The sequence below is a fragment of the Cyprinus carpio genome, chromosome A18 (assembly GCF_018340385.1).
Source record: "Cyprinus carpio isolate SPL01 chromosome A18, ASM1834038v1, whole genome shotgun sequence".
NCBI lineage: Eukaryota > Metazoa > Chordata > Actinopteri > Cypriniformes > Cyprinidae > Cyprinus > Cyprinus carpio.
In genome coordinates this window covers 14,619,239-14,763,417 of record NC_056589.1, presented here as the reverse complement: position 1 = coordinate 14,763,417, position 144,179 = coordinate 14,619,239, and the positions used below count along the sequence as shown (strand labels likewise).

Here is a 144,179-nt window from a genome sequence, read left to right as displayed (position 1 = left end):
GCCTGGAAGAACACCTTCTACATCACTGCGCATGCGCAGTACTTTCCGGTTTCAGATTTTAATCTGATCAAGTGTTTACATGTCCTCTCGCTCGGATTACAAAAGGAATAAACCACCCCTTACAATCTGATCGAAAATTTAGTCGGATCTGGCCAATTCAATCCGATTGACGTGTTTACATGTGACTTTTTTATTCTGATTGTGCTTCTAGTCCTATTACGATCAGATTAGTAGGGTCCATGTAAAAGCAGCTACTGATTGAGTAGCTACACTATTTGTTCAGATACCTTGCTCAGCTGGCATAAAGTTTACTTGACGTTGGACGTTCGATATTCGCAAATCTAGGGACTATCTCTAAAGTTACATGCGAAACTACTATACACTTCTCTAACGTCAATAGCATTCAAGGAGAATGACTAACAGTCATGAAAACAACTGTTAACTGTTCATCCAGGTGTCAACTATAATGCACACCTTTTATATTTTTTGATAATTATTAAAATAAACTGTAAATCATATGGAAAACAATTGCTACTTTTCATTACCGAATGGATTTAAACACAAATTTAAAGCTCAATAGAATTTGAACAGAATGACTCACATTCATAAAACATACTGTAAAGTGTTCATCTAGATGTCAACTATAATGCACACCTTTTATATTTTTCATAATTATTCAAATAAACAAAATCATATGTAAAATATTGCTAATTTTCATTACCGAATGGGCTCAAAAGTAAAATAGTTTACATTTATAGTATAGTAATAATAGCAGTGTAGATCTTATTTGCATTTGAAGTGATATTATAAATCCTGTAAACAGATAATATTTGGAATTCTCCAGTTCTCTGCACTGGCGTTTAGCACAACCGGAAGTATCTATGCACACACTCGCTAGACCAGAAATCCAAGATAAAGATAACTGCTCGAACTGTCCCTTTTCTTCAAGTTATAAACAAAACGCATGAGCATTTCCCTCAGAGTTCATTTGGAACTTGTGCATTTGATGCTGCTTACATAACCTTGATTCAGGTAAAGTTTGAAGGTACAAACTCTTCTTTTAGTTTTCTGAAGTAGTTATTGAAGTGCCTCACCGGAACCCATTGCAATGCTGTGTGAATATACAGTCGTAAGTGTATTACATTACACATAGAACGTTACTGCCAGTCAAAAGTTTTTTGAACAGTAAGATTTTTAATGTTTTATAAATAATTATCTTCTGCTCACCAAGCCTGCTTTTATTTGACCCAAAATACAGCAAAAGCAGTAAGTTAGTATTGTGAAATTTTTACTATACAAAACTATTTTATTTTTGTGCTTGTTCAAATTAAAACATGCTTGCTGTTGTTTAGCAGTGCTCACTGTGCCATATCTTTGCCCAAACTGGGCCAGATACAGTTTAGAATAACTGTGCCACATTTGTGACATCATATGTGGGCCACTTTAGGCTCACAGCCACACTAGCCAGTGCTCACTGTGCCATGTCTTTGCCAAAACTGGCCCAAATATGTTTGAGGATAACTGGGCCACATTTGCAGCATCATACCCAGACAACAACATAGTGTTGGCCCAGATTCAGTCCACATCTGACCCACGTGAAATCCATGAGGGCCAGATCTGGGCCGACACTGCTTGCTGTGTGGGCATAAGGGCCACTTTGGGCTCACAGCCACATTAGCCAATGCTCACTGTGCCATATTTTTGCCAAAACTGGCCCAGATATATTTTAATATACCTGGGTGTAAGAATCCACCCGCCAGCCCAAAAAGCGGAATCCAGCGGCCTGGTCGAAGGTTTGCGTATTCGGTCTTTTACTTGCGCTTCTGAATTTATCTGGATTTAGTAAAAATTTTAGTCCAGCTCTGTGTTCAATCTGACTCCAGTTTCACATGATCATTAAATTTAGGCAATTTTTCTAATTAAAAATTTATCACAAATATCGATTGTTTATTAATTTAGATATTTGAGTATTCTGGAAATCCCATACTTTCAATTATTCATTCATTAGGGACCAGGTACCGCACAGGACTTGCACTTCGGCCGATAGTGAACCCCAGACACAAACTTGCCAGTTCTGTAACTTACTCAGAGGACACAGGGTGATTATAATACCTTAAGTGCCACACCCTGCTAGCAAATAACAACAACAAAAATTCTTTAATCATGAAAACTGTAACTTGTTAAGCCAGTGTGACAGACAGAAATCAGAAAATCCCTAATGGACAGCCCACTGCCCCCTCATTGGTACTTAAGTATGATCTGCCCTGGACGCAGATTTGCGGAAATGTTAGACTACACAATAATCTACTTAAAAATTTGTTTAAGAAGAGGTAAGAATATTTTAAATTTTTGTATTTTTCTTTTGTTAGGTTGATTTGTATCATGCCAATTACATAATGAAACAATTAGAAGCCAATTTAGAAAGGATAATGCAATTGTGAATATCTTGCATGGCAATTCTATGCTTCTGTATGGTTCACTGTAACTATATGGAAAATAGCCACGTGTTCCATGCAGGAGACAAACAGATTTAACAGTCACACATGTAACAGTTATCCTAATTTAACACAAGATACATGGTCTAAAATGCATAGCACCAACAACCTTTTACCAGAGAGACACAGCAGTGAGAGTTCTGGTGCAGAGCTCCAGAGACACTCACACACTGCATGGGGGTTTTTCTGACTACAGTTTCCCAAAGTAATGTTTTTGTCACTTCCCTTATATACTCAGACCAGAAACAAAGAATCTTCAAATCAGTTGTAAAAACAAAGACCTTTTGGCTTGTTAGGTTCTCGTGGCCCCAGTGTCACAACTGGCTTGGAAGCATTCCCACAGAACATAAAATAGAACACACCCCTTCCTCAGCAGAAGACAATTCTACAATAGTTTTTAATATTTCTCATAATACAAGTGACTACTGTGAAATTGAGACCATTTTACCAATCGCACAGAGACCTTTAAAATGATACCAAACATGGAGGAGAAGAAACAACCCAGACAGCAATAGTGCTGTTGGCCCAGATCCGGCCCGCTTGAAATCCATGCGGAATATGTAAAAAAAAAAAAAAAAAACATGTTAACATATTTACAAGATATAACATATGTGGCATATGGATATTCTTGCTTTTCAGATTTATTGCATGGCATCTGTCTTGTGTGAGTTTTGACTTAATTAATTTCATAAGGAAAACTTTCACTCCTTTCATGGGCCACATTTGCTGAAACATATGTGGACCACATTTGGTTTACGTGCTGATTAGCCTTTGTCGATTGTGCCACATTTCTGCCAAAGGTAGACCACATTCGGTTGGCGCTATTTGGGCCATATTCACTATCTACCATATGGGCCACCTTAGGGTCACATTCAGATTACACATTGCCGTGAACATCTTTGCCTACAGAGGCCCACATGTGATTTGATAAATTTAGGCCATTTTTGTTATTTTACATGTGGGCCACTTCAGGCTTACATCCATTTTGTATGGGCCATAAGAAGGCCACCTGTGATGTATCATTGCCTTAAGTGGCCCACATCTGCATGCTATCTGGGTTTGCACTACTTTGAGGATCAAAGGAGGGATTTGACATCTTTGGAGCAGTATGCCCTAATCAAGCACCTTTTTTGTGAGGTTTAACACGATAATAACATCCTCAGCTCAAGTAGAGCATTTATTTTCATTTACTGGACTGATAAACCGGCCCCATCGACGATGCCAAAATGCTGCACTTTTTGAAAAATTGTTGTGCTTAAAGGCATCAATAGCTAAAGAGACCTCTGCAATGTAGTTTACTGGTGTAGTATTTGGGAAATTTTTGTGATTAAAGGAATCAATAGCTAAAGAGACCTCTGCAATGTAGTTGATACTGACTTTTGATTACATTTCCTAATTTGAATATATATGTATTAGCGATGATTGATCAAAATATTTGATTGCTGATTTTTGTACCCTAATTGAAGTAGCTGTTTAGCAGGATCATAATTTTGCATGCCAGTGTATGAATGACTGCCTGACACATAATATATTATTAAATTTATTATTAACAATCAAATGATTAATTAGTTAATAAATGTTTGATCAGTTGTCATCTTATGAAAGACTTGTTTGTCATTGAGTCAGTGTTGCTGATGCAAAGTAGGCCCTTTGTTACGAAATACCAAGTTATTAAATTAGGATACAATTATGGTTCATTCACAAACTGTTAAACATTAAACTGTTGGTTACTTTAAAATTAGCCTTCATCTGGGAGTTCACAGGGATATGTGAATATTTTATCTGTTAACTGGTTGCATATGTCAGATTTATTGCATGACTCGGGCAGGGAAAAGCTGCTGCTATCAAACATTGTTTACTTAACTAGATCAAATAGGTCAATTGACGAAAGGTTTCCAATTAAATTTCATGCTCCCTTGTAAAAGTGTTTTTTTTTTTTTAAGTATTTTTAAAATATAAAAGTTCAGTAGTTTATTTTGATACTTGGTGTGGCTACTGTATTTTGTAGTTTATTTTGAGACATTTTTGGTGGCAGTGTGGCTCAAGCTTCCTCACATGCTAGGTTGGGTTCACTATCTTCCACGAGTCCAGGGTTAAGCCTGTGTTTCAATCCCCTTTGAATCTTGTTGGTTTTTCCCCTCCCCCTCGTATAGTGGATGGTACTCCAGTGGACACTGTGAGAAAGTTCCTGGACGAGCCGTGGTCGAGGTTTCCAGATTTTGGTGGACAGGGAGGGTTATGGCCCAGAGGAGAGGAGTTGGATACCGGCTGGGAATATTCTGGATCAGACTCAGATCAAGGACTTTTGTCGGTGATGAGATGAGCCCCACTCCTGGGCGGGGGGTACCATCATGAGTTTGGTCTGATCGGCAGGTTATACCGGTGCATCTCAATAAATTAGAATGTCTTGGAAAAGTTCATTTATTTCAGTAATTCAACTCAAATTGTAAAACTTGTGTATTAAATAAATTCAGTGCACACAGACTGAGGTAGTTTAAGTCTTTTGTTCTTTTAATTGTGATGATTTTGGCTCACATTTAACAAAAACCCACCAATTACACTTGAATTGGTTACAAAATAGATGAAGGATGGTAAAACATATAGTTAATTGTACCCAACACACGTATGTAAAATATTACCTGAGACAGAAAGAGAGAGGGGGAGATGGAGAGAGGGAGAAAAAAGAGGGAGAGGGCAGAGCCCCAAGAAGAAAGGCTCTAGCAAAGAAAAGAGGCAGTAAAGGAAAGAGTCAGCAAAGAGAAAGAGAGCGGTAAAGATCAAATGGTTTTATATATGTGTCTGTATTTAGCAGAGGCTATGTGTCAGTGTAATCATGCGCCAAACAATGAAAATTAAGTTTTACAATTGTGATGCAAATTTAGTCCTGTCCCAGATAGCATGTAGTCATCGGCCCGAGCACGGCGCCCTCGCTCAGACTCGGCATCAGCCAGTGTTATCCGGTTCGAGTGTGGCCCGCAGCTCGCTCTCGCGCATGTGTTTGTGATGCGGCCGTAAAGCACTGGCCTGATTCCTGTTCACCGTAACCGGCCTGTCACCGTAAGTCTGGCTGTAGAGTCCGGGCCACTTCTGGCAATGACTTGGCTTGGTTCAATCATTGTTTGTATTTTTAGCTTCCACATTCTTATTTTTGTAAATGCAGTTGCAACAAGCAAACGTTGTTTTTCCCCCATATTTCTTAAAAGTATGTACGAGTGAAGATTTGTTTTAGTGTGTATAAGGTCGGTTTCAAATAACCTCAACTAAATACATAATCTAGTTTCAGTTATTTTTATGATGAGAATGTACTGCAGTCATATATGCATCAGTATGTCTGAGATCATCTGCAATGGCTATGTTCTGCTTTTACAGCTGCTAAATGCAAGCAAACTGTACATGTACAGATGCTCATCTCTGCCAAAACACGTGACTACAACACAAACACAGCATCACAGTTCATCACTTTTGTTGCTACTTTAATTGCTTCTTCACTCAGGATGTAGAGACACACAGGAGTAACTGATTATTTCTCTTAACATGCTACACATTTCTTTTAATATTTCTATGTTTTGTAGTAACCAAGAAAAGTGTCATCGCTGAAGGAATGGCAGATGTTACTGAGACACTTGTGAACACTGAACAGTGGTTGGAGTCCAAGTATTCGGAACTGATACCAGTGAAAATCCACGGTTCTCAGTACCAATTTCAGTACCAAAGCAAAACACAAAAATATGCTAATAAAAAAAAAAGAAATAAACTTTTTATCACTAAAAATAAAACCAATGACATTCTTTATACTTCTTTACAATTGTGTTTAAAGTTTTTCTACAAGTAATATAATTATGAAAAACAGTAAACAAGTTTCACCCAAATTTAATTAGTTTTTTAATTAATGATTTGCTATTAAAATTAAAACATGGAAGAAATATTGTGTGATTTATTTCTTTAAAAAATAAAGTTGTATTAATTTTTTCAACAGTAGTAGCAGTATCACATACATTCTACTAAATAATATTTCAAGCACAATGCCTTTATGTAAAAATGAACTTTTATTCTGATGTGTTGCCGTGAATACCTTTAAATTGACACTGGTTTTACTCAAATGAAACGGTAAAATGCTTGTGAAGTGACTCAGTTCTGGTGATGTTGTTTATGTATTTATGTCCTCATTGAGACGGCAGGTGCTGAAATTATTGCAAGCGTCACGCGCTTCAGTCTATGTAGTAAACAAAACCTCACGTCCCTGCTTTTCATTCATTCACACAGAGAACATGCAGGATACATATTTCAACCAACTTTTGCGGCTTAACATTTACAGATACTGGTCCATATGGAGATTTGATTTGATTAATTTATGCTAACTTTGACAAATTCTGTGACTGTCCATATTAAAATGTAAGTTTCATTTTCATGACTGGATTTTGAGATTCCGTCCGCGTTTTCTGCTTTGTGGAAATCATAGCATTGTATGCGTCAAGAACCGGGTTGACCGGGTACTCGGTACCACCGGTACTTAAAGAAACCTGGTACCATGACATTTTCATTTTTTTAGTACCGACTTGGTACCAAAGTACCGGGTCTTTTGACAACACTACTTCTGACTGAACTAGCAAGGAGTTCAGTCAGGAGAACCAATCAGAAAGTAATTATAATTATATTATAATTATAGTGATTTTAGCACTTCCGTTTTTGACGCGCAGACTCAAACAAAGGAAGCTTCTGCCATTATTGTGACTTCATCTGAACATGTGTAAAACTACTTTCCTTGAATGCACTCTCAGTGGCTTATGATATGATTGGTTGAATGGTAAGCTCGCATCTGATTGGCTAAAGAGTACGACAGACCCACGTGGGAAGAGAGCTCTGCCAGGAAAGTCTCAAAAACAACACCCACACACAAATCCGAGTGGATTCGTAGTAAATGACGATTTGTACATTCAGACACTCGTACATTTTAAACATTCAAAGGTTTTTTGTGCACAGTTGTATATCTACAAATTGTGTTTTGCATTTGTGAAATGTATTTTATGAATATATAATTTTATTTTGCGCAGGTGAATTGCTTTTTTGTGAATATATATTTTTTTTTCACGCACGTGAATTTTTTTTGTGTGTACGTGAATTAGGTTTCATGCATGTGAAATTGTCTACGCATGTGTGAATCGTGTTTTTTGCGTGAATTATATTTGAGACTAATCTGCTTCCATAGAACAATGATCAAGGATGCGCACTTCGATACTGTGGCGGACACTGCTGGATTCAGTGGAACGGTCTATATTGTCTGGTTTGAATAGGTCCAGTGATAATATCTTAGGGTGCTTTCACACTAGCACTTTTGGTAAGCACCCGGGTTCGATTGATGTCAGAGTTCGGTTCGTTTGGATGATGTGAAAGCTGTCTTCCAAACTCGGGTGTGCGCCCACGAACTGTACCTGAGTCTGCTTAAAAAGGGTGGTCTGGGGTACGGTTCATGTGAACTCCGATACGGTTCGCTGATGATGTGAACGCAATCGTACCAAATCGTGGAAGTGAACCGCTATTAATGACGTATTATTTGATGAAAATGTGTTTGTGTGTGTTTCACTCACTTTTCTGATGAGCGTGACTGACGTGCTCCAAACATAGAGCTGTAGATCTAATTTCTGTTTGCCTTCAGTGTTTTAGAGCATTTGCAGTACATTCGTAAGACAGGCGTAAGTGCCGTTATGTACCGAAGCCTTATAAACAAAACGAACGGTTCAAAAACATAAATACATAAAAGTGCAGACTGCAGAGAGTAATGTTATGCATTTGCGCATGGTCCTGCGCCGTCGTTACTATGCAACGGGGTAAACAGCTGCTGGCTTGATGACGCAAACGAACCATGGTTCGGACCCAAATAAAATAATATGAGCGCAGTCCAGCGGGGGCAGGGGGAGGGGAGAGCAATCGAACTCGGGTGCAGGCCAGGCAAGCGAACCAAGTGTGAAAGCACCCTTACTGTACAACAACAGCTGCACGGAGGTGTTGATGCTGTGTGAAGGCATAAATAGACTACTTTATCAGTGGCGTGCTGAGTCAGACAATTCTGTTTACACTGCAATAAATATAGACTTAAAATAGCTAAAAGATGTTCACCTTATTATCAGAAATGCTTAATATTAATTAAATTTGATTTGAATTGTTTAAAACAATTGAAATACTATTTGGCCAGTGGAAAAGAATGAGATCAACTCTTAAAATATTTATCTGAGAACTATTTTAAACAGTTTTGTTTTTATGGATTTCGATATATTTATGCAAAAACCTAAGAATACTGGATGATTTTTAGCAATAAAAATGGCATTTATACTCCGTATCTCATATTTCCTTGATGTCTTGTACCTTTAACGGTGTTAAATATGGTGTCACATGGATGGGAATATGCATGGAAATGATATGCAAATAAGGTTATGCATAGTAAAACTAGGCGTTGTAAGCTTCATATATGGTGATTTCGGGGAGTTGTCGGGGTGGAGATGCACGTACACACATCTTCCCCTGTCTGGGATTTATAAAGGGATTTCTGCGCAGGTTCTGGCGTACACATGGTTTTATAAATCTGAAAACTTTTGTGTGTACGCAAAATCTAGCTTTTGTTCATACGTACACTTTTAGGATGAAATCTACGGAGAGTTTTATAAATGAGACCCCTGTTCAACAGCAAGCTTTGGATCTACTTAATGTGTATTTTTCAAGCATTTTATTGCAGCGTTCAATGTTATAATTTCTGCATAGCGATGACGGGTGAAAAGTGTTTATTCATTTACTTTAGTGTATAGTTAACCAGAATTCTGTCATTTACATTTTACACTACCTCTGACTTCTGCAGAACTCAAAAGAAGATACTTTGAAGAATGCTGGTAATCAAACCCAACAAGTTTGTCAGGTATGGACAGTATGAAGGGGAATAAAATGATTTTCATTTTTTGGGTGAACTCTCTTTAATTAGCATGCTTCACACTAAATATTAATCATGCTGGGCACAGCCATTTATTGTGCTGTCATTGCAGTTAGTGCTGTAAATAGTCTGTCAAATAACAGGTAAATTGCTACAACATACATTTAATGTAGTTCACATTGACACATTACGTAAAACCTTTACTAATAGATACTTGTATATTATTTGCTCTTTACAGGTGCAGAAATGAAAGCTCCCAAACAAAGATGTCACCGGATTAAGAAGTGGAAAGACATGCTAAATCACAGCAACCATAAATCCTGAGCGATTTGAAAATTGGCATCAACCAAGAAAAAGTACTAACTGTTTCACTCTAAAATGATCCATGGTAATAGTTGTAAATGATTAGATAGATTAATAAAAGTACAAAATGTTTTTAATTTTAAAACTTTGCCATTTACTAATGTGTTGTCCAAAACATTAAGTTTTGGTGTCTCTTTACGATTAGGTATCGTTAGTTAACATTAGTAAATGTTGAAATTAACATTAAATAACAATGAGCAATACATTTGTTACAGTATGCATTAATCTTTTGTTCTTAATAATGTATTAGTAAATGTTTTAATTAACTAAGGTTAATGGTTAACCATTGAAACCTTATTGTAAATTGTTAAGTGTCACCGGTTTGTTTATACGTGTTAAATTTAAGTATAATTTATTTAAAGTATAAATAAATGCAAGGGTAATTTCGCTAAAATGTTATGTTTTCACGAATATCCGGGTCACGTCCGTCGTGCTGTGCACTTTAGTGTCGGGCCGATTCCGGCGCGGATGTGGCAGTGTCAGCTGCCGCATCTGGCCTGATTGACTCGGGCCGGGATCGGGTGGGTTGAGTGGAATGGGGTCCGTTTGGAGTGGGGAGGAGGTGTTGGGGCTGGTGGTAAGCGGCAGGCGAGAATCTAGCCGGATCTAGTATTGTTTTTGGCGGCCTGTTTTAATTTTAGTTTTAGTCTAGTCTTTATGTGAAGCTGTCATTTTAGTTTTTATTAGTTTTAGTCACGTTCATACTCTTTTTAGTCTAGTCTAGTTTTAGTAGACGAAAACTGATGACATTTTAGTCTAGTTTTAGTCAACGAAAACTGATGACATTTTAGTCTAGTTTTAGTCGACGAAAACTGATGACATTTAGTCTAGTTTTAGACATTTAGTCTAGTTTTAATCAATGTAAATGGTATTTTAGTCTCTTTTTAGTAATGCCATTCTATTTAACCCAGTCAATACAAGTACCTAGAAGTATAGACGAAACCAAAATTTTATTTTAGCCAAACCCATTTCAAACAAGGTTATCTTATTATATTATTGTTACCTTATAGACTTAAGAATACATCCATTCCAGACACGAAAGATGCTCTGATTTGAATTTACAACATTTATTTTACCAACCAAACATGTAAGAAGTACACACACATACATTTAAATAAGATATATAAGAACAATAAAAAATAGAAAAAAAATCAGCAAATTTTTCTCCCAAAAACGAACCCCGGCTGGCCGGCCATCGGTCCCTTTCTCTTTGTCAAGGCTGATTTATACTCGACGTGTCCGCAATTTCGCTTGGGTGAGCGTGGAAAATATGCCGTCATCGCGGTTTTGCCAGAAGTTCACTTTGAGTATACGCAAACTCATTTCGCGTGGCGGAGTGCACAGCATTTTTTGTAACTTTCCGCATAGCTCCGCATCCGAACATGCAAGAGTTCAGAGCGATTCTAGCCGAACATGCACATCTGTGTCGGCGTTTGTGTGAAACAGAAGCAGTTTAATGGGATGTTCAAACTCCATCAGGTGCTTTTTGACGGAAAACTTTTTTTTTTTTTATAAGTTTTTTAAGTTTGCATAGGTTGTCCAAGCTTTGAGGTACGTTTTATTTTTATTGTATAAAATAGAATTAGAATTCATTTAGATATTAATTATACACTATGTGCTTAAAGTTGTCTTGTGTTTGATGCGAAATACAGCCAATAGTTTAAGATCGTTTTAAGTTTGTACATAAAGAAATTATTAATTCATCAAATGACTTCTCACCGGTGATTCCCGGCGGTTTTAGAGGACAATTACTCCTCGTCGCTCCCCTGTGGTTTCAAATAGTACAATGGTGAACGCGACAAGTATAAAAGCCTCGTCCATTTAGGAAGGTGCGCTTGCAGTCAGCGGAGCCAGGCGAAAGTATAAATCCCGCTTAACTTTGTTTGTTGTCCTCTTCTAAATAATGCCGCGAGTGGGGCTTGAGGAAGTGACGTCGGTTGCGTCTGCGCAGAAACAGAAATACTGCTTAATAATAATAATGCGACTAAACGAGACAAAAAACATTATAACATTTCGTTTCGTCTCATTTTGGTCAACGAAAATGAAGAGACATTTTAGCATAGTTTTTATTTTGTAAACCACATTTATTCTCGTTTTTATTCGTCAACAATATTTCATTATGCATTTAATTATAGTCATCGTCACATGACCAGCATTTACGTTGCCTCTCGTCTAGTCTCGTTTTTGTCACATGATAAAGGTTCGTTGACGACAATATTTAGTCTTTGTTTTAGTTGAGGAAAGCTAGACTGGTCTGGTCTGGGTGTATTTTGTTTTGTTGTGTGGTGTAGTATAGGATGGCTGGGATTATGGTATTTGATCCGGCTCAAAATGCTTCCATACCAATGTTTTTTTTTTTTGTTTTGTTTTTTTTTTGTTAAGGAGCATGATATAGTGCAAATGCCTCAGACCTAGGGGATATCTGGGCCAGCAGCAAATGATATACAGGCGTTATGCACTGTGGATCGATGAAGAAACTGTGAAAAACACGAGAGGACAAACGTTACGTTTTTCTACAGTGGCAGTCAGTTAATTTTTCTTTAAATTCTCAAAAACATTCAACATTTCAAAACCCAACACTCTCAAAGTGCATTCTGTGAAATACAATTTTAAACAAACAACAAATCCATTAGTACACTTGATAAGAGTATGCAAAATATACCTTTTGATCATTATATAGTCTATACTAGTATAAGAATATTATATATATATATATATATATATATATATATATATATATATATATATATATATATATACTGTATATATATATATATATATATATATATATATATATATATATATATATATATATACAGTACAGACCAAAAGTTTGGAAACAGTATCCCAGAAAGAAAAAGAAAAAAAAATCCATCCTCCTCCATTGTAATAGAACAAAGAAATAAGCCTCTTAATTGTCCATTGTTATTTTGACCCCTAAATAATTTATTTCAGTTAGTTTAAGTCTGCTGTAAAATGTCAAGTTCACTCCACTTAGTCCACAGCCCAGTTGTCAACGACTCTCCTCAAGTAGGCTTCATTATCCTCTGGTGTGTCAAAAGTTTTGGTCTCGCCTTCCTTTGCGGTGACGATAAATGTAAATGGGAACTGAAAGCCATACTTGATGCCAAGATTCTTGCATTTCTTCTTTATTTCGCTAAAGTGATATCTCTGCTTCAACACATCCGCCGTCAGATCTGGGAAAATGTGCACCCTTTTTCCTTTATACTCCAGAGGTTTCTCTCTGGCCAGCTTCATTATTAACTCCTTCGTTTGGTAAATGATGTATCCTGATGACAAACGCTCTTGGACGATCGTCTCTCGGTCTACACAGCGCCCTGTGGGCCCGGTCGATCATGATAGGTTTGGTGAATTTTTCCGCTCCCAGCAGTTTTGGAAGTAACTCCGCTATATCGTTACATTTATCTCTGAGTTTCTTACACTCTTCCATTAGCTCCACACACTGCTTTTCCACGTTAGTCAGACGAGTTTCCTGATTTGTAGTAGCCTCTTCAATTGTCGTGACTCTTTCTGCGAAGTCTGTCAGTGTAATTCGTAGCTCAGTAACCGTTTTGGTGAATGTGTCGAATTTTTGGTTAAAGGAAGCATTTAAAGCTGTTATCGCATCCATGTTGTCTTGGTTACTAGGAGGGGCTGCACTCCCAGCAACACCAATTAGCCTCGGCTCCCCCGTATCATTTCCCACGGTCTTGATCTGGTCGTCGGTCTCTTCATTTTGTTTGTCTTTTTTTTTTTCGGATATTTTGGCATTGCTGTGGGTTTTAGTTGACTCCTGACTCAATATTGAACAAATTTAAGGGTTAACTGTCTAATTACAGATACATTTATCATTAAATTATTGGAGGATTTGCGGAGCTTAGACAAAAGCAGCTCTCTCCATGCAAACCTGAACCGAAAGTCAATGAAAACATACTTACCCACTCCATGGTCAGAAGGCCAGCTTTAATCCATTCACAAGATCAACTGTGAAAAATCCTGATTCTGATGACCGATCAAAGTAAATTTCAGAAACTCACTGCCAGGGATCCCGGGTTTCATCACCATCTGTAAGGTTGGTTTCCCTACAGTGGTTCAGGCTGTAGGATTGCCAAATGACTAAAGAAAATGTTGTCAGCACGATGTTATAAAACTGTACATTTCTAGTCTATTACCACCCACTTCCACTTATACCGATGATGGAAATAAGCGCAGTTAGAAAAGCTAAATATATGGGCATTGCTATTAAGTGACTATTTTGTATTGCAATAGGTAGCACTTTAAAGTTAATATTGAATCAAGACTAGTTAGCACATGATTTATCATTTAAATGGTTTAATTACAGTATTTCCTTATGGTTACACTTGAATTGGTTAAAAAATAGATGAAGGATGGTAAAACATATAGTTAATTGTACCCAACACGTATGTAAAATATTACCTGAGACAGAAAGAGAGAGGGGGAGATGGAGAGAAGGAGAAAAAAAGAGGGAGAGAAGGCAGAGCCCCGAGAAGAGAGCTCCAGCAAAGAAAAGAGGCAGCAAAGAGAAAGAGAGCGAGCTACAGTTACAATCTTCTTTTATCCCTTCCTTGACCATGTGACTAAAAACCAAATATGAGAAATTCAAACTGACCAATTAGCAGATTACAGCTTCACCCACTGTGCAAAAGGTGTGACAATTAGAAGACCCCCATTGCATACACATGTTGGCCTACAGGCCTTGATCGATATCAGAACTTCTGTGCCTTCAGGAATTCCAAATGGCCCTTTTGTTACACAAGATATGTTTGGGACAGAAAAACAGAAGTCAATCCAATTAAAATCAACCAATATTTTTCTCACATCCCCATAGAGAAAGTTAATAAAATGCACCTAAAAAAAGTTGATACAATGTCCCGGGTATGGACTACTAATAACCATGACCAAGAGATCAAAATTAAGCAAAGTCTGTCATTGACACAAAATATGTCTCATTTCAAACTTAGTTGGGTTAAATGAGACATTAATGCAATTCTCTGGTTCTGAGATTGCTGCCAATTTCAATAACAAAAATGAGAGTACTTTCGTGCCACTTAGAATTACATTTGTTGAACACATTGCTTTTCCACGTTAGTCAGACGAGTTTCCTGATTTGTAGTAGCCTCTTCAAAACATATGTTGACCACATCCTTTCCACCCCCACCCTACAGGACCCGGAACTGCAAACACTGCAGTAGTAGTTCCAACATAAATTTCTGCTCATAAAACACACAATTTTTTAATCATTAGGCATCATTTGAACTGTTTTTTGCACACGCCACTGGGATTTGCAGGTTAAACATTTTAAGTTAGGAACTATGAATTAGTTCATAGTGTGAGAATTAAACTCAACTGGTTTATGTTATGGATGTGAAGATAAACTACTGTATGTCTTTGTGGTGTCTAGAGCAAAACTGAGTTTTTTTCAGAATGTAAATGGTGTAAAATGTCTCCATCTCTCCTGGCCGTTTTCCTATTTAACTGTATTTGACTCACAGGAAGCAGGCTAGTCTCAGCCTCAGGAGTCTGAAGGTCTGGCTACGCAAGATTAAAAACAAACTGACTGGCTGGAAGCATGCTAGCTATCTTGAGGTGTCAATAAGTCTAAAGTACATGAAAAGACCCCTTACGAAAAAGAAGTTTATTCAAGTGTGCTATTAGTATACTTATTTTAAACTAAAAATAGGAAAGTATACTTTTAGTTTACTTTTTATATACTTCTCAGAAATGGGCTTTATGTACTTCTAAGATATATACTTATAATGACAATTAAGTATACTTGACTTATACTTACAAAAAGTCAAAATATACTTGAACTTTACTTAAGTATACTTAATAAAATAAACTTGAAGTATACTACTTTTTGGTAAGGGACTGTGTGAACTGGCAAAAACAAAACGTTTGTTAAGATATAGCACTTGTAACTTGCTTGTGTGACAACTGACTAAATAAACAAATACAACTCTCAATTATGTGGGGCTTTACAGTTAGTGGGTGTGATTAACATGAATACAAATTCATTGGACAGCGCTTCTTAATTCCAGTCCTTGCGACCCTCTGCTCTGCACAATTGGTATGTCTCTCTTATTGCTTCAGACGTTTGTTCTATTCAAACATTAAGTGCCCTGCAAAGTGGACATCACAGGATATTCTGCCATGATTCCAGTTCGAAGCGAACATACAGTATGTGAGAACGTACAAGTGTGTTAGACGTGAATTTAAAGGGGTCATATGATGCTGCTAAAAAGATCATTATTTTGTGTATTTGGTGTAATGCAATGCGTTTATGCGGTTTTAAATTAAAAAAACACATTATTTTCCATATAATGTACATTATTGTTTCTCTTCTATGCCCCGCCTTTCTGAAACACGTTGATTTTTACAAAGCTCATCATTCTGAAAAAGCGAGGTGTGCTCTGATTGGCCAGCTATCTAGTGACATTGCGTTGTGATTGCCAGAATGCCTTAAGCGTGTGACAGAAATGTTAAGCCCCTTGAACTATGCCGTCTCCCAGGCCAGCAGCACGAGACTCAGTCCAGCTGCTCTGCTCGTGCACATCCCATCATCGGTTCTCTTTTAGCAGTTCAGTCAAGTTACTGCAAGGAGTAACTGAATAACTCAGGATATTGGTTTATTTCGCATCAGGGGGAGTGTAAGGCACGTTTATTAACCAAATAACTTAAGTAATTTGTGGATTGGTGCCTACTGGAGACGCGAACCGTTTCAAACGATAAAGTTCGATTTGGTGAACTGGCTCGACCGGTTCACTAAGAAGATCCGGTTAAATAGAAATATTTGTTCATGATCTGGACATCACTAGATGAGACAAAAACAATAAAACCCATTACAAACGAGGCATTTGTTGCATCCAGTGGGGACATAATTACTGATTATAATGACTTATACTGTCTTTTTATGCGTTGCGTATCGCGTTGTGTAAACAAAACCATGTCTGTATTTGTGATCTGAGAAACAACAAACAAGCCTACTCTACTGCTCAAAACTTGCATTTGAATCAACATTGGCAAATTATTTAAATATAAAAAAAACGTACTTACAGGCTGTGAGTCAGAAGCACCACACTGTCCTTGCAAAGTTTGAGCTGCCCAACTTTATAGAAACAGCTGCTGTGCCGCATAATGCAGGCTACTGGTTCGGAAACAGTCCTCATGCTCCATAAAATGCGCAGCACACATCTGAATATTTGGGTTGGACTGTTCTGGAACAGTGTTGAAATACAACTTAACTACTGATTTCTAGTCGTGTCCCGTTTTTACATTTACATTTATACTTCATGCATTTAGCAGGCCTTTGTTTGGAAGGCCAAACAAAGTAGTTTCGCTTTCACAACAAAACACATAGCGACTCCACTAGGGTTGGGAACCGAGAACCGGTTTTTGTCAGCACTAGGGTTGGGATGTTATGTTTTTTTATTATTAAGAGAATGGTTTGTGATTTCTGTTTTTTAGTTAGGAAAACGGTTCTGGTGCGACACGTGACCAAGCACTGTGAGCAGCCTTGCGTCACCCTGCCTCTTTAATTACTGAGCACATTGTTTCCAATGACGCGGGCTCCACAGACTCGCCGCGCCGCATCATGTCTTTAACTGCCGAACACATGTTTCCCACGACTGTATGCGCACTCACGCCTTTGAAAACTGTGCACGTCATTTTTTTCTGACTGTACATGTACCGGCAGCATGCAGCAACTGCCACAACTAAATTACATTATATTTGTTCCATATTGTCATTAATATACATACTGACTTCAATTTGGACCTCTAAATAAATATACTGCTATTGTTATGTAAATATGAGGGTTAGATTATTTAGTGTACAGGCCATTTCAAGGGTGATAAAGTGATAGAACATATTTATTTTCATACATTTTAAATGTTTAAAAATGTGGAAACCACTCATTGCATCACACCATCTCCTGACTGCTGAAGTATAACAGTTTATATTTCATTATTTTAGGGAAATGAACAAGTGTCTTAGCCCTCAAGGGACTCTTTGGCCACAGCTTATTCCTGCTTGAAAAGCAAAATGTTTTTGATAGTGTAAAAAACATTTGAAACACATGCTGATTGATGGACTAGCATTATTTAATATTACTTACTACCTTCCAGCAACACTACATTCAATGAAGGTAAAATAGTAAAAAAAAAAAAAAAAAACCATAATAATAGTTTTTTTTGGTGGAGGAGTAGTAGGATAATAAATTTTTTTTATGTTGTATTTTTTGTTTTTTGACATTGCCAACCTTAAAATTAAGTTGACAGTAAGTAATAAACAGTATTGAGCATTGAGTAGTTGAGTATTGTGCATTTTTCCTTACCACAATTTTTTTTAATAGTTGTTTAATGATTTTAATGGAACCAGAACCGGAAAATTTCTAACGATTCCCAACCCTAGACTCCACAACATGGCAGTGGCGGCAACAGAGAGAATAAAAGTTACGCCTTCTTTTTTTGCATGAGCATTTGGGTGGCATTATGCAAATCTTCCCACATAGTGACGTAGAGATGTGGGGCATGTTAGAACGAGCCGTTTTAGGAGGGTGTGGTTGAAGCTTAACTTTTATAAAGAATATCTCTTTGGATTTGAGACTTTAGTCTTTGCAACTTTACAGATCTTCTTTATGTACCAAGAGCTTATAACATTCCAAAGAGAAAGGAAAAGTTTAAATCACATCATATGACCCCTTTAAATTGTATTTATTTACCGAGGTATATGATGTCACACTTGTCTGTGTGTGAAGACATTGCGCAGCGCAAATCCATGAATGAATGTTCCCAAGTGAAGTAAACTCCCCTGCTCAGGGAGTAGGGAGCAATGAACGCTGTAGAGACCATGTCAGTCAGAACACAGTTCATGCACCGAGCTCACTTCTAACAAGCTGATTATCTGAATCAGGTGTGTTAACAAAGAGAGACATACAAAATGTGCAGAGCAGATCATAGGAGGTCCCGGAGTGTTGAGTGACCTCAGTGACATTCCAAGAAAGGCACATTAACACGAACCTTTTTTTTAACTGCAGTCCTGCAGGTAAAGCCAAAAAATGGCTTTTACTGATCATCAAAAGTGAATCTTTCACAGATATTTTGTTTATACAGGTACAGCCAACAACATGAGGTCCAAGCAAAGCAGAAAACTAATTTTAGAAGTACCTTTGCCCTACTAAAGGAATACAGTACCCTTCAGTAAACTAGAATACAGATTAATGAAATATTATTAAATATTACATTAAATATTAAATGACAAAATATTCACATTCGGCATGCTTGGTATTTTAAAGTATAATGCAAATTATTATTATTTTTTTTAAATCTCCTTGGAAAGTCATGCTATTCTCTAGGGCAGTAGTGATCCAGTGACACATAAGGGAATATTTTATGTATAATTAATAGATTATTATTATTATAATAATAATAATAATAATAATAATAATAATAATAATAATAATAATAATAATATTTAATATATTTATTATATTTAGTTATTATATTTTATTTATAATTAATAGAATAATTTTATTATTGGGAATCATGACTTTTTTTTTTGTAATTTGTCAGTTTACTAGGATCTAGGTAATTTAGTGGGTACAGGATCTAATAAACATGTTGTTGGTTTAGATGCAGTGATAAGTTTATTTAGCTCTTCCTGTCCTATAGTTGAAAAGCACTGCAATTTATCTTTGGGTGCAATGAATGAAGCTGAAGTACTAGACACTGCAGAATCTACATTTGTTATTGTATTTCTGATGTTATCCATTTTATCAGTGAAGAAATTCATAAAGTCATTACTATTTAACTGTGAGGGAATATTTAGATCGGGTGGCATCTGGTAATTTGTTAACCTAGCCACTGTGGTAAATAAAAACCTTAGATTGTTTTGGCTATTTTCTATGAGTTTGTATGAGTTTGGATTTCACGCGGTCCAGATGTGGGCTGGATCTGGGCCAACACTATGTTGCTGTCTGGGACAGTTATTCCAATTTCAAACAAGACACATGGTCTAGCATGCATAGCATCTACAACCTTTAACCTTTTCTCTCACTTACAATAAATCAGTCATGTGTTTTTTTTTTAATCAATAAACTCAAGTCTTTGTGCACATGTAGTTACACACACAACTGCTCTATGTACACAATGTCTTAAGCATAATTACAAATTTGAAAATACAAACAGCATAATTGAAATTTGGATGTTTTCATGAACTCCCCATACGGCAAAATAGTGCTGGCCCAGATTCAGCCCACATCTGGCCCACGTGAAATCCATGAACATGAACTGTTGTGCATTTAGCAATGGTGCCCCTTGTGATTTTTAAATTTTCACTCAGAGCTAACTGTTCAGCTAGTAAGTTATCTAGCTGCAATTGAAGATCTTGAATCTTAGCTTCTGACTTTTGTGCCTCTGTCTTTTTAGAATGCAGTTCTTCACATTTAGCATATTTAAAGTTAGACACATTGTTAACTCACTTAGCCTTATATAACGCATGTAATGTAGTTTAAAACCTCAATTATTTCACCTTGTTTTCATTTCTTTTCATGTTTACCAATTATGTTCCACCATGTAAGCATTCTCTCATCTGAATTGAGATCTTGTATTCTGAATTTGCTCAAGTTAAGTTTAACCTTTTTGCTCCATAAAGCAAACAATGTCACTGTCAGAAATTTTCCTTTCCATCCCTGATGAGATAATCTGAATGTTGTCGGATTGTACAGTAATGGGACAATTGAAGCTACTCACAACCTTCTAGTTTCCATATCATACAAAATGGAGAATGAAAACATACTTACCCACTCCATGGTCAGAAGGCCAGCTTTAATCCATTCACAAGATCAACTGTGAAAAGTCCTCATTCTGATGACCGATCAAAGTAAATTTCAGGAACTCACTGCCAGGGATCCCGGGTTTCATCATCATCTGTAAGGTTGGTTTCCGAGAAGAGAGCTCCAGCAAAGAAAAGAGGCAGCAAAGAGAAAGAGAGCGAGCTACAGTTACAATCTTCTTTTATCCCTTCCTTGACCATGTGACAAAAAACCAAATATGACAAATTCAAACTGACCAATCAGCAGATTACAGCTTCACCCACTGTGCAAAAGGTGTGACAATTAGCAGACCCCTGATGCATACACATGTTGGCCTACAGGCCTTGATCGATATCAACACTTCTGTGCCTACAGGAATTCCAAATGGCCCTTTTGTTACACAAGATATGTTTGGGACAGGAAAACAGAAGTCAATCCAATTAAAATCAACCAATATTTTTCTCACATCCCTATAGAGAAAGTTAATAAAATGCACCTAAAAAAAGTTGATACAATGTCCCGGGTATGGACTACTAATAACCATGACCAAGAGATCAAAATTAAGCAAAGTCTGTCATTGACACAACATATGTCTCATTTCAAACTTAGTTGGGTTAAATGAGACATTAATGCAATTCTCTGGTTCTGAGATTGCTGCCAATTTCAATAACAAAAATGAGAGTACTTTCGTGCCACTTAGAAAAACATATGTTGACCACATCCTTTCCAGGAGTTGGCTGGTCTCACTGGTGCAAACACAACCTTACAAACCTCCGTTACAACACTTTGCCTCAGATTTCCCCCACCCTACAGGACCCGGAACTGCAAACACTGCAGTAGTAGTTCCAACATAAATTTCTGCTCATAAAACACACAATTTTTTAATCATTAGGCATCATTTGAACTGTTTTTTGCACACGCCACTGGGATTTGCAGGTTAAACATTTTAAGTTAGGAACTATGAATTAGTTCATAGTGTGAGAATTAAACTCAACTGGTTTATGTTATGGATGTGAAGATAAACTACTGTATGTCTTTGTGGTGTCTAGAGCAAAACTGAGTTTTTTTTCAGAATGTAAATGGTATAAAATGTCTCCATCTCTCCTGGCCGTTTTCCTATTTAACTGTATTTGACTCACAGGAAGCAGGCTAGTCTCAGCCTCAGGAGTCTGAAGGTCTGGCTACACAAGATTAAAAACAAACTGACTGGCTGGAAGCATGCTAGCTATCTTGAGGTGTCAATAAGTCTAAAGTACATGAAGAGACTGTGTGAACTGGCAAAAACAAAATGTTTGTTAAGATATAGCACTTGTAACTTGCTTGTGTGACAACTGGCTAAATAAACAAATACAACTCTCAATTATGTGGGGCTGTACAGTTAGTGGGTGTGATTAACATGAATACAGATTCATTGGACAGCGCTTCTCAATTCCAGTCCTTGCGACCCTCTGCTCTGCACAATTGGTATGTCTCTCTTATTGCTTCAGATGTTTGTTCTATTCAAACGTTAAGTGCCCTGCAAAGTGGACATCACAAGATATTCTGCCATGATTCCAGTTCGAAGCGAACATACAGTATGTGAGAACGTACAAGTGTGTTAGACGTGAATTTAAAGGGGTCATATGATGCTGCTAAAAAAGCATTATTTTGTGTATTTGGTGTTTATGCGGTTTAAGGTTAAAAAACACATTATTTTCCATATAATGTACATTATTGTTTCTCTTCTATGCCCCGCCTTTCTGAAACACGTTGATTTTTACAAAGCTCATCATTCTGAAAAAGCGAGGTGTGCTCTGATTGGCCAGCTATCTAGTGCGTTGCGTTGTGATTGCCAGAATGCCTTAAGCGTGTGACAGAAATGTTAAGCCCCTTGAACTATGCCGTCTCCCAGGCCAGCAGCACGAGACTCAGTCCAGCTGCTCTGCTCGTGCACATCCCATCATCGGTTCTCTTTTAGCAGTTCAGTCGAGTTACTGCAAGGAGTAACTGAATAACTCAGGATATTAGTTTATTTCGCATCAGGGGGAGTGTAAGGCACGTTTATTAACCAAATAACTTAAGTAATTTGTGGATTGGTGCCTACTGGAGACGCGAACCGTTTCAAACGATTCAGTTCGATTTGGTGAACTGGTTCGACCGGTTCACTAAGAAGATCCGGTTAAATAGAAAGATGTGTTTGTGATCCCGACATCACTAGACGAGACAAAAAGAATAAAACCCATTACAAACGAGGCATTTGTTGCATCCAGTGGGGACATAATTACTGATTATAATGACTTATAATGACTGTCTTTGTATGAGTTGCGTTGCGTATCGCGTTGTGTAAACAAAACCATGTCTGTATTTGTGATCTGAGAAATAACAAACAAGCCTACTCTACTGCTCAAAACTCGCATTTGAATCAACATTGGCAAATTATTTAAATATAAAAAAAAAACGTACTTACAGGCTGTGAGTCAGAAGCGCCACACTGTCCTTGCAAAGTTTGAGCTGCCCAACTTTATAGAAACAGCTGCTGTGCCGCATAATGCAGGCTACTGGTTCGGAAACAGTCCTCATCCTCCATAAAATGCTATATTTTATTAATTATATAAAATATTTGGGTTGGACTGTTCTGGAACAGTGTTGAAATACAACTTTACTACTGATTTCTAGTCGTGTCCTCTTTTACATTTACATTTATACTTTATGCATTTAGCAGGCCTTTGTTTGGAAGGCCAAACAAAGTAGTTTTGCTTTCACAACAAAACACACAGCGACTCCACTAGGGTTGGGAACCGAGAACCGGTTCTTATTCAGAACCTGTTCTGTTTTTTGAAAATAGCCAGAACCGTGAGCAATTTCTAAGTTTCAGTTCTGAAAACGGTTCTGGTGCGACACGTGACCAAGCACTGTGAGCAGCCTTGCGTCACCCTGCCTCTTTAATTACTGAGCACATTGTTTCCAATGACGCGGACTCCACAGACTCGCCGCGCCGCATCATGTCTTTAACTGCTGAACACATGTTTCCCACGACTGTATGCGCACTCACGCCTTTGAAAACTGTGCACGTCATTTTTTTCTGACTGTACATGTACCGGCAGCGTGCAGCAACTGCCACAACTAAATTACATTATATTTGTTCCATATTGTCATTAATATACATACTGACTTCAATTTGGACCTCTAAATAAATATACTGCTATTGTTATGTAAGTATTAGGGTTAGATTATTAAGTGTACAGGCCATTTCAAGAGTGATAAAGTGGTAGAACATATTTATTTTCATGCATTTTAAATGTTTAAAAATGTGGAAACCACTCATTGCATCACACCATCTCCTGACTGCTGAAGTATAACAGTTTATATTTCATTATTTTAGGGAAATGAACAAGTGTCTTAGCCCTCAAGGGACTCTTTGGCCACAGCTTATTCCTGCTTGAAAAGCAAAATGTTATTGATAGTGTAAAAAACATTTGAAACACATGCTGATTGATGGACTAGCATTATTTAACATTGCTTACTACCTTCCAGCAACACTACATTCAATGAAGGTAAAATAGTAAAAAAAAAAAAAAAAAAAAAAAACATAATAATAGTTCATTTAAATGGAACCGGAATCGGAACCTAAAAAATTTGTATACTGTAATATATGTTGAATTTTGACATTGCCAACCTTAAAATTAAGTTGACAGTAAGTAATAAACAGTATTGCGCATTGAGTGGTTGAGTATTGTGCATTTTTCCTTACCACAATTTTTTTTTAATAGTTGTTTAATGATTTTAATTGAACCAGAACCGGAAAATTTCTAACGATTCCCAACCCTAGACTCCACAACATGGCAGTGGCGGCAACAGAGAGAATAAAAGTTACGCCTTCTTTTTTTGCATGAGCATTTGGGCGGCGTTATGCAAATCTTCCCACATAGTGACGTAGAGATGTGGGGCATGTTAGAACGAGCCGTTTTAGGAGGGTGTGGTTGACGCTTAACTTTTATAAAGAATATCTCTTTGGATTTGAGACTTTAGTCTTTCCAACTTTACAGATCTTCTTTATTCACCAAGAGCTTATAACATTCCAAAGAGAAAGGAAAAGTTTAAATCACATATGACCCCTTTAAATTGTATTTATTTACCGAGGTATATGATGTCACACTTGTCTGTGTGTGAAGACATTGCGCAGCGCAAATCCGTGAATGAATGTTCCGAAGTGAAGTAAACTCCCCTGCTCCCCTGTAGGGAGCAATGAACGCTGTAGAGACCATGTCAGTTGGAACACAGTTCATGCACCGAGCTCACTTCTAACAAGCTGATTATCTGAATCAGGTATGTTAACAAAGAGAGACATACAAAATGTGCAGAGCAGATCATAGGAGGTCCCGGAGTGTTGAGTGACCTCAGTGACATTCCAAGAAAGGCACATTAACACGAACCTTTTTTTTAACTGCAGTCCTGCAGGTAAAGCCAAAAAATGGCTTTTACTGATCATCAAAAGTGAATCTTTCACAGATATTTTGTTTATACAGGTACAGCCAACAACATGAGGTCCAAGCAAAGCAGAAAACTGATTTTAGAAGTACCTTTGCCCTACTAAAGGACTACAGTACCCTTCAGTAAACTGGAATACAGATTAATGAAATATTATTAAATATTACATTAAATATTAAATGACAAAATATTCACATTAGGCATGCTTGGCATTTTAAAGTATAATGCAAATTATTATTATTTTTTTAAATCTCCTTGGAAAGTCATGCTATTCTCTAGGGCAGCATGTACATTTTATGTATAATTAATAGAATATTATTATTATTATTATTATTATTATTATTATATTTAATATATTTATTATATTTAGTTATTATATTTTATTTATAATTAATAGAATAATTTTATTATTGGGAATCATGACTTTTTTTTGTAATTTGTCAGTTTACTAGGATCTAGGTAATTTAGTGGGTACAGGATCTAATAAACATGTTGTTGGTTTAGATGCAGTGATAAGTTTATTTAGCTCTTCCTGTCCTATAGTTGAAAAGCACTGCAATTTATCTTTGGGTGCAATGAATGAAGCTGAAGTTCTAGACACTGCAGAATCTACATTTGTTATTGTATTTCTGATGTTATCCATTTTATCAGTGAAGAAATTCATAAAGTCATTACTATTTAACTGTGAAGGGAATATTTAGATCGGGTGGCATCTGGTAATTTGTTAACCTAGCCACTGTGGTAAATAAAAACCTTAGATTGTTTTGGTTATTTTCTATGAGTTTGTGGATATGCGCTGCCCTGGCAGCTTTTAGAGCCTGTCTATAGCTGGACATACTATTTTTTCATGCAATTCTAAAAAAGTATGTTTTTCTTCATTTGCTCTCAAGGCTACGAGTTTCTTTCTTGCGAGAGTGGGTATTACTGTTGTACCATGGCACAGTACGTTTTTCTCTAACCTTTTTCAATTTGATGGGGGCAACAGCTTCTAATGTATTAGAGAAGATAGTGCCCATGTTGTTAGTCATTTCGTCTAGTTCATGTGTGGGTACACAGAGCAGTTGAGATAAATCGGGCAGGTTATTTGTGAATCTGTCTTTGGTGGCTGGAAAAATAGTTCTGCCCGGACGACGACACAGAGCCATGCAGTTAATATCAGTAATACGCAGCATGTACGATACAAGGAAATGTTCAGTAACATTATCACTTTGAGGTATAATATCTGTATCAGTAAGATCGATTCCATGCGATATCATTAAATCTAGCATATGATTAAAATGATGAGTGGGCCCGGTGACGTTTTGCTTGACTTCAAAAGAGTTTATTAGGTCTGTAATCGCAAGTCATAATGCATCATTTGGATTATCAACGTGAATATTAAAATCTCAGACAATTAGCGCTTTATCAATGGTAACCAATAGGTCTGAGAGGAAATCTCCAAATTCTTTTAGGAATTCTGTATACGGCCCTGGTGGTCCATACACAGTAGCCAGAGATATCATAGATTTCTTTTGCATATCTGACAGTGTAACATTAAGCAGAAGTGTTTCGAATGATTTAAACTTTTATCCTGTTTTCTGAGTAATATTGAGAATATCACTATATATTGTTGCAACACCTCCCCCACGACCAGTCTGATGGGGCTCATGCTTATAACAGTAGCTTGGTAGAGTAGACTCATCTAGACCAATATAATCATTTGGTTTTAGCCAGGTTTCAGTCAAGCAGAGTATATCAAAATTATTATCTGTGACCATTTAATTTACTATAACTGCTTTAAATTTGAGTGATCTAATGTTTATGAGCCCAAATTTGGTGTCGTTAACCCCGGCGTGAAGCACGACCACTCCGGGGCTCTCATCGCCCATCATGATCGCGAGTATCTGCGCAGAAACATTGAGAACACAAGCACCAGGGAAACAGTGAGGGTGCACTTTACCTTCGGCTAATGTAGCACGGACGTTCCGAATGATGGAGTCTCCGACAATCACAACATCGCGTTCCATCTCACGGAGGGAAGCGAGGCGGTTCCGGGTGGAGATCTCGAAGACCAGAGGCGGTGGAGGAGGAGAGGTCGTCTCCCGAGGCCTGGCTCGCATCTTCTGCTGCTGGTGCACCCAGGGTCTGTGTTGTCCAGGTGCCGGAGTGAAGGACATTTAGAAGATCGCATCCTGGATTCACTGGGCCTGTTCCCAGTGGTGGGAATGTTAGCAGTGTGCTAGGGATGTAACGATTAACCACAAGCTGGTTGAAAATCGATTCAAATATGTAACGATTCAAATAGGTTGAGATGCTAAACAAATCGTGATTCATTTAGGTGTAGGAGTTTATATGAATGTATGTCTGAGGGGAACTTACTGTCTTTAAAAAAAGTTTAGATGGTATTTTTTCTTTTCCTCTTGCCTCTGTATAATGCATATTAAAGTTCAGAAGTGCAGCGCTGCTTTGTTTACAGCAGAAACCAAGGAAACGCTTTCAGCTCGTCTGCTGTTTCATGCAGATATTTTTATATAGTTTTACAAACCATTCTGTTTTTGCTTCAAAATTTCTTTGTTGCCTCTAATTTTAAATGGAAAGAGCACACACAAAGCCTTATTTTGTTTATATGAAGCGATTTATTTTATTTGTGTTACTTATTTATTTGATTTGGGGCTTAATTTAGTTTTGTTATTTACATTCTATTTAAATTTTGTCATTTAGCAGACACTTTTATCCAAAACTACTTACAAATAAAGACAATAGAAGCAATCAAAACAAATAAAAGAGCAATAATATGTGCTATATTAGCATATATTAAATTAAGTGCAATTTCAAAAAGTATATATATGCATAATTGTCAAAGCAATAATTCAAACACATTTAATTCATAATTTGTCTTAATGCATTTTGTAAAAAAAAAAAAAAAAAAAATAAAAAATTGTAAATCAAACCAAATCGTGGAATCAAATCGAATCGTGAGTTAAATTAATCGTTACATCCCTACAGCGTGCTGTATACTCACCCCGAACTTGTGAGCGTCAGCCCGGGATGTTTCCAGCTTTCCACTCTCTCAGCTGGGTCTGCCTCTTCACCAGGTCGCGGATCTGCTTCTACACGGCCTCGATCTTGAGCTGCACCAAATGCAGCTCGAATGTGTCCTCACCTGCACTCAAAGGCAGACACACATCCACCATTAAAGCAAGTAACAGTGAGTAAAACAATGGTAATGTGTGTGAATAGAGTATTAGCAATGTATGTGAGATTAGCGGCAACCACGCTGGCGTTGCTAACGGGCTATAAGCTAATAGCGGACTCTGGAAATCAAAATAAAACTAGTGATAACAAGGCGCTCTGATTGTTTTTGTTGTAGAATACGATAGAGAATATATTCACATGTTATAGATACAAAAATTATGGTGTATAAAATTGATTTTAACATAAAAAAAGAATTAACTTGACGGAGCTCAAACTCAAAACACACGGCAGCAACAAACAGGATATTCCAAGAAAGGCACATTAACATGAACATGAACCTTTCCTTTAACTGCAGTCCTGCAGGTAAAGCCAAAAATGGCTTTTACTGATCATCAACAGTGAATCTTTCACATATTTGGTTTATACAGGTACAGCCAACAACATGAGGTCCAAGCAAAGCAGAAAAAATATTTTAGATGTACCTTTGCCCTATTACAGAACTATGGTACCCTTCAGTAAACTGGAATACAGATTATTTAAATATTATTAAATATTAAATGAAATATTAAATGACAAAATATTCACATTAGGCATGCTCTGCATTTTGAAGTATAATGAAGTTTATTTATTTATTTTTAAAAATCTCCTTGGAAGGTCTCCAGGGCAGCAGAGATCCAGTGACACATAAAGCAATATTTTATGTATAATTAATAGAATAATATTATTATTTAATATTTATTTTAATATATTTCATTATATTATTTATTATATTTTATGTATAATTAATAGAATAATTTTTTTATTGGGCTTACGTAAGCCCAAACCTAAGTGGCAGCCTTTCACTAAACCCTATTCAACAGAGTAGCTCTTTGCCTTCACAGATTCAATATTTGCATAAGAAATTTGACAACTTCTGCAAACCGCAATGAGCAGAATCCAAGCTTAACAGAGAGAGAAGAGCCCCTTTCAGTGAAAAAGAGATTTCTGTATTCACTATCCAAAGAGAAAGATTAATGTCTGGTGATTTTCTTTTCTACACTTTTTCTGATGTGAGATCTCTTTAAGTACATCTATAAATGTTGTCAACCATTTTGTAGTAAATATACATAAATTATTAGTTATTATTTTATATGTTATTTAACTTTTACAATGACACACATTCATCTATTTGTTGATTTACTTTACATACCACTAGAACATAACTGACATAATTGTTTAGTACATACATCTCAATGAATTAGAATGTCTTGGAAAAGTTAATTTATTTTAGTGATTCAACTCAAATTGTGAAACTTGTGTATTAAATTCAATACACACAGACTGAAGTAGTTTAAGTCTTTGGTTCTTATAATTAGTTCTTATAAATCTCAACAAATTAGAATATGGTGACATGCCAATCAGCTAATCAACTCAAAACACCTGCAAAGGTTTCCTGAGCCTTCAAAATGTTTTTTTTTTTTTTTTTTTTTTTTTTAATACATGACTGAAAAAATGAACTTTTCCACGACATTCTAATTTATTGAGATGCACCTGTACATGTCCAATCAACTACATGTTGTTAATAATGACCATACTAAATAACAGTATAATTCATTTTTTTTTTTCATAAACCAGCTAAGAACAGACTATTTATCAGGCTGGTATTTAGGTCTTTAAACTGTACTAAAACCTGAGGACTACAAATTTAGATTTTTAAGATATCTCTTTTTGAAAACAATCTGCAACTGAACAACATCTAAAGGTACATTTCCCACCTTAACTCCATAACAGAGGTTCATTGCAGATGTTGTTCAGTTGCAGATTGTTTTTAAAAAGAGATCTCTTAAACATCTAAATTTGTAGTCCTTGCTTTATTTTAAAGTCATGATAAAAAAATATGCATAGTTTTGTGCTGCTTAAAATTTTTTATTTAGAAATAACAGACTATTAATATATAGCCAATTCAATGAAAGAAATAATATTAAAAATAAATGCATAGCTACATCAAGCATATATATATATATATATATATATATATATATATATATATATATATATATATTTTATATATATCACATATCCATAGTTTTTTTGCAATATCCAATACCATAATACAACTTGAACAAGTAAACTTTCTTCACACAACATTTAACATGAAAGGTGTGTTCAAAGTTGTATAGAGGAGACATGGAAACTGAACACTATGTAAGAGTTTGGAGAAGTTTAAAACTCCCAAACCACTACATGTATTAGACAGACAGATGAGATGAGACAGACAGATAAGGGACATTTCATCTTAACACTTAACATCTTGTTGTATGATTGTCTCTAAATTAAGTCTATTAATTTAAGTCTAAATTAAGTAAATTTAGAATACATTTCAGGTCAAATTTAATGAATGAGGATTACTGTTCGACAAGTAGTAACAAACCTGTAAATTGGTCAAAAATAAAAATAAAAAATAACAACAACAATTAAATGAAAAATAATAATAATAATAAAAATAAATGCATAGCTACATCAAGCTTATATTTGAGCTGTTGTTATATTAACATCTTAAAATATAAAAAAAACATATGAAATAACCTCTGTCTTCAAGGATTAGGATAAAAGCCATTAATTTCTTTTGTAAAAAAATTACTTTTAAGAGAACTCAATAACTGATTCCATTTCTCTTTTTAAAATTTGTATATTAACAAACCTTAAAATTTACCTGACTGAATAAATAGATGCATCACTCCCAACAGGATCGATATATTATTGAGATTAATTAAAAATATCCAGTGAGGCAAAAAAGCACAGATATACAACATGTGAGGCATCTGCCATAATGCTGCGTACAGTAACAGACTTCTCTTAAAAGGGTAAACTTGTCTTAAGGGTCATTTAGCATTAATGATGGATACAAATTCTCTTCAGGACAAAAATCTTATGACAACCTGCATGAATTTGCTTCAAAATTATGGGAAATATTGTAGACCTCAATCCATATTTTTATCCCTTTTTATGGTAACATACAGCATATAACAGTTGCATGTCAGAGGTTAGGTCAACAGGGTGAGAGAGAAGCTTGTACTTCCTATCATGGTTTTCCTCCCAAAGGTAGGTCATGCCGCTCTCTGTGGCAGGAGAGCTGCAGTGATCCAGGGACACATGAAGCCATGGGTCTTTGATGACCTTTTCTGATTTCATGTTGACCTGCCACACAACTTTCAACACCACATGACGCTGATCATTTTCAAGTGCCAAACTCTCCACTTTGCCAAAGAACACTAGAAATACACACACACACACACACACACACACATACACACACACACACACACACACACACACACACAAGAGACAAGATAATTTGGTCAATGTACAAAGAAACAAACAAAAAAGTTTAGTATTTTAGGTTGCACCACAATAAATGTTCAAGAACATTACTTGTTTTATTGCACATTTCAGGGATCAGGTCCATTAGTGGTTTAAGCCTGTATTCTGCAGGAGAGCTGTCAGGCTTTGGTGTTGGTTTGAGATGTTCAGCACAGCAGCTCCACAGGGATGTGTTGTAGTAGTAATGCCCACAGCAACGGTGGTTTGGTTTGGTGTCATAAATTATAGCATTGGTTGAGGATGAACAACAAATCTGATTGTTATTATATTCCAGCAGATGGTTTCCACAGCACTCTGCTTCCCCACTTAAACGTGTTAGGTTGTAGAGATGACCTGAGCAGCATCTCAACAACTGGTTGTGGAGGTCATAGACTTCTGAACCACAACAATAATTGCCATTCGTTTTGTTGTGGCTAAATAGAAAAAGAAAAAAAAAATGATTTGAAAGAAAAGTAATTCACATGGTTTTAAAATAATTTTATGGGTTTATGGGGTGGCCTTAGATGGTTTTAAAATAATTTTATGGGTTTATGGGGTGGCCTGGATGACAGAGACGGTTCTAATGCTTTCCAGACAAAGCCTTGTTTTCAAGACAGCATTGGTAGAGACATGCATGAAATCAGGTTATAGGCCAAACATCTATTTTTTTAATGGTTTTGCCTAAATGTACTAGATTTTCAGAGATTCACACAGGTACTGCTATTTGGTCACTGACCTGAGACAGGAGCAGGAGCATGCAGAGAAAGACACTGTATAAAAGTTTTCCTGTAAAGAAATTATCCATACTTTCAACAAATGTTTTTCTACATAAAGTAGGTCGCCCCCTCATGGTGGATGTAATGGTTAAAATGACCTCCTTATACCTTCTTATCAATCATCTGGAACTATGTCATTTTCCAAATTTAAGGTTATTTAAAAGTAGCTGTGCTATCCATTTAGTACTGTAGATAGCCCATGAGGATGTCAAGTGCACGGCCTGGCCAATACTACTAACTTTTGTTAACAAAAAAAAAAGTGTTGTGACATGTAGCCAAGTATGCAGGGCCAGATTAAGCACATCTAAGCTGTGTTTCCACTGTCAGGCCAAAAGCGAGGGTGCTAGTGTGTGTCAGGGCCAGTTGAGTTTCCACTCTCACTTCTGGGGCTTCCCAGGGCCAACGGCCAGTGATTTTCGGCCCACCAAATACCTTGTGCCAAAGCGGGCCAAGAGGGGCTAGAGGAATGATCATGAACAAAGGCTGAGTTTATCCAGGTTAGAGATGGTCAGCACCGCTGTTCATTTCCCATGTTTTCATATCAAGCAATCAACTAGTATCAACATTTAAGGCATTTAAAACAATTTTAATGGCAAAACTCACTTTCAGACACCAGCAACTGTCCAAATTAACTTACGAATGCAACGTGATCGGAATTCTGATCACCGTATGAGGCAGAAATGTATTATATGTGATGCCTAAGGCTGCATGCGAACAATCGCTATAATAAGAACACGTTATGCTAATGAAAATACCAGAGATCACTTAAAAAACTTAGACAAATCATATACGATTATAATCATGTATTTATTTGGTTTTAATATTTATGCCTCTTCCTCTTCGTGTCTTTGTTTATAACCGACTTCTATATCCGCATATGTCATACATTTCATACACTCTGTGTAACTTCTGTCTGTGAGATCCCTCTGTTGCTTTGGTTGAAAGGATAACAGTACAGTGAAACAGGATGGCAGTCAAACCTCCTCAGATTATATGCATTGAGGAAAATTAATGTAAATGCTCATTCTTTTTTAAATAAATTTGACCGAAGCATACAATAGTTTATCAGTATGTTTCTGTAGTGTTATATGTATACGCATTTGGAATTAAAAGCCCTAATGGAGTTGTTTTGTGCATTCTTGCCTTCACAAATAAATGGAGCTGCTGTGATTGAACAAGTATGTGTTCTCTTTTAATGTGAAATAATGATAAATACTTTGATTAAGCATGATCACACAAAATAATAAATGACTATTTTTATCGTAAATCATATAAAATATTGATGCTGAAGTTTTAAGTCTTTATGTAAGGACCAAATGTCGGTTTCGGTTAAGTTTTCATTAATTTCCCCCTTTGTGGTGAAATGCTGGTGTTGTGTGATGTTTGCTTTAGAGAGGCATGTTAAGGGCAGGCTTTACAGTAGCGCTTGTCCAACAGTGGAAACACGGCTTGATTTTGGGCTCGCGCCTTGAGGTGCAAGGCCATTGGCCCTGCCCAGCTCGTTGTTAGCCCTGGCAGCACTGGCCCGACAGTGGAACGCTACTGTGATTCTTGAATCCTTGAATTAACTGTAGTATTAGTAAGATCATGAATCGGGTAAAAACCATGCTCCTCATTACCATGGTTTTATGGTTTCTACTGTGTTAGTAACTGCATGGTAAATAGTTGTGCTGTGTGGATTGAAATGCTTGTATTTACCCATTTTACCTCAACACTTCAGTTTACATGATCAGAGCCATTTCATCTCGTTTAATCTTTTTAATCTGGCTAGCTAAAGAGCCTTTATTGTTCACACATACAGTAATGTTATAAGTGTTGTGTGTCAAATGGATAAAGCGTTGGTTATCACTTCAATAAAGCAACAAATGCAGCATGCTGCACGGTTTAATCAAGTAGTGCCATTTCATTGGCTTTTGGTGTATGTTTCCCATGAGCTTCAATAAAGCCGTGGCGATTAAAAGATAGCAACACTAGTGTAAATGAGTACAAAGACATTTATATCGCTCATACCTTTTGGACAATAATAGTACAGACACTGGAAAGGAAGAATGCATGTGTTGAGCACCTGTTGAGGGCTAACGTATGCATAAAAACAAAAACAAATTATACTTTGGGCTTAATAACAGTGCCAAATGTGGGGGCATGGTGGGTTTTGGCAATTGGTTCAGTAAGAAAAGTTTGGGTGCACCCAATAGCCAATTAATCAAGGTCTACTTTTCCTTTCCTCCACAGCCAATCACAGGCCTCCTCCATTCTTTGGGCCCTGGGACTTCAGCCCTGCCTAGCCCTTATGTTAATAAGGCGCTGCAAGTATGTTGTCCCATACTCTGAAATTGTGCTCTGCATTTATCCCATCCAAGTGCACACACACACAAATCAAAGTTTGTACTTGTGGACCTACCTGTGTCCGTTACAGCAAATATGTGTGCGAGGATTGAAGGTTTGTCCTCCACAGCAGTGCTCACCAAGACGGGGGCGAGCAGACATTTGGCAAATAGTGTTTGGTGGAGCATATATAACACCTCCAACACACTCTGACTGCTCAGGCACATTGAGATGAAGGATTCCATTACAGCACAGCACATTGTCATCTGACAGAGTGTAAACATCTTTGCCACAGCACTAGGAGACACATGTAAACATAGTAGGTTATTGTATGCATAGTTTTTGAATACTGTATACTGCAAGTTCTCAAAAAACTTCATAAGCACATTTTACTGAAAATCATAGTGTTCATAGAAATCTAAAATTTATTGGAATTTCTATTCCTGCAGTGCAAAGCTTTAGGTCAAAAAGCAATACCTTAGTAAGTGCTGATGCCTTCTTATACAGATTCCCTGAGCAACATATTTTTTCCTGGGGATTGTAAGGTTCAGACCCACACTTCAATTCTAGAACAGAATGAATAAGAGTGTGAGACTTTTACTATAATAACCATACTATCACCATGATTTCCAATAATTACCAGAACGATTTAAGTTGGACACCTGAAAAATGTCAGGTTAAGCAGGTATGAACTGAAAAAACTATCAAAGGATACTGAAACTAACTAGATCACTGTCCAATCAAAAGAGATAACTTTTAGTATACAATGAGGATTCAAAGTGCTTTACCTGAGACTTTGGGGAGTGTGCTTGAAATTTCCAATCACACATAAAAACAAACAAACAGAAAATGATATTATTATTATCTCCAAATTATTATTAAATAGACCTCCACTGTAAGGGTATGCATATATATATATATATATATATATATATATATATATATATATATATATATATATATATATATATATACAGTCTTGGCCAAAAGTTTTGAGAATTACATAAATATTGGAAATTGGAAAAGTTGCTGCTTAAGTTTTTTATAATAGCAATTTGCATATACTCCAGAATGTTATGAAGAGTGATCAGATGAATTGCATAGTCCTTCTTTGCCATGAAAATGAACTTAATCCCAAAAAAAACCATTTCCACTGCATTTCATTGCTGTCATTAAAGGACCTGCTGAGATCATTTCAGTAATCATCTTGTTAACTCAGGTGAGAATGTTGATGAGCACAAGGCTGGTGATCATTATGTCAGGCTGATTGGGTTAGAATGGCAGACTTGACATGTTAAAAGGAGGGTGATGCTTGAAATCATTGTTCTTCCATTGTTAACCATGGTTACCTGCAAAGAAACGCGTGTAGCCATCATTGCGTTGCATAAAAATGGCTTCACAGGCAAGGATATTGTGGCTACTAAGATTGCACCTAAATCAACAATTTATAGGTTCATCAAGAACTTCAAGGAAAGAGGTTCAATTCTTGTAAAGAAGGCTTCAGGGCATCCAAGAAAGTCCAGCAAGCGCCAGGACCGTCTCCTAAAGACGATTCAGCTGTGGGATCGGAGTGCCACCAGTGCAGAGCTTGCTCAGGAATGGCAGCAGGCAGGTGTGAGCGCATCTGCACGCACAGTGAGGCGAAGACTTTTGGAAGATGGCCTGGTGTCAAGAAGGGCAGCAAAAAAGCCACTTCTCTCCAAAAAACATCAGGGACAGATTGATCTTCTGCAGAAAGTATAGTGAATGGACTGCTGAGGACTGGGGCAAAATCATATTCTCCGATGAAGCCCCTTTGCGATTGTTTGGGGCATCTGGAAAAAGGCTTGTCCGGAGAAGAAAAGGTGAGCGCTACCATCAGTCCTGTGTCATGCCAACAGTAAAGCATCCTGACACCATTCATGTGTGGGGTTGCTACTCATCAAAGGGAGTGGGCTCACTCACAATTCTGCCCAAAAACACAGCCATGAATAAAGAATGGTACCAAAACACCCTCCAACAGCAACTTCTTCCAACAATCCAACAACAGTTTGGTGAAGAACAATGCATTTTCCAGCACGATGGAGCACCATGCCATAAGGCAAAAGTGATAACTAAGTGGCTCGGGGACCAGAATGTTGAAATTTTGGGTCCATGGCCTGGAAACTCCCCAGATCTTAATCCCATTGAGAACTTGTGGTCAATCCTCAAGAGGCGGGTGGACAAACAAAAACCCACTAATTCTGACAAACTCCAAGAAGTTTTTATGAAAGAATGGGTTGCTTTCAGTCAGGATTTGGCCCAGAAGTTGATTGAGAGCATGCCCAGTTGAATTGCAGAGGTCCTGAAAAAGAAGGGCCAACACTGCAAATACTGACTCTTTGCATAAATGTCATGTAATTGTCGATAAAAGCCTTTGAAACATATGAAGTGCTTGTAATTATATTTCAGTACATCACAGAAACAACTGAAACAAAGATCTAAAAGCAGTTTAGCAGCAAACTTTTTGAAAACTAATATTTATGTAATTCTCAAAACTTTTGGCCACGAGTGTATATATATATATATAGAGAGAGAGAGAGAGAGAGAGATTATTTATTGGAGGGGTAATCCACAATCGTAGACCAAAAATAGTCAAAGGTCATTCTCAAGCAGACAATTCCAAACCAAGAATTAAGTTCAGGGCTGAGGTTAACAAAGTAATCCAGAATAACAGACAGAGAGCAGGATACAAGGATACAAAGCTTGGAAACGCAGTAATGACATATACAAGACTTCACAATTTAATGACTGACTGAACCAGGCTTTTATAAGGCAAGCAAATAGGGTTAATGAGACACAGGTGAAAACGAGTTCTGATGAGTCTGTGCAAAGGGTTAATGAGACACAGGTGAAAACATTATTATTATTATATATCAAGGGCATTCCAGCTGGTGATCATGACATTCAGGTTCCCTTTCAATACTACACTCATACTGTGTCGCTGTGTAAATTGGGGGGAAGTTGTTTTTTTTTGTGAAAATAAAAAACGAACAAATGGCAAGTCAGCGGAGCTACTCAAGCCTATGGCCACAAAGCCCGTCAGAGCCCACCAATATAGGCGGGGCCATCTGGCTATATAAGCGGCCATTCTGGCATAGGATCCTCAGATTTTTTCTCCTTCAGCATCGACCATGATATTTGCTCTACGAGACTCGAAGCCTTCGCCGTTGACAAGCCTTGCAGTGGATCAAGAACTCTCTGCTCGGCTGATTCTCCACTCTCGCAAGCCGCCTTCAGCATCTGCAGCAGCTGCAGCTTCTATGAGACCCTTCCGCCATCCGGCGATATTTAAAAGAGCAAATTTTAAAGAGGCTCAAGGGTTCACCGCTGCATGGTAGTCATCTCAAGTGATGCAACACTTCTTACCCAAGCACTCCAGTTCTGCAGCTGCTTCCAGTTGCCAGTTGCAGACTCAGCAGCCCGCAAAACCTGCTCCTCCAGTGGCCCAGCCATCTTCCAAGCCTGAGCCTTGACAGCGCTCCTGCTCAGCTAGACACTACCCATTTCCCAAGCGCCAGGGACCCTAGCCCAACGTACGCTGGACCCGGCGCCTCCAGCAATGGCCTGATCTGAAGGACAGGAAGAGGAGGGGGCTAAGTCCCGCTGCAGCCGGACCACCCACCAAACAGTCGCGGTTATCCCTCTGAACACCCTGTTCAGTTACAGGTGTTATTAGGAAATGTTTTTGTTGTGGATGCTGGGCCCATTCAAGCACCCAACCCCTTGTCACATGAGCCGAGGCCTGGCAGGCCATCTCTGGAGTGTCAGACTGGGTTGTGGGGATATTAAAACTAGGTAATTCACTTCAATTCACTTAAAGACCCCATGATTCAGCGGCGTGGTTCCCACCTTGGTACAGAGCAAAGACGCACATGTCCTGTGCTCCAAGGTAATGAATTTGCTGGCAAAAGGAACCATAGAGACAGTTTCCCCAGCTCAGAGCGAGTCAGGCTTCTACAAGCCTTTACTACCTCGTCCCCAAAAAGCATATGGCCCATCCTTGATCTCAGGCACCTGAACCACACCCTTATGAAACGACCATTCGGTTTGACTCCTTCAAAGTTGGAGCCTATCACCCTCTCAAGATGTTTCAGAAGATGCTGGGCCTTATGGCCTCTGCATCTCTGGTGCTACAGCTTCAGTACTGGCTGAAACCACGAGTTCCGTCCCACGCTTGGCGTCACGGATGCCTGTATATCAAGGTTGACCAGTCCTGTGCGGCAGCTCTGGCCTCTGGCCCCGACACTCAGTGGATGGATCAGGGCGTGGCTCTGGGAATGGTCTGCAGAAGGAAGGTTGTCTCAACAGATTTGTTCAACAGGGGTTGGGGAGCTCTATGCAATGGCAAACTGGCTTTCGGCCAGTGGTCGAAAGAGGAAGGTTGGCTACACATCAACTGCCTAGAAATGCTGGCAGTGTGTCAATGCCTTCAGGCCTTTTTGCCAGACCTAAAGGGTCACCACGTTCTAGTCCACTCAGGCAGCATGACGGTGGTGTCCTATATAAATCACCAGGGAGGGCTCTCCCCGAGGCACCTCTTCATTCTGGTAGAGCGCCTCTTGGAACGGGCTCAGCTCAACTTGCGTTCACTGAGAGCAACGCAAGCCAGGCAGGTTGAACCAAGGAGCAGACATGCTGTCGTGGAGCAACATCCCCTCAGAAGAGTGGATGCTCCATCCGCAAACAGTTTAGAGAATTTGTGAGATATTTGGGAAGGCAGAGGTTGACCTCTTCGCCTAAGAAGACAACTCTCATTGCTCAACTTATTTTTCAAAGAAAAGGGATGTGTTGGTCCACGACTGGCCCAACCTCCTCTTTTATGCTTTTCCCCTGATCGCCTTGATCCCTCAGGAAAAAAGGTGAATCAGGGAGCAAGGACACAAGGTTCTCCTAGTGGCCCTGCTCTGAAGGAATCAACATTGGCTCTCGGAGCTGTCTCGGCTGCTTGTTGCAGCCCCTGGCCCATTGCCCTGAGGTGGGACCTCCTCTCTCAGGCGAACAGGACGTCATGGCAGCTGTGGGCTCTGCACCTCTGGCCTCTCGATGGGAGCCTGCAGACCTCCCCGAGAACATTTTAAATACAATTACTCCACCTTAAGCCCCGTCTACGAGATGGCTTTATGTCCTTAAATGGTCCGTCTTCTCCACCTGGTGTGCAGCCTGTGGCAAAGACCTAATTTCTTGTGACATATCTTTGATATTATCCTTCCTCCAAGAGATGTCAGATAAGGGTCGCTCCTCTTCCAATCTCAAGGTCTATATAGTGGCTATAGCAGCTTTTTACGCTCTTATAGCTGGTCAATCGGTGGGTAGGAACAACTTAGTTGTCAGCTTTCTGAAGGGGTCCATGAGGCTGAACCTGCCTTGCCCCTTTACCATCCCTACATGTAATCTGCTCACTGTTCTGAGGGCTCTTAAGAGCCCTCCCTTCGAGCCGCTACAGTCATCTGACCTTGGGCCCCTATTGCTGAAAACTGCTCTGCTACTGGCTTTAGCATCGGTCAAGCTTGCCTTGAGTTCGGGCCCAGTGACTCTAAGTTCATCCTGAAGCCACGGCATGGTTATGTACCTAAGGTGCTCTCTAGTCCATTCAGAGCACAGGTCATTACACTCTCTGCGCTTCCTCCCTTGGAGGAGGACCAGGAGCTGTATTTACTCTACCCTGTCATGTTGCTGAGAATTTACATTGAGCGCTCCGCCCTGTTTAGGCAGTCGAAGCAGGTCTTTGTTTGCTTCGGTGGCCCCACCAAGGGTCATCCGGTCACAAAGCAGAGACGTTCCTGGTGGATAGTAGATGTTATTACGCTAGCATACTCTTCCTTGGACCTGTAATGCCCCATTGGAGTATGAGCCAACTCCACCAGTGACGTGGCCTCTTCTTGTCCTTGGTCTAGCATTGTGTCTATCACAAAAATCTGTGCTGCGGCTGGCTGGGCATCGTCGTCGACATTTGCTAGGTTTTACAACCTGGTTGTCCCTGCCTTACAGGCCAGGGTCCTTTCTTCATAATCGGCATGCACTCGCCAGAAGGCAGGATCATACTGTTTGGCCGTAACATGCTCAAACTCGCCAGAACTACTACTTCCTGTATGCTCTCTGCCCTTCCTAGTGCCGAGGCTGTACGAGTCTTACTTGGAATGATTATCCAGGCCGGGCATTACCTCTGTGAGTTTAGCCGATTGCCACATGAAGGGCTTGCCACATTATACTTGTCCCTCTGAGCCCCTCGGGAAGTTCACATAATAGTCGTTCCTCTCCATAGCATTTTGTGATTGTACTGTTTCCCATAGCGTCTAGCGATGCAGTGCAAGTGTAATATTGAAAGGGAATTTACTCAGTTACTAACGTAACCTTGGTTCCCTGAGATAGGGAACGAGTACTGCATTGCTAGCCGTGCTATAGAGCTGCATGACTGCATGTCATCGCTTCAGTCAAACTAACCTAAGGATCCTATGCCAGAAAGTCCCCTTATATAGCCAGATGGCTCTGCCCAAATTGGCAGGCTTTAGTGGGCTTTGTGGCTTCGGGATTGTGCAGCTCTGCTGACTCGCCATTGGTTCATTTTTATTTTCACTGCACGAACCAATGGCCATGCAGTTACACTGCGTTTTTAAAAAAAGCTTCAGTTTTGGAGAAAAAAAATACTTTTTCCCATAGCGTCTAGTGACGCAGTACTCATTACTGTATCTCAGGGAACTGAGGTTACGTTAGTTACCGAGTACGTATTCCAATGCTGTTGACATCAACAATTTTTGCAACAACAGTTTTTGCAAATCAGTGTAAACTTTGAGTTGCTTATCATTCATTCAATTAGAAAAGAGGGGACACATTTTATAATGATCAGTATTCTGATATTTTTGCATTCAAGAAAAGCAGAGAGTAGATAATGCTTTTACTCTTTTAACTCTAACTATGTTGTCTCTTGGAGGTATAGAATTATGTCTGTGTGACTTACCAGGTGGGAAGGGAGCCTTGTTGGCATTTTGTTTTTTTATCAGAATCTGTGACAATAAGATTCACATTATAAACTACTAATACAAATGGCAAATCTATTATTGTTTAACTAAAAACACATGAAATATCACAGAGAAGATGCCTTTGTTCCACTGTTTAGTCACTTGCACCACATTTATTTAATTATTTATCTAATTATCACCGTAAGAGCTGTATCCACACACCTGTTGCTTTTGGACAGCAAGTGTCATTATAAGGCTTTACTTTTAGATTAAGGTTAGTGCAGCAGCAGTGGGTTGTCATGTCATATGTTTCATTGCCACAACAAGAATGATTTTCCTTCCATTCAAATATTTTGTCACCACCACAACACAAATGAGTCGTTGTCAGGTACATGGCTGTAAATGAGTGTAAGAGAAAACTCATTATAAAATAAGCCTTTCTTGATCTAATAGTATAAAGATCAATAAATCAATCTCAACGAAATTTCTTAAGCATGCAAAAATGTGTGCAAATAGGTGCATAAAGTACATCGGCTACCTTTGCCACAGCATTTCATGTGAGTGCTGCTTCGTGTCAGTATGCTGCCATTACAGCAAATCTCGTTAAGGGGATTGTAAGATACAGAATCACAGCAGTCAGCCACCAGCTGGCTTAATCCCAGAGTTACATTTCCTGCAACACAATTAAATATAAATCATGTTCAATCATTGTGTATGTCCTAAACTCACTGTGCACTCAGCAACCACAAACTAACAGCTGCAAGAGTCTCTCCTACCATTACAGCAGGAACTTTCTGAGATCTTGTACGACACATTTCCACAACAGTGCAGATGATGGCTGCCTTCCATCTGTCCACTGAAACCTGCATTGCTGCTGACATTATAAAGACAGATCACTCATGTTTTACTCTTACCAAATCATTCTGTTAATTTACATTAAATTGATCTATGCTAAAATGCATATGTAATAATAATAAAAATCCAAAAACTTTTATGACGGTGTTGAGAGACTCACTGGCTCCCTTTGTCATTATGGCAAAATCCTGAGGAACAAAGAGATGATTCATTATGAAAAGTGGTAACTAGTCCCCTGTGGACAAAAATGATAGTACGGTTTTAAAGGGCTCATGAACTCTTTTTTTTATTTTTATTATTTTATAAAGGTCTCTGAGGTTCACTTATAATGTTATTGTGATTTTACATTAAATAAAATAAATAATAAATCATAATTTAGAAGTAATAGGCTATTTTATATATTTTATATTCTGTTTTCGAGCCTCTTTGCAGAACTGTGTTTTTATAGGCGGGGCACATTCAAGACATGCAAGTAAATGCTCACTATGATTGGCTAACGGTTTCAATTATTAAAATGATCTGCTCTGATACTCTGAAAACAACATGGGTCATTTGGGTTAATAATGTATAAATACTCAGTATATATCAAACAGTCTGGAACAGACAATGCAGCAGTGGTAATATGTTTACTCACACTTATGTTTTGCGACATTACTGTTGGATCCACTTTAGTAAGACTTACTTTGAGTCTCTCTGAAAAGCTTGCATACTGTCTGGTTTAAAAAATGAATCTGTAGCAAAGTAAAGCAAACATTTGGTGTTTCACTGACGTGATTGCTAATTTTACCCCGTGTTTACACCGGATGTGAGCAGTGCAATGCGACTAGACAACAGAACCCATTACAATCAGCAATTCTGTCTGTTCTGGATAAAGCACGGATTGACACAACAAACCTCAGTAAACTGACGTCCCGCTCTATTTCCAACATACAAGCATTCGCGCAACTTCTGAGCTGAAAAAGAAATTGATTTGCGACATGACGCAGCAGCGTTTGTGTCCGAGATTTTAGGATCACAAGGAAGGCAATTCAAAGACTATTTTTCACTTATTTTTTCACTATTTTTAACTTATTTTTCACTGCACAGTGTCTTGTAGTGTCATCTGTATGGAACTGTGGAACACATAAGAAGATTTTTTTTTATCCATACAATGGAAGTCATTGAATGAATAAACAATTTGAACAGTTCTTCAAAATACTTTCTTTCGTTTCAATATGTTTTTGATAACGGTAAGTAACTTATGAGAGGATTGTCATTTTTGGTGAACTATAGGCTACCTTTAAACCATGGGAAAGTTCATTTGTATTTGTATACTTATACCCTTTTGATACAAAAATGTATGCAATATCTTATTCTTCTTTTATAAGTGTGGTAACTGGTCATTGGATGGCTCTGATGCTATTAGACTCCTTAATGGTTCTGGAGAGTGTCTATATCTGGATTCTACTAAAAACCACTTATGCTAAACTCAGGCCTACTATCACTGCAAAAACTGCCTAATACATAAAAGCATGAAAAAAGACCATAAGTGGCTCAATAGACTGCATCAAATAAAACAATGCGGAATTTTTTTTTTTTTTTTTGTAAAATGGTGGTTGATAATTGTCAAAGATAAATAAAACAGAATTGTCTGAAAAAGGATATAGAAATTAACTCTGCCCAGCAGTACATTCAACAAAAATACACGTAAAAACAGAAAGAAATTAAAAAAACCTTGCACACAAACACACATCGAGTTTATTTGTCTAACTTGTATCTCCACACCAGTGGTATAAATAAATATTTAACAACAAACTGCTTTAAATAAACCACTGACATGTATTAGACTCACTCAGTTGTCAGTTTTAATGATTTGTCACTCTTACAACAATTGCTGAGACTACATAAAACTAGTAATAGTCAATTTTTAAAGTATAATCATAATGTTTCCTTACCTTGTGCAGCGGATGTGGCACAAATACACAATACTGTCACTACACCTTCAATAAAAAAGATACAAAGATATAAAATATTACTTTTTTTAAAAAAAATAAAAATAAAGTTACAATATAGGTAACCCAGAACTTTACAAATGTGCTGTCATACATGCAGCTGATCTGTTGATCTCCATTGTATATCCCTATTCAATGAAGCTTGAATATTCCAAGGATGAGAATTTATGCACCCCAAAAGAAAACTTTTGCTCCGCCTCTTCAGGTTGCATCATAGTAAGGAGGGACCACAGATTGTGATGCCAAAAAGCATGAAAAGGAAGTAACATGTACGGACATGATAATACAGTGAATCAATTCATTCTACAGATGTTTGGCACAACTATAGCATCAGTGCATGTAGGTTTGATTAGTAAACTGCACAGTCACTGAGATCATCACACTTTAATAATTATTTCTGGAATATTTTTACTGTTAGTATACTGCTTTGGAGAAGTTGTTGTACTAGAATGCATCCAGCTGCACACCCAATACAAACACATGTTCACTATAATCATCATATTAGTTATAAAATAATTATCACTAATAATGGCTATTTGAGTGATTAAATCCTTGCTGGATTCTTTAAATGAGGTGGCACAGAGGGGACCAAGAAACAGTTGGGGGGCCCAGAAAAAACATAGATAAATACTGGTTGTATAAGGGTATGTATGGTAATATTTTAAATTATCATCTACATTTTGCATCATTTATCATCTGTAATACCATGGTGTAACCAATAAATGGCTTTAAAGCCCTATATTTAAATATGTACATGGGTGTGTATTCCCCCTTTGTTTGAGATGATTTTTGTTTTTATTGTTAATTTGTTAATTTGAAGTATCAGCTTTTGCATTATTATTACAGACAAATCTGGAGGCATAGAAAGCATTTTGTTACTTAGACTAGCTGCACATAATATCTTGATCAGTCCTACAAAAGTAATCAGATTACTGACTCAGTGCGGTCAGGGATATATTTCAGTATAACTGATTGTTTACATATCACGAGCAGAGATATGCTCAGCTTTGATCTGATCTGCTTGATTCAGCAGAGGTAAGCTGTGGATTAATTTTATTACTGGGAAAAGGCTGATTATGTTTTGATGATCTTGAAGAAGATCTTGAAGAAGATCTGTATTGCATAAGGACAGAGGGTGGACACTTTTTGGTTGACTGACTGAGGATGTTGATTCAGCTGTGGAAAAGAAGTGAATCAGCTTTTTTGTTGCTAGTTAATTGTTATCAGTTCCCAAGTGTTGTCTATAAACCTTTGTTGTCAAAAAGTAATTGCATGGGCTTGCACCAGCTGCCTTTGTGAATATTATAAAGAAAAAAATGCTTCCGTTTTTCCAAGAAAAAAATCTATCTTGTCTCAGCCACAGATGGTCCCTGATGGTTCCAAAACCCCAAACACTTGGTTCTGGAAAACAATATGATCACTGAAAGAGAAAGAAAATACTCATGGTTTCTTAAAGGGATACAACACCCAGAATGTTTACATTTTTTGTCAATACAATGAAATAAATAAATAAATAACTAAAATAGGCCTATCATGCATATTAATATATTGTTTTATTGTAAATAGAGTTCTCTTATTATTTGTAAAATAAAGAAGTCATTCGGAAGGAAAGCACTTTTTTCATTTCATTTCGTTTCATTTCATTTAATTTAATTTCTTTCTTTCTTTCTTAAAAAAACTAAACAAAAACAGAACCCAGTTCAGAAACAGAACAACAGTTATTAAGCCCAATGAGCCAAAATAAAGATCACATCAAATAAGTTCAAGATTCACACCAACAAAAACACAGCTCTGACCACAGCATCCTCCATTCTCCAGTTGATGACACTTAAATGATGTCACTACAGGCTGGCTTACACCACTTCAGAGTTACTACCAGGAAACTTACTTAATAAGCTTAAATTTAATAAGCATTTTAAACCTAATCTAGCATTAACTTTTCCAATAAAGGGCAATATTTGCCAAAATAAATTTCCCAGTCAAGTGCTTGCAGTTTAAGGGCTTTAACGTTATTAATCCCCACTTTTAATCATGGATATGTACATTAAATACTGTAATAAATGTATTGTACATTGTTTGTTCATGTTAGTTAATACATGAACTAACATTAACTAATGGAACCTTATTGTAAAGTGTTACCATTTTCCTTGTGCTTGTGTCGCTCACAGTTAAAGTCCTTCTCTGATTTTATTGTTGTTCATAATGTCGCAAAGTTTTACTTGGCAATATTTAAAAAATAATATTTTTGATATTTTGCATGGTCTGTTGTTGGAGTAGCATCACCCAGGTGAGAGATTTTACTCACAGTCAAAAAAACAAACAAAAGCAATAAATAAAAATAATTCAGCAGATGCAGACACACACACACACACACACACACACACAAATATAATATAATATAATATAAACACACACACACAATATTATATATTTATATATATGTATATTTATATATATATATATATATATGAAGAGTTTGGTTCCAAAATGCAATAAATCCATTTTGATTAATTTGAGTAAAAATGTGTTTTCTTTAACAAGAAAGTGGCAAGATGAAAACCACTATTTTCTGTTTCAAACTTTCACATAGCATCTTTAGGTTATAATAACAATTCAAATCATGGTTTTGATTTAGAGATTTATTTATATATATATATATATATATATATATATATATATATATATAGATATTATTTTTTTATATTATATATATACTGCATATATATATTTTTTTTTTTTTTTTTTTTTTTTTTTTTCCAAACTTTTTTTTTTCCATGGTACATATGACAACCTCTGAACTTGGTCAGTACTAATCTTATATACAGGCACTGGACTAAAAATACATCAGTAATTGCTTCCAAAATGAATTCAACGGGTCATCTTGTGACCCGCTATAAATTAATTACAGCAATAAAAGAAAATTTCATCATGAACAAGAACATGAACAATAATATCACATTACACCACAGAAATTCCAAAATGACATTTCCCTTATATTCAACTTCCAAAAGTGCATTCATATTTGCCATGCTACATTAATTTAGTTGACTAGTGCTACAGTATGTACTGTATTAACAAAAACATAAATGGCATTAATAAAAACACTAACACTGACAAGCTACGCAATATCGTGTTCATAATCAAATGCGATTAATCTAATGAGCAGTGTAATGTATAATGGTTAATTGTAATACTGTTTAAGGAACACTTGGAGCAGGCAAAGATGGGGGTAAGGAAAAAGGCTATATAATTACAACAAAGAAGAGTTAGTAGGTTTAGGGGTTTTTGGAGAGACAAAATTAAAAAAGTTGAGTTGTTTCTACTGACATATCTGGATTGGACTTATTATGAGAACATTATACTGGCAATGAGGAATATATGGCAAACCAAATATTACCGGCTTTTCCCTAATTTTTTGTACATAAAGATCACAGCTCTGTTGGCAACAGATGGAAAAAATGGTTACAACGGTTTGAGAATTTTCTACTGGCAATGGACATTAAAAATGACACAAGTAAAAGGGCAATGCTCCTACATTATATGGGAGATGAAGTTCAGGATATATTTGACACTTTATCAGACACAGGTAAGGCCAAAGACTATGCTGTTGCTGTTATCAAACTCAATGAATACTTCTCACAGAAGGTAAACACTGGATACGAAACATACATTTTCAGAGAGGCTACTCTGAAAAGAGAATCACTTGATGCTTATCATACTAGGCTGAAACAATTAGCTGCAACGTGCTAATTTACGGACACTGACAGATCGATCAAGACCATGATTATTCAAACATGTACATCAAGTAAACTAAGGCAACAAGCACTTCAGAAGCTGGATTTGACATTAAACTGAAGCTGACAAACTTCGCGAACTACAGCTTAGCCAGCTAGCAAGTGAGGTGCAGCTGCCTCATTGAGTGACATACTACAAAACGACTCATTTATCCGTGAAAAAAAACCTCTAATATCCCACCCCAGCGTATAACAGACAGCAATCCCCCTAATTATGATGTGCCATGATTTATTCCTTTGGGAAAATAAACCTTTATTACAGCATCTCCATTACTCCCGACCCGTACTGAGAAGCTTGCGGGAAACTCTCTCATCCCAATCAGCGGCAAAAATACTCACATCCGATTGGCGATTGGATGGTAAGTTTTAAGATTTAAAACATAACTATATAAGACAAATCCATTGCAGTGAATGCAATGTTTTATGTACATTATGCTACAATAAATAGACCAAATGAAGCACGCGATTGTCCCCCTTGGAAGAAATGAAACTGAGTTTGCTTGTTTTAGTGAGACGGTTCACTTATTTTGAGCATATTTTTCTATATCAGATGGCTCGCTTTTCTATGTAGATCTGGCAACATTGGCGCCAAGACCCGTATTTACCTCATTGGCCAGGGTTCACAAACCATTAAAATCTTTCAAAAGTGGTTTATACCCCTTTTAATCTTCATTTCTAGAAGAATGTTTAGCAATCGCTTTTGTTAAAAAAAAAAAAAAAAAACTTTGTACGTTAGTATTATTACATAAAACAAGCGTCAATTTCTTGTGCACATCATTTAGGATGTGTGTAAAACTACATGTCTAACGTTTTTTTTCGGATATCTGAACGCTAATCAGCTTGCACTGTTAGTCAGCTCATTTAGAGTTTAAGTGATCTGTTAGCGATGGGACGAGCCATGGAGGTGGCAGAGGTGCAAGCTACAGGTATAGAACAAAAACAAAACTGTGCTGTTAATTCCCAAGATGTGATGGCTGTGTCCAGCACAAGTAATATTGTCAAGAAGACATTCTTTAACTCTGCTGGAACTTTCCCACATTTTCAAGGGAGATCTTGCCTGGCAAAAGGGAAAATATGGCATGCGTGTGGAAAACAAGGGCATTTCGGTAGATGTTGCCATTCAAAGCCACAAGGAGGCAGTAAAAGCAAACGTCAGCTCCATTTGATTCAAGCTGAACCACGCTACTTAGCTACGATACTGCTTCTCAGTTAGGTTCAAAATAGTGAACAAAGTGCAATCTAAACAAGTGGTGGAAGGCCTGACGCCATGGGTGTCTACTATTGTTGCAGTACCAAAGCCAAAGGATCCTGATCCTGTTCAAATTTGTGTGGACATGTGCTTACCTAACAAATCCATTGAAAGAGAAAGACACTTGACACCTACAGTTAATGATGTAATTCATGCACTGAATGGAGCCTGATACTTTTTCAAACTTGATATAAACTGTGGGTATCAGTTAGAATTAGGATGGAATCCCAGGGGTAATCAATCTGAGATGACATCTTGGTATTTGGTAAAACATTGCAGGAGCATGATGAAGCTTTGAGAAACACATTTCAGAGACTAAAGGAAAAAATAAAAACAAAAAACAACGCTGAACAAGGCAAAGTGTGTGTATAGGCAGACATCTCTGGATTTTTTCAGATACACATTCCCTGATGGAGGTTTCTCACTTGACCCTACAAAGCTTAAAGCACTTCAAGAGGCTGCTCCACCCAAAAATGTTAATGAAGTGCACAGTTTCCTGGGCATTGCAAACTACAGTGCTCGTTTCATCAAAGACTTTGCTTCCATCACACAGCCACTCTGTGAACTGACAAGAAAGCACATGACTTGGCCATGGTCGCAAACTCACCAGGGTGCGTTTCCGAGGCTAAAGCAAACCCTCAGCAGTGACACTGTCACTGTCGGGTGCTTTCTGATACAGAACAAAAGTATTCTCAAACTGAATGCGAGGCATTGACCATTGTCTGGGGATGTGAACATTTTCATATATATCTCTATGGATCACATTTTACCCTGGTAACTGATCATAAGCCCCTTGAATGGATATATTCAACAACCCAAAGTCAAAGCCACCCGCAATAATAGAATGGTGGTGTCTATGCTTACAGTCCTACAATTTCACAATTTTATATATGCATATGCCGTTTTGAACTTACCCGAGCCGACAGGAAACATCTATGTAGTACAGTATTGTTTTAGTCTGTAATAGCCCTACTGTTTGGTATATGCGCAACTGTAGTAACGCTGCCCTCTCAATCATTGATCTACTAACCACTATGTTATGCTCTTGTGTTCTGATAATAAAAGATTTCTAGAACTAAACATTATTTGGATAATTGGTATAAAATAAATAAATAAATCTCTTAATAGCCCTACTGTTAGAGCTACCTACCTGAAAAACTAAAAACAATTCATTTAATTTCATGTGATATTATTACTGACTGCTTACTTGTCATTTTTTATTCAATTCAGAGTTTGAAGTCAAGCTATCTCGTGCTACTGCAACAAAAGTACCCCACTGTAAAATCAAAAATACACTGAGTGAGCATAAATTTGTGCAAATCTACTTATAATGGTAATTAAACAAAGTATACATATGAATAAAAGCCTACGTTAAAATCTCTCATACAAATTGGTCTCTTCATTAGAGATTAGCCTTTTGATTTCCACCATTGATGGACCAAAAAATTTAATAATATTAAAAATATCTGTATCACAGTATATTCTGCAGTTCTACCCTGCTGTAGCGAATATCTATACATTTCAAAGTATCAAATCGAAGTTTGAAATTCAAGAATTGTGACAAAATTAATTTTGTGGGGTGCCACAAATTAGTTAAAATTTCCAAAGGGTGCCGCGACTAAAAAAAAGTTGGGAAGCACTGCTGTATGTCCTACATGGCCATCTTGTTAAACTCTGCACTGAGGACACTTCATACACAACAACCTACAGAGGGGTCCATCATAATAAGAAAAAAGACACAGATGACAATAAAAAGTTCTTTAAAATTAAAATTAATAATGGTAAGACAGGACCAGAGTATTGTGAACATACCTCACTTCAAAACTTTAAATGTAGTGAAGTGTTCGTTCAAGTAGACTTTGTTGCTTGTGGAAACCTCACATGAGCCTGAAAAGTACTTAAAACTTAAAATCTTATTTTCACTCTTGAAGACTGTTTACCAAAGACTAAATTTCAGTCTGACACTTCACCACCGAGACCAAAATGAGCATTGGGAATGTAGGAGCCTCACACCACAATTGTATTTAAGGGCAGTTTGTAAAGACCGGGACAGAAGTCAGTTCCAGATTCAGCCTCCACACCAGACTTCTCACTCACAAGTATTGCTGTCTACTAGATATTATGTGTACTCTTCAGACTTACGTGCATGCAGATATTATTCAGGGACATGAACACCTGAATATTGCAAAAATAGAGAAAGTATCTTATTTAAGAATTGAATCTTAATTGTGTAAAAATTTAAAATATATATTTTTTACTGTGTTTTTTGTTTTCCAAAGCACCTAAAAGCCGATTCACACTGCCATACTCCAACAGGGTTAAGACACTGACCAAGCAAAACAAATAAGCATGTTTTTCTTATAGTTTTGTGGAAGTGTGAACTGACCATAATGCTGTTTGTTAGGTTTGAGATTCATTCAGCTTGTTTTGCTAATTAAACATGATTAAATATTTGTTCAGAATGCTGTCGTTGTTGTGAATATTAATCTGTGAGGGGTGTTTATCAAGTGGCTTGGTTATGGTTTTGTTGAGGCTGACATTTTAATCTGGCCCAATTCAGGGCCACTTATGGGTAATTAACTTGGCTGAGACTTGGGCCAGTTATGGCCCATGTGTGGCCCTTGTCTGGAATCCAGACCTGGTCCACACTAGGACCGTCATTCATTGCAGTATGTGGGCCAAGCAAAAGCTGGTTGTGTGGGCCGGAGCTGGGCCAGAGAAAAATTTCTATGTGTGTACATTGTTGTGATTGATGAATATTCCTAGTACCCTGAGGTTGAGATTGTTCAGTCCACATCAGCAAAAAGCACCATTCCGAAGTTAGATAAGATTTTCTCATCTTTTGGCGTGCCTTCAGAGGTCAAGACAGACAACGGCCCACCCTTTAATCAGAATCAGAATCAGAATGAGCTTTATTGCCAGGTATGTTTACACATACAAGGAATTTGTTTTCGTGACAGAAGCTTCCGCAGTGCAATAGAATGACAGCGACAGAACAAAAAACACATAATAAGTAGGTAAGGAAAAACAATATACAAATTGACAATTGTTTGTGCACGTATATTACAATAGGCAGTTTTGTATGTACAGGTATATTATGTGCAAATTTAAAGTGTAGACTAAGTATGTGTGTTAGATAAATAAGTGTATGTGTGTATAAATATAATAGTAATATAATAGTATGTGTGTATAGTGTTGTGTGTTCCACAGTTATTGTCAAGTGTTCATTAGATGGATGGCCTGGGGAGGAAAGTTTGAGAGAGGGGGGCATTTATAGTGTTCAGAGCTCTGAAGCGTCGACCAGATGGCAACGGTTCAAAGAGGAAGTGTGCTGGATGTGAGGGGTCCAGAGTGATTTTGCCAGCCCTTTTTCGCAGGACACGTCCTGGCCAGGATTTCTATATTGCCTAAAATATCCAGGTTTTTGTTTATGTTTCCTGTTTTCATACTTAATGACGGTAATGATCGTTTGACCAATAACATGCAGACGTTGTACGTAATCGACCAATCGTGGTGTGTGAGAAGGTGGGATCTACAGAGAATGGTCAAAGCAAAGCAAATACGTGTACATATTAGTGTTGGACTTGAAGCAGCACTAAGCATAACGATTGTTGTATGACATCAAAGTACCGTTAGAGCGATTCAAAAGCACAAGAAGCCGTCTGCTCTCTAGAGCTCTCACGGTACTTTATACAACAATTGGTCTGTGCAGCGCAAACAAAGCAAAAACGTGGATATTTTAGGCAATATAAAAATCCTGGCCAGGACGTGTCCTGCGAAAATGGCACGTTTGGCCACCCTACCTTTTGCTCACTCTGGATAAGTACAGTTCTTGAATAGAAGGAAGTGTTGTACCAATGATTCGCTCAGGAGTCCAGACTACCCTCAGTAGTCTTCTGATGTCAGATTTGGTAGCTGAGCTGAACCAGACAATTACTGAAGTGCAGAGGACGGATTCAATGATGGCGGAGTAGAACTGTTTCAGCAGCGCTTGTGGTAGGTTGAATTTGCTCAGCTGGCGAAGGAAGTACAACCTCTGCTGGGCCTTTTTCACAATGGAGTCAATGTGAATGTCCCACTTCAGGTCCTGAAAGATTGTGGTGCCCAGAAACCTGAAAGACTCCACAGCAGTCACAGTGCTGTTTATGATGGTGAGAGGGGGGAAGGGAAGGGGGGTTTCTCCTGAAGTCCACTATCATCTCCACTGTTTTGAGTGTGTTGAGCTCCAGGTTGTTGAGACTGCACCAGACAGACAGCTCTTTAACCTCCTGTCTGTAAGCAGACTCGTCACCGTCCTGAATGATGCCGATGAGTGTGGTGTCGTCTGCAAACTTCAGGGGCTTGACAGAGGGGCATTAGATGTGCAGTCATTGGTGTACAGGGAGAAGAGCAGTGGGGAGAGAATGCAGCCCTGAGGAGCTCCAGTGCTGGTTATACGGGTGCTGGTTGTGTATTTTCCCAGCCTCACTAGCTGCTGCCTGTCTGTCAGGAAGCTGTTGATCCACTGACAGACGGAGGTGGGCACGGAGAACTGAATTATTTTGGGCAGGAGAAGGTTTGGGATGAGAGTGTTAAAAGTCAAGCTGAAGTCTACAAACAGGATCCTCACATAAGTCCCTGGTCTGTCTAGATATTGAAGAACATAATGTTGTCCAATGTTTACTGCATTGTCCACAGACCTGTTTGCTCTGTAGGCAAACTGAAGAGGATCCAGTATGGGTCCAGTAATGTCCTTCAGGTGGGCCAGCACCAGTTTTTCAAATGACTTCATGACCACAGACGTTAGAGCCACAGGCCTGTAGTCATTAAGTCCTGTAATTTTGGATTTTTTGGGGGGGATGGGGATGATGGTGGAGTGTTTGAAGCATGAAGGAACTTCACACAGCTCCAGTGATCTGTTGAAGATCTGTGTGAAGATGGGGGCCAGCTGGTCAGCACAGGATTTCAGACAGACTGATGTAACACAATCCGGGCCTGGTGCTTTTTTTCCTTTTCTGCTTCCAGAAGACCTGGTGCACCTACTCTTTGCTGATCTGAATTGCAGGTGTGGGGGAGAGGGGGGTTGCAGGAGGTGTGAATGGTGTGAGCCGTTGTTTGGAGAGGTGTTCAGGGCGGGTTGCAAGAGGTGTGGATGGTGTGAACGTTTGTGTGGAGAGGTGTTCAGGGCAGGTGATGGGTGTTCTTTCAAACCTGCAGTAAAACACCTTCAGATCGTCTGAGGAGGGTGCTTTCACTGGGGGATTTTGCTTGTAAGAGGACTTTTAATGGAAATGATTTTGATTATGCTCATATTATAGGTGTGCAAGAGCAACGTTTCGGGAGGGTGTGGAGAAAGCCATTCAAGCAGACGATAATTTGTTCTGTAACTTTCCTTTCAGGGCAGGTGAAGGGGCTTGCTTTCTTTCAAACCTGCAGCAAAAACAAAAATGAAATGGTAAGATATGAAAATCTCCTTCAGATCGAGCCCTAAAGGTGGATGACATTGTTCTGTGTCGACAACATAAGAGTGGAAAGCTCTGTTCAGCTTTTGAGGTCACAAGAAATTCATCACACTTCAAGGTGCTGTGTTCCTCAAAAAGTCACACAGGAAAAAAAAAGGCACTGGAAATACAATGGATGATGGTTGGGAACTTAACATCCCAGGTCAAACCATAACAATAACACTATCTTCCCCAGCAGCTGGTGCACAGCCACCGACTTCAGAGATCAGAAGATATCCAGACAGAGAGAACAGTGGACCTCCAAGGAGATTCTCAGATTATGAAATATAAATATAAAGTATATAAACCTTGACAAATTATTTGGTTACAGGGTGGAATGTTTACAGTTCACTGTTAATATGTGCGTAGTTGATTTATATGAAAATAACTGAAGGTGAAGAGGATTGTAATGTCTAATGTTTAATTGCATCTCATTGCTAGTTTTACTTGATCTTAGTGCTGCGTTCGACACCATAGATCATGAAATACTTATAGATCGATTACAAAACTATACAGGTATTCAAGGGCAGACTTTAAGATGGTTTAGATCCTACCTGTCAGATCGCTAGCACTTTGTTTATTTAAATGGAGAGTCATCTCATTTATCTCCAGAAAATATGGAGTGCCACAAGGATCTATCCAAGGTCCTCTGCTATTTTCAATATACATGTTGCCCCTAGGTAATATTAGAAAATAAGGGATTAGTTTCCACAGTTATGCTGATGATACTCAACTATATATCTCAACGAGACCAGATGAAACTTCTAAATTATCTAAGCCTACAGAGTGTGTTAAAAATGTAAAAGATTGGATAACCAATAATTTTTTCCTATTAAATTCAGATAAGACAGAGATATTACTTATTGGACCAAAAAACAGTACACAGAATCTCAAAGATTACAATTTGCAACTAGGTGGATGTACTGTTACTTCCTCTACAGTCAAAAATCTGGGTGTTATATTAGACAGCAACTTGTCTTTTGAAAACCATATTTCCCATGTTACAAAAACAGCATTCTTCCATCTTAGAAACATTGCCAAGCTACGAAACGTTACCTGTTTCTGATGCAGAAAAGTTAGTTCATGCATTCATGACCTCTAGACTGGACTATTGTAATGCACTGTTAGGTGATTGTCCTGCATCTTCAATAAACAAGTTACAGGTAATCCAAAATGCAGCGGCTAGAGTCCATACCAGGTTAAGAAAATATGATCACATTACCCCAGTACTACAGTCTCTGCACTGACTACCTACACTGTAAAATATTTCAAGCCATTTCAATTAATTATTTAGTAACAAGTTCCACAGAAATTTTATGTTCAGTCAATTTCTGTCTTCAAAGTGTTGCCTGAATTGTTATTTTTTAGTTGGCTCAACCTTTACTGAAATAGTTTTATAGTCCATTCAACAAATGATTTAATTGGTCAAACATTTAGAAAACTATAGCAAATTGTGTCAATTAAAATTTAACCATTCACTCCATGTGTTTCATATGTTACCTCAACTAAGATTTATTATTTGGGCATCATAAGAAATTGCTGTGGAACTAGTTATATTTTATATTGACTTTAAGAAAATTACCTGGTGACTATATATCACTAAAACACACACACACACACACACACACACACACACACACACAACACATAATAGCCTTTCACGAATTCACATTTACTTATAATTAAACAAAGGTTATGCGTATTTGGCGTGCTGTCCGGGGAGAGAGCTCCGAGCCCGGCAAGACTCCCGAGCCCCGGGGCACCCCCCCCCAACCGTCCAGGGAGAGGGGTCTGAGCTTGGAGTCCAGCCTAGCCCAAAGTGCTCCCCCGAGTGTTTCTACCTGAGCTGGGGTAGAAACTTGGCTGAAGGTGCGAGATCGGGGTGGCGGAGGGATTCTGAAAGTCGAGAGATAACAAAGGTAGGACGTACTTGATTATTTATAGGTGTTTTCTCTTGAGCTGATTGGTAAACTGTGTAATCACTAGTGATGAACTGGCCGTGTTAATTATCCGTGCATGCTCCTCCCGAAATTTGTTTATGAAACATCACTTATTTAATAACAGTCTGCATTTATAACATTTGTCATACTGACTAAACATGCAGGCTTAAATGGATAGTTCACCCAAAAATGAAAATGTGCTGTTAATTGACTCACCCTCAAGCTGTAACAAAACGGACTCGGGAACAGAAGGTTAGTTGACAGATGATTTATTGAAACGGGTATATCTGAAGGCGGGGAAGTGATGCAGGCAAGTATATCTGTTGGAGAGGTAGATAATGGTAGTGACAGTAGGAATTGATACCAGTATTCTTCTTATAGACAGTGGGTTGACCAGGATGGCTGAATGATAGTAACAGGTGCTGGTGATTAATACTCGAGTGAGGGAGTGCGCTGTGAGTGATGAGCCTGACAGGGGTTGGTGAAGGACGGGAACGGGGTGGAGTTGAGGAGGACCTCCAGGGCGGATCTGGAGACTCGGGCGGTCATGGCGGTTCTGGAGGCCCCGGGGGCCATGGTGGATCTAGAGGCCCCGGGGGCCATGGTGGATCGGCCTCTATGGCTGGATCTCTACTGCCACACCCCCCCCCAAAAAAAAAAATACTTGGGAAAGCTTACGGGGTTGACCTTGAGGCCTGGAGCAGGCACTGCAGCGATCTCTGGGGGTAGAGCCGACACTGGAGCGAGCTCTGGGGGTCAGGGGCCCTCCCTGGGCTTGACTGGTGATCGGGAGCCTTTTCTGGGCTTAACTGGGGATCAGAAACCCCTCCTGGGTTTAACTCAGGAACGGGAGCCTCTTCTGGGCATAACAGGAGATCGGGAGCCTCTTCTGGGCATAACTGGGGATCGGGAGCCTCTCAGGACTTAAAAAAAGAAACTCTGGAGGTTTGGAGATTTTCGCTGGAGAAGAGGTAAGTCGAGAGGTAAGTTTGAGGAGTCAATGCAAGTCATTAAGACAGGGAAAGCTCCGCTGTGAAACTACGAGATCAGACAAGGTGATGACTGAGGTGTGTGCTTTTATGTGCTGGTGAAAGGGTGACTGAATTGAGAATAGGTGCCGGTGAGTAAATGACTGAATTGTGAACAGGTGCTGGTGATTAATACTCGAGTGAGGGAGTGTGCTGTGTGTGATGAGCCTGACCCACTTGTGACACAAGCCATCCAAGATGTAGTTAACTTTTTTCTTCAGTTGAACAGTAAAGGATTTTTGTTTAGGTGAAAACATTGTCTTTGAAAAAAAATTGCAATTCATAAACTGCACGTCTCTGGCTGCCGGCTTTTGAGAGTTAAATAAACATATACAGACAGACCAAATTACCAAAGGCTCCTGAGGAAAACATTGAGGCCTTATAAAGCTAAACAATCAAAAAAGAGTAGCCACAGTCACTGACATCTGGGATCGCCCGAGGGTCAATAAAGTAACAGCAAGTTTCCATTTTTGGGTGAACTATCCCTTTAAAGTGCTCCAGTTGTCAAACATTACATTTGTAATACAACTGAAATTTTTATTTTAAACATTTGTTTAATGAACTTAAAAAAAGACTAATAAAGTTAAACAAAATGTATGCAAACAAACATTTACAAATGTTCACAATTACATCTTTCAAATGAGGCAGAAGTCAGAAAAAAATAAATGAACCAGGTGTTACAGTTCAACTGAATTGAGTCAAGTGAAGTCCAGTCACTGTATTTACATAGTGCTTTTTACACTACAGATTGTGTCAAAGCAGCTTTACAGTATTAAACAGAAAAATCATGTGTCGAAACAACTAAAACTCCATTGTTCTTCTCTGGCTAGACGAATCCAGCAGTTTAATTGCAGGCTGCAACACAGGTCAGATTGTGCAGAGGACTGGTTTTGTTTCTGTGGTCTTGTCCCGATGGCTGTCTAAGTGATGAGTTCTTTGGAGGGGATCTGTCTCTGGGGCTCATCTAGTTGTCTTGGTCTCCGCTGACATTCAGGGCTGTCAAGGGTGTGTCTAGGTGCTGATCCACCATCTGATCTGGATACAGACTGGATCTGGTGGCTACGGTGACCTAGGAATAAGAATTAGTGTAATATTAGCATAGATGCTACTGAGAACCATAAAGCACATTTGTAGTAAACACTCTAAACGTTTACACATATACCTTAAGTCTTAGTGTTGAAAGTACACACACACTATGTAGTTGCAGTGGAGCAGCCTGGTCACATGGCAGTGTTTGGAGCCTTTGAAGAAGTGACTGGCCAGCATCTAAAAATTGCAATGATGAGAAAACACCAATGAAACCTTTGGCCACACCCTGATGGAAAAATAAAGTAAACATTTTCTCAAAAAATGAAATGATGCCTTTTAAATCATTTAAAATGTAATGCCAGTTAATTAAATTTGTGATGAAACAGAAGGTGCAACCAATTTTTTTTTTTTTTTTTTTTTTGGGCACACAAAAAATCTCAATCCATCGCACAACAAATGGAGCACTGATGTTGACTGTTCATTAGTTGCAAGGATTTGTAATATAACATGCACCTTTAATATTATAAGTCTACATTAAACAGCATTAAAATAATATCAAAATATGCCTGCCTGTTGTTGATAAATATTAGTGGTGACGTTTTACAAATTGATTGATCAATTGTCCCAATGTTTACTAAGCCATGGTCTCTTTACCAGTGCAGGGACTCGTTGCCTAGGGATTCACTAAAGTTACCTAGAGAAATGACCGAGACGCAGTCTGCTTTGATAACAGCCTTGTGAAAGGATTCTATTCTCATTTGGAGCGACAAACTCCTCTCCGAAGCGCCTTCATGAGACCAGAAACTCCTGTAATCCGCACCGTTTGAAAAGAGCTTGGTAGTCACGTTTACGTACATTTAACATAGTCTAAATATTCATTTTTCTTTGGACACATGACTTATAAAACACTTCTAAATATCCACTCAAAAACATCAGATATACTGTAGATAAATAAAAAAAAAAAAACAATTATTTAGTGGCACATACCTGACTCGTGAACTTAACAAGATGGCGCTGTTTCTCCCGTGAAGTCACTCAGGCTCGTGCACATGCAGAATGATCTCAGTGTTGGCTGGATTAGTTTTTATTAGATTAGTCAACATTAGCATAGATTTGAAAATAACCGTTCATGTTTTTCAAATATATTTGTGTAGACTTAATATAATATGTCCTCTCAACTAAGCCCAAGCAATAAAATTAGCTCAACTTAAATATTTTTGCCCTTCCAACAATTTGTTAATTGGATTTTTTACAGTGTATTATTGCCACGTTCCAGGCAACCCGTAACCCGTGTTTTTCTAACCTTCTACCCGTGAAAGTGCACTGGAACGGCAGTCAAACCCGTGACTTCCCACCCGTGAACTCATACTAGGTCGATGTACTCCCAGTTCCGAGCTCTGATGTCACATAGCCCCGCGAAACAACAATGGCAGCCCCTATGGATAATATTGCCTATGTATGCAGTGTTTATGCAAGTGGTACACATTGAAAAATAGATTTTAGGACAATATAACGTTGCAGTGAAATTAATAATCTAGCTACAGTTCCTTGCGCTCAGGCAGTTTGGCGTGACTTTCCTGGAATGCTACGAAGTCGTGAGTCGTGACTTACGGGCTCAAAAACCTGCCTGGAACGCAGCATAATTCCGTATCAGTTACAAAGTATTATTATTACAATAGCTTGGGTTAAACTAATTAATTTTACTTGGGTGGAAAAGCAGCTATGCTAATTATGTCTCGATTTCTTTTTCTGTTTTGCCACTAGGATTTACAAAATCTACAGTCTGGATCCAGAACACCTGAGAAGAGATGATGCCAACCCCTCAGAGGACCTCAGATGATGCCAACCCTGAAACAACATATAGAACTACCAAATTTTGCTGTAAGTTTGATTGCATCATATAAAAATTGCTGTTAATAGTGTTCATCGTCTGTTTGATTACGTCTTTAATAGATTTTTTCCCATCCATTTCTGCCATATGTACATAAACTGATAGTCACCACTGATAAGCTACTACTAAATATTGTAAAAACTCAATTTTCTGTAGAGTTGCTTTGCAACAATTTGTATGGTAAAAAGCGCTATACAAATAACTTGAACTGAATTGAATTAAATTAATTCTAATACTGTTTTAGAAACACTAGGGGGAGGGCAAGGATGGGGAAAGGAAAAAGGATAAGTAATAACAACATAGAAGAGTTAATAGGGGACTCCCCCTTAAGGTGGCTCTTATGGGAGGAAATGTTTTTAATTTGAGGGGGGAGTTGGGGATTTGTTTTTAGACATATTTTTAAACTACAATCCAACCTAAATGTTTCATCACCAATATTTATAATATCTGATAAGTGCCAGTTGTTTGTATATAATTATACTCTTACTTTGCATGCTATGTTAACGAATTATATGTATAGTTTCATGTGTCGACTAAGTGATTTATAAAGCCATTGATTCATATTTATATTGTGAAGAAGATACTTTAAAAGAATTTTGATTTCAAACTCTGAATAATTTTTTTTTACAAAAGACAAGTAAACAGTCAGTAATAAAATAAGAATAGATAAATGACAAGCAATGGCACACACAAATACAAGTGCTGATCATATAATTAGAATATCATCAAAAAGTTGATTAATTAATTTCATTCAAAAAGTGAAACTTGTATATTATATTCATTCATTACACACAGAGTGATGTATTTCAAATGTTTATTTCTTTTAATTTTTGTGATTATAACTGACAACTAAGGAAAATCCCAAATTCAGTATCTCAGAAAATTAGAATATAAATTAAGACCAATACTAAGAAATGATTTTTAGAAATCTTGGCCAACTAAAAAGTATAAAAATGAGAAGTATGAGCATTTACAGCACTCAGTACTTAGTTGGAGCTCCTTTTGCCTGAATAACTGCAGTAATGCGGCGTGGCATGGAGTCGATCAGTCTGTGGCACTGCTCAGGTGTTATGAGAGCCCAGGTTGCTCTGATAGTGGCCTTCAACTGTTCTGCATTGTTGGGTCTGGCATATCTCATCTTCCTCTTCCCAATATCCCATAGATTTTCTATGGGGTTAAGGTCAGGCGAGTTTGCTGGCCAATTAAGAACAGGGATACCATGCTCCTTAAACCAGGTACTGGAAGCTTTGGCACTGTGTGCTGGGGCCAAGCCCTGTTGGAAAATGAAATCTGCATCTCCATAAAGTTGGTCAGCAGCAGGAAGCATGAAGTGCTCTAAAACGTCCTGGTATACGGCTGTGTTGACCTTGGACCTAAGAAAACACAGTGGACCAACACCAGCAGATGACATGGCACCAAAAACCATCACTGACTGTGGAAACTTTACACTGGACCTCAAGAAACGTGGATTGTGTGCTTCTCCTCTCTTCCTCCAGATTCTGGGATCCTGATATCCAAAGGAAATGCAAAATTTACTTTCATCAGAGCACATAACTTTGAACTACTCAGCAGCAGTCCAGTCCTTTTTGAAGTGAGACGCTTCTGACGCTGTCTGTTGTTCAAGAGTGGCTTGACACAAGGAATGCGACAGCTGAAACCCATGTCTTGCATATGTCTTTGTGTAGTGGTTCTTGAAGCACTGACTCCAGCTGCAGTCCACTCTTTGTGAATGTCCCCTACATTTTTGAATGGGTTTTGTTTCACAATCCTCTCCTATTGCTTGTACACTTTTTTCTATCATATCTTTTCCTTCCCTTCGCCTCTCTATTAATGTGCTTGGACACAGAGCTCTGTGAACAGCCAGCCTCTTTTGCAATGACCTTTTGTGTCTTGGTCGTCTTTTGGACAACTGTCAATTCAGCAGTCTTCCTCATGATTGTGTAGCCTACAGAACTAAACTAAGAGACCATTTAAAGGCTTTGCAGGTGTTTTGACTTAATTAACTGATTAGAGTGTGGCACCAGGTGTCTTCAGTTTCGAACCTTTTCACAATATTATAATTTTCTGAGATACTGAATTTGGGATTTTCCTTAGTTGTCATTTTTAAACATCAAAATTAAAAGAAATAAACATTTGAAATATATCAGTCTGTGTGTAATGAATAAATATAATATACAAGTTTCACTTTTTGAATGGAATTAGTGAAATAAATTTACTTTTTGATGATATTCTAATTATATGACCAGCACCTGTACAATAACAAGTTACAACTAAAATTAACTGTGCTTTTTCAGGAAAGGAATAACAGTAATATTCAAGTACAGAAATACCACAGAAACTGAAAAATGTATTTAATTTTAAAATAACACTGGTTAGTCTTTAATTTATAAATAAATATTAATGACAGACAGCAGCAGGTTCATTTAGGTTGCTTTCCCTTAATAGCCTATATATCAATAATGTTTAATATAAATTGACTGTTTACGGTAATACTAATTAAGATGGGCATTCTGACTTAATTTTGTTTGCGCAATAAGGTGCAAACAGAACTTCATTCTGTAGTCACGTGCTCTCAGATACGACTCTGTGTGCGCGTGCTTTGGGTGTGAGCTCACAGAAAGCGGTCTCACAGAGACCGCGCAAGTACTGAATTGAGCACTTGAATGTTTAAAATTGTAAGACTCAGAAGCATGTGCAAATGATATTCTGTCATCTGTCCCGAGATGGAGGTGGCTGCAGCAGTGGCGGCACAAACAACAGAACTGAGTAGACTGAGAGCTCATGAGACGTGGTGGGGTGATTAAAATTGTATCTCATGAGACGTGGTTGTGTTGATTGTGAGGTAATGGTAGGTTTATATGGTTCTAATGTGGGAGTTTTTAATCCTAGTTTTCGGAAGTTTAGAGTGTTTGTTGAGGTGGTGTGTTATTTGATTGTTTATTTTTTTTATTAATTTTTTGTATATGGATGTGAATTTTTTTTATATTTTTTGGACTTCGAATTTTGATCTACCATTCACTCCCATTATAAAGCATGGATTATGCTGGATATTATTTAAAATGAGCTTGAGGGTGAGTAAATCATGGGGTAATTTATTTAAAATGAGCTTGAGGGTGAGTAAATCATGGGGTAATTTGTAAAGACACACAGGGATAACTGATTATTTCCCTTAATTTAGTTTTAAATATGGCCACAAAATTTTTTTAATATATTTCTGTTTTGGACCGAGAGAAGTGTGTTCACTGAGAAAATGGCAGACGTTAATCTTCAGACCCCTGTGAACACCAAGCAGTGTAAAGATATGGTCATCATCCTTACTATACTTCTCTGACTTTAACAATGAGCTTAGAGCCAAAGCGAAATTAATTTCAAGTAAATGTCTGTAATTGACCATTAACAGTATAATTTTTCGCAACAACTTGGGGAATCTGAAATGAAGATAGTAATTGACCAACAGGAAGCTTTGGATCTGCTGAAGATGAATGCATACTTTTCAAGCATTTTATTGCAGCATTCACTGTTATTTTTCTGCAGTGATGACTAGTGAAGAGTATTTCTACTAATTTACTTAAAGATGTAGCTCACTCAGGATTCTGTCATCATTACATAATTTCACCCTCATGTTTTTCTAAACCTGAATTTTGTTTTTCTGCAGAACCTTCTGCAGGTTACTTTGAAAATGCTGGTAATCAAAACAAACACATTTGTCATGTCGGGACAACATGAGGGGGAGTAAATATGATTTAAAATTTTGGGTGAATATCTCTAGTTAGGATGATACACACTTTAAAAATAAATCATGCTGGGCAATCATTGAAATTAGTGCTATAAATAGACTGTCTTTCAAGAGATTAAGATGTGGAAAGAATTTTTTTTTTTTTTTTTTTATGGATGTCAATGGATGAGAGGCTTCTCTACGCTGAATAAACAGCTTTGTAGAAGAAACAGCTGATCATTTAATGAATCGACAGCCTATAGGCTAATCTTCAACATGGCTAAACAACAGTGGCATGCATGAGCCCCTGTTCGAGCTCGAGCCCCTGCCTCTTTAATTGTTGATGCTAAAGCGCCCTTTCGGTCTGGTCTTTGTACCATGATTTCCACCCCCGGGCCCGCGATTGTGCCCTAGCAATGTTGCTTAGCCCCTGCCCCTCCAGAGGTCTGTGCACGCCACTGCTAAACAATATTTCTGAATTGAACTTTATTTTGAGTTTACACTAAAAAAAAAAAACATATTGTTTTATAAGAGAAGTCACTGACTTTTTATGACAGGTAATACAGACCCCCGTATCTCCCAATAGTAAGACAATCTCTGGCTGCAGCACCTGGCCCAATTGATTCGGGCCTTAATTGGGCAGTGAGTGCACAGGCATCCGCACCAAGGATAAGTCAGTAAGACAGGTGAGAATTTAACTGAAACTGGCCCGAGTGTATTTTGCTATCTGGGTCACCAGTGTGTGGACAAGTAAATATCGGCTAACATAATTTAACAAGTTTTTACTAAACTTTAGTGTCAGTAGTTTGCTTGAAAGTAAAAAAAGGATTTAATCCTAAAGTATCTATTTTCTTAAAATACCATTGCTTTTCATCTGTGGTGAAGTGTGTTGTGTTTCCAATCATTAAAGGGCTCATATGATGCGATTTCAAGTTTTCCCTTCTCTTTGGAGTGTTACAAGCTCTTGGTGCATAAAAAAGATCTGTAAAGTTGCAAAGACTAAAGTCTCAAACCCAAAGAAATATTCTTTATAAAAGTTAAGGGTCAACTATACCCCCCTAAAATGGCTGGTTCTAACACGCCCCCACATGTCTACATCACTAGACGAAGATTTGCATAACACCGCCCAAATGTTCATGCAAAGAAAGAAGGCGTAACCTTTGATTCTTGCTGTTGCCGCCGGCGCCATGTCGTTGAGACGCTGTTTCGTTGTGAAAGTGAAAATACTTTGTTTGGCCTTCCAAAAGAGGACACAACTAGAAATCAGTGGTTAAGTTGTATTTACAACACTGTTCAAAAACAGTTCAACCCAAATATTCAGATGTGTGCAGCACATTTTATGGAGGACTGTTTTCTGATTCTGGGAGAGAAGACTACAATGCCGGCACTTCTGACTCACAGTCTGTAAGTACGTTTACATATGTAAAGGATTTGCCACAGAGATTCAAACGCAAGTTTTGAGAAGTGTAGAGCAGCGGTTCTCAATTCCAGTCCTCGCGTTCCCTGTTCTGCACATTTTGTATGTTTCTCTTATGGCTTCAGTCGTTTGTTCTATTCGAACATAAGTGTCCTGCGAAGTGGAGATCACAGGATATTCCGCCATGATTCCAGTTTGAAGCGAACGTATACTGTATGCTCCATTCAAAGTGCATTGAAGTGTGGGACACGTGAATTCTAATTAATATTTATTAACAGAGGAATTTCACACTTGACCGTGTGTAAGGACGTTGTACAGCACAAATCTGTGAATGAATGTTTCGAAGTGAGGTAAACTTCAACAGATTTCTCCTGCTTAGGGAGTAGGGAGCAACGAACACTGTGTAGGGACCTTGACAATGTCAATAAATGGTTCATGCATGGAGCTCACATCTAACGAGATGATTATCTGAATCAGGTGTGTTAACAAAGAGAGACAAAAAATATGCAGAGCAGGGGGGCACGAGGACCGGAATTGAGAACCACTGGGGTAGAGTAGAGCTTTTTGTTTGTCGTTTCTCCAATCACAAATGCAGACATGGTTTTATGTTTACACGGCGCAATGCAACGCAATACGTAAAAACACAGTATAAGTCATTATAATCCGTAATTATGTCCCCACTGGATGAAACAAATGACTCATTTGTAATGGGTTTTATAGTTTTTGTCTTGTCTTGCCAGTGTTCTGACAGGGACATGCATCACAGTATGACAAGGGGCGTAACATTTCCGACACACTCTTAAGGCATTTGGCCAAACACAAAGCACTGGATAGCTGGCCAATCAGAGCATACCTCGCTTTTCAGACTGAAGAGCTTTGTAAAAAATGACGCGTTTCAGAAAGGCGGGGCATAGAGGAGAGACCATAATGTATAGTATGTGGAAAATATTTTTTTGTACCTTAAACCGCATAAACCCCTTAATTACACCAGATAAACAAAATAATGTTCTTTTTAGCAACATCATATGACCCCTTTAATAATTATTATTAATAATAATTAGATATTACATATAATTTAGTAGTAAAACAAAGAGTTGCACGTTATATTAGTGCAAATGAGTAGTGCTGATATTTATTTTGTACAACATTTGCAACTGCTTTTTATAACTTAATTAGAAGCACCACAAAATTTCATTGCCATCTGTTACAGGGACTACTGAACAGACGTTTAGAAGTTGAATTTAAAATGCAAAGTATTAAAAATAAACACTGTAAGTGTGTCCCATCAGATAATAAAAAGTACTGCACATACTTGTGGTCTTCATGCTCACTTGAACACTTGGACCAAATATAGGAAATACGTCATATAAGTAGTCAAGTGGTCAAGTGCAAAGACTTCAAGTGCGGGTATTTGGACAAGGTGTATGTTTTGGCTTCACTTTTCTATAATGGAAGTAAGTGGAGATGTGTCATCCATCTTTTTTATAGTCTAAGTCTGAAACCCATTAATATCATGAGATTTTGACCAAATATATTCAACAACAAAATACTGAGTGCTCATATAGCTACAATAAACTTTATAATTTGTAAGTTGATGAAAATGTAATGCGATGCACTAACTGCCTCTGATGCGGCCATTAATGACGGACAAAACACATATTGCTGTCATTAGCTGGCCAAAATCCTTGTAACTTGTAAAGCCTTGTAATGTTTTTTTACCCCTGATGAGTTTGTATCCTTCCATGCAGAAGCTAGTTAATGGGTGTTTTGGTCACTTGCGGAAAGTTTTCTCTGATGTTTAATCATCATCAACAACATAAAGCTACCTATGACCTTGTGTTCCTACCTGACTTACACTGTGTCTACACCAGCTGTTGTGTTGTGCCGCTCCGTGCTGCAACAGCTAAAGCCTGTCTACACTGGATGTGAAAAAGACCGTTACAAACCATTTGAACTTTGTGTCAGTACAGAACAAGTCATCAGTTTAACGTCAGGGATTTGTCATGATGCATTGCGCCACACCACATCCAGTGTAGACAGTAGTGTTGTTTTTGGCGGCCTGTTTTAATTTTAGTTTTAGTCTAGTCTTTGTGTGAAGCTGTCGTTTTAGTTTTTATTAGTTTTAGTTTCATACTCTTTTTAGTCTAGTCTAGTTTTAGTCGACGAAAACGGATGACATTTTAGTCTAGCTTTAGTCAACGAAAACTGATGACATTTAGTCTAATTTTAGTCAATGAAAATTGTATTTTAGTCGCTTTTTAGTAATGCCATTCTATTTAACCCAGTCAATATAGTACAAGTACCTAGTAGTATAGACAAAACCAAAATTATCTTATTAAAGCCTATTATTGTTACCTTACAGACTCAAGAATACATCCATTCCAGACACGGAAGACTCTCTGATTTGAATTTACAACATTTATTTTAACAACCAAACATGTTAGAAGTACACACAAATAAATAAATAAATAAAAAAAATCTGCTAATTTTTCACCCAAAGACAAACCCCGGCTGGCCAGCCATCGGTCCCTTTCTCTGTGTCAAGGCTGATTTATACTTGACGCGTCCGCAAGTTCGCTTGGGTGAGCGTGGACAATATGTCATCGCAGTGTTGCCGGAAGTTCACTTTGAGCGCACGTGAACTCATTTTGTGTAGCGGAGTGCACAGCATTTTTTGTAACTTTCCTCACAGCTCCGCATCCGAACATACATGAGTTCAGGGTGATTCTAGCTGAACATGCACGTCTGTGCCGGCGTTTGTGTGAAACAGAAGTTTAATGTGAAGTTCCAACTCCCTTAGGTGCTTTTTGACAGAAAGCGTGTTTGAAAAAATGTCCAAGGCTTCTCATTTGAGGTACGTTTTATTTTTATTGTATAAAATAGAATAAGAATTCATTTAGATATTAATTATACAATATTTGATTTCAGTTGTATTGTGTTTGATGTGAAATACAGCCAATAGTTTAAGATTGTTTTATGTTTGTACATAAAGAAATTATTAATTCATCAGCTCATTCATCACAAGACTTGTACTGGCAAATGACTTCTCACCAGTGATTCCCAATGGTTTTAGGGGACAATTACTCCTCAAGTATAAAAGCCTCGTCCGTTTGAGAAGGAGCGCTCGCAGTCAGCGGAGGCTTGCGAAGCGGAGCCAGGCGAAACTATAAATCCCGCTTAACTTTGTTTGTTGTCGTTTTCTAAATAATGCCGCAAGTGGGGCTTGAGGAAGTGACGTTGCCTGAGTCTGTGCAGTGCGACCTGATTCAGCCCTTGCTGAAGTGAGACAGGTAACAGAAATACTGCAAAATAATAATAATGCGACTAAGCGAGAAGAAATAACGTTATAACATTTTGTTTCATCTCATTTTGGTCAACGAAAGTGAAGAGACATTTTAGCATAGTTTTTATTTTGTAAAACACATTTAGTCTCGTTTTTATTCATCAACAATATTGCAATATAGATTTAATTATAGTCATCGTCACATGACCAGCATTTACGTTGCATCTCGTCTCGTTTTCGTCACGTGATAAAGGTTCGTTGACGACGATATTTAGTAATAATTTTCGTTGACGAAAGCAACACTAGTAGACAGCATCACTGCTTATAATGGGTTCTATTGTCTTTTGTCGCGTTGCGCTGCTCGTGTCCAGTGTAGACATGTGTTAAGCTCAAGTTTCACTTTAAATGTGAGTACTACTTTTAATATAATATGCCATTTGAAGCAATGCATGTTTGTGCAATTTTGCTATATTTCAGTGCTTAGTGGTATGGGATTTTTTCAAAATCAAAACTGTGCCGTGGCTAAAAAAAAAAAAAGGTTGGGAAACACTGGTCTAGGCCATTGAGTAAATGAAGAGCACATTTTCATTTTTGTTTGGACTATCACTTCAATCTCACTCTTGAGCAGACTGTGCCATATGCCATGGTTCTGCAAGCCCAAATGAAGTCTGATATGATTTATCCTCATAAGACCCTCCAGGCTCATATGAGGACATTATATTTTTGTAAATTTCTCTGAGACTGTACATGCCACAGTTTTAAGTCTGGATGTCCTGTACAGAGCACATTCAGGGCTTTTCAGAGATACCAAATGATTAGATGTCTCACCATGACCACTCCCTCTCCTTGGTCATCAAAAACATCTAAAATTAATTTAGTGACACTCTTATGGAAATATGATAATATTTTGTAATTATCATTTAAATCTGTAAAATTTTTAAATTGTGTGTCATAAATCAACATCTCAGGAAAATGTTATGGGGTTTCAAATCAAAATATGACTTTCGGTTACGGAACAGGACGTTGATTTCATACATGTCCTCATATAAGGAAACAGGGACTAAAAGCATGTTTATTACATATTTTGGGAGACATAGAATAGGGAAAGAAACTATATTTCAATATTCTATGAAATATTATATATTGTTATGAAAATCTTTTTTAATTATTACTCCCATTATAACACTTCTTTTTTTCGTTACATGTTGCCCCAAAAACACATTAATATACAAATTAGATTTAGTTTATAGATACATTGTATATAATGAGAAAACCCGTTTATGGCCATTTTACACACATTTTACAGAAAGAAAAATGGTATATTGAATCATTCTGTTATAACATAGTTGAGAATCATCTTTATACAAGGTTTGGTAAAATAAATAAATAAATAAATAAATAAATACTAAAATCTTGAAAACTAAAAATGTATTGGTGATTTAAAAAAATCAATTGTTTTTGCCTATGCATCTTCATTCATGTATTTTTTTTTTTTTTTTTTTTAAAGAAATTGAGTCCCGATGTCTCCTACTGAGGATATAGCATAACTTATGAATTAAATATATTTTCTATATATAATTTATTTATTTTTACATTATTTTTAATGCTCTAAACAATGTAAAGACATGAAAAAAACATTTTTTTTCCTACAACTTTTTTTCTCGGGTCTTAAGAGGTTAAACTGATTTTATCAGTGACGTAGTGATTTTACTTATGTGACTATGTATACTTTGCTCTAAGAAACACTATATGCTTCTGTTTTAAAATGTGTTGGAAAACCCCCAATGATGTCAAAAATACAATGTATGACCTCATGCTAGGTCTGCGACTGCCCACGTTATATGTGCAATTCAAAATTCCCTGGAATCAGCTATGATGATCTGACCAATAATGTGTCACTACTGTGCAAGAAGAGAAAAAAGACCATTTCACTTTATCCCTTTCTTTTGATGTTTGATGTAGTAAGTACATATAACGTGTAACAATTAATTATTTATAATTACATGCAAGTAACCATAAACCGAACCCTAATCATAACCCTAAATTTATAGTAAGTACATTTAGTTAATTAATATTACTCAGTACTTAAATGCATAATTACACAGTAACAAGGACACCTTAAAATAAAGTGTAACTGAAACTTAAAGTACTTCATTAGATTAAATTACATTTTTAAAGTGCTTATATTAGCTTATATTACAGTTAAGCCTCTTTCACACTGCGATTCCGGCAAATACACGGGTAATCTGTCCCAGCATTTGTACCCGGGTCGCTAGATTTTGCACTTTCACACTGCCAGTGATTTCCCGGAATATGTGCTTGTGTTCCCACACAACCCGTAAAGGTCCCATAAAGACACGTGATATCAGGGTGTGATGTGTAATGTACGAGTCGAAAATTTGCCGGGTCCGACGTGCAGTGTGAAAGGGGCTTTACATTTTATTGATTACATATCATTCACACAATGGGATTAATCTATTCATAATTCAGCTATTGATTTACAGAAATCTTTTATCTTTTAACCCAAGAAGGCGTAATGGGATCATATTGACTTGACAGGCTGTGTGTCTTGATCCTTGCCTGTGTTCCCATATCTTGTGTTTTGGACTCTCGTATTGTAATGTGTTTTTGTGCTCCTCCTGTGTTCTGTGTCTTCTGTGTCTGTGTCTACCTGCCTTAGTTACCATAGTTACCATCATTAGTTCCCATTAGTGTGTCCCATCAGATAATGAAAAGTTCTACACACACATGTGGTCTTCATGCTCACTTGACCACTTGGACCAAATACAGGAAATATGTCATATAAGTGGTCAAGTGCAAAGACTTCAAGTGCGGGCATTTGAACAAGGGGTATGTTTTGGCTTCACTTTTCTATAATGGAAATAAGTGGAGATGTCATCCATCTTTTTTATAGTCTAAGTCTGAAACCCATGAATATCATGAGATTTTGGCCAAATGTATTTAACAGCAAAGTTCTGTGTTTATATAGCTACAATAAACTTTATAATTTGTAAGTTGATGAAAATGTAATGCGATGCACTCACTGCCTCTGAAGCTGGCCAAAAGCCTTGTAAAGCCTTTTTTTTTACCCCTGATGAGTTTGTATCCTTCCATGCAGAAGCTAGTTAATGGGTGTTTTGGTCACTGACTTGCAGAAAGTTTTCTCTGATGTTTAATCATCATCAACAACATAAAGCTACCTATGAGCTTGTGTTCCTACCTGACTTACACTGTGTCTACACCAGCTGTCGTGTTGCGCCGCTCCGTGCTGTACTAGCTAAAGGCTGCCTACATTGGACGCGACAAAGGCTGTTACAAACCATTTGAACTTTGTGTCAGTACAGAACAAGTCATTTGGCGCAATGAATCATTTGTCATGATTCATTGCGCCACACCACATCCAGTGTAGACAGCATCACTGAATATAATGCATTCTATTGTCTTTTGTCACGTCGCAGCACTCGTGTCCAGTGTAGACGTGTGTTAAGCTCAAGTTTCACTTTAAATGTGAGTACTACTTTTAATATAATATGCCATTTGAAGCAATGCATGTTTGTGCAATTTTGATATATTTCAGTGCTTAGTGGTGTGGGATTTTTTCACTGATCAAAACTGTGCCATGGCTAAAAAAAAAAGGTTGGGAAACACTGGTCTAGGCCATTGAGTAAATGAATCACTTCAATCTCACTCTTAAACAGACTGTGCCATATGCCATGGTTGCCCAAATGAAATCTGATATGATTTAAACTGATTTTATCAGTGACGTAGTGATTTTACTAATGTGACTATGTACACTTTGCTCTAAGAAACAATATATACTTCTGTTCTAAAATGTGTTGGAAAACCCCCAATGATGTCAAAAATACAATGTATGACCTCATGCTAGGTATGTGACTGCCCACGTTATATGTGCAATACAAAATTCCCTGAAATCAGCTATGATGATCTGACCAATAATGTGTCAGTACTGTGCAAGAAGAGAAAAAAAGACCTTTTCATTTTATCCCTTTCTTTTGATGTTTTGTTGTACAGAATTGAATAACACTGGCCAACTACGAAGGAATGTTTAATGTAAAAAATAAAAATAACTAAATGGAGGACACATGTGTGCAGTTCACACTTTGCTACTTTAGGACTGATAACTGCATTAACTTGCAGGTGTGAGTCTCGAAATATTCAGTTCACACAGTGTACATAGCAGCTGTATGAATGAACAACCAAAGTAAAGTCTTATTCTAGTTGTGAATATCACTTGTAACTGAGTGACTAAATATCAAATATGGCAATGTCCATAAAACTGTTTCCAGATATTTCTATTATTTTTTGAGCACACTCTACTGAACTAAATCAACTGAATACACTGGCTATGACATAAATGTCCCATCATGTATAGTACTGTCCCATCTTAAAGATACAGACCATCATTCTAGTGTCACAGTCAAGTCCAATCTTAAGTAACAGAGAGCAGGTTTTTTTAAACCTGAGTGGAGAGATGCATTTACAGTAAGTCACGCACAGACAGTGCTCGGATTACTTGCAAATTATAATCCATTACTAATTTCAAATTACATTAACAAAATCTATGAAATTACATGTGATCTGAATTGTGTAATCAGATTAAAGAAACTTAGGTAACACTTTATTTTAAGGTGTCCTTGTCACACGTTATATGTACTTACTATTATAATAACAATTAATTATTTATAATTACATGCACGTAACCTTAAACCGAACCCTAATCGTAACCCTAAATTTATAGTACATATAAGTACATTTAGTTAATTAATATTACTCAGTACTTAAATGCATAATTACACTGTAACAAGGACACCTTAAAATAAAGTGTAACTGAAACTTAAAGTACATACCCGATTCCAAAAAAGTTGGGACCCTGTACAAATTGTGAGTAAAAAAGGAATGGAATAAATTACAAATCTCATAAACGTATATTTTATTCACAATAGAATATAGATAACATATCAAATGTTGAAAGTGAGACATTTTGAAATGCCATTCCAAATATTGGCTCATTTTGGATTTCATGAGAGCTACAAATTCCAAAAAAGTTGGGACAGGTAGCAATAAGAGGCTGGAAAAGTTCAATGTACATATAAGGAACAGCTGGAGGACCGATTTGCAACTTATTAGGTCAATTGGCAACATGATTGGGTATAAAAAGAGCCTCTCAGAGTGTGAGTGTCTCTCAGAAGTCAAGATGGGCAGAGGATCACCAATTCCCCCAATGCTGCGGCGAAAAATAGTGGAGCAATATCAGAAAGGAGTTTCTCAGGGAAAAATTGCAAAGAGTTTGAAGTTATCATCATCTACAGTACATAATATCATCCAAAGATTCAGAGAATCTGGAACAATCTCTGTGCGTAAGGGTCAAGGCCGGAAAACCATACTGGATGCCCGTGATCTTCGGGCCCTTAGACGGCTCTGCATCACATACAGGAATGCTACTGTAATGGAAATCACAACATGGGCTCAGGAATACTTCCAGGAAACATTGTCGGTGAACACAATCCACTGTGCCATTCGCCGTTGCCGGCTAAAACTCAAAAAAGAAGCCATATCTAAACATGATCCAGAAGCGCAGGCGTTTTCTCTGGGCCAAGGCTCATTTAAAATGGACTGTGGCAAAGTAGAAAACTGTTCTGTGGTCAGACGAATCAAAATTTGAAGTTCTTTTTGGAAAACTGGGACACCATGTCATCTGGACTAAAGAGGACAAGGACAACCCAAGTAGTTATCAGCGCTCAGTTCAGAAGCCTGCATTGTATGGTATGGGGTTGAATGTGTGGCATGGGCAGCTTACACATCTGGAAAGGCACCATCAATGCTGAAAGGTATATCCAAGTTCTAGAACAACATATTATATACATATTATATATACATATTTATTTATGTTTAAATATTTGCCGGTTCCTGCCTCCTTCTTCCCGATCTACAAACTTTGTTACACATTGTTAGATGAGTAAAGCATTGGATAGACATTAAAAAGTAGCATTAGAAATATTTTGATTCAACATATCATACATAATGATAATAGATGGACATTAATGGATTAAAAAAACATAAGAATTGAAATATGAAATGATTTTTTTTTTAATGCAATGATATTTTAAATATGAAGCTAAAACCTCCAGTAGGTGGAGGCAATTCACCGTGATTGAGTGAGTGATTCATTCAACTGACTCCTTCAAACAGATGATAAATTTGAAAACAAAGCAAGTGACTGTCTTTATAAATTGCTCATTAAATCATTGACTTGAATAAAAAAAAAAACAAAAAAAAAAAAAACATAAGTTTGATTCATTTGGGAACAAAACACAGCTGTGTTTCTGATGCACAAAAGTTCTGCTGTGACTTTGTTTGAACTATTTTAATTTGCAAAATTGAGCAAAGCAGACAATACAATATTGTGTCTAAAATTTCAAATAATATTAACTTTTTGTTTACTAAACCATTGAATAAAATCAATATCACATCTGCAATTGTGCAGATATTCGGGAAAACAGCACAGATGGGCACAAATACATCAAAAAGTATTTTGTTACTGTGACGAGTCAGCTGCCTCCCCCCAAATTATCATTGGCACCCCATTCCAAATCGCCGCCCTTCACCAGGCCCCCGACAGGAGTGGGTGTGTGAGCGAAGGGGTGCTGAATGAGCCAGTGAGAAGGATGCAGCCGCTGGAAGAAGCCGCCGCCCCTCACTCCCCGGACCGAAGAGGGGAGCGTGTGCGGCCGCCGGACTCCACCCCTTACCTGGACCCTTCACTCCTAAACACTGCCCCACCTACAAGAACCCCGCAGCACGACGAGGACACCAGATTCCCTGTTTATTTTGGACACACCTCCTCTTTTGGACACTTTTATTCCCTCTTTTGGTTCATTTTCTGTTAATAAAAGCCTGACGCCACCCCCCACTGTGTCTGTTGTTTGCTCCTTCTGCCACAGTGGTGGAGAATGCGGGCAAGGCGGAGCTTAGACAGCACAGTTGGGTAACAACTGGTGACGTCACTCCCTCTCGCTCACAAACCAATCACTAGTTCACCTGATAACAATCACACCATGCACCTGAGACCAATCACACACACACACCGCACAATCATCAGACATGCTTTATAAGCATTGGACTTCCTCTCATACGTGGCTGAGTATTGTTCTGTGTATATCACTTTCCTAGTGATAGCAGTGATACAAAAGTCTTTCCGTGTTAGTTCTCTTAGTCTTGTCTTAGTTTCTAGTTTTCATAGTCTTGTTTCAGTTTCTTGTTTTCATAGTCTTATTTCAGTTTATGGTTTTCTTAGTCTTGTCTCTGTTTCCAGTTTTCATAGTCTTATCTTAGTTTCTAATTTTCATAGTTTAGTCTTTTTCTTGCCTTGCCCTGTTAGTCATGTTTTGACCCTTTTGCTCTGGATTACCCCTCTTGCTTAGCTCTCTGGATATTGTTCGCTCATCAAAGACCCACGCTTGCCCTAGGATTATTCTTGTGTCTTGACCTCTATATACCTGTTTGCCAGTCTTTGACCCATGCCTGTTATGACCACGTCTCTGCTCAAATAAAAGCTCGCACATGGATCTGCACGTCTCATCGGCTCCCAGGTTACAGAATACTCGGCCACACAAGGATCCAGCAGCTTTTCTAAGGGACCCTGGCCAGGTATGGACCCATTCGAGCAGCTGCTTGACCTGCGACAGGGGAGTTTGTCCGTAGAGGAATGTCACTCACTTTTGTGAATTATCTGCTAAGGTACCTTTTGACAAGGTTGTATTAAAGGAAATTTTTCGTTTCGGACTGAGTGAACCCATAAAATCCTGGTTGCCAGAGGGTAAATTTCATTGAAGTCTAAGGGACTTTATCGACTATGCTTTGCTGTCTGCTGGCTCTTTGTTCACTGTGGGTATCGCGGAAGAGGAACATGACACCGTGTCTTTGCCTATAATGGCGGACGCACCAGTTTTCATGCACAAAATGGTGGCAACAACAGATCCTGTTCACAAAATGGCATCCAACTCAATGCTCCATCATGTCACTGCTGCCACTCATGAGTCAAGTCATCGCTGACCTTCCTGAGTCCCGTCGCATCTCCGCTGAACTTCCAGGGTCTCGTCAATTCTTGCCTGTTCACCCAGACTCTGGTCACCTCCTATCTTCTGCATCCAAATCTTTAAGAATGGGGATTGCTTTAGGTTGCGTTTGGACTGCGTTCATCACCACAGAACTACCAGAGGTGGTGGCTGATGCTGCAGAACCTCTTGGGGTAATGACACTTGCTGCTGTGTTCTCCGAAGTGATGGCACTCGCTGCGGTCTCTCCAGAGGTGACGGCAACTGCTGCAGAACCTTCGGAGGTGTCAGTAGTATCCACTCATAAATCCTCATCCTGTCAAGGCTATGGATTACAAGAATTAGATGTTTTGTTTCCAGTCAAGACTTGGAGAAACTTGTTCATGCTTTTATCACCAGCAGGGTGGACTATTGTAATGGTCTCCTCACAGGCCTTCCCAAGAAGACCATTAGACAGCTGCAGCTCATCCAGAAACGCTGCTGCCAGGATTCTGACTAGAACCAGAAAATCTGAGCATATCACACCAGTTCTCAGGTTCTTACACTGGCTTCCAGTTACATTTAGGATTGATTTTAAAGTACTTTTACTCGTTTATAAATCACTCAATGATCTAGGACCAAAATATATTGCAGATATGTTCACTGACTATAAACCTAACAGACCACTCAGATCATTAGGATCGAGTCAATTAGAAATACCAAGGGTTCACACAAAACAAGGGGAGTCCGCTTTTAGGTACTATGCCGCCCGCAGTTGGAATCAGCTTCCAAAAGAGATCAGATATGTTCTAAAACATTAGTCACATTAAAATCTAGACTCAAAACTCATCTGTTTAGCTGTGCATTAATTTAATGAGCACTGTGCGATGTCCGACCTGATTGCACTGTATCTTACGTATTCACTGTATTTTATATAAAATCATTTTCTCTTTTAACTGTTTTAAATTCATTTTAAATAAGTCAATTTTTAAATCATTTTCAAAGTTTTAAAATTGCTTGTTTTTTATTTTTTAATTATTTTTCTTCATGATTATTTTACTTTCTTTTATGTAAATCACTTTGAATTACCATTGTGTACGAAATGTGCTATATAAATAAACTTGCCTTGCCTTGCCTATGGAGGGCATCTATGAACTCTCGTCCTGTCATGGCTATGAAGGCCATCTGCGAATCCTCGTTCTGTCCTGTCACTGCTACGGAGGCCGTCTGTGAACTCTCGTTCTGTCGTGTCACGGCTATGGAGGCTGTTTAATGAACTCTCTGTGTTCCCTGCCTCAGTCCCTGAGACCATGAATGCACTGCCTGTAATGTCTGTCTCTGCTTTTTCTAGGCCCCAGTCTCTGCCATTGATCCTGGTGGGCTCCAGTGATAGCTGCGATACAAAAGCCTTTCTGTGTTAGTTCTCTTAGTCTTGTCTTAGTTTCTAGTTTTCATGGTCTTGTTTCTGTTTCTTGTTTTCATAGTCTTGTCTCTGTTTCTAGTTTTCATAGTTTAGTCTTTTTCTTGCCTTGCCCTGTTACTCGTGTTTTGACCCTTTTGCTCTGGATACTGGATTACCCCTCTTGCTTAGCCCTCTGGATATTGTTCGCTCATCGAAGACCCGTGCTTGCCCTAGGATTATTCTTGTGTCTTGCCCTCTATATACATGTTTGCCAGTGTTTGACCCATGCTTTTTATGACCACGTCTGTCTAATAAAAGCTCTCACATGTCTCATCAGCTCCCACATTACACACGCACATATAGAAATATATTTCTTATATTTAACAGTCATTTATGATATACATGTTTCATATTTTAAACTATAGCTACAATAGCATAAGCACACCTGCTCATAACAATGCACTTAGTGAACAGACTATTACTGTGCTGAACAGTGCACTACCATTACTTTTTAAATAAAGTAACACATAGTTTAAAGTAACGTGACATACAGCCATGTATGGTGACCCATACTCAGAATTCGTGCTCTGCTTTTAACCCATCCAAAGTGAACACACACACAGCAGTGAACACACACCCGGAGCAGTAGGCAGTCATTTTATGCTGCGGTGCCCGGGGAGCAGTTGGGGGTTCGGTGCCTTGCTCAAGGGCACCTCAGTCGTGGTATTGAAGGTGGAGAGAGCGCTGTACATTCACTCCCCCCACCTACAATTCCTGCCAGCCCGAGGCTCAAACTCAAAAGCCTTAGATTGCAAGTCCAACACCTCTAACCATTAGGCCACAACTTTAACAGTGTTTGGCCAATTATCTTCTTAACCACAGGCTCTACTCTACTTTTACATTCAAAATAATACATTAAACACTAACAGATATCCCCCTATGTTAATACTGAGCAAAAACACATGAAAAAACAAAAATTTTAAAATGTAGACTCTCCTTTAACAGTCAGAAGCAAAGCATGCTGGGAACTAGAAATCTGCTGTAACTTCCATGAATGTGTGCATATGTGTGTACATACATTTATATGGGGAACATCTATGTGCAATACATGCTCAATAAAGGATCAAACAATTAATATTTATTTTCTAAATATATTTCTATCAATATATAGCTATAATTGTCAATGCATATATTGCTGTATATTGGGAAAATATAAGCACTCGTTTCCAATATATAGAAATGTATTATGTAATATATCATATTATATTTGACAGTATATTACCATATATTTTGTTTCATAAGGGGAGAGAGGCAGATACATACAAAGCTGGCTGCCCAGAGAGAGCAGGTTATGCCTGTACAGTAGCCAAGGAGTAGAAACAGAGCTACACTTAATAACCACCTGCTCTAACTATAATGACATTTGAAAACAGTTCTTTCCTAATTTTAACTTATTTGTTCCAACTTCAAAAAGCTGGAGAACGATGCACAAGTTCAATATTTGCTTGGTGAAAAAAGAGACTGCATTTCACTAGCGGCAAGTACAATAATGCCTGCCACAAAAATAGGAAAAAGTCGACCAGTGTAGTGTCAACAGTACTGCGTCCATGTACTCACGCACACACACACACACACAAAGACACATGAACTCTTGTACACTCATATGTATACACACAACGTTCATTGTAGATATTGCTGTACTATTGTTTCTCTATACCTGTTGTTCATTCTTTTTTGTACATTTTATTTCCCTATTCTTTGTTTTTCTTGCTCATATAAATGCTTTGGCAATCCAATGTACAATTTGTCATGCCAATAAAGCTGGAGCAATTTTCCCCCTTGGAGTGGCCTCCGAAGCATATAAAGAGCTGCTCTGAGTGCCTGCAAGGGTCAGAGCGGTCAACATAGTCTCTGAGAGCCCGCACTGAGCAGAGTAGATTGGGACCCTGCTCACCATCTACAGCGGGGAGGGTAATGAACAGCTCTGAACAGTTCTTTCCCAATTTTAACTTATTAACTTATTAAAAGTAGAGAGCATTTTTGGCATGTAGCCATGTCTTGGCTTGAGGACAACTTTACAGTCATTAGGCCCAAACTCAAGACAGGAAGTGCTGACTGACAGCGCCTGCAAGTCACCCACTTGCTTGACTGATGCCAATGCCAAAAGGAGGGCGGTCTTAAGCTTTATGGGCAGCAGATCAGCCAACTGGAGCGGCTCAAAGAACTATTGATATGTCCCAGGTCGCAACAGTGCAAGGGTGAGACGGATTCAACCTCCAAGCTCCCCTCTTAAACTTAACGACTAGGTCGTTCCTGCTGACTGAGTAGCCAGCTTCGAGGGAATGATTCGCTGCGATAGCTGCCAAATAAACTTTGAGCATGGATGGTGTTACAAACTTGCCTGTCTAGGGTAGAGGAGAAGGAACAGATAAAATTAATAAATTAAAGAATTTAAATAAACTAAACAAATTGAACGCCTTCAGAGCCTCTGTCTCCTGTCCCAGCACTGATTCAACACTTCAACCATCTTACCAATCAAGCAAAAAGATTTAATAAAGGAACATAGGAAAAACAGTAACAAAGAAATTAAAGATCTTAAATGGAAGCAATTAAATTCAGGAGGGGGCAATGGCCAAAATAATAAACAAAAATAAGTCTAACTATTTTAGTAAACTAAATAACCTAAACACAACATAACAATTCAAACAAAAGACAATTCTACACCTATCTCCCTCTCTACCTGAAAAGCAGCGAAAAATATATATAAAAAAACAAATGGCACCCACCTGCCTACAGCTTCCTAAAATAAAATCATAAAAATAAAATAATTAAAACAAAACCTGAAACAACTTGCACTCAGGGGGTAAATGGAAAAAATCACTGTCAACAACAAGAAAAACACATCTGCAACTGGCGCCAGGGACTCTTTGCAAGAGAGACGTGGGGAAAAAACTCCCACACCTCTGTAGCACTGGAAAACTGAATGATGTTTATGGCAGAGTACGTGGTCGCAAGAGTGAATCAGCAAAGGGTGACACTCAGGAGCGCTGATCAACAACTGGTGTCGTTACTCATCCTAGGAAAAGAGAAACAATAGAAAGACACAACAGGCATTCACAACACCTTTACAAGAACACGATGTACTATGATGTAACAACGGGGTTCTCCCTTTGTCCAGTAGCTCTTGCAGAAAGGTAAACGTGTGACACATCATACGAGGATGGGTGTTGCACATCAATAAGAAAAGACTGACCATTTCCAGGTGAAAAGGTGTCTTGTAGAGATGTCTTGCTCTAGCCTCTAAAATGTATTAGTCACGCTCGCGGGGAGCTGCAGAGGTTCCCGTCGAGAGCCCAGACATGAAAGCTCCACAGCTCTGGTCTGGGGTCCCAAATCATGCCTCATCTGAACACATCTGATTGGCCATTGCATTCCTAAACTGAACTGAGTCATGTGTGATTGGTTATAATGCGCAACGCTGTAAAAACGCGTACAAAGAATTATGATGCAAAATGAACACACTTTAAATTTAATGCTGCAATAAACACTTTACATTTCATTTTCTTTTTTTATACTTATTATATAAGTTTTGTGCTGTTTGGAATGAAAATCTGAGCTATTATCCTGAGGCACTAAGGCACACCCAATCCATGAACTGCTGCATTCAGTGATTCTACATATTTCTCATCTTAGATACAGTCTGAACTAATGAGACATAAATGGCATGCTGGTTGCAAGTGTGAGAAAACAAACAAAAATATCTGAGAAGCTCATCAGCAGCCACTCAGAAGTATGATGACCATTTTTTCCCTTTCTGTTTCGTGGAGTTGGCCAGTACTTGCACACATTCCAAGCAAAATTATTGTACACTCTTAAAATTCCAAAAGTATGTGAAAAACAGGAAGAGTCTCCACCCAACAAGACATAAAAAAAATTCCAAGTTTCTACAAATTCCTCTCACTGACTATTTCTTTGGTACTTTACTTTTTGTGCTTTTTTTGGTAGTTGGGCATATCTATAAGATAGAATCAGAAAGACAACATATACACATTTTTTTTGTCATAAATCATACATCATCATATGAAATCAAGAGCTGGAATAGAAATACTGATATAAATGTTTTTCTTACGACTCTTTCAGGCTTGTAATATTCAGCATGCTTTTAGGTTGGTCAGTCATGGAAATATGATGTGCAGACATCTGCAGTGTTGAAATGATTGTAAAACAAGTGAGTTGATGTATATCAAAGTGCATCCAAAGGACTGTGCCTGAGACAGAGAAAATACTTTTTTGTGAAATGAATGTGTTGGTGGAGTGGAAGGGTTTTGTATAACGCAAGCTTACTTCACTATCTCATTATTTAACTGGAATGTAGACATGAATATTTGTATGTTTTTTTTTTTTCTTGTGGGGGACATTATTTATGTGGGGTTTATGTTTTTTTCTTATTTTTGGTTTGAGATATCTTAGAGCTCTTACAGAAAAAACATGCATTGTTCACGCCGCATTAATCTGACTTGAACAGGTGCCACCCAATTGGAAAACAACTAAAATTAATCTGTCACACAAAGGCTTCAAAGGCAAAGTGTAACATTCAAACAAGAAATGCATTTTGCAAGACTTACTTGAATAAAACCTGGTGTCTTCTTAAAATCTCTGAAACGAAGGCTCAGATTTTGGGATGTCTGCCTTGCGGTATGCAATTCTTTTCCTGCAGTGGTAATACAGACTGGTTGTACAGACAGAAATATTGCCAAAATAATCAAGAATAACTGGGTGGAGAGAGGAGGGAACATGGAGAAAAGAGCGTAAGAGAACTAAGGAGCAATACAAGCCCTGCCCTAAATTTTTATGCATTTTTACATGTTTTTATTCATTTTTATATGTAGAATCACTTAAATGCTGTTAATGCACTGTTTGCAAATCACATGAGAATCATAAGGTAATTTCCTATAAAAAAAAATAAAAAAAATGTTGTTTTTTTTTTTTTTTATGTATCTTGCTTACTCATTATGTTCCTTATTTGTCCCTTGGGATAAATGCTTCTGCCAACAGGTAAATGTAAATTAAATCTTTGGGTTTGTTTACCGAAGGCTGTATGTATCAATGCATAAGAGAGATCTTTTATCTCTATACCGAGACTGGAGCTTGCTGCTGCCGTCTTGGCTGTGCGTCTTGATAAATTACTGAAAACAGAGTTGCAACTTCCATTAGATGAATCTACCTTTTGGTCAGACAGCACAACAGTTCTAAGTTACATCACAAACACTACAACAAGATTCAAAACCTTTGTGGCAAACAGAGTGTCATTCATCCAGTCTTTTTCAGCAACAACTAATTGGAGATACATTAGTTACAAGTTGAATCCCACGGATGCAGCTTCCAGAGGCATGAGGGTTGATGTATTTCTAAAGTTTAGAATCTGGATGAATGGTCCTAATTTTGAACTGAAAGTCCTGATATGGCAGGGTTTAAGCAGTGCAATTCATCCTTTGGCACAACATCTTTTGTCAGTAACGGGAGGAATCTTTTTTTCTTTTACCCGTTGTTGAAGAATTTTCATGAACTTATATCCATGCTACTGACCTTTTGAGAGTTACCCATTTGGAGAAATAATTCAGAAGTTTGCTGGTTGGACATTCGTCTGTTTTTACCATGATCGTATTAGCAGTAATCTCATTTCTCACTTCTGGATCATCATCCTGGATGGCTCTTACTGTTGCAGCACTCGGCCACTGCGACTGTGGTTAGGAAAGAAAATTAGGACCATTAATCAAGATTCTAAACTTTAGAAAGACATCAACCCTCATGCCTCGGGAAGCTGCATCCGCGAGATTCAACTTGTAACTAATGTATCTCCAATTAGTTGTTGCTGAAAAAGACTGGATGAATGATAAGAGAGAAAAGAAAAAAACTGGGGGAATGATAGAGTCAAAAACAACAACCAAAAATTGAAAGATAATTTGTATTAACTACAATTAATCATGAAACCATTCATCCATACTTTAAACTATTTGTCTTGTAGTAATCATGAAGAATGTATCAATATTTGATGAGAAAAGCCCAAATGAAGATAATCAGATGACATGTATACGGGAATAGACATTACAACAAGTTTGCTTTAGAAGTTAAAGGGTTATTGAAATGTATTCAATACATTGAATACATGTATTCAATGTATGAGACCATGACCATGATTGTGCCCTTGTAATGCCACTACTCCCCTGCCCCTCCGGAGGTTTGTACATACCACTGCTCAGCTCCAAAATGGATTCAAAACTCTCTCTCTGTTCCACTCACTCTGTGCCAGTGGACATGCACTGTGGTTCTATTTGCTTTTGCTGCTTGCGTCCGGTGTAGACAAGGTTGCAGGTACAAATATTTGTCTTTAATCGCAAACATTCATCTTTCAGGCTCATGGGACGTCTTTTGAGGAATACAGTTATATCCCACTCAGTGCCGGCTCTAGTATTTTGGAAGCCCTAAGCAGATATTCAAAAATGTCCCCCACTACCTACCATTTCACCTAACCACCACCTCCCATCCTCCACTGTGCATACACTGACACCTTAATGTAAAGTTTTATAAAATTGTCCTACTCAGATTTATCTTTCAAGATATAATTATGAAGATTTACTTTTAATTTACTTAACTTTTTAGTTTAACCATTACTTTCAGAGAAATATATCAAAATTTACGATTATTGCTTTAATAAAGCAAAAACATCTGCCAATGGGTTAAGAAAACTGCAATAGAGAATACATTATTATTAATAATAATCCTATTAATAATAATAATAATAATAATAATAATAATAATAATAATAATAATAAAAAATCTAAAAGACTGGCATGTTTTAGGCCAGATTAAAATGGAAAAATATATATGCGCAAACCAAATATATATGCGTTTTGATTTCCTTTCTTCTCTGTGACAAGCAAGTAGACAGAAAGCGCTGCTTTGTGTGGAGGGGTAACCAACAGTTTCCGCTGTTTCATAAGCACCACCTCCTGTCAGAGAATAAATGCAAGATTTTTGTTTAGCCTGTCTGCTGATATAGTTCTGATTAATGTGAAAATCAGACCGAATTTTCATGCAGGAAACACGCAGTGTTGTCCAGTTTAACTATATATAAAAAAACTATGTGTTCTAAAAATACAAACAATTCGGAAAATAAGGTATCTAGAATTATTCACTTATTTTGAAGTGCCTAGGATAACGCCGTGCATAACACTGACACTGTTGTTACACTGGCACAAGTTCTTCAAATTGCTAACGAAATGCCGAATTAAATCAACAAAACATGACGCAGCAACCCTCATTTCAACATTAGCATTATAAAATCCAAGACTTAATCTTGTTCCCCTTCTTTCCTACTTTTGCTCTTCTGTGTCACTCTGCTTTGACGTGAGGGGGTTGCAAAGTTAATCAGTTATGGAATGACCTTGTGGAATAGATTAATTAAACACATTCCATAATTAATGAACTGATGAGCAGCTCTGGAGAAAGCAAGGATGTCATCATCAGCTCAGTTTAGTTCTCAAGAATCTATGTCTTACAATGTGCACATGGACCAGCAAACTGTGCAGTTTAATTACTTAGTAACTTAACCTTAAAACGAATGAAATTTTGACAGGAACAGAACTAGAAACAGAAACGAAATCCAATTTTATAGTTCCTAATAGAATCAAAAACTTTAAATGGCCATTAACCGGTTAATAACGTTATTTTATTGTTACATTTAATATTTGAAATTTGCTGTCAACCAATCACGAATTCCAGTAGTAAGGTCTGTGCAAATGTGACGCTGAAGCCAACGAGTGAAATGTCCGCTCAGATGTGAACTCATCATAGGTAAGTCACAATGGCAATGCACCGCCCTTAGAGTTTATCTGAGGATAGTGTAAGATGAATTCAACAGATCACATGCACCTGCAGCGCTTCTGTGAATGGAGAAAACAGAAAAACTATAGGTTTACATAAAAAGGAATATAGGCATATACACTAAATATATTTTACTTAAATCATATTGACAGATTAACGAAACGAAAGAAAAAATGTGCTAAATTACGCTTCATTGTGACACGTTCCAAAGTTTTCGGAAAGGAAAAGTGAGTGAACCGAGTGAACCGATTGACTTTCTTTTTTTTTTTTTTTTTTCGTTTTCAAGCCCTGGTTTTAAGTAATGACCTAAACTGAGCTAAACCTAAATAAGCTCTTCCCACCAAAAGCTGAACTTGCATACATGTAATTTCATTATTTAAGTCATATTTAATTTCCAGTACTCGTAGTAATGACATAAACAGAAATTCTGTTGGTCAGTATGAGGTCTGTGTCACTATGCAGGCACATTCAGTGGTCCTTCAATAACCAACCACGCTGTGCATTTTAGCCAGCCCTGGAGCATCCTAAGAGAAATAGGAAGACAAAGAGAGTGTTTCATGAAAATTTATTTCTGTTTATCTTGGTCCTTCTGACGTAAGTCTAACTTGTCAAAAGGAAATTAATCTCAGTTTGGTTTGTTTTCTACACAGATTTATACAGTGTCACCAAAAAGGCAATATGACATTTCTGAGAACCTGTGGAAACACTCCACAGGGTTTGTCTGTTCTACAACCTCCTGATGTTAACCATCTGTTGACCTTCACAATATAGTGCATAATAATCAAGCATAACTTCAGTGGGAATGCTCACGTTTGTATTTCACCACATCCTCAACAGGATATAAAAATATTTCCCAAGAATGCAAGAACAGCCAACACCCAAATATGTTATTAATGTTAAGTGTATTATGGAAAATATTTAGACTATTTATATAACTTTGGTCAGAAAGTTTGTTCCTTTTTTCTTTGTGGAACAGCTTTATTTATTCAAACAGAGCTCAGACAGATTTTGCATGGCTTGTATTATTCTTACAACAGCTGCTTAGAATTTACTGGGGAACCACATTATTCATCAATAAAGATCAATTAGTATATGTAGATAATAATATTAAAGTGATCGTTGAAAGAAATGAAAAAATGATTATATTATAATACATTACATTATTATATTTGACTATATGATAAATGGATAAGGGAGGCTGAATAAAGAGAAATAGTCAAAAGAAAAAGACAAAAATATTAATAGTTAGAACTTAATTACATAAAAGTACTGAGACGTAATATATTATAATATATTATAACACATAGAAAGTGAAATAAGAGAAATAGGCAAAAGAAAAAGACATCTCAATTTTGTAATGATTATATAATTATTATATTATTTCCATAATTTTATTTCAGTAGGTACTTAATAATAATAGTGTTCCTTGGGACCAAGATGAACTGAGCAAAAAAATGAATACAAGTTTAAAATTACACATTTAAATCATGAACAAAAAGTGAAGGTGAGAAATCAGATTTCGAACAACAATAGGTGGAGAGGATTGGGGATTTAATAGGAGCAAACAAAAAGCAAGAGTACAGAGACCCCAAGGGATGTCCTGTGCACATATCTCAAACTAAATCCTGAATGAAAACAGCCTCAGTCGCCACAAATTAAAAAGACGTGCTCAAAGAACAAGAGATCTCAAAGTAAAAAGAGGTGCTTTTGTGGAATATGTTCTTTAAAAATAACTAATAATCTTAATTCAAATGAAGAAGGATTCTGAAAGCCTGACAGTAATGAGAGTTGAGTCCTACTGTAAGGTTAACCCTGCCTGCTTTAAATGCTTCAAAATGATTAACATTTGAAAACATTAGTTAGAAATTTAGAAAAGTAATCAAAAATGTATCAAATGTAATCAGTTACATTACTTTAATAAAGTAATTGAAATAGATACACTACTTATTACATTTTAAATAGGGTAACTTGTAATCTGTAACATATTACATTTCCAAAGTAACCTTCCCAACACTGTGTATGTGGTGTTAGTGGTGTATGTTTGGGGCATGATGTCTGGGTCCTGAAACTCCTGCCTAGTTTGGTTTTTATTTTAGTATTAGGATCCGGATGCTCATGCTCCATGTCACTTCTTGATTATCTTGATGTGGTCACATGGTGAGGCTCCATCCCTGTTCCAAGTTCTTGTGTCTTGTGTTTTTGTTTGAGCACATGGCTTGTGATCATGTTCATTGGATACGTGCTCTTTTCTTATGTTTATCTTATGCGCACCGGCTGGGGATTGGTACCGTTACCATTTGCTTTTGTCGGTGTTCAGTTTTGATGGCACAGTGACGTAACTGTGACGTAACCTAACTTCAAGTCAGATGTCAGGCTTATGATTGGTGGCAGTTTTTTATGATTTGAAGCACATGGCTTCTGTAATGTGTGTCATGTGCCCTCCTTTCTAATGTCTTGTCCCATCTCATTATTAGTTAATATTATCCACTTGCTCTTCAAGGTATGGAAAGCGGCAAATAAACAGAGGGCATGTCCAAGCAACAGTAATGTAAACCACAAGTGACACATACCTGTACAGCTTTTTTTCTATGCTGCCAAGAGCATGCCAAACCAACAGTTGGCGATATAACCCTAATCGTAAAGCCACGTTGGCCAATCAGAAGCCTGATTGCATTCTGCAAGTATTGTATTCTGATGTCTCTGTTCCACAATATAATGGGAGGACTGTGCATGTATCTTTATACAATGCATATGGAAAATAATCACCCCAATTAAAATAATCACATTTTGTTGCTTTGCAGCCTGAAATGAATATGGACACAGTTTTTGTTTTATCCAACTGTATTTACTCAGTGCAACTTATAACATCAAAATCAAAGATATAACACCAGCATGTCAGAAAAAAAAATAAATTCTTCTTCTGTAGACTATGGATATGCTTTCACTGTTCTCCCTGTGTTCTCTGTCAACAATCGGTCATCAAACCACCATAATTTAACTGAATATTAAGATCTTAATCTTAATCAACTCAAGCATTACGGTACAAGTGTACCATATTACTATACCCTCAGGGTTTTGGCAGCTGAGTCACTGTGTGGGAGAGGGCTAGAACAATCACACTATTGACATTGCAACTTTATTTCAGCACTGTGACGTTAATCTTCCAGGTATGGAAAGTGGTAAATAAACAGAGGGCTTGTACAAGCAACAGTACTGTACCACAAGTGACACATACAACTTTTCACTATGCTAACAGGCAGCCGTGAGGCTTGAGAAGATCACATGAATGATGTCAGATGTTCCTTCTTTACACTCTGCTTGGAACTGGAACCTCAAACAATAAACATAGTTGCCCCACAATATCAGATAGCCCACTTACCATCTCCAAGATATATTTTAAGGAATGCTTCACTTAGAAAACATCTGATAAACAAACCATCTAATAAAAAACTTAGGAGTGATTGTCATACAGGTACATATCCCATGTTAGTATCAACAGTGTTTCAGATGTTGCTCCAAAAATTCCTTAGATAGAGAAACAAAAAGTAGACTGTTGCAGTTATCTTTTTCAGTTCTTCATTATTGGAACATTTTATTGTTCTGAGGTTTATCTTTTTTTCCTTTTTGTTTTTATTTCATTGATTGATTTTAGTGGATATGGCAGTAGGAAGATAGATAGGAAAAAATGGGAGAGGTAAGACAGGAGCAGGAAAGGACCTTCAGCTGGGCTTATAACATTATAATACTGTTCTTTGCAGAACTGCTCAAGTTCAGTTAAATTTGATGGTGACCGTTTGTGGACTGCAGTCTTTAAGTCATGGGGTTTAAGTCTGGGCTCTGACTAGGCCATGCAAGAACATTCACCTTTTTGCCCCTCAACCACTAGCCGCATTTCCACTGTCGGGCCAGTGCGAGCCAGGGCTTAAAACGGGCTGGACGGGGCTTATAGCCTCGGGCCAGTAGCACGAGGCCAGAATAGCGCAGCGTTTCCACAGTCAGGCCTGAAGCTCTGCTGCACTTCACTAAAACCCGCCCTTTACACGCCTCTCAGGAACAACGTCACGCAACCCCATCATTCACCAACAAAGAGAAGTTATCAGAAAACTAAGAAATAAGTCACTGGAACATGCGCAATCACAAAACGAACGTGATAACAGCGGCATTTTGTTTGCATGCTTTGTTAAATATTCAAATTCAAAAGCATCGATGTTTTACTATAAGTGATACACTGAGCATAATGAATCAATTTATCAGGACTCAAAATTAATCACACAGAAATAAATGTATTTCTATTTTATTTATTTATTTTTAGCGCTTATGAAAACACCCTGCTTATTCAGTCGAGTCTGTTTCTGTTCATTTGTAGCCACAGTAGCCTATATACGTCACATTTAGAATGAATGATAATAGCTCTATTTTTATAAAAGCTCCCGAACAAAAGTCATTATTATATTTTGATGACATGCTACGTGGAGCTAAACTCTCGAGACGAGACTTATGACAGATAAAATATGTTACTAAATAAATACACCATTGTGATAGAGAATAAGAAGCTGACGTCTGATTTCTCCAAGTGGTTGCATTTACCATGTTTATTGTTTAGAGTGCATAGTCTTTTACATCGCTTATAAATATTTCTGCCTTTTATGGTGATTATAATCCACATCGGATTGCGTTATTTCAAACACTCGCTTCTGACTGAAAGTGAGTTTTGAGCTCAGCTTATTTTTAAAAGTTTTTAATGTTGATGTTATAGCTGTTATTTTTCTGAAATGAACGACGCTGACGCTCTCCAGACGCGGAGAAACTCCGCCTTTGTTCATAAACACTCCTCTAGTCCCAGCTGGCCCGCTTTGGCCCAAGGTTTTCGTCGGGCCAAAAAACCCTGGCCGTTGGCCCCGAGGAAGACCCGACGAGGCACGATCAAGCCCCGGAAGTGACAGTGGAAACGCGACTGGCCCTGGCACGCACTAGCACGCCCGCTTTAAGCCCGACAGTGGAAACGCGGCTACTGTGAGCTCAGTTTTTGTTTTTTTATTTGATGGTATTTTGCCCCATCCATTTTTTACTTCTATCCTGACAAGTGCTGCAGTCCCTGCTGCAGAGAAATACCCCCATAACAGGATATTACCACCTCCATGCTTCACTGTAGGAATGCTGTTATTTGGATGGTGAGCTTTACTGGATTTCTGCCAGACATATAGTTTGGTGTTGAGGCCAAATAATTCAACTTTAGTCTCATCTGCCTCAAGATCTTCAAGGTGCATTTTGGCAAAGCTCAGTCTTGACTGCATGTGGCCTTTCTTGAGGAGTGGCTTTTTTCTTGCAACCCTCCCATTACAAGTCACATTTGTGGAGAATTTATGATATTGTTGTCACATGCACAATGACCGCTCTTTGTCAAATTCCTGCAACTGCATACACAATCCAGGCTATACACCCTGTGATTCCCCTTAAATGTTATTCATGTTTTCCATTCTGAAATTCCAAACAAGTCTGTCTGTGATTGTTTTTAGTGTCTGGAATGTCCAGCACTGCACAGAAAATGATCAAAGAAAATATCTGTCTGCCCAAAACAGTCGTCCGTCTGTTTACATTCCCAACAGGTTAAGTCAGTATTTTGAATAGAAAAATAAATTGTCTACATTTTCAACATACCTCATGCGGTCGACATGACAACAGTCATCAAAAAGAAAAACTTTGCTGGGTTTACAAGGTGTCTCATTCACTGTTTTGATGCAGAATATGGGAACATAACTGTGGGACTTCTTTAATTCACTGTGACACTGATTTATTGATTCTAACCCTTTGGTTGCTGGGTGTGTGTGTAGATTCGTGGGTTTCTAATCATGCCTGTAACAAATCTTTTCTAATCAAAGCAATTGGGAAAATTGTTCCACACTCTTAAAATTGTGTCACAGGCCGGGGCTGACCGGAACCTTACACCCTGCCCCTATACCCTGCACCACCTTGGAGCTATCAGACTACACCAGAGACAAGACAAGTCTAGAAGGTACAAAGTTTGTCTTGAATTAAAAGTAATTTCCTAAATAACATGACTCGTCGACCTCTTCTCCTCAAAAACCTGGTACTTTTCTCCAATCGAGGTATACACCACGGGGTAAGTATATAACTGGAAGATCCCCTTTTTTAACTGTACGATGGTGAACACAAGTCCTCTTTATTACTGGGTCGGCTCCAAGCCGGACAATGTTAGGCAGGCAGGGGGTAGCTCTTCATCAAGCAGGCCAAGGAACAGAGGGGTGGGGGAGGTGTCTCTCAATTTCAACAGACTGGCTCCAGGCCAAATAATGGTGGGTATACAGGTAATAGTTCCTCTTCCAAACAGTTCAGGGAAAGCAAAGGAGAGATGACTCACGTCGTTAACAGAGCAGCTCCAGACCGAACAAGGTGGGTATGCGGGTATGGTTCCTTTTCCAGGAAGACCAGAACAGCCAGGGAGGGATGACTTCACATGTTCAACAGTTGGCTCCAGGCCAGAAAATGGGGAGTATACAAGTGTGGCTCCTATTGTTGACAGGGCAGCTACAGGCCGGACAATGTAAGTATGCAGGTATGGCTCCACTTCCAGGCAGTCAGGAAAGCAGGGGATGCAGAACTCACAGCTCTGTATAATACACAGAAACAGTGATTAATGAAACCCATTGGTTAGACCTTCATAGCATTTAGCTTCCAGCCAACGATCATCCAATCACCACATCCAAATGGGGACAACAAGCTTCAAAGAACCATATGGTAAGTATAGGTAGTTAATTTTTTAATTTTTACATGTGTACATGTGTTCTTCAGTTCTTGTGTGTCTTTTATTGCTTTATTGCAGAAAAGATATTACCTCCTATCCACAGCCTGTAGAAAATCCGTTTCCGTCACGCTTCCTCTCTTCCCGACCTCTCGCCTCTCCCGCAACCCCTCCTCTTTCCTTCACCCCAAAGTCCTTTTATAAGCCGCATTCCTGTTACCTGTCCCAATCACCGCCCTGTCATTGCACACCTGTTACTCGTTTCTTCATTTGATCCGGGGGTCTGAGCATAGCTCATGGGGCAACCGGAACTGGCCAGGTGTCACACCGGAAATACTCCGACCAGGAAACATCCTCGACGAGAAGTGGTTCCGCCTGTCACTCGTCACCCCATGACAATTGCCTAAAAAAAGAAAGGAAAACTCGGCATATCACATGAAATTGCATTTTTTTTCCCACAGTTTTTTCCACAATGGAGAGTCTTTTGTGAGTGAAGCCTTATTCAGCAAGTCACCGTGTAAATGCTGACATTAAATGGTTTAGTAGGATTTGTAAATACTTCACCCAAATATGAGCATTTTGTCACCATTTACTTACCCTGTTTCAAATACGCATGTCACCTTGTGTCTGAGCAGCTTTACAGTGTTAAACAAGCAGTGTTGGGCAAATTACTTGGTAAATGTAGTAGCTATGATAGAAGTTGCTTTGATTAAATTAAATGAAACTACTGTATGTGTACATATGCATACGCACCTGTGTTAGCAATGGTATGCTCAATTTAGACTTGGGCACATTTGCAGGACAAAACTAAGTTAATTTAAAACTCAGCTAAAAACAACAGCAGCAAAAGAATTAAGGCCTGCGCCAAACAGTATCAACATGGCAAAACACAAAACAAAAAACAAACAAAATGTCACAATACACAGAAGAGGAATGAGGCAACGCTGGAGAAAACTTTAACTTGACTTTACATTCCACAAACCAAGGGCAACAAACTCGGGATAACATTTAACAGCTGACCAATAAACTTAGAAAGGGACTCACTATAAATACACAGACACTGAATGAACACACCTGGGATCAAATTAACTACACGAGGAACACCTGGAATTAAATCAAACACCACAATTGGGACAGGAACACACACAAAACACGGTCTGACATAATAAACCCTGGAGGTACCTTAGGACGTACATGGACAGTGGGCCTCCAGAACGGTACCCATTCAGGGCGCCATGGCGGATCAGGAGACTCGTGAGTCCATGGCGGATCTGGAATCTCTGGAACCCATGGCAGAGCCATGTGTCGTGAAGTCATGCCTTCCGGCATTATGTCAGACTCTGTCACATGTTTTGTGTGTGTTCCTGTCCCCATTATGGTGTTTAATTTAATTCCAGGTGATTCTCCTATAGTTAATTTGATCCCAGGTGTGTCTGTGTATTTATAGTGAGTCCCTTTCTAAGTTTCTTCACCTGCTGTTAAACGTAATCCTGAGTTGGTCTCCCTTTGTTTATGGAATTAAAAGTCAAGTTAAAATATTCTCCAGCGTCTCCTCATTCCTGGAGCCTTACTACCCCTACCCTCAAAAAAAAAATACTTGGGGAAATTTACCGGGTTGTACTCAGGGCCTGGAGCTCGGGATGACGTTTAACAGCAGATCAAGAAACTTTTTCTTTTTGATTTAATGGTGGGTTGCAAATCAACTTCAAAGGTCCATACCGCCACCTACTGTGATGGAGTGTGAAAAGAATGAACAAACCCTCCTATTACCTATTATATAACCCACTGTTCTTAATAATTATCATATAGTCCTAATAATTTTTTTGTGTGTTTGGATTTTTTTTTATTAATGTGGTATTTTTTTTTTTATTGTGTTTTTATTATTTTAATTGTTTCTTAATGATTGTACTTTCTATTTCATATGTCTTGCATATCTTCATAACATGCTCTACAGTTTCCTCTATTAAACAGACCTCACAAAGCCCTGTGTCATGTTTCCCTATAATGTGTAAAGTATGATTTAGATTTGAATGTCCTGTTCTTTAATGTGTGAAAATCACTTGTTCTTTTCTACTTAAGTTGTGAATTATTTTGCTTTTCTTCATGGTTTTTAACTTTGTAATAGTGTCGACCTGTATGACATGAGTCCCAAACTGTCTGCCATTTCCTATTGCATGCTTCTGAAATAAGATGTTTTCCTTCTGATCTACTGAGTGCAAGGTTTATGTTTGGTTCTTTCATTTTAATTGATTCTTTAACAATTTTGTCTGCTTCCTCATTACTTTAAGTTCCCATGTGTGCTGGTACCCACATAAATTGAATTATTCTCATCTGTCGTAAACTGTATAACCTAATCATGACTTCAGTTAAAATGTCAGTTCTATTTGTTTCCAATGATTGTAAACTCAAAATGACTGCCATTGAATCAGCACATATTACTTTATCAGGTCTATCATACATCCACTCTAGTGCCATTAAAGTAGCTATCATCTCAGCTGTATATACTGATGCACCATCTGTTATCCTTCCAGCCTTCCTCACCTCAAACTCTGGAACATAGAATGCAGCCCCTGTCCTTCCAGTATCTGTACTCTTTGATCCATCTGTATATATTTGAAGAAACAAGTAGTATAATTTTTTTATATAGTCCTATACATATGTAACTAAACTAACCACTTCATTAATTTCCCTTCTGTTTTTATGTTATTTTATGTATAGTTCCGGATGATCTAGTATCCAGGGTGGAATTGGGGAGACCAAGAAACTTAGAAAAGGACTCACTATAAATACACAGACACTGAATGAACACACCTGGGATCAAATTAACTACACAAGGAACATCTGGAATTAAATCAAACACCACAAGGGGGACAGGAACACACACAAAACACGGGACAGAGTCTGACACAAAAAACATGTCCTCTAAATAACATTTGATGTCTGTGTGTGGGTGTGTGTGAGAACTGCACAAAAGCTTGGTCTGCAACTCCTTTTATATATAATTTATGTATATCTGTATACATTTGATATAAAACTAAATTTATTTTGGAAAAACCTACTTCTTTAAAAAATATTACAAAACTTACTGTTTAAAAACATGTTTGCTCTGTCTTTGTCCGATCATTCTGTTGCTTACGTCCATTTGTTTTCTCATGTAGTTTTTGCTGTCTCCCATTTTCTGCGTTCCAGTTTCCTGCCACTGTTTTGGATATTGCACCCACGACGTCTTGACGCATATGTTATTTATTTGTTTGTTCCTAATAAACTGTTTAACTGCACTCGCAAGTGAATCTCAAGTTATTTTGTGTGATAGGTAAATGTTTTCTAAATAAACTACAAATAAACAAAAAAATATATAAATTTATTTTGTCCTCATATTCTTTCTTGTAACTCTTCCCTCTCAGTCACACACCTGACTGAAAGGCTCATTATGTGGGCCTTTGTCTTCTCAGGTGTGAATCACAGCATTATTCATGATCATTCACACCTCCTCGCGTATGCCCTTTCAAAACAAAAAGTGACTTAGAAAATTTAAATCAATATGTTGTTTTCTGTGATGAGTAAACAAAATGATTTTCACATCATTTTGAAGCAAAAAGGCTACAAGATCCAGTTTTTTTAAAAGTCTTGTGAACAAATGTTCTGTATGTGTTTTATGGTCTTATTTCAGTGTCTTCAAAATTTTAGTTTTTCACTAATCACGCATAAACGTTGCTTTCTCAAAAACACTATCATGTACATGCTGTTTACATATTATTGTAGCCCAGTTTGTGATGAATACAGTGTTTTCAGACTTTAGCCATGTATATGTTTATAAGCATCTTGAAAGGCACAAATGTCAGGGCTTGTCAAAACGTCTCCAGGCCCCGAAAAACACATAGACCCCAGAGGTTTAATTTAAATCTCATGTAAACATGCTTTTTTTGGGTTTTATGGTAGGATTTGTGGATTTGTGTATATATGTAATTGATTTTTTGATCTTTTATACTTCATATTGAAATGTGTTTTGGTTAGTCAAATGACAAACAGCTATATATATATATATATATATATATATATATATATATATATATATATATATATATATATATATATATATATATATATATATATATATACACACACACACACACACACACATACACACACACACAGGGTTTTTCCTGCATAGAGAATTATGGTGATTGGGTAGTGCCACAGATTACCTACCAAAAGAGACAGTCATGTACTTTTGCGTGAGAGGGGGGTACGTCACCACCACAGACGTGTGACAATATCATCATTAAATAGCATGTTGCCACCATAGATGTCTTACACCAATGTCGTTGAGAAGTACGTTGCCGCGATAGTGATTCATCATCAGCAAAGCTGTAATTTTACTAAGTATATATAAAGTAATACATTTTACTAAGTATATATAAAGTAAAACATTACTTAGTAAAATTACAGCTTTGCTGATGATGAATCACAAGTCTATTGAGGCGACAATTTTAAATGATTAATAAAAATATTAATAATTAAAATAAACACAAAAAATGTATTGATTGGGTGAACTAAGTAATAATTTACTCATCTTCATGTTGTTCCACTCCTGTATGATTTTTTTTTTATTATGCAAGACTTTTCCACCCCAAAGACATAATTTTTGGCTTCCATACAAACACAATGGCTCATATACTGAATTTTAGAAAACTATATTACTATAAGTAATATTTATAATACGTCATCTCGTCAATACGTCACGCATTGTCTAATCTCTACTCTGTCAATTTGTATTCTGTCTATTTTTTTAAATATTTTTTACCCATACTAATTTATTTTTGTTGACTCATTATTTTATTGCTTTCAAATGTCATCATTTAAAAGCACTGTTTGTACTCTATTTGCTTAATGGAATAAAGCTAAGAATAAAAAAAAAATTATACTGCTTTATTGTATATTGTGGGAAGTGGTCTTAAAGCTTTTGAAGCCATCATAACTTACTGAATCATAAGTTTGGGTTGTCAGAATACACTCTAAACAAAAATGGTGATAAATAGCACTAAAAGTGATTCATTGGCTTGTAATCATAGGCGAACCACTTTAAGTGCTATACAGCACCTATCTTAAAAGGTCCTGTTCAGCACCTTTGTCAAATGATGCTATGTAGAAGGTTCATTCTAAGAAAATTTCCATTTTTCTGTCCCTAGCCTTTACAGAAATTTTGCACTTGAAAAACATTTTAGGGTTACAATTTCTTTTTATTTTAACATGAAACAATATGTTATTTGAACAATTACACCTTCCTGAGCCACCAATGTGGCAATATTTTTTTAAAATTAATTATATAGAATTCCAAGCACCTCAAAACTACTTGTCCCCACAGCCATGTACAGAGGAAAAGTGCATTTTTTATAAGGTCAAAAAGAGGTTTTTCTACCATTTAAAATACAATAATGTATTCATAATTGTCAAATATATGATGTAACACTCTGGAAGAGTCCTTCCACACTGAACGAAATGGCACCAAGGTTTCCAACAAGTGTCAGTATGTTCCTTTTCACAATCATCCTCATAAATATTCTACAAAAAAAAATGCGGTGCCACTCTAATGAAGAAAATCGTATGTCCTAATCAGAATGAGTTTCTGTACCCCATACGTTCATACTGTTACCGAAGTTTAATCGAGTCCCTCAAGTCTTTGATATGTCGACAAGGATTTCTTCAAATGTGCGAGGAGTGGAGACATCGAGATTTTTTCGAGTTTTGGGAGATGTTTTTGATGGAAGGATTTGGAAGGAGTTTCAGTATCAGAATGGTATACCTTTTCTTGGAGCACCCAACAATTTGGCTCTTATGATGAACATTGACTGGTACCCACCATATAAATATAGTGAGTACTCTGTGGGTGTTATATACATGGTAGTACTAAACTTACCTCGCAAACGTTTCAAGGAGGAAAACATGATTATCATTGGACTAATACCTGGCCCAAATTAGCCAAACCTTCATGTAAATTATTTTCTGGAGCCCCTGGTGGATGAGCTTTTGCAACTCTAGGAAGGACTCCAGCTTCCAGATTTTACAAACCTTGCGAGCCGCTATTCTCTGCCTTTCTTCAGATATTCCAGCATCAAGAAATTGTGGAGAAATAGTTAGGCTGACAGAGAAGATTTCAGAATTCAAGACACGCATCCAAACTTTAATTGACGACAGTAAGAATGTGAGGGCTCTAGATAAGGCTTTGGATGCGTCTAGCTCAGGGAGTCCTGTACATTGTTTGGTTCCAGTAACAGGGCCTTTTGCATGCAACTGGGTGACTGTGAGACGGCATAGTTGTGGGTCTAAACACCACTCTTCTGTTCTGATCAAAACATTAAACAGGTTCCCCCCACTCAGTGAAGCACCCACTGAGAAACCTGATGAAAGTGCTCTAGTTATTGGCGATTCTATTGTACGGAACGTGAATATAGAGACACCAGCCACCATAGTCCAATGTTTACCGGGAGCCAGAGCGCCTGACATCTTAGCAAATTTAAAAGTGCTGGATAATGCTAAACGTAAATACAGTAAGGTTGTTATTCACGCCGGTGCTAATGATGTTCGACTTCACCAGTCGGAGATCACTAAAAATGACATTAAAGATGTGTGTGAGCTTGCAAGCATGATGTCAGACACTGTAATATGCTCTGGTCCCCTCCCTGCTTACCGTGGTGATGAGATGCATAGCAGATTGTCATCACTCAATGGCTGGATGTCTAAGTGGTGCCTGCAGAATAACATAGGTTTCATAGACAATTGGACAAGCTTTTGGGGCAGACCTGACCTGTTGAAAATAGATGGTCTTCATCCCTCCTGGGGTGGTGCCGCTCTTCTCTCTAGAAATATGGCATACATTCTTAGAGTTTGTACTTGACTTACTGGGGCCCAGGTCAGGAAGCAGACAGACGGGCTAAACCGACCGTCTGCTAGCCGTCTCACGTCACAGAAGTCAGTTAATTCTCAGCACATAGAGACTCTTTCACCTAAATATCACACTATAGAGACTGTGTCTGTTCCCCGGGCTAGAAAACACAAAAAACGTCCAAACTAGGGATGGGTCACGATTTTCGAATATTCGATTAGTCGATTCAATGACCGATTATCGATTAGGCTGTGAGATTATTTTCTAAGGATGTGAACCGTGCCCGAGCGCGTCTTACCCCCTAAGCCCGGTTCGGCTGACTAATGTGATCGCTCCGTGCTGCGCTCGGACGCGGTTGGATGGAAGTGGACCAGAGCGCTCAGTTTAATCCACAGTCTATGGTTTAATCAGGGTGCGGTGCATGCAGTGTGAGCACTAACCACGCCGGAGCAGGGAACTGCTGATACGTGCAGCATGATTAGGTGAACATTTCTGAGTGGCAAACGCAATAGATTTATAAAGCAATATGTTGTGAGAGGGTCTTCTGTGTCACCGTGTCCCAAACGACTCAAAATAATAAACCACAAAGTTAACAAAACAATGCGCTCCACTGTGCTGAGCAAGAAGCTTCCTGTTTCCCACGTATTAAGTCGTGATTACGAGCTAGCTGCATTAAAATGATTTATTTGTTTAAGGAATAAAATTTAATATTCCACTGGTTTGATAACCATAAACATTTTTTAAACCATTTAAAAATTTGACTCTGTTATGTTGATTTTTCTGAAGTAAATAACGTTATGTGATTATTCACAAGCTTTTAATTATGGCATAAATGCTTGGAAATAATATGTAACGTTTTAATTGCAATAAGCTTTGGACTTTTTATTATAACACAAAGCCTCAGTCTTCTATCAATTTAAAGATAGAATTAAAATACAAATAATAAATGTTTTTTTACGCTCTTTAATCTGTAGTGAGATACCGCCTCCTTTCATGCGGCATGTGGATCAATTATATTTTCCTGTTTAATATTTGCAGCACGGAAATAATAACGAATATTTGAGTGCATGTTAAAAAAACTGAACAATTTAATACAAACGAGTGTCTCGTGAAATAAATCAATTCGAGTTTAAAAAAATTGTCAGTAAGCCTATTGCTGTTTTTCGTTTTAAACGTGAAGAATGACAGGTACTTTTTTTTTTATAAATTTTTGGCGGAGTATACAGGTGTAATATATTCATTTTTACTTCATGTAATGTGACATGATTTCATTGTCATATTTTTTTACTTAATTCGTTTTTTTTGCGTTAAATATAACTAAACGCATTATGACGCTAATCTTTTGTTTGTTTGTTTGTTTTTTTTTGAGAAGGATTAAACTGACAAAAATGCTCAACTCACGGTCTTGCGCTGGCCGCTTTGTAGGCTATTTAAAAAACAAACTTGAATTTAACAAACATAAAATGTTCCAATCATATTTCTGAATTAAATTAATAAAGAATCAAATGAAATATGACCATTAAAAAACAAAACGTGATTTAAACAACTTTTTAAAGTAGCCTACATTAAAATAGAACCAACTAAACTATTATAATGGCTGCAATAACAGCTGTGTAATGAGGACAGCGACTCGGGCAGAGGAATCTGATTAGTCCCCGGTCCGGGCCGTGTAAGGCTCGATATTAGTTCTCTCTTTTCAATTAAAAGTTCCCCCTCGGTTTGGCGGACCCATATAAGTACTACCTACTTTTTTCATGGAAGGTAGCAAAATCTGACAGGGTAGCAGAGATCGACAGAACACCGGCCCGGAGCGTGAAGTGCAGTGCGAGCACAGGCCAGCGGGGGAAGGGTGACAGTGACAGAGGGTACCGCCAATAACTGTAGAACTGTGGACATGCTCATTTTTTGTTAATAAAAATATGAAATAGGTTATTGTTATAAATACAGATGTTCAAATTAATGTTCAAATTAGTGCCGTCATTCAGGCTGTTCACAATAATGCGCACATTGTTTTTTTTAGCGCGTATGTGTTTTATGATATTCTGTTTTAGCGCGTAATGTGTTTTAAGCCTATATTCAATGATTCTTCTGAATTCATCTGACGAAAACCCCTCATCTGTTCTAATCTTAAATAATCTGTAAACTTTTTTTTAAAAATGCTATGAATGTTTATGCTCATTTTAAAAATAGAAATGTCCTAGGCTCCTACAGCCTTGTGAGCAGTTGATAATAGTCGGACTGTTATGTTAATATGTGCCGTCAATTGGTTATGTTATATTAATGTGTTTCAGCAATCATACAACCATCAGTTGGCTTGGGTTAGGATAGACCTTTCTCTTATGAATTAAACAGTTTGTTATCATACAGATTGAAAGCCTGAACAGTCTCTCTCCCTCTCTCTCTTTTTATGGGTGTATGTTTATGCGTGCGTGGGTGCATGCGCGGGAGGGGGCGATTATCGACTACTAATCGAATAATAACCAGCGATTATCGATTATTACTTTTGCTTGAAATGCACATCCCTAGTCCAAACCAATTTAAGAGCAACAATTTAATTGAGGTTCAACAAATAAAAAATAGATTAAATACGGATAAACAAATGATAATGTTTGGCTTATTGAATATCAGGTCCCTTTCCACGAAAGCACTTTTTGTAAATAATATGATCACTGATCATAATCTAGATGCACTCTGTTTGACAGAAACCTGGCTAAAACCTGATGATTACATTATTTTAAATGAGTCTACAACCCAAGATTACTGTTATAAACATGAGCCACGTCCAAAAGGTAAAGGGGGAGGTGTTGCTTCAATTTATAACAATGTTTTCAGGATTTCTCAGAGAGCAGGCTTCAAGTATAACTTGTTTGAAGTATTGGTGCTTCATATAATATAATTTTACATCTGAGTTAGTGCTGGCTGCAGATAAAGTTTTAATTGTTGGTGATTTTAATATCCATGTTGATAATGAAAAAGATGCATTGGGATCAGCATTTATAGACATTCTGAACTCTATTGGGGTTAGACAGACACGTCTCAGGACCTACTCATTGTCGAAATCATACTCTAGATTTAATACTGTCACATGGAATCGATGTTGATGGTGTTGAAATTATGCAGCCAAGTGATGATATCTCAGATCATTATTTAGTTTTGTGCAAACTTCATATAACTAAAACTGTAAATTCTACTTCTTGTTACAAGTATGGTAGAACCATCACTTCTACCACAAAAGACTGCTTTGTAAGTAATCTTCCTGATGTATCCCAATTCCTTAGCATATCCAAAACCTCAGAACAACTTGATGATGTAACAGAAACTATGGACTCTCTCTTTTCTAGCATTTTAAATACAGTTGCTCCTTTATGCTTAAGGGAGGTTAAGGAAAAAAGTCTGACACCGTGGTATAATGAGCACACTCGCACCCTAAAGAGAGCAGCCCGGAAAATGGAGCGCAGCTGGAGGAAAACAAAACTAGAGGTATTTCGTATTGCTTGGAGGGAAAGTAACCTATCCTACAGAAAAGCATTAAAAACTGCTAGATCTGATTACTTTTTGTCTCTTTTAGAAGAAAACAAACATAATCTCAGGTATTTATTCAATACAGTGGCTAAATTAACGAAAAATAAAGCATCAACAAGTGTTGACATTTCCCAACATCACAGCAGTAATGACTTTACTACTTTAACTACTTTACTTCTAAAATCGATACTATTAGAGATAAAATTGTAACCATGCAGCCGTCAGCTACAGTATCACATCAGACAGTGCACTATAGATCCCCTGAGGAACAGTTCCACTCATTCTCTGCTATAGGAGAGGAAGAATTGTATAAACTTGTTAAATCATGTAAACCAACAACATGTATGTTAGACCCTATTCCATCTAAGCTCCTAAAAAAGGTGCTTCCAGAAGTCATAGATCCTCTTCTGACTATTATTAACTCCTCATTGTTATTAGGATATGTCCCCAAAACCTTCAAACTGGCTGTTATTAAGCCTCTCATCAAAAAACCACAACTTGACCCCAAAGAACTAGTTAATTATAGACCAATCTCGAATCTCAATTTTCTGTCCAAGATACTAGAAAAGGTAGTATCCTCACAATTATATTCCTTCTTAGAGAAAAATGGCATCTGTGAGGATTTCCAGTCAGGATTTGGACCGTATCATAGTACTGAGACTGCTCTCCTTAGAGTTATAAATTACCTGCTCTTATCATCTGATCGTGGTTGTATCTCTCTATTAGTGCTATTGGATCTTAGTGCTGTGTTCGACACTATTGACCACACCATTCTTTTGCATAGACTAGAACACTTTGTTGGCATCAATGGAAGTGCATTAGCATGGTTTAAATTGTACTTATATGACCGCCATTGTAAGGATCCACCCGCCGGCCCAAAAAGTGGAATCCAGCAGCCTGGTCAAAGGTTTAATGCGTATTCGGTCTTCTGAATTTATCAGGATTTAGTTTGAATTTTAGTCTAGCTCCATGTTTAATCTGACTCCAATTTTACGTGATCATTAAATTTGGGCAATATTTCTATCAAAAGCTGATCACAGATATCGATTGTTTATTAATTTAGATATTTGAGTATTCTGAAAATCCCATACTTTCAATTATCTGTTCACTGGGGACCTAATGTCTCTTTTAAGTCTCACGCTAGCTTCACGTGGATCTTACGATAACAAACTCGCCAGTCTGATGTTAGTCAGAGGATGTAGGTAGACTAATACATGTTTTGCCTGCCGCCTACTGCTTGCTTAAGACAAAAGTGTAGTTTATTTCGTCTTTTCCCATACAACTTGCTAACAGCAGTGAAAGACAGAAATCAGAAAAACTCCGATGAAGTGCCTACTGCTCCTATCATTCTCGAGCCTTCAGTTTGACCTATCCTGGTCGTAGATTTGCGGTAAAAAAAGCCTCCTCACAGTTTACTAGTCATAATGATTTCAGGAGAGTTTAGGACAAATCAAATATAACAATTTATTATCAGTCAGGTAAAATTGCATCATGCCAATTACATAATGAAAATAATTAGAAGCCAATTTAGAAAGGATAGTGTAATTGTAAATCACATTGTAGTTGTGTTGCAACTTTGCTCCTGCACAAAGACACTGTAGCCATATGGGGAACGGCCAAATGATCCAAGCAGGAGGCACACAAATTTAACATAGTCACACATGTAACAGTTATCCTAATTTAAGACACATGGTCTAAAATGCATAGCAAAGCACTCAGGTGTTTTAGAGAATAAACTTAACTAGCCAATGTGTACATATAGTAGCACAAACAACTATACAGTGTGCTCTGTAGGCACAATGTGTTTAACACAATTACATAATAGTATACCTGACTTCAGGAAGATACATAGTATGGAGCATATGAAATACACTCCACACTACGGGCTTTCTGGCAACAAAATCGCCCAGTAGTGTTTTGTCACTTCCCTTAAATACTCAGACTAGATAACAAAGAAATCTTCAAATCAGTTGTAAAAACATAAAAGACCTTTTGGTTTTTTAGATTCCCGTGATCACATCAGGGTCATACCTGGCTGGAGATAAACATTCTCAAAATTCCCTAAAGGGGGACACACCCCCTTCACAGCAGAACACAATTCTACAAAAGTTTTCAATCTTTCTTATAATACAAGTGACTACTTTGAAATTGAGACCATTTTACCAATCGCACAGAGACCTTTAAAATGATACCAAACATGAAAAGTTTACAATCATGAATCCTGAAGATATAATAAATGTTTCATGTAAGAATAGTAACTTGAGTTCTTGGCATTTCTCTGTCAACTTTTAGTGACCTGGACCATGTACCCAGGGAGAAAGGATGGGTGAAGGGATCAAAGAGTAAATGGTCTTTCTTCTAGATCTTCCTATCTGTTTGTTTGGCTCCACGAGGAGATCAAAGCCCATTGTCTTGTTGCATTTGCATTTGCATTGCGAGAGTTCCTGAAAGTCTGGCTTCACAAAGAATTCATTTCATAAGGAAATAATTTCACTCCTTACACCATCAATTCGTAGCAGTGAATGAAGAGGTATCATATCGATCACAGGTGCAGTATAGAGTACCTCAAGGCTCAGTACTAGGGCTGTTACTCTTTACATGTTACCCTTGGGAAATACCATCAGGAAACATGGTGTTAGCTTTCACTGTTATGGTGATGATACTCATCTCTATATTTCTTCATGCCCTGACGAAGCATACCAATTTGCAAAACTAATGGAATGCATAGTTGATATAAAAAAACTGTATGAAGAGTAATTTCTTACTGCTAAATTCTGAAAAAAACAGAGGTGTTAATTATAGGACCTAAAAGCTCTGCATGTAATAACCTAGAACGCTGTCTAAGACTTGATGGCTGCTCTGTCAATTCTTCACCAGTCACCAGTTAGGAACCTAGGTGTGCTATTTGATAGCAACCTTTCCTTAGAAAGCCACGTTTCTAGCATTTGTAAAACTGCATTTTTCCATCTCAAAAATATATCTAAATTACGGCCTATGCTCTCAATGTAAAATGCAGAAATGTTAATCCATGCGTTTATGACCTCAAGGTTAGATTATTGTAATGCTTTATTGGGTGGTTGTTCTGCACGCTTAGTAAACAAACTCCAGTTAGTTCAAAATGCAGCAGCTAGAGTTCTTACTAGAACCAGGAAGTATGATCATATTAGCCCGGTTCTGTTAACACTGCACTGGCTCCCTATCAAACATCGTATAGATTTTAAAATCTTGCTTATTACTTATAAAGCCCTGAATGGTTTAGCACCTCAGTATTTGAATGAGCTCTTATACATTATAGTCCTCCACGTCCGCTTCGTTCTCAAAACTCTGGCAATTTGATAATACCTAGAATATCAAAGTCAACTTCGGGCGGCAGATCCTTTTCCTATTTAGTGCCCCGAACTCTGGAATAACCTACCTAACATTGTTCGGGAGGCAGACACACTCTTGCAGTTTAAATCTAGATTAAAAACCCATCTCTTTAACCTGGCTTACACATAGCACACTAATACACTTCTAATATCCAAATTCGTTAAAGGATTTTTAGGCTGCATTAATTAGTTAAACCGGAACCGGGAACACTTCCCATAACTCCCGATGTACTTGCTACATCATTAGAAGAATGGCATCTATGCTAATATTAGTCTGTTTCTCTCTTATTCCGAGGTCACCATAGCCACCAGATCCAGTCTGTATCCCAGTCAGAGGGTCACTGCAGTCACCCAGATCCAGTACGTATCCAGCCCAAATGGTGGATCAGCACCTAGAAAGGACCTCTACAGCCCTGAAAGACAGCGGAGACCAGGACAACTAGAGCCCCAGAGACAGATCCCCTGTAAAGACCTTGTCTCAGACAACCACCGGGACAAGACCACAGGAAACAGATGATTCTTCTGCACAATCTGACTTTGCTGCAGCTTGGAATTAAACTGCTGGTTTCGTCTGGTCAGAGGAGAACTGGCCCCAAGACTGAGCCTGGTTTCTCCCAAGGTTTTTGTCTCCATTCTGTCACTGATGGAGTTTTGGTTCCTTGCCGCTGTCGCCTCTGGCTTGCTTAGTTGGGAACACTTCATTTACAGCGATATCGTTGACTTGTTTGCAAATTATTGCACAGATACTATTTAAACTGAACTGAGCTGCATGATGACATCACTGAATTCAATGATGAACTGCCTTTAACTGTCATTTTGCATTATTGACACACTGTTTTCCTTATTAATGTTGTTCAGTTGCTTTGACGCAATCTTTTTTGTTTAAAGCGCTATATAAATAAAGGTGACTTGAAGGCTTTGTGGGGCATGGCGCATTAAGTGAAAGTGAAAGTGATGTGACATACAGCCACGTATGGTGACCCATACTCAGAATTTGTGTTCTGCATTTAACCCATTCAAAGTGCACACACACAGCAGTGAACACACACACACACACCTGTATAAGATAAGATATTTTGTATATCTTGTATAATATAAGATATTTATGCACTGCAGCATAAATGGCTGTCCACTGCTCTGGGTGTGTTTTCACGGTGTGTGTGTTCGCTGCTGTGTGTGTGCACTTTGGATGGTTTGAATGCAGAGCACGAATTCTAAGTATGGGTCACCATACTTGGCTGTATGTAATGTCACTTCACTTCACTTCACTTCACTTCACTTATAACAGAATGTATCCAGATAGTTCCATCTCTTATGTCTCCATTCACAATTACATGCACAAGGGTTACACATAAAGGTGTTGTTTATTCTGTCGATGGCTGCAGAACCGAAAGGTCTGCATGTGTCTATGCAAAATGGTGCAGTAGCAATCCCAGTATGGAACAACCAATCATAGATCTACAGGCAGACCCTCGTCCTGGGATATTATAGAAGTTTTACATACTAAACTTTACTACAGAAGAAGGAGCAAAACACAGACACATTGTTGCTGAAGTGGCTTGATGTAAGCTCCATCCTGACAGATGGTTTTACAGGGACCCCATCCAAGTTTGCTGTTTGGATTTTTAAAATGGAATCTCTTGTTACTTATTTGCCGATTGAATGCGTAGCTGGGAGGTGCATCATTAGCACTTCAACTGTTAAGTTGAATGAACTTAAAGAAAGGGTGAGGGTATTTTTAAAAGGGGTGGGGGGTGGCAAACACTTCTTCACACTGGGCCATGTAGTTTTAGATTTAGTTTTCCCTTAATAATAAAAACCTTCATTTAAAAACTGCATGTTGTGTTTACTTGTGTTATCTTTGACTAATATTTAAATTTGTTTGATGATCTGAAACATTAAAGTGTGACAAACATGCAAAAAATAAGAAATCAGGAATGGGGCCAACACTTTTTCACACCACTGCAGTTGAGTATCATCAGCATAACAGTGGAAACTAATCCCATATTTTCTAATAATATTACCAAGGGGCAACATGTATATTGAAAATAGCAGAGGACCTAGGACAGATCCTTGTGGCACTCCATATTTGACTGGTGATAAATGAGATGACTCCTCATTTAAATAAACAAAGTGGTAGCGATCGGACAGGTAGGATCTAAACCATCTTAAAGCCTGCCCTTGAATACCTGTATAGTTTTGTAATCGATTGAGGAGTATGTCGTGATCTATGGTGTCGAACGCAGCACTAAGATCAAGTAAAACTAGCAATGAGATGCAGCCTTGGTCTGACGCAAGAAGCAAGTCATTTGTAATTTTAACAAGTGCAGTTTCTGTGCTATGGTGGGGCCTGAAACCCGAAATTCTTCATAGAGATAATTTTTTTGCAGGAAGGAGCACAATTGAGCAGACACAACTTTTCCCCAAATTTTAGACATAAATGGAAGATTTGAAATGGGTCTGTAATATGCTAGTTCACTAGGATCTACAGTAGTTGTGGTTTCTTAATAAGAGGCTTAATAACCGCCAGCTTGAATGGTTTTGGGACGTGACCTAAAGATAACGACGAGTTAATAATATGTTGATGGCCAGTTATAGAGATGGTAATCATATAAATGCACCATAAAATCACACTCTATTAATATAGAGAGGAAGTTCACATTGATAGCCGTGATAACACAGTAATAGCGAGCTAATTTGCACTCAAACAGATGGTAATCATGCAGATACAGGCACATTTAACATAAAACACACTCACACATATATAAAAAATGTTGAAAAATAAAAAAATAAAGAAAAAGGCAATCGCTAAGTTCCGCCTCCATCAGATGACAGGCGCATCAGAGCGCGCGCGTCACGAGCCGTCACGAGAGAGCGCCAGAATTCAAATAAACAATCTTCTGCCTATCTTTCACTTTTTTTTTGGTGGATTGTCTCATTCTGTTTGTGACACTGTATGCTACAAAACCATGCCGTTTTTTTTACTACCAAGACGCAGTTTCTGAGCGTGAGTTATTCCATAACAGACAGGAACAATACTGTCCCTGAAGAACTGAAACGTAAACAAAGGAATTATCATCCATATTACAATGTTATTGCTTCGTTGGACTAAACATGCTCCATGAGATTTCTTTCAGTGGACCCTTACCTTCCTAACTAAACTGGGATTTACAGCTGTACAGATGTGTTTATGCCTCGTTATTACGATGAATTTGGTATGTACTGTGTTTTTATTCTTAATGTTTTGATGTGTACTGCTTACACAAATTTAGCAAATACATTCTTTATAAGCTGTCCATTGCAAAACGGCGATCTGTTGTCGATGCTTGAGGCTTAGATCTTTATAATAATATATAGTTTGTCAAGATTAAATTTGTCCCGTTTCATTTAATCTTTTTGTAAATATTGACACGTGCAAACAAGGGGAGTTCAGGATGCCCGCGTCGGGGTGCAGGTTAAGAGGGTAAAAATAGTTTTTGTTCCTTTATTTTACATTTTTCTGGTTTAATCACGATAAAAAAAATTCTAGATCATACATTAAATTTATATTTTGACCGCACTATTCGGAGAACAGACACAGTCTTAATAGATTGGACAGAGCAAGTACTTCTATCATTTAAGCGGGTAGAACAAAAGCCATCATAGCAGTTATTTAAGAATTGGCTTACTAGTCATATGGAGTGTAGAGTCCTGGAGATGTTGTCAGAGAAGAGTTCTGCTGCTTGGGTGCAGGCCATCAGCGTGAAAAAGCCTAGGACGCTCCCAGAAAAATTCCAATTATTAACAAAGAGCAGTTTCTGTTCTTTACACCATGACATTAATCATTCATTTAAAGCAAAAGTCTTCTGAACCTTTCGTGTCCTCGTCAATATGTGGGAAGCGGTCCTGACACGATGATCGTCGCTGCGGGCGTTGTGCTGTACACGGTCTCGATCAGGCTCTTGAAGTCCCTCTTCAGTGTCTTCATCTGCCGTAGCGTGGTGTCGTTAACCCCGGCATGAAGCTCGACCTCTCTGGGGCTCTCGTTGGGCTTCAGGATTGCGGGTATCTGCGCAGAAACATTGAGAACACGAGGACCAGGGAAATAGTGAGTGTGCACTTTACCTTCGGCTAACATAGCACAGATGTGTCGGACGATGAAGTCTCCGACAATCACAGCGTCGCGTTCCGTCTCGCGGAGGGGAGCGAAGCGGTTCCGGGGGGAGATCTCGAAGACAGGAGGGAGAGATGGTTGTCGCCTGGGGCCTGGCTCGCATCCTCCGCTGCGGGTGTACCCAGTGTCTGTGGTGTCCCAGCGCCGGAGTTAAGAACATCTGGGAAGATCGCGTCCTGGGTGCACCGGGCCTGTGCAGAGAAACACATGGAGTAGAGGTGGTGGGACTGTTAGCAGCGCGCTGTATACTTACCCCGGACTTGTGAGCATCAGCCCGGGAGGTTTCCAGCGCGGCTCTCTTCTCTCTCAGTTGCCTCTGCTCTGCTCCAGGACCTATATCTGCTTCTCCACAGCCTCCAGCTCGAGCTGCACCGAATGTACTTAAAGTACTCAAAGGTAGACATACATCCACCATTAAAACAAGTAACAGTGAGTAAAGCAATGGTAATGTGTGTGAATAGAGTATAAGCAATGCACGCGGGTTTAGCAGCAACCACGCTGGTGATGCTAATGGGCTATAAGCTAATAGCAGACTCAGGAAATCAAAATAAAATGGTGATAACAAGGTGCTCTGATTGTTTTTGTTGTAGAATATGATGGAGTATGTATTCACACACTATAGAAATGAAAATGATGTTGTATAAAATAGATTTTAAGATTAAAAAGTAGACGATAAAGAATTAACTTGATGGAGCTCAAACTCGAGACACACGGCAGCAACAAACAGGAAGTAACTTTTAAGTTATATTCATTTTCAACTACACTCAAAAGGGCCCTTTTAGATGTAATTTTGTATTTAATTAATGTTCAACATATAGACTGTAAAAAAGATTCAACATGTTAGCTTTTTGTAGGATATTCTTTAACTCCGAACATCAAATTATTAGAACACCTGGAATGCACTGCTTGTAAAAAGTGTTTATTTCAGCCAGTTGAATGCTTGGTACAGTGTGGTACTTGGTACCTCATTTACACTGCAGGTCTTGATGCCCAATTCTGATTTGTTGCCTATATCTGATTTTTTGGCTGTCCGTTTACAAGTTCTTTCAATTGTGACCCATATCCTATTCATGTGTTTACACTTGCCATACCATCTAAAACACTGCACATGCTTTGTTGTCATTTATCGCCTCCACATGTGCTTCCTCCTGAGAATAATGTGACTTGTGCTGACAAAATGAGTCACAATGAGTAATTAAAAAAATAATATTTTAGATTTAGTCCGAGAGCTTTCTGCTCCTCCATTGAAAATGTATGTACGGTATACTGTCCACGTCCAGAAAGGTAATAAAAACATCATCAAAGTAGTCCATGTGACATCATAGGGTCCGTTAGAATTTTTTGAAGCATTGAAAATACATTTTGGTCCAAAAATAGCAAAAACTACGACTTTATTCAGCATTGTCTTCTCTCCCGTGTCTGTTGTTAGCGCATTCACAACACTGCAGTTCAGTGATATCCGGTTCGCGAACGAATCACTCGATGCAACCGGATCTTCTTGAACCAGTTCAATCTTTCGTTCGGTCTGGCTCGGCTGGGTGTTCATCTTCGCTTCTCTCTTCACAGCAGTTCAGTCAGTGTACCGTTTGAGTAAATTAATTACTCCGGGATATTGGTTTATTTGAACTCAGAGGGAGTGTCAGCCATGTTAAAAAAGCTAACAGCTTAAGTCATTTGTGGATTAATGCTTATTGTAGACACGAACCATTTCAAACGATTCAGTTCGATTAGGTGAACTGGTTCAAGAAGATCCGGTTACATCGAGTGATTCGTTCGCGAACCGGATATCACTAAACTGCAGTGCTGTGAACGCGCTCACAACAGACCCGGGAGAAAAGACAATGCTGAATAAAGTCGTAGTTTTTGCTATTTTGGACCAAAATGTATTTTCAATGCTTCAAAAAATTCTAACGGACCCTCTGATGTCACATGGACTACTTTGAAGATGTTTTTATTACCTTTCTGGACGTGGACAGTATACCGTACATACATTTTCAATGTAGGAACAGAAAGCTCTCGGACTAAATCTAAAATATCTTATACTGTGTTCCGAAGATGAACGGAGGTCTCACGGGTTTGGAACAACATGAGAGTGAGTCATTAATGACATAATTTTAATTTTTGGGTGGAATATCTCTTTGAAACAGGATGTTATTGAGGGACTGGGTGAGTTATAGTTTTGTTATAGGCAGAAACAGGGCCTAAAGGAGTCCAAGTTTTGTTGTAATTTTTGACTTAGTGTTGCTTATACACCTCTTCCCACAACAAGATTGATTTTAGTATGACAGCATAAATTTTTCCAACTAAAGATTTTTGTGCTTTGCAAAATCAGTGGAACACACCCTGTTTACTTAGTGGAAAAATATGGCAGTTTGTATTTGTTTGCCAAAAACGATTTGTGGCAAATTAGATCTTTGACATACAGTATTTGAGACACCTTAGGTTTCAGCTTAGTGCCATATAAAAAATAAATAAATAAATAAAATAGTTTCCGCCATAATCAGTATTGTATCTGATCGGTATTGAAAAGTAAATGTAAAAATTTACACAAAATACGATTATTAGGTCATGTTTTCTTCCTTTTTTCCAAACCGCGACAAACGCCAGTCTCCCTTTTTTGCAGAATGTAATATATCCGCCCAACCAATTACAGCGCACCATTCCACGCACTCTAGACAGTAATGGCGGCACTATCTACTTTTGTGATCTACAAACAAGGGCTACATGAAAAATTGCATGTGATTGCCAAGCACATCTCGTCAGTAAAGCCGGTTCTGTGATAAATAGCACCGGTAAATCTCCATCACGTGCCTTCAGATGAAAATTATTCAGATGCATTTAACACACAGAGCCGTAGATCACTGACAATCTATGCTATATCGCATTAGATGAATCGCATTCGATTATGAACGCTATATTGCGTAGCTTGTCAGTGTTAGTGTTTTTATTAATGCCATTAATGTTTTTGTTAATAAAGCACATAGCACTTACCAACTAAATGAATGTAACATGGCAAAGATGAATGCACTTCTGAAAGCTGAATGTAAGGGAAATGTCATTTTGGAATTTCTGTGGTCTAATGTGATATTGTTGTTCATGTTCCTGTTCATTATGAAATTTTCTTTTATTGCTGTAATTAATTTAGCATTAACAAGATGACCCGTTTAATTAATTTCGGAAGCAATGACTGATTAATGTATTTTAGTCTAGTGCCTGTATATATTGATCAAGTTCAGAGGCTGTCATATGTGGATCAACTTACTATGTTGTGTATTTTCAATATGAATAATAACTTTCATATTGATTCAATGGATTTATTGCATTTTGAGGGAAAAAAAAGTATCATGGATTTATTGCATTTTGGGGAAAAAATTAATAATAATTTCCTGATCATATTCTACTTTCCGGAGCTCTTCCAGACTGCAGCTGTCTGCAATTCCTATACTCTAGCCCAGGGGTGCCCAACCCTGCTCCTGTCGATCGACTGTCCTGCAAAATGGAAAAAAAAAGAAGGAAGAAGAAAGTTTATGCAAAAGTGTAACTGTAAACTGATGTTTAAAATGAAGATCAATATAAAATGAAGTCCAATAAAGCATCAAAGCAAGGGAAAATCTGTGAAGGAGAACAAACAAGGCAGGCAATGGTCATACACACAGTAGTCAAGACAATAAGGGTAAACGCTCAGTAAGGCAGGAGAACTGGCAATACTTCAAAATAGCCTGTTAGCCAGGCCCGTCACAGTAGTCAAGACATCGACCGGAAGTTGAAGTCGGCTGCGTGCCGCCATCTTGTAGCAGAACTTCACTTGCGTTAGCATCCCATTGACTCCCATTCATTTTTGCGTCACTTTGACAGCGAATAACTTTACATCTGAGGCGTTTAAAGACTCCATTTGTCCATTATTTATTTCTAAAGATACACGACAATGTATAAAGGGCTCCATTACCTTCTATGTTGCATTATGGCCCCGTAGAAAACAGTTTTTTTGTAAAAATAGGCTAACGATTGCGTCATAACCACTCGACTCTCTGTCGCACAGTAGAGAAATTACCGTACAAGACAGGAGGAGAAGCTCGCAGGCAATCGGGGAGACGTCAAGAGGATATGGCGTACTGGCGTTACATTTTAAAATACTATACAAAATAATTAATCAGAATACTTACTCCTGCTCCACTCACGCCCCCGCCAAAAAACTCCCCCGCTCAAAACTCTCCGTCTCTGCAAGATTAAAGATGGCAGTTTGCACGCACAGCTAATAGAAGGTTTACATCTGTCAGACAGGTTGCTGACGTCATCAAGCTTAGTTTGAGTCTGCGCGTCAGAAACGGAAGTTTCTAAAAATCGCTAAAAACGGGCTTCACTTGTCTCAATTGAGTTTCCAATGGGGTCGCTGTGTCCATTTCTTTTACTGTCTATGGTCCCAACAGTAGCAAACAGGAAGTGAACCTGTGCAGCAGAGGGAGCGGAACACAGTCAATATTCGGGAGAGGGCTCCCTCTGCTGGTGTGGTGTTACATTTAATCACCATTCTATATTAATGCGCTGCTTTAATTGATGCACGAAAATAACTGTCATTTTTACCCATTTGGTCAAATAGTGTGCTGCAAAGACCAATACTAGTTTTAACTTGGCAAATGACCATAAAATAAGCGGGATAATCAATGGCTAGCCGTGCATTAAAGGTTTTTAAATGCACTTCGCTGAGGCAACCACACTCGCGCATAAACACAATGAGAGGGAGAGAGGTCGGAGATTGCAAATTGTGATGCGCGCACACAGAAACTTATTGACGGTGCTGCCCCTTGACTTTTATTAATAAAATAGCATAGACACTAGATCGCTACATTATCTTCCTCAGCAACGTGGTAAAATCGTAACTGAAAAAGTAACTGAACAGCTTAATTGTTTGTAAAGAGAGACACACAGACACGATAAGTCATTCAAATAAACGCTATAATTCATTCAAATAAATGTGATCTAACTCCACTTTTTCATCTATGTCTGATTTGAAAATAACCGTAATTTTTACCCTTCCGGTTAAATATTGCGCTGCTAACATCATAAACAGCTTTAAGTTATATTTTCTCTTTTAAGTTATATTTTATGTAAGTTTATATTTTCTCCCTGTCCTTAACATCAACCTGCCAAAATGGGACACAAAAGAGATCCATCCACAAGTGAAAGTGCATTTGTTTTTGCTCTCAAATTTTACACTGCCTTCCTACATTTCCTGTTGCTTTATGCCAATAAACACTGTCAGAACACGCTATAAATCAATATGCACAGTGTACACACTAAGTGACAGTCTACCTCCCACTCATGACAGAAGGGATGTGGGAGGACCAGGCAAGACAGGGCCATGTTCTCAACAAACCTCAGTGTCTCCACAGCTGCTTCTCCTTAGAGCAATTATTCTGCATACCATTCAAAGCATTGGGAAAGCGTCTAAGGCCTTAAAATGCTGTTTAATTCATTAGAATTGAATTCATATATAAAGAATATGTATAATATTAATCTGCTGCTGTCTAAAGTTTCGATGCCTTTGCATTCAAACTCTCTCTCTCTAGGTTGTTGGTTACCCTTTGTGAGAAAGAGCATATTGTTTTGGCATACTTTTAAAAAGAGTACTTGTTATGGAAATAATGTAATTTAAAAGACACTTTGCTCCATATGAAAGTGGGACGGTGGGAAACTCCATTAGGAAAGACTCACATGCTCAAGGAATACCAAGCATCTTACACACAAGCTCTGGGAACTCCCGAATTTATGTCAAAGATGTACATCTGATTAAGATTGAGGGCATGACCGGCATCTGTCTCCGTGATATCGACAGGTACAATCTTTATGTGAAACAGTGTCATCTAGTGGTCATAGTAACATACTGCATACAAATTAATTCAACATTGCGCAAACTCCAACCTCACCTCATGTTAAAAATTATGAAACTGTATAAGGCACTCATGAATGCTTGGTTCTAATTGGCTGCAAAGGTTCTAAGAATTATATATCTGCATAGATAAAATTAAATTAAATTAAATTAAAACAGAAAATATAAAAAGTAAAATTTATTCCAAATAATAATAAAAAACATTTTTTAAATACTAAAATGTAGAGTGCATTATATTTGTCCATATTGTCTAAATTTCACACATTCCTTTTGAATCCATGCAAATAAAAATGGAAAAAAAATCTTGTTTTTCTGATTAACATTAGGCTACTTTTAGCCTTACCCTGGAGTTGGTTCACCCTCGACCCATGTATACACGCACACTGAATGAATTTATCATTAAAATAGTTCCACATATGAAAAGCTACATGCATTTCCTTTCAACCCACAGAAATAGTATAAAAGTAGACCAATTCTCAGTGAAACACCAGACATGACAATACTGTCTGGAATTGGCCATTGTCTACTTACATGAGTTATTTCCTGGGTTTGGCCCAAGTGTTTAAGTGTGCGTGAAGACCACAAGTGTGTGTAGAACTTACTTGATGGGACACACTAGTGTTGTAAAAATACATGTGTTTACAATGCTTTATTTGATTTTCTGTTCTTTGTATTAATATATATATATATTCCATTTAAAAGGTATGGTACATTTTTATGGTTCAGTATATACGTATACCAAGTTCTGTCATGAAACTCTAGATGGTGCAGGCTGATGGTCCTTAACGTAAACTGATGATTTTCTTAGTATTAAATGATTTGTCACAAGCTGATTGGTTCATTTTGCATATACAACCAATGAGCTTGTTGCTTTACATTTAATTGGCTGATTAGCATTTGCTCTACCATTGCCAGAGATTGTCTTACTATTGGGAGATACAAGGGTCTGTACTACTTACTATTGGAGAAAGCATAATGGTCAAATTGGATCATATGTGCCTTAATAACCAATCACATTACAGCGTTGACATCATTTAATTTCAGTCAGAGTTGTATGACACTCAATCGCCGTTTACGGATACCATAGAACTGAATGAGAAGTGCCGTAAGCTGGTTCCCACCTGTCGCAAAATGTCAGTGACTTCTCTGCATTTAATCGGTGTAAACTCTAAAAATAGTTCAATCCAAAATTATGTTGCTGTTTCCTCTAAAAAGCAGTTAATTCAGCGTAGTGAAGCCTCTTCTCCATTGACATCCATTCAAAAAAAAAAAAAAAAAGGCCTCTGGTCTCATTTCCCACATACTGCCAAAGAGGAAGCGTTAGCATAAGCCATTACGCTTTTTTGGCTAAAGGTTGCAGGGTTGCCTTTTAGTGGCTTTGGCATTGCAGTGTGCTTTCATAGTGTGCTTTTCAGAGTGCTTTTCTTATCATTTCAGTGCATTGTTAATCAGCTTTACATTTATAAACTTGCAAACATATAGTCATAAAACTACGTGCAGGTATTCGAGAGAGGAGTGAGCAGGAGTAAATGTTTTGCGAGACCTGCCAATGCCCAGTGACTTAAGAAAATTTACCTGCCAGAAATATATATATATATATATATATATATATATACACAGATATATTATATATATAATCACGATTAATCACATCCAAAATAAAAGTTTTGTTTACATAATATGTGTGTGTATACTGAGTATATGTATTATGTATATATATAAATACACACACATGCATGTATATATTTAAGAAGAATATGTTATGTTTATATATTAAATATATTTATATATAATATAAAATATAAGAATATAAATATATAAATGTATATACATATAAATATTTTCTAAATATATAATTTATGTGTGTGTATTTATATATACATAATAAATATACCCTGTACACATACATATATTATGTAAACAAAACTTTTATTTTGGATGTGATTAATCGTGATTAATAATTTGACAGCCATAGTATATATATATATATATATGTGTGTGTGTGTGTGTGTGTGTGTGTGTATATATATATATATATATATATATATATATGAAAAAGACAAAAATGCCCTTAAGGATTGATGCTCATGGGACACCATACTAGTCATATTAACCAGTATTGTATTGCCTGTGATTTATGTTACATAAAATACTTGCTCCTTTTCCTATTTGGCTTGATGTTTTGTAAAGAGATTAAACATCTCTGGTAGCTTATTATAGAAGCCAGTATGAATCAAGTTTGTTACAATATTATTACATCTTGGAAGATTGGCCAAAAAAAACTGTAAAAATGTATAGTATCTGTTTCTGTGTGGGTTATTATCGCTTTGTGCAAAGCAGATCAGCTTCAGTTACATGCATATTTCATTAACTCTATAAGCTATTCCACCTCAAAGCTTGTTACTACAGAGTATGAACTTGAACAGGTTAAGTTTATAAGACAGTATGTAATATTACGTAAAAAAAAAAAAAAAATATATATATATATATATTATATATATATTTTTTTTTTTTTTTTACACACACATATATAAACACACATATATACACTATATATATATATATATATATATATTCAAAAGAGTAAAAACAACTACAAGCCAAGTATACTTAGAATACGTAAGTATGCTTTTAAGTATACAGTATGTCAACGAACAAGTATAGGCCAAATATACTTACACATTTCTGTCAGTGTAAGTCAAGTGTAATTTTAAGTATATTTCTGAGAAGTACCTAAAATGCATTTCAGAGAAGTACATATAAAGTAGACTGAAAGTTTACTTTCTTATTTTTAGTTTAGAAGAAATATACCAATAGCACAATAATAAACTTCTTTTTCATAAGGGCAGCCACAACCAATAATATCCAATCAGCATCTTATGGGTTCAGCAGATTTATACTATTTATAATGTAATATTTTGTAACATTTGCATTGTTTTGCCTGTTTTATCAATTACTCTTCTGGTCTTGATGACCGCATTACAGTTCCATATCACTTTGCCAAAATATTTCAAAGGTCCTTCCAGCCTACAACAGCAAAAGGACCAAAACTCACAAAGCCACTGACCAAGCCAATAAATAAAAACAAACAATAGGATAAAAATGACAAACAATTTCTATGTTTTTCCCATGAAAGTATGTTTTATTATCAACAGAAAGCTCACTTTCTTATTCCTGCTCTCTCCCATATAAACGCACACAAATACAGTACAGAAACATACTCACACACACCAATCTTGAATGAGTGTTTAACCTTATCTATCATTCTGTCTTTTTTTCTCCTTCTTTGTTGTGTTAAATCTAGCTTTCATTTATTATTGTTAAAAAGTGACTTTTTAAAATTATTTAATGTTCCTCTGTTTATTAGTGATGAGATCACATTCTTTCTGTTATGGCAAACTGGTTTCTCATATATAAAAAACCCCAAAGGAAAGTGACAGGGTGGATACGAATACAGCAGCCCACGTTGCCTGGTCCACAACACACACAGGGGTTAAGTTGGGCTGGGGCCTGAGCCTCCACACAAAGGCTTACGCTGTTAAATAATTAGACTTTCCTCGTATATTTTTAACAATATCAGCTATATATTTAGCCATTTCTTGTTCCTACTAATTCAAGCTATGATTCAAACATTAGTAGCAGATAATAAATAAGGTAATGTTTACAAGCTTACATCAGAGCTTCAACAAATCTTCGTTAATGTCATTGACAGGACAAAACTTGTAAGTCACACCTTCTGATGATCCGATCTCAACGTGTTAGAGGTTAAAGATGCGTTAGTCACTACTGATTCATTACTTATATATATATATATATATATATAAGGTTTGCGTTAGTCACTACTGAGTCACTACTGGGGTTTGAGTTTTTTGATGCTGGGTCATTTGCTTTTGAAATGGTTTTAGGGTTTTAGGCTTGAATTTTGGCACCAGATTGTGTGTATTGCATATCATTTTACTCATTCCCATTCTCATATCTGCAATACTATAACACAACTTGAATGAGTAAACTTTCTTCACACAACAGTTCATATGAAAGACATGTTCACAGTTGTATATAGTTAAGACATAGAAATTAGTACAGAACTGTTTGGAGAAGTTTAAAACTCCCAAGTCACTACATGTAATAGATAGACAGACATATTAGACAGATAGATATAATTTCCTCTTAACACAGTAATATGTGTTGTCTCTAAACAGTGCAAATTTATTGGTAGATGAAGATTTCTTCATAAAAATGTTACACATGGATTGGGTGTAAGCACAGTCAAGAATGAAAATCACTGTTTGGCAAGTAGTAACAAACCTATAAATTTGTCATTCAATGAAAAGAAATAAAAATAATAATAATAACAAAAATGCATACCAACATCAAGCTTATAATGAGCTGTTGTTGTCATTTAAATTTTTATATAGGCCTATCTATCTATCTATCTATCTATCTATATATATATATATATATATATATATATATATATATATATATATATATATATATATGTATGTAGGAATTAACCTTGTCTTCTCAAGAATTAGGAAAAAAGTCATTAACCTGTTTTTGAACAAACTATTACAATTAAATGTTAAAAGCACCTTTGAGCTATAGTATATAAAGGTCCCTGAAACCAGTCAAACTATTAAAACATGGAACAGAAATTGAAATAGACCATAGAATATAGAAAATACAGTACGATTAAAAAATTGCTCACTGGGACATGCAGTGCAATGTAAAATATATAAAATTAAAACTGCCAGGCAATTTAAAAATTTAAGGGTTAAAAGAGAACTATAAAAATAATGTTTCACATTTGTTTCTAATTTTTAACATTTTTATATTAGCTATACAAACCTAAAAACTAAAATTAACTGACTGATTAAATAGCTTAAAAGAATAATTCTCCCAAAACTGAAAATTTTCTGTTAATTTACTCACCCTCAGACCAACCAAGATGTAGGCGCCTTTTTTTTTTTCTTGAGTAGAACTGTAAAGGTGATGTCTGGCTTCTAGCCTATTTCTTTTTGGTGAACTAGTTGAACCAGTTCACCAGATCGGACTGAATCATCAGTTCATGACTTGAGCAACACTGATCTACAAGTTACTCAATCAAAACTCACTTTCAGACTTGCTTTACAGACACACCCACTTAAAATGAGCCAAAATACCATACACGTTCCTATGATGCTTGTTTTGGCCAGCTCATTCAGTGCCCCAGTTACTCTAACAGTACACTGCAATGAGGAAACAGTTCTGACTCAGAAGACCGGTTATACGTGCATGTATGAACCAAGCACTTGAATGAAGGGGCAAAATTAAAGTTTTTATAGTTTCTCTTTGTTTATTTAAAAAGGTGAGCTGATGAAGACCAGTTCACTTATTCACTTTATATGCTATAGCAAAACATCCATAATTCACATCATTACTGGGTGCTTTAATAATATGATTTCGTATAGCATATGTTTCGTCATCGCATGATTACGTAAACTAAGTAGTGAACTGAACCAATTCATAGAAAAAAAAAAACAATTGTCTGAAAGAGCCAGTACATGGAAAAGAATCAGATTTATGCGGATTACAGGTTATAATGTTGTAAATAATATTCAGTTTCTTGCACAGAACGATCATTTAATTTTATAAGACCTCAATATATATATCATGAGGAGCCACGGGTATTAATTTTGTCTTCCTTGATATGCTCTTCTTTTTTTTTATTCTCAACGACGGGCAGCCGTTGACTCGAATTTTATGAATAACCAAAGACCAAAGTTTCAGCTAAAAATCTTATTTACTGTTCAACTCAAAGAAATTTTTTTGTTCTTATTGACGGGCAGTGTTATAATAAAAGGTAAAATAAATATTGGTTGGCTTGAGTGTTGGTGATGTGTTGGGGGTTTGTACATTTTTTGGTTGTTCTATTTTTTTTTTGAACTCCAAACAGGCTCAATCCATTATTGGGATGAAATAAAAATAACCAATGAGACAAAACATGTGGCGCCTCTGCAATAAAGCTGTGTAATGCTACAGTAACAGAGACTTTAGAAGCCTGTCTTAAGGGAGTATAGGTTCTTAGCTTTCAAATATAGTGGCCCTTCACACACAGGGTCATTTAGCATTAACGGTGGATAAAAATTCTTTCCGGACAAAAATCTCATAACAACCAGCATGCTTTGAATTTGGTTTGAAATGATTGGAAATAGACCTCAATCCATATTTCTATCTCTTCTTTTGGTAACATACAGCATAGAACATGTGCATGTCAGAGGTTAGGTCAACATGGTGAGAGAGAAGCTTGTACTTCCTATCATGGTTTTCCTCCCAAAGGTAGGTCATGCCGTTCTCTGTGGCAGGAGAGCTGCAGTGATCCAGGGACACATGAAGCCAAGGGTCTTTGATGATCTTTTCCGATATTACATCAACCTGTCCAACAACTTTCAAAACAATGTGACGCTGATAATTTTCAAGTGCCACACTCTCCACTTTGCCAAAGAACACTAGAAACACACACAAAAAAAGACAAGATCATTATGTCTAGTTCCAAAAAATGTTATTGAGCATTTTAGGTTGCACCACAATAAATGTTCAAGAACATCACCTGTTTTATTGCACATTTCAGGGATCAGGTCCATTAGTGGTTTAAGCCTGTATTCTGCAGGAGAGCTGTCAGGCTTTGGTGTTGGTTTGAGATGTTCAGCACAGCAGCTCCACAGGGATGTGTTGTAGTAGTAATGCCCACAGCAACGGTGGTTTGGTTTGGTGTCATAAATTATAGCATTGGTTGAGGAGGAACAACAAATTTGATTGTTATTATATTCCAGCAGATGGTTTCCACAGCACTCTGCTTCCCCACTTAAACGTGTTAGGTTGTAGAGATGACCTGAGCAGCATCTCAACAACTGGTTGTGGTGGTCATAGACTTCTGAACCACAACAGTAATTGCCATTCATCTTGTTGTGACTAAAAAGAAATAAGTTGGGAAGAAAAGTAATTCAACAACCAACACAGAAATTGCCCAAGGCAGTTTTTTCAGGTTGTTAGTGGTTTTAAAATTTCATAAGGGTTTATGGGTGAGCCCAACGACTGAGAGACTCCTGGTCTGAAGCTGTACCATTTGTGGATGACAGAGACGGTTCTAATTATGGGGTTAAGCATGTTTCTATGATGTCTCTGCACATATAAGTTAGACTTGAATATCCAGTTACAGACAAAGCCTCGTTTGTCAAGACAGCGTGGGTAGAGACATACATGAAATCAGGCTACTGGCCAAACGCTCACTATCTGCTATTTTTTATGGTTTTGCCTAAAGCTACTAGATTTTTGGAGATCAAGTGAGTAACTTTTTACATTGTATATAAAGTTGTACCCCTAAAGAAATGATCTTTAATTTTGACAAATATGTTATTCTATATAAGGCAGGTCACCCCCTCATGGTGGTTGTGTTGATAAGATCAAGGGTCAAGGTCTGGTTAGCATGGCCCACTTATCACATGCTGGTAACTATATAATCTGGATCTACAGCATTGAAAGTCATTTAAAAATAGCTATACACTGTGAGGAAATTAATTTAGTACTGTAGATATTCCATAAAGATGCTAACTAAGCAACCAGCTGAATACTACTCATTTTGCATACAAAATTAATAAAAATATAAATTATTTAAAACATGAGCAAAAAAAATACTAAGGGCCAGATTTACTAAACAGGACAAATAAGACATGCTTTCTGAGGCATTAAATAATGCAAATACCAGTAAACTGTCCCAAACATTAGTGAATTGCATTGTATGATTCATTTAATTTTATTTTTTCCACTGCGTGTCTTTAGTAAATCACGACCAATGGTCCCTCTGTTTTTAATTTTTTTTTTTTTTTGCTATGCAAAACTTTTCTCTATTGTGCAGACATTTCAGCCACTTGAGCAAAAGCATTCTTTATACCAGACATGTACAGCGCACACACAAAAAAATGTGTAATGTTTAAATTTAATGTGATATTTATATTTGATTTGACCCTTGATGTACTGTAACTAAATGATGAATATTTTAGGTTACCTGGGATTTTTTTTTTTTTTTTTTTACAATGCTGTCATACCAAGAAATTCTATTAAAATGAATTTTTACAAATCTCATGCAGAACAGTTCAATTCTTTATATTAATATTATAGAATAGAATAGAATAGAATAGAATAGGAAAGAAAAGAAAACAAACTGAGACATTTAAACTGAGATCTGTAAGCTAAATATTTTCAAAAAAACATGAATGTGAATTCTTGTATCTTTATCTAAACATCCCTATGAAGTAGAGTTTGCACTTTACTACATCTGTGACTGTAAATGTGTCTGAGTTATGTTACCATTCTGTGCCCATCATCCGCTATTTCCACCACTTAATCCAGCCAATCTTCTTTAAAACATGATGTCATTACGTTTGCGTTGGCTCTCATGTTGAGCTGTTTAGTCTGCAACCATTTGATTTCTACAGTAACATTTGGCGCACATCATTCTCTTTCTATGAAACCTGTAGTTCTAACTCTATAGCGACACCAACTCTATAGTGGTTTGCCCCAAGAATTGCAATTATTTTGCATTTACTAGAATTCAGTCAAATGGCTTTCCCAATTCATTTTAGTGTGTGTCCTGTGCATGGCATATTATTTCTATTGTGTGGTCACGACATAAGAAGTGCACAACAACGCACACGTGCAACTTGGAGGGAACACTGATCAGGACACCAGTTTTTCATGCCCAAAGAGGGTTTCCGCTGATGCAGAATGTTAGTAAATCTGACATTAAGTTTGCTTTAAATCATATCAAATCTTTGTAATCTTTGGGCCTACCTGTGTCCGTTACAGCAAATATGTGTGCGAGGATTGAAGGTTTGTCCTCCACAGCAGTGCTCACCAAGACGGGGACGAGCAGACATTTGGCAAATAGTGTTTGGGGGAGCATATATAACACCTCCAACACACTCTGACTGCTCAGGCACATTGAGATGAAGGATTCCATTACAGCATAGCACATTGTCATCTGACAGAGTGTAAACATCTTTGCCACAGCACTAAAGGACACAGATAAACATAAGACGTTAATGTATGCAGAGTTTTTGAATACTCTATAATGTAATTTCTCCAACTTCTTTATAAGCACATTTTACTGAAAACCACAGTGTTCAGAGAAATCTCCAATTTATTTGAATTTCTGTCCCTGCAGAACTAAGCTTCAAGTCAAAAGGCAATACCTTAGTAAGTGCTGAAGCCTTCTTATACAGATTCCCTGAGCAACAAATTTTGTTCTTGGGATTGTAGGGTTTTGATCCACACTTTGATTCTAGAACAGAATGAGTAGGGGTGTGAGATTATTATGAAAAATATATTTACAATCATCGTAATTTCCAACAACGACAAAAGCGATTTATATAAAATGGACATATCAGGTTATGCAAGTAGCATGCAGTAGGTTAGGCAAGTTAACTGAACAGACTATCAATGGATACTGAAACTAAGCAGATCATTATGCGATCAAATGAGAGATTTTTAAAACAATTAATACACAATGAGGATGCCAAGTGCTTTACCTAAGTTTTTGGAGAGTGTGCTTGAGATTTTCAGTCTCACATAAAAACAAACAGAAAAAAATATTATAAAATAGACAAGTAAAAAAAATGTGTTTTCACAAACTGAAAGACAAATCAAAATTATTTTCTGCAGTAGTCAAAATGCTACAGATACTGTTGACACAGTTTATGTGTGACTCACCGGGTGGGAAGAGAGCCTTGCTGGCATCCTGTTCTTTTATCAGTGCCTGTGTGAATAAGATTCAGATTATAACCTACTAAAACAAATGATAGATCTATTACTGTTTGTCTAATAATCACACCTGTTACTTTTGGACAGCAAGTTTCATTTTTTGGCTTTACTTCTAGTGTAAGGTTAGTACAGCAGCAGTGGGTTGTCATGTCATACGTTTCCTTGCCACAACAAAAATGATTTTCCTTCCATTGAAATATGTTGTTGCCACCACAACACAAATGAGTCGTTGTCAGGTACATGACTGAAAATGAGTGCAAGAGAAAACTCATTATACAATGTCTTCCTTTGATCTAATATGTAGATCAATCAACCTCAAAAAAAAAAAAAAATAAAAAAAAAATCTAAGCATGCAAAAATGAACAATGTGGCCATCAAGGTGTTCAAAGTGCATGAAGTGCATTGGCTACCTTTGCCACAGCATTTTGCGTGAGTGCTGCTTCTAGTCAGAATCCTGCCATCACAGCAAATCTCATTAAGGGGATTGTAAGCTACAGAATCACAGCAGTCAGCCACCAGCTGGCTTAATCCGTTAGTTACATTACCTGCAACACATTGAAATAAAAACAAAAAGTGTTAAAAATCTTTGAATCACACCCTCTACTCTCAGTGACTCAGCAACCACAAACTAACAGCTGCAAGAGTCTCTCCTACCATTACAGCAGGAACTTTCTGAGATCTTGTACGACACATTTCCACAAAAGTGCAGATGATGGCTGCCTTCCATCTGTCCACTGAAACCTGCATTGCTGCTGACATTATAAACAAGACAGATCACTCATGTTTTACTCTTACCAAATCATTCTGTTAAATTACATCTAATTGATCTATGATAAAATGTGTCATAAAAAAAAAAAAAAATTAAAAAATCTCTTATGAAACGGTGCTCAGAGGATCAACGCTAGAGCTCTATGTAAGGTCACTCACTGGCTCCTTCTGTCATGATGCCAAATTCCTGAGGAACAAAAAGATGATTCATTATGAAAAGTGGTATCTAGTCTCATTTGGATAAGACAGATCTAAATGCTACACATTAAAGTCAACATGAATATGACATTGACTTAATGTAAGTTCCTGGTCTTATTGTTAACAAATTTATCAATGCAAAATATTTGTAATCTTGAATCAAAATGCAATAACTTATTCAGAAATTACTTTTCTTTTTTGCTGATGTTGTCATGATAACATGAAAAAAGTGGATGTGAAAGTGCACGTGATTTATAGTCTCTCATGATTTTTATAATTACTCTCCTCCCACCTGGCTCCATTTTGGTTTGCAACACCCACTTATAACAATTTCCAGGACACAAAAACAAACAATAATCTCCCTATAATTTTTGTAAGAAAAACTGGTTGCATTTCATGTTAACTTCAAAAGGTTCAAGATGAAAATTCTGGAAGAAATTATTTTGAAAAAAATGTCACACTATTCATCTATACAGTGGAAGTCAGTGGGGTCCAAAACAACACTGGACCCCAATGACTTTCATTTAATGGACAAAATATATTATATTGTTTTTTTTCAGAAAAGTGCATCATAAAGCTTTGTATTGACTTGGCAGTGAGTAAAGCTAAACTATGAGTAAAGAGTAAACTATGAGAATTTTTTGGTGAACTATTCCTTTAACCTAAAACCATGGTAAAGTGAATTTACATGCAAATTTCAGTTGTATTTGTATTCACTCCCCTTATAACCTGCTGATACAAAAAAGTATGCAGTGTATTGTCTAAGTGTTTGTTGGTACACAGAACTTCATTGGATGGCACTGATGCTATTAAACTCCTTAATGTTTCTGGAGAGTGTGTCTACCTGGATTCTACAAAAAAAAAAAAAAAAAAAAAAAACCTTGCTTATGTCTTATGTACCAATGGTGCCCACGATCACTGCAAAAACTGTTGTGAATACAATTTCCCACTCCAGTTTCTCCTCGTGTACTTTTTCGCAGGTTAAAATCAGTTTTGTTATTTTAATACTAATATATTGTATGTTGGAGGGTATTAATGAAGGCTGTTCATACAAAAAGTCTTTAAATCGCGAATATTATATTTCTCTCGGTCGGTTAAAAGTGTATGGTTTGGCTATACCATATAAGTACCGATACGTTAAGTTACATATTATAAGAAACATTTAAATGTTATTTCCTTAATTGACACTAAACAGGTTACAACAAACAAAACAAAGAGGAAACGATAAAGGTTTTAAAAAGGTGTTTGCAGCGATACAGGGACTGACAACTGTCGAAGATTAAACGCAGCCAACGCAGCCAAGAACTGTCTCAAAAAGAAAACAAAGATAACTCTGCCGAGCAATCATCAAAACAACAACAACAACAAAAAAATACTTGCCAACATAAAACAACGGAATTCATTACAAAACTCCCAAATTCCGTTAATCGTACCGCAGAACTCTCAAATCACGTCACTGTCCCTCGCAGCCCAGTTAAAATGGTATCCTGTCTAGGTGGGTGTGTAACAGTGCGTTGCTCTGACAGGTCCTTGCTTAGTGGGTCTGAATGTGTTAAGCTTCCAGATACGCAATTTGCCGTCTTCGAGCTTTGCGCTACACTGGAAAGTACCTCACGCAACCGAAAAATATTGTGCACTGCTCGTGACCACACACAAGCTCGACCCCGCTGAATGCAAACCCAAGAGTGAGCTAGCTGAGGCTGAAATCGAAACGTGTCCGCTTCCATCGAGCAAGCTAAATAAATAACTATTTACATAAATGAATAAATAAATAAAAATAAAAACACCCGAAGAGAGAGATTGTCTTGCTAATTTACAGTTACTCTCCCCTTTAGTGGTTTCACATTAATAATTATACTCACTTAATTATCAATTAATATCCACTCGTGTAAATGATAATGATGATGATGATGATGATGATGATGATGATGATAATAATAATAATAATAATAATAATAATAATAATAATAAAATAATAAAACTAATAATAGTAATTGCATGCCAACATATCTAAAGTATAATTAGTGTTTCCTTACCTTGTGCAGAGGATTGTCACTACACCTGCAATAAAAAAAAATACAATGTTAAAATAAAAATAAATACATGAATGAACAAATTTTTAAATTCCACAAAATACTAGGTAACTTATTAGAACTTTAAAAATGTGTTGTTGTCATACATGCAGTTGATGAGTAGATCTCCATTGTGTATCCCTGTTCAATAAAGTTTGAATATCCCAAGACAGTGCAATAAGAGTTTATGTAGCCTACCCCAAAAATAACATTTTTGCTCCGCCTAGCTCTGCAAGCTGTAGTAAGAAAGGACCACAAAATAATGCCCAAAAGCACATAAAGGAAGTAACATGTATGGACATGATAATACAGTGATTCAATTCATTTGGCAGATTTTTGCCACTACTGTAGAGACTGAGCGACACGCTCATAATCTAAAAACCATGCCCACCGGAAGAGGGGGTGGAAGGCACTTTCCATTGCGGGAAGCTGCCTCCTTGTCATTTCTGACATATTACAAAAAACAGAGCAATGCCTCAAGGCTGCTTTGTGACAAGGTGTACAGTAAACAAGCTAAAAAACAAACAGAAAAACAACAACTACGGAACCACAGAACTACGTCTTTACAAGTTGTCAACCCCCCAAAAAACGAGCGTTTAGGACACAAAAGTAGAGCGCAAGGTGTCATATTACTCTGCGCCCACTGGAGGGAAACGTAATACGTGACAAGTCCATTCATTATTTTTTACCACGTCAAAGGATTATTTCACCACCCTATATGTGAATCTGAGAGGAGGAGGTATATTAAGAAACTACATTTTATATTATATATTATACTATATATTTATATTTTACAACTTTCTCTAATTTTATATCTATTTATACATAATTTTTGTTTTTTGTTTTACATTGTATATTGTCTATCTCCTGCAGTTCAAATCTCTTCAGTTGATGAGTGCAACAGTTTACTCTACTTTTTTGTGGATAAGATAAACAATATACGAAATAATATTACTCTTTCTCCTTTACTTCAAATACCTTGTGTCTCCAGGCCAGTAACCCTGGATCATTTTTCCCCAATAACACTTGATGACCTCACTAAAGTATTAATTCTACGAAAACAACTTCTAGTCCTCTGGATGTGGTACCCACCGCCTTGTTTAAAAATGTTATTGACACAATTGGTCCCTGTGTGCTATCTATAATTAATAATTCATTAACATCTGGTCAAGTTCCAGTTTATTTTAAACAAGCTGTTGTTCAACCTATTCTAAAGAAAACAAATCTTGATCTATCTTTACCTCAAAATTATAGACATATTTCTAAGTTACCTTTTATGGCTAAGGTCCTGGAAAAAGTTGTTGTAAATCAACTCTCAGCTGTTTTAGATGGTTATAATGTGTTTGATAAATTCCAATCTGCCTTTCGTTGTATGCACTCAACTGAAACTGCTCTTCTTAGAGTTTTAAATGATTTGTTAATTCAACGATATGCAGGAGAATGCTCTGTACTGGTTTTATTGGATCTTACTGCTGCTTTTGATACAGTTGATCACTGTATATTAGCTGAGAGGCTTAGACAGCAGGTTGGTATCTCTGGAACAGCCTTGAATTGGTTCTCATCATATTTATCAGACAGGTCTTTATCAGTTAGAGTTCAAAATTATTCCTCATCAACAGCATCGGTGTCCTGTAGTGTTCCCCAGGGTTCCGTTTTGGCCCCATTGCTTTTTGCTTTGTATTTGCTGCTTCTTGGGAAACTGATAAGTAATTATGAAGGCATTTGCTATCATTGCTATGCAGATGTTTTTCAGCTATACATTTCATTTAAGCCTCTTGAAATTACAAAATTGTCTACTCTTTTAAATTGTATTAACTCTATTAAAGTCTGGATGGGAAATAATTACTTACAGTTAAACCCTGAAAAAACGTAAGTACTTATCTCGGCTCCTGCTGGTGTTCTCTCACATTCAGTTAAATCTACCCTTCGTAATTTAGGTGTTCATATGGGACAAACCTTCAGTTTTGATCAACATGTGAATTATTTGGTCCGTAATTGTTTTTGTCAGTTGAGAAACATCGCAAAATTGAGGCCAGTTGTGTCCAGAGCGGAGATGGAAATGATCATATATGCATTTATTTCCTCCTGCCTTGATTATTGTAACTCTCTTTTTACTTGCCTTAATAATTCATCCCTGAAAAGTTTACGAGTGGTTCAAAATGCTGCTGCTAATCTTTTAACCAAGTCATCAAAGAGATCTCACGTTCCCCCAATTTTAATGTCTTTACATTGGCTCCCTGTAAAATTTTGAATTCATTTTAAAATTCTTGTGATGGTGTTTAGAGCATTGCATGGTCAAGCCCCTGTCTATATAAAAAAGATGTTTCAACCCTGTTACTCTAGCAGGAATCTGAGATCCTCAAATCAGATTCTGCTAGTTGTTCCACATTCTAGATTGAGGACAAAAGGAGACTGTGCCTTTGAAGTAGCTGCTCCCAAGCTATGGATGCTCTTCCTCTGAAACTGAGTTCTGTGGACATTTTTAAAATGCAGGTGAAAACGCACTTGTATAAACTTGCTTTCATCTAATCTGATCTTTTAATTGTCATGTCCAAACTTGCTTTCGTCTAATCTGTTCTTTTAATTGTTATGTCTATTTTTAATGTTTTTGTTTAATATGCTCGTTTTTTGGTTCAACAGCTTATAAACACAGTTCTGTTTCAGTTTTTTTTTTTTTTTTTTTTTTTTTTTTTAGCTTGTTTAATATACACCTTGTCATATAGCAGCTTTTAGGCATTGTTCTGTTTTTTTGTTATAAGTCAGAAATTACAAAGAGGCAGCTTCCCTTATTAGAAAGTCAATGGAGAGCATTGGATACCAACGTACCATTTAAAACATTTATTAAAACACAGTCAGGCTTTAAAAAGAAATACATTCACAAAAAAAAAAAAAAAAAAAAAAAAAAATCACATCTGCATAAAATGGGAATAGGGCACTATATGCAGTGCAGAATCTGTTGTACCATATTTCATTTGAAGATCAAATGGTTTGAAATAACATAGCTTGTTAACATTCACTGACTTTAGAACTCGGACTGGATGCAGTCTGACTGTAAATGCATGGTAATGGTCATCAAAACAGAGTGTTTCCATCAGTGTTCCACATAACAGTACATTTTCATCTTTCACAGCATTAGTCTTGATCTTACTAAACACTGGCATCTCACATGCCACTTCAGTACAGATAATAAAGTCAGGGTGATACTCTGTGCCATGATGTTTGATCCACTGTACAGAATAGACATGTTCTGATATTTCCACTCCTAGTTTGGAAGCCATCTCCATGCCACCTTTAAGTTCACTGAGGTCCACCATCTTTCCTGGACCAAGAGTCAATCTGTACTGGCCAAAAGACTCCCAGTGCATTGCCATACAACTCTGGTACTTGTTGGCCAATGTTTTGGTGATGTTTTTGAAGCTTTTTAATTGTGTTTTAAAGAATTTGTGTTTAGCTTCATAATGCATACACCACATTGGTCCAATTTTTCTTATATAATGTGGGTAATGTATCATTATGTGATGCTTTGGCAAAAGGAAATTATTTTTTGAATAACTGGTGATGTTCAATTATTAAATGTTTGTTTAAGATAAATGGTCATGCCTTCTGTTAGGACTGGTGAAAATACGATGTTAACAATTCGCAGAAGTAAAAGCAAAAGATACCAGTGTTTATCATCTCTCTGCACTAAATCACCAAATAACAGAGGCATGTTTCGCAACAAGCACCAAGACTGTATGGCATTTAAACCCAAATCGTTGCTTGCACCAAACAATTTGACTGTCGGAGGACGGTTCTTCTGCTGATTGTAACCAAAATCAAAAGCATGTATTCTACCAACAAGATCATCAGCACTCAGAAAATTATGCTGAATGTACTGCAAAACAACTTTTACCTCTAGCTGAGCGACACCTTCAAGAATGTCGTGCATTATATCCACAGCAAAATTGTTAGCTGTGTTGAATTTAACAAACAGACCTGTTTGACGCCATAAACATGAGGTAGTGTAGAGTCATCTTGTAACCTTTTACAGTGCAGAGCATGCTTCTCAGTTGTTCTTAGTACAACCTCAGGGTTATCTTCAGAGAACACAGACTGAAAGTGATCTTTCTCAAGAACACAGAAAAGACAGCAATATTGAGCCCCAAATGACTCCAGAAACCCTAATAAGTTGTGTACGCCAAGATTATCCCCTGAGACTTGGACAATTGTACCCCTAATTCAACTGCCACATACTGGATTCTTAACCCCCTCAATCTCAAGCACGTTTGGATCATTTACTAAAGGCTTGGTTATAGAATTAAAACCATACCGTCTAATATCCTGTGCAAGAAAGAGATAAAGAAAGCATATAAATTAATATTATTCAATCAGGAGTTAAAAATGTATCTGTTACAACAACTTGATCAAATGTTCTTGTGGTTTTATTTCTTCTGCTGTCAAATCTTGTGCCAAGCACTATTTCGGTTGGTTCAACAGTTCCCCATTTCTCCTTAAAGAGTCTCTTTCGTTTGGCTTCCGAATTCAACAAAGTGAATGGATTTTCCAAATGTTCAACTGAACTCTTTATTTTCTTTTCTTTTTGGTATGTATTTTGTGTGGAGGCAGAGAGAGGATGGATGCTTGGTTTGACTGTGTGTGTATATAAAAATTTATTTCATAGATGGATGAAAAAAAATTACTTAAGGCTGACTTAATTAAGCAACTTTTAGTTGCGCAACAGCAGAAGCACACATATCCAAAGTGCTCTTATTTGACTTAAACAATACAGATGTTGTGGCTACCTCTCCAACACTGCCAATCTGATCAAATGTTAGAGCACTAATTTGTCCTTCTGCCTCAGCAGTCTCACTGTTGTCAATGGTGTCAAAATTCTGGTCACTTTGCTCAGTATGTTTTATATGCAAATGTTTTCTAAAACCTGAAAAATTAGCGAACACAGAACTACATACTGCCTATACACATTTAAGGCGAAGATTCTTTCCAGGAACAAAACCGTGAACTAATCTTAGGTGCCTACGAAGTATTTTTGAACCATATAACTGACAAACAAAACACTTCATGAGGGCAGAAAAACTTTAGGCACCTAACTAAGCAACCTTGCTCTAACCTCAGGAACACGAGGACTCTCTTTCACTTTGCCAACATCTATGCTGTACACAGTGGTCTGAATGAAAGTGTACATGTTGTGTAGCATAATGTTGTAAGAGGTGCCAAAAACAAAGTGTGCCTTAAACAGCTCGTCAAAGGAACCAAGAGAAGAGGCTGACTTGCATGGAATGGCATGCTGATCAAGAATGATGAAGTATAGGTGAACTGAACCCTTCTGAGGTCCCACAGCCAGGAGGTAGGGCTGAGCAATAGCTGCAATTTCTCGAAGATGCTCCTCAATGTTTGTTTCACTCTGAGAAAACCAAGCAAATTGAAGAGAACTATAACCGATATGTTAAATATTAAACAGAGAAAAAAAAAAAAAAAAAAAACCTTCTTAAAGACAACAACATGTTTCTCTGCTTGAGAGGCAGATACCTTTCCTGGTCTTTTCCGGCCTTGGGCAGAAGGTGGGATCAGATGCAACAGAAGTATAATTGAAGAGAGGTCACTGTCCCAAACTGTTTAAACACATACATTATGTTAGCAAAAAATTGACCACTGGTGCAAACTGGAAGTTAAATAAAATAATAAAAAAAGAATATTAAAAAACAAAAAAAATAAGTATGGGGACTAAATCTTTCACCTTCAGGTTCCTTAGATAATTTGTTTAATACTATTTCTAGTTAATATTTCGAGTGAAAAATTAATCTTAAACATCTTACCAAAATTAGCACCCTCTTCTGAGTCACCAGTAGGAGATTTAGCTGCTAGTAGTAGTTCTTCCATCACTGGTGCTGGGAAGCTTTTTGCACTGCTGAATCATTTATTTCTTGAATGTGGTCCACTTCTCCAGTAGCTTTCCCGACACTCCTTCTCCAAACATCAGAACAAAGTCTTGCTCAATCACAAGAAGTAGAAAAGGATGACCCAAAATATTTTGTTCTAAGTACTAGACAAATAATTATATAAACCCATGTTTAATAATAAACCTATCTTTAGACATCAGTACATTTTGCTGTAATGTTAAATTGTTAAAAACATATAATTATAAACATTTTACCAAGCCTTTAATGTCTGTGAATCGTGGAAAGACTGTCAATATATCTCTTGACTGCATGGGGTCAAGAACCATGTTGTGGCGATAGTCGAATGTCAATTTCATTTTCTTCTTGATGGCATCCTCATCAGAAGAATGGCTCATGAATGCAATTGCTTTCTTGCATTCTTCCTCACTCAAGATGGTCTCTGGATTAAACTCTGACTGCCGTCTTACAGTTGGTCCACCAGACCCCCCTTCAGTAGACATTCCTTCTGATGAACAACAAAACATTTTAAAAGTTTAAACACTGCTTAAAGAATGATAAACTAAGTTTAATCTTAAAAAAGGCAACTTAGTAGCAACAGAACTCCCGTGAAAGATGGCAAAAAAATAGATATAAAAAAACAATAAAGGTAGGAGATTTCAGAATTTCATCCTGTACCTTCAAATGATGCACGTCATTCTTTAGCTAAGCCTCTCTGTATAGTTTTGATTCTCCATGCCAAGTACTCAGTACTACTTTCGCCATCATAATAATGTTTCTTAGAAAGAGAAAAATACAGATAAAAAGTCTATAAATTCAACAGCAAAATACACCACCTGAAGTATGAAAAAATGTCAACACAGAATTAGAATTCAAAGCTGACACTAACATAGCCATTTTTACAAAAGGGATCACTGAGGTAAGGGACCAAAGCCACAATTCCTCTGGTATATTTTTCTTTCACTTGCCTTGTTGGTGACCTACTGCAGTAAAAAAATAAAAATAAAAAAATTGTCCTTTGCCTGAGTTTAATAGAGAGGCGAAGGGAAGGAAAAGATGTGATTGAAAAAAAGTGTACAAGCAATAAGGATAACCGCACCCTGGAGAGGATTGTGAAACAAAACCCATTCAAAAATGTGGGGGAGATTCACAAAGAGTGGACTGCAGCTGGAGTCAGTGCTTCAAGAACCACTACACAAAGATGTATGCAAGACATGGGTTTCAGCTGTCGCATTCCTTGTGTCAAGCCACTCTTGAACAACAGACAGAGTCAGAAGCATCTAACTTCAAAAAGGACTTGACTGCTGCTGAGTAGTCCAAAGTTATGTGCTCTGATGAAAGTAAATTTTGCATTTCCTTTGGATATCAGGGTCCCAGAGTCTGAAGGAAGAGAGGAGAGACACACAATCCACATTTCTTGAGGTCCAGTGTAAAGTTTCCACAGTCAGTGATGGTTTGCGGTGCCATGTTATCCGCTGTTGTTGGTCCACTGTGTTTTCTGAGGTCCAAGGTCAACACAGCCGTATAACAGGAAGTTTTAGAGCACTTCATGCTTACTTCTGCTGACCAACTTTATGGAGATGCAGATTTCATTTTCCAACAGGACTTGGCACCTGCACACAGTGCCAAAGCTACCAGTACCTGGTTTAAGGACCATGGTATCCCTGTTCTTAATTGGCCAGCAAACTCGCCTGAACTTAACCCCATAGAAAATCTATGGGGTATTGGGAAGAGGAAGATGTGATATGCTAATCCCAACAATGCAGAAGAGCTGAAGGCCACTATCAGAGCAACCTGGGCTCTCATAACACCTGAGCAGTGCCACAGACTGATCGACTCCATGCCACACTGCATTGCTGCAGTAATTCAGGCAAAAGGAGCCCCAACTAAGTATTGAGTGCTGTACATGCTCATTTTTTTGATTTTTATATTTTGTAGTTGGCCAAGATTTCTAAAAATCCTTTCTTTGTATTTGGTCTTAAGTTATATTCTAATTTTCTGAGATACTGAATTTGGGATTTTCCTTAGTTGTCAGTTATAATCATCAAAATTAAAAGAAATAAACATTTGAAATATATCAGTGTGTGTGTGATGAATGAATATGTTTTGAGAGTTTCACTTTTTGAATGGAACTAATGAAATAAATCAACTTTTTGATGATATTCTAATTATATGACCAGCACCTGTAGATAGAAATATTGACTCAAAAATATAATGACCATTTCATTTCCTCTCTGTTTTCCGGAGTTGGCCAGTAATTTCAGACATTCCAAGCAAAACTTATTGTACCCCTCAGAGTTCCAAAGTTATGAGAAACAGGGTCTCAACCCTAGTGACAATGACGTGACATACAGCCAAGTATGGTGACACATACTCAGAATTTGTGCTCTGCATTTAACCCATCCAAAGTGCACACACACAGCAGTGAACACACACACACTGTGAACACACACACCCGGAGCAGTGGGCAGCCATTTATGCTGCGGCACCCGGGGAGAAGTTGGGGGTTTGGTGCCTTGCTCAAGGGCACCTCAGTCGTGGTATTGCCGGCCCGAGATTGGAACCCACAACCTTAGGGTTAGGAGTCAAACTCTCTAACCACTAGGCCACGACTTCCCCAATGACCTTATAAGCACTAATAAAGAACAGAATCCATACAAATTCCCACAAAGTATTCAAGAATACAGAAAATCAGTGAACAAGTATAGAATACTCAAATCAATACAAAGTGTGGGAATCTACTTGTGTTCATGATGTCAGATCAGTGCCTAAGGTCCATGTCATTGTTTCAGTTCTCTGGCAGGCATTAAACAAGAGGTCAGTCAATTTATCTGGAAACAATGAAAGGATGTCCAGCAAATTTTAAACCCACCGAACTGTTAAGACACAAGGTGTTAGTGTACACAGTTTGCTACTCTCTCCTCTCACTGACTGTTTCTTTTGGTATTATTTGGTCCTTTGATTAAAGCTTTGATTGACAGTGAAAGTGACGTATTCAATCGTGCAGTGTAACTACACGAGTATGGTAACCCATACTCGGAATTGGTGCTATGCATTTAACCCATCCAAGTGCACACACACAGCATTGAGAAGTGAACACACCGAATTAGGCATAAATAGAAGATTGAATCAGAAAGTAACAATATAAGTAAATGTTATCATAAATCATACATCAACATACTGTAACAAGAGATAAGGAGCTGGAATAGAAATGCAATATACATTTATATTTTCATACAGTTCCCAGTGGCAGACATTTTCAGGCTTTTAATAATCAGTAAGATTTTAGTTGGTCAGACTTTTCAATAGGATGTATGAATATGAAAATTATTATGTTTGCTCATTACTTTTAAAACCTCTGTCAGAGAATCATGATTTAGCTATGAATTTCATGGATCATGCAGAATCCACAAATTTGCCAAAAAAATAAAAATAAAAAGATGATGAATCGCCATAAACTATGCTATTTTTTAAAATGCTTTGACATATTTTCACACAAATTGGTACAGTTTACATCAGTGACAGCTTATCCTGAAGTTATTTGAGGAGTTTAAAGACCATGTAGGTGTAATTACATTGTACAAAATGAATTTTTCTCTCTACGTGTTTACAGATTTCTTGGTTTCTGCCGATAGCAATGATATCCCATTTGTTATTTTCCAACCTTTTGTCTGTGCACCATTTTAAAATAATATAGTTTTTTCATTACTTCTTCCCGTCCGACGAAGTTGACTGTGCCTGTGTTTATTGACCTATGGTGATATGATTGTGATATGATGTACATCAAAGTGTGTCCAAAGGACTGAGCCAGAAAGTGAAAGAATGAGAGAGAAAGGATTGTGTTGGTGGTGGAGTGTAAGGGTTTTATATTACAAAAGCTTACTTCATTTGCTAATTATTTTACTGAAATAATTTCATTTCTTAAATTTTTTTCTTGTGGGGGACTCTGATATTCATGGGTTTTTCATTTTTAGAGTTTTTTTTTTCTTTCAGAAAGCTTATAGTTCTTACAAAAAACAAACAAAAAACAAAACAAACAACAACAACAACAACAAAACATGCACTGTTCATGCCAAATTATTCTTACTTGAACAGAAGCCAGCTGGGAACAGTTAAAATTAATCTGTCACTAAATAACACAAGACAAGGATTTCAAAGATGTGATGTGAAATATTTAAACAAAAAATGCATTCTGCAAGACTTACTTGAGTTAAACCTGGTGTCTTCTTAATAAAGTCTCTGAAACGGCTGTGATTTTGGGATGACTGCCTTGCAGTATGCTGTTCTTCTTCTGCAGCAGATACAAAGACTGGCAAATATAGTCAGAAAAACTAGAAGGAGAAGGGAGGGAATACGGAGAAAAAAGCGTAAGAGAACTAAGGAGAAATGCAAACCCTGCCCTCTATTAAGATGGCTGTTTATGCACTATTTGCGAATTTCATGGGGTTTACAAGGCAATTTACAAGACCCCCCCCCCCCAAAAAAAAAAAAAAAAAACACTGGCAAGTACAATGGCTGGCAAGTAAAGCATTGAAAAGCAACAAAAAAGTTTAAAAGTTAACCCTTGTGTGGTGTTCATAATTTTGTTATTCAGCCAGTGTTTGCGGGTCTGACCTGCTGTATTTTAAATGTATGTTAATGTATGTTAAAATACTCATGAGAAGTTTACTGCATCCCAATTACAAGCAATATAAACAGCATATATGGTTAATATTTGCCCTTTACCGTTGTTGGATCACATTTATGAAATAAAGTGCTACAACCTTGTGTGGGAACAGCAGGGGCAGAAACACAAAACTAACACTTACACTCTTACAGTTTCACAGACCAGTCACCAGCTCAATCACTTGCACTTCCCCTGTGGCCATCCGGCTTAAAAGTGCAATTTTCTGAGCAAATTTCCTGCATGTGTTGTTTCAAATGTCGCACCGCAAGTGTGGTTCCCTGCACAACGCTGACGGGCACAGTGAGAGTGTCGCCTGTCTGGGCAGTGCCCACCTGGAGGCTGCACTTACTGGGGCACTCTTCGTTCGTGGATTGCATCTGTCTCCTCGAATCACCAATGTTCTTTACACAAGAAGATCAGTGATCCTCATCTGCTGCGAGTGGCTTGATTTCCTTCAGCGGTTAGGAGGAACAGATTGTCGTTGACGACTCAATGTCCTTGACGGAGTCTGATACCATGGAATGGGCGTGTTCCAGTGAACAACTTGAAGCTACTCCTCCCTCTCACTCAGCACTGCAGAGCGCAGACAGCGAGCTGATCCAAGGCCTGCAGGACTACCTCAGCCTTGGCCAACAGAGCATATGCAGCGGCAGGTCAGACCAGCTCTGCGCTGCATACAATGGTGGTTCTCCAGGTATTTCAGGCCAAGTTTGTCTGGTTTGTGGATGAGTATTGTGGGGTTTATAAGGGTTTTTAGGAGCTGCGCACAGCGACTGATCTGGCTCTGCACACCAAGGCCAATGGCCAATCTAGTGGTGCTGGAGTGCCAACTGTGGCTGAATCTTATCAGGGACGCTGAGAAAATGGCATTCCTCGACTCACCGGTCTCGCCAAAAAGGCTGTTTGGTTTTTGCAGACTTGATTGTCTGTTTAATCTACCTATTTCTCTCAGAGGGTGGAAATAGTTATATGGTGCTTGAGACTCAGTTTGGCTCATGTTCTTTAGGAGTCCTTAACTTAAGTGCTCTGAGACTGGGCTTGCATAACAGGTCGTTCTGTATCTGCTGCATGCACAATTGGATGCGTTCCCCATACACAAGGTGAGAAAATGTTCGGAAGGGAACACTTCATTTACTGACGTAACCTTGGTTCCCTGAGATAACAAGCGTTGTGTCACTTGCTTAGCTTCGTTTGGTGACGTTTCATTTGCTGACGTAATCTTTTTTACCTGGGTTAAAAATAGTTTTGTAATTTGCTTCTAATATACAAATCCGTTAAAGGATTTTTTAGGCTGCATTAATTAGGTAAACCGGAACCGGGAACACTTCCCATAACACCCGATGTACTTGCTACATCGTTAGAAGAATGGCATCTACGCTCATATTAGTCTGTTTCTCTCTTATTCCGAGGTCACCGTAGCCACCAGATCCAGTCTGTATCCAAGTCAGAGGGTCACTGCAGTCACCCGGATCCAGTATGTATCCAGCCCAGATGGTGGATTAGCACCTAGAAAGGACTTCTACAGCCCTGAAAGACAGCGGAGACCAGGACTAGAGCCCCAGAGACAGATCCCCTGTAAAGACCTTGTTTCAGACGACCACCGGGACAAGACCACAGGAAACAGATGATTCTTCTGCACAATCTGACTTTGCTGCAGCCTGGAATTGAACTGCTGGTTTCGTCTGGTCAGAGGAGAACTGGCCCCCCAACTGAGCCTGGTTTCTCCCAAGGTTTTTTTCTCCATTCTCTCACTGATGGAGTTTTGGTTCCTTGCCGCTGTCGCCTCTGGCTTGCTTAGTTGTTTGGGGACACTTCATTTACAGCGATATCGTTGACTTGATTGCAAATTATTGCACTGATACTATTTAAACTGAACTGAGCTGCATGATGACATCGCTGAATTCAATGATGAACTGCCTTTAACTGTCATTTTGGATTATTGACACTGTTTTCCTAATTAATGTTGTTCAGTTGCTTTGACGCAATCTTTTTTGTTTAAAGCGCTATATAAATAAAGATGACTTGACTTGACTTGATTTTTTACTTGCTTAGAAACAATGAATGTCGCTTCAGTCGAATGATTCTGATGAAATGGTGCTCCAAGCTGACTTACATAGAGGCTGGCCTTCGCCCATTCTGGTGGGCTAGAGCACCATTGGTTTGTGCAGCTACACAAAAGTGAACAAATCAGGCTTCAGTACCAGTGTAAAGAGGAGTTTCCCCATACACAACACTCATTCCCTTATCCTAGGGAAGCGAGATCTATTACCTGTCTGCTTCTTCCAAGCCCTGTAACATATAGTGTAAGTGCTGACAAAATATGTTACATTACATTGAGGAGAACGGACATGTAGGATGATGTGCAACATGCAAATAAAATAAGTAACACAAAAAAAGGGTACACACAAGTTAGACAAGATGTGTTTGGCAGAATGACGGCAAAGAAAACAAACAGCATGTGGGCTGGTGAGTGGTCTAGCATACTCTTTTATCTGGGATGGTCTTTTCTGATTGGTGATGAAAGGATGGATGATGTCAGCAGCTGATGATGATTCTAAGGTGACAGAACCAATGACCAGTATCTAAGAAAGAGAAAGCAAGCAAGAAAAACAAAGACAGAGAAACACACACACACACACACAACACAAACATTTAACAATCACTCATTAGCATTTTTTTAAATTAATGTTAAATGAATGTTTGATGATGTACAGTAGTGTCTTAGCTATTTTTCAGTTTCTCACACCAAGAGTGCCATGTGCAGCAGTTGGCGTACTGACTATTTTTGATATGCAGCTGAACTGTATGATAAAGTTACCCATAAATGCTATAAGACACACATCTACAACTGTGCATACACAACTATTAAAACGCATAGCTGTGTGCCAGTTTGGCTGAATGACATTATGCCAAAGGATTTGCTATGTTTATCTGGTTATTTTGCCAACATCTAAACATATAGTGTCTTGACTCACAATGTGCACATGGGTCACGAAACTCAGCTTAATTTAGTAACTTAGCATGTTTATGTTATGTGTGGTTGCCTCTTAGGTTTTAAGACCTAAACTTAGCTGGATTTGGCTAAATTAGCTTTTTAAGGCTAATATTTTTCATTAGCAAAGATGTGATGTCACATAGTAAGCTAAAAGAGATGAAAAAATATTTTTGATAGTAGAATGATGCAGTTACAATATTTCCCACCAAGAGCTGGTCTGAACCCTTACCTTGAAATCTAGGAACATGTCATGCTACTGTATGCATACATTAAAATAGATTTATTCGTTTGTCAAACTTAATTTCCAGTACCCTTAGTAATAACATGCAGGCACACTCAATGGTCCTTCAATGACCAAAACACATGTCATGGTCAATTTGCATTTTCATGCAGTCCTGGAGCATCTTAAAAGAAATGTTCACTAAAGAGAAAGTTTTTATCAGTTTATCTTGGACCTGCTGTGGTCAGTCTGATGAGTAAATAGGAAAATTAATCTCATTAAGAAATCTGTAACACTTTACAATAAGGTTCATTAGTTAA

General features: G+C 37.6%; 2 protein-coding genes and 1 long non-coding RNA gene across 9 annotated transcripts; all 3 read right to left on the bottom strand.

Annotated features, from left to right (window-relative positions):
- Positions 1-30,327: 30,327 nt before the first annotated feature.
- LOC109078033 (galaxin-like) lies at positions 30,328-83,516 on the bottom strand. 4 transcript variants are annotated; one of them, XM_042775080.1, is made up of 12 exons: positions 83,417-83,516; positions 44,453-44,497; positions 42,679-42,706; positions 42,440-42,537; positions 42,202-42,336; positions 41,886-42,059; positions 41,663-41,708; positions 35,475-35,494; positions 35,164-35,252; positions 34,763-34,983; positions 31,658-32,019; positions 30,328-31,497 (listed from the first exon to the last, which is right to left on the bottom strand). In XM_042775080.1, the coding sequence occupies exons 4-12, from the start codon at positions 42,510-42,512 to the stop codon at positions 31,220-31,222; spliced, it is 1,398 nt and encodes a 465-aa protein (XP_042631014.1). In that variant the 5' UTR covers positions 42,513-42,537; positions 42,679-42,706; positions 44,453-44,497; positions 83,417-83,516; the 3' UTR covers positions 30,328-31,219. The 4 variants fall into 4 exon arrangements, with proteins under 4 accessions (XP_042631014.1, XP_042631013.1, XP_042631010.1 ...); XM_042775079.1 differs by having other exon boundaries at positions 42,440-42,534; XM_042775076.1 differs by lacking the exon at positions 83,417-83,516 and adding an exon at positions 44,604-44,850.
- Positions 83,517-91,988: 8,472 nt separating this feature from the next.
- On the bottom strand, positions 91,989-94,435 carry LOC122148672. The gene is made up of 3 exons (XR_006162546.1): positions 94,189-94,435; positions 93,529-93,838; positions 91,989-93,303 (listed from the first exon to the last, which is right to left on the bottom strand). It is a non-coding gene; the product is annotated as an uncharacterized LOC122148672 (long non-coding RNA).
- Positions 94,436-123,178: 28,743 nt separating this feature from the next.
- Positions 123,179-129,852, bottom strand: LOC109078031 (galaxin-like). 4 transcript variants are annotated; one of them, XM_042775072.1, is made up of 11 exons: positions 129,393-129,852; positions 127,974-128,001; positions 127,701-127,798; positions 127,457-127,591; positions 127,117-127,290; positions 126,996-127,041; positions 126,815-126,849; positions 126,479-126,567; positions 126,078-126,298; positions 123,838-124,199; positions 123,179-123,736 (listed from the first exon to the last, which is right to left on the bottom strand). In XM_042775072.1, exons 3-11 carry the CDS (start codon positions 127,771-127,773, stop codon positions 123,459-123,461), a joined length of 1,413 nt encoding a protein of 470 aa, XP_042631006.1. In that variant the 5' UTR covers positions 127,774-127,798; positions 127,974-128,001; positions 129,393-129,852; the 3' UTR covers positions 123,179-123,458. The 4 variants fall into 4 exon arrangements, with proteins under 4 accessions (XP_042631006.1, XP_042631007.1, XP_042631008.1 ...); XM_042775073.1 differs by having other exon boundaries at positions 127,701-127,795; XM_042775074.1 differs by having other exon boundaries at positions 129,446-129,852.
- Between the last annotated feature and the right edge of the window lie 14,327 nt (positions 129,853-144,179).

Coding starts and splice junctions, on each gene's coding strand:
- LOC109078033 (XM_042775076.1), bottom strand. CDS start 44,628: ATGGAGATCAACAGATCAGCTGCAT. Junction 41,709..41,885: donor TTGCTGTCCAAAAGCAACAG/GTGTGTGGATAC, acceptor TTATTGTCACAG/ATTCTGATAAAAAAACAAAA. Junction 31,498..31,657: donor TGAAATGTGCAATAAAACAA/GTAATGTTCTTG, acceptor GTGTATTTCTAG/TGTTCTTTGGCAAAGTGGAG.
- LOC109078031 (XM_042775072.1), bottom strand. CDS start 127,773: ATGGAAGGCAGCCATCATCTGCACTTTTGTGGAAATGTGTCGTACAAG. Junction 126,568..126,814: donor CACACTCTCCAAAAACTTAG/GTAAAGCACTTG, acceptor ATTCTGTTCTAG/AATCAAAGTGTGGATCAAAA. Junction 126,299..126,478: donor AGGCTTCAGCACTTACTAAG/GTATTGCCTTTT, acceptor TGTGTCCTTTAG/TGCTGTGGCAAAGATGTTTA.